This window comes from Microtus oregoni, unplaced genomic scaffold, assembly GCF_018167655.1.
Source record: "Microtus oregoni isolate MIOR12 unplaced genomic scaffold, Mior012 000003F_ref0000135, whole genome shotgun sequence".
Taxonomy (NCBI): Eukaryota; Metazoa; Chordata; class Mammalia; order Rodentia; family Cricetidae; genus Microtus; species Microtus oregoni.
In genome coordinates, this window is record NW_024543062.1 from 60764122 (window position 1) to 60907315 (window position 143194).

Here is a 143194-nt window from a genome sequence, read left to right on the forward strand (position 1 = left end):
TTTAGATCTTAGCCTGTTTTATCTTACTGTAGCAGTACTTTTGCTGACTATTACCTGGCACCAGCATTTTTAAAAATTTATCTTAATCTAAACTATCTTGGAGATTTGTTAGGCCCATTCCATGTGGTCACATTTAATCAAGATGGCGATAAAGTCACGTGGCATCTAATTTTTAACTCTAGTAAAATGACGATCCAAAATTCAAAATGGAATTATGATTATATTTTTTTAAATTACCCATGCATAGATTTTAAGTAAATAAAACATGGGTCTCAAAAAGGGAGATCTGTAATACAATTTTAGAGCCAGCTTTTTAATAAAAAAAGGCATATAGCAGTTTTAACATTATCTATACCAAAAAGTCATCTGAATTTATGTTAACCCAAATTTAACCAGAGCTTAAAAGTCTCAGCTCCATGCTAGCAAGAAAACTTATATAAACAAACTTTTTAACAAGCACATTTAGTATTTGTATGTATGAGAAACCATAGCAAACATAGTTTACATCTCTTCTTTCCTTGCTTTTTAGATGATATATCAAAATCTCTCTTGCTTATTAGACAATATAAAAACTTACCAAAAGTCTCTCTTGTGGTCTTTTTCACTGGTGTATAGTGTATGGCTACAGTATTTTAAACAAGAACAGAAACATGCATATCCTGTACCAGTATGAAACATTTGAGACCTACAGTAGTTTTTATACATACATTAACCAAATGAACTACCAACCCCCGAACAACACATGGGCTGGTGAACAGACAGCTGTCAAAAGAGGAAGCACAAATAACAGATGGAGAGATGAAAAGTTGCACACCGTCCTCAACCATTGGGGAAACGCAATTTCAAACTACACAAGGAGGCCATCTCTTCTTGATGGAAAGGCTATCATTAAGAAAACACATAGAGGACTGGGCAGTGGTGATGCATTCTTTTAATCCCAGAACTCTGGAGGCAGAGGCAGGCAGAGCTCTGTGAGTTCGAGGCCAGCCTGGTCTACAAAGTGAGTTCCAGGACAGGTTCCAAAGCTACATACAAACCCTGTCTTGAAAATAATAAATAAATAAAAATAAAAAAACAAATAAAAACCAAAACAAATAGCAGGACTGGAGAGATGGTGGAGCAGTAAAGAGCACGGGCTATTCTTCCAGGGGACCTGAGTTCAATTCCCAGTACCCACGTGCTGGCTCACAGCCACCTGTAAATCTGCAATGAGATTTGGTGCCCTCTTCTGGCATGCAGAATATGTACATACAAAGAAAACACAGTAACAGATGAAGACACTATGGGGGAAGTGTCGCCTTAGACACTGCTGGTGGTCATAAAAATCAGCTCAGCTGCTATGGACAAAAGTGTAGAAATCTCTAAAGAAAGCTAAAACTAGAGTTGCCATGTGCCCTGGCGGTGACGCTCCTGGGGAAATGCCTGAGAGAGTAGATGCTGGCACACCACAGACCTGTTCACACATGTTTGTGTGTCAGCACCCACAATGACTGAGTGCAGGGAGGATAAGACTGTATTGTATGTGTATAGTGGAGTCTTACTAAGCCCCAAAGAAGAATGGAATGATGTCCTTTCCAGGAAACGAACGGAACTGAAGATCATTATGTGAAGGCAAATACCATCCGTTTTCTCTCATCTGTACATCCTGACTTTATACACAGTTATAGAGATACCGTGAAAGCAAAAGGGAGAATGTTTGGGAAAGGGAGGGAGTAGTGTCAGGTCAGAGGAGAAAGCACGACAGACATAGGGGTTGAATGTGTCGAGGTCTATGATGCGCTTCAGTGAATGTCTTTTTGAAGTTCATCGTTGTGTACAACAAATAAACATTAGATCAGTGTCTCAGCCGGGCATCATTTCAGAAACTTCCTCTTGCTGTCTCTGAGAACGAACACAGAGACCCGCAGCTGGATGATTTGTCAAGTGAGAGACCTTGAAACCGTCCTAAATGAGATTCTTCATCAAACCCTCCCCTCAAGAAGTGACACAGAGGAGACAGATTGTAAGAGACAAGGGGGGTTGGAAGACACCATGAAAACTCTTCTAGACCCAGCAGGACGGAGGCACACATGAACTAACTCGCAGAGACCGTGGAAGCAGGCACAGAGCCTGCACGAGGTCAAGGTAGGCAGGGACTCGGAGCTGAGGGGGAAGTAGGCATCATCTTCTGTCTCTAAGCAGCAGCCACCTCCAATTGGCAATCACTTGCAAAGGAAAAGTTAGTTTGCTCCAATGACATCCCTGGGTATATAAGCCACACTTAAGGGAGGCTCCATGCCCGAGGGCCGATGACAACCAATGAACTCAGTGTTGTTTGTGGAGATTTATTTTTGTCGCGCACTGCTTTGTTTGGGCTTTAGTTTTTTCAGTCTTACTGGTCTTTGGCTTGTGTATCATGGTTTCTGATTTCGTGGTTTTGTTTTGGTGTGTGTGTGTGTGTGTGTGTGTGTGTGTGTGTACATGTGTGTTTCTTCTGCTTTTTATTTCTTTTTTAAATTATGATTTGTTTGTTTGTTTGCCTGTTTTTTTCCTAAAGAGAGAGTGAAAGAAAGCATGAAATTGGATGGGAGGAGAGGTAGGGATAATCTGGGAAGAGACAGAAGGGGAAATCGTGATCAAACTACATGAAAAAATTAGTTTTAATATAAAAAGCACAAGAGCTGGCAATATGCTTAGAAGGTAAAGGTGCTTGCTGCCAAACCGGATGACCTTGATTTGAGTCTCTGAACCATACAGTGGAATGAGAGAACTGACCTCCATATATGCGCACTGCACCCCATGCTCCCCCAATGGACACACAAAATCACTTACCAAATGTGTATTTAAAAAAAAAAAAAAACAACAGTCTTTCGTATTCTCACACTAGGGAAGCTAAAGTAGGAGAATCACAGTCTGAGACCGTCTGGTAACCGGCTGAGAGATTTGCCTGTTTTAAAGGTAGGCAGGCCTGGAAGAAACTGACTTCTATGAGGAGGCGTCGAAGAGGGTGGGAGAGCAGGGTGAAGATTGGTGCTCTCGACACCACTCCGCTCACAGGAGCTGACTTAAGTCCTACTGGCAGATAGCTGCCAGGCACATTTGCTTAGTGACAAAGAAACCGTTTCATGTCCTGCATTTGCCATGGCCTCACCCTGAGGTCACATTTCTAGTGCTGGGATCACAGAGCACGCTGTGCCCTCGGAGGCTTTTCTCCTTTTTATAAAATTAGAATGTTGGTTTTGTGTATGTCTGTTAGGACTGTTGAGCGAATTTAACACTGACAGCCTCTGGAAAGGAGTTGGTATAACGCTTGCAGCATGAAAATACGTTCTTCCGTTAGAAAGGACTTGGGAAGCTAGTCCCAGAATTGAGATTAGGACGTGACCTTGCCAAAACCAGAACTCTTAGAAATTAAAACATCACTATAGCGATTAAAATATAGTACGGGGTGATTGCATCACTGGGGCACTTTAACTATGTGTGCTCCAGTGCAAAGAAACACCCAATAGCATTGGTACCAGAGGCCCTTGGTCTGGTGTCCAGCGGCCTCTGTAAGAACCATTTTATGTGCAGAGCAGATAGGGCTGTCATGCAGTCCTCTCCCTCATCTTCCGCTGCCTCCTAGGAGAAATTCATGCAGTTCATAACCTTGTCTGTGTATATAAATCGCTCGAAGACCACGAGGTTCTGTTGGTAATGATCTTATTCGGTCATATCCCTCCCCGTGTGACTATCGAGGACAGCGTGTCCACTTAGGGCATACAGCTCTGTGAGGTTTCATATTTCACATATTTTATATTTCGGGGCATCTTTATCACTTCCTCCAAAGTCACACTGTCATTAGTAAGCATTTCCTTTCTCTCTTCCCCAAACTAAGCAGCCACCAGCTAAATTCTGTGTCCCCAGATATCCCTGCCCTAGATCGTGCTACGATGTGTGGCCCACTGCAATTGTTCAGCTTCAACCAATGGGCATGCGGGATGTTGATGTATTAAACTAAAGATGCTCCCTGGTGTCTCACTGTCCCACTGAAAACCGTTATCATAAACAAAAAGTGCATTTTTGGGGCTGGAGAGATGGCTCAGAGGTTAAGAGCATTGCCTGCTCTTCCAAAGGTCCTGAGTTCAATTCCCAGCAACCACATGGTGGCTCACAACCATCTGTAATGGGGTCTGGTGCCCTCTTCTGGCCTGCAGGCATACACGCAGACAGAATATTGTATACATAATAAATAAATAAATAAATAAATGTTTTTTTAAAATCCTTTTTAAAAAAAGTGCATTTTATCTCTCTGACATGCTGTGTCGGTTTCCTTTCCCTGCTGCTGTGATAATATGCCCTAACGGCAGCAATGTCAGTGAGAAAGGCTTCGTTTTCGCTACAATTTTAGAGAGCAGTCTGTCAGGTGGGAGGTGCTAGCCGCAAGAGTTTGGGGAGAGCAGCCAAGTTGTATCTGTGTTTAGGAAAGGGAGAGCAATGAATTCTTGTGCACTGCTAGCTCTCTCCTTTTCCTTTAGCACAGGACCTTAGCCCAACAAATGGTCTTCTCACTTGAATTAACCTATTCTGCACTGTCTTTCAGAGGCTACTCTAATCGAGGTGATCTTCACAGGCTTGGCCAGAGGCTAGTCTAATTTAGGTAACCCTCACAGGCATGGCCAGAGGCTAGTCTAATCTAAGTGACCCTCATTGGTGTGTCTAGAGGCTTTTATCCTAAGAGGTCCCAGATCCTGTCAAGTTGATACATCAGTGTTAATCCTCATACCCACCAAACAGCATGCCTTAACCTAATCTACATTAAACATACTCAGAACACTAAGACAAAGTCATCTAATACAAAGCCTACCTTGTAATAAAGTGCTGAAAATCTCATCTACACAAACAGGGGTCATTTTGTAGACATTACGGGATCAAAACCGTAAAACACAACAACCCAGAACCCCCCTGGTAGCACAGTCATTACAGACTATCAATCATCCGCCTCTCACTCCCATGTTTGACTGGAGCTGCAGGTTCTCATCGGTGCTCAACATGGCCAGAGCACACTGCACTGTGTTTATTGCCAGCCCAGGAAAACACCAGACTTCAAAACTCAAAGTATTGTTTCTGTGGCATGCATATCTGACAAAAATAAGTTCTGAAAATTATAGGAAAATGCTAGAGATCATTTATATTACAAACAATGCTGCAATGAACATTTGTGTACATTTTTTCTGTGTGAACATTTTCTTTTTCCATTTTTTTTCTAGGGCAACTATAGCTTGGCAAGAGACTCCTAGATCAGACAGTGACACTGCCAACATTCTTAGCAATAGTAAACTGGTTTCCAAAGTTACTCCATCATTTTACAGTCAAGAAGATTCTGATTTTTGACATTTTCCCTCAGAGCTTGTGTTTACTGTTTTTTGTTTTTGTTTTTGTTTGTTTGTTTGAGATATACTAGCCCTGTCTACTGTGAGCATGGTGTCTCACTGTGAGTTTGATTTAAATTCTTTTTATTCATCATCTAGTCATCAGTGGTCCTGATGATATATTCATACACTTTTATGCAGTTTGTGTAAGTCTGTTCTTTGGAGAAATGCGCATTCAAATAACTCTGCCTTTAATTTAATCCACCACCTTTTGTTGATAGCCTGTGAAGAAAAGCTGTCCCTTTGAAGTCCTAGTAGACCAAACTAGCCTTAAATTTCCTGTCTCCTAGCCTCTACTTCCCAGTGCTGGAATTACAAGTGTCAGCCAATAGGCCCAGTTTTCCATTCATTCTTGAGAGTATCTAAACACGGGGTTTATTATTATTATTATAATGTAGTCCAACTTTTCTCTTTTTGTTGTTGCTTGTGTTTTTAGTGTCGTATATAAGAAATTGCTGTCTAGCCAAAAAGTAAAGATTCACGCTGGTGTCTTCTGGTGAGAATTTCATGGTATGGCTTTTTTTGTTTGCTTTGTTTTTTGAGGCAGGGTTTCTCTGTGTAACATCCCTGGCTGTCCTGGAACTCACTCTGTAGACCAGGCTGGCCTCAAACTCACAGAGCTCTGCCTGCTTCTGTCTCCCGAATGCTGCAGTTAAAAGTCATGTGCTACCACGGCCCAAGTGGCCTGGCTTTTAAGTTTAGGTTTAAAGTCTTTCTTTTTTTTTATTTTGAAAAGCAGGGAACAATGCTAATTCTGGAAAAAAGAACAGGAGGAGACACAGGGAAGACTAAAGTCTTTCCTGAGAGATGGCATAGAGGGTGACCAGCTTCCTCTTAGCAGTGAGCTTATTCTCCCTCTCAAAGTTTTGTGGCCAGATGAAGAGAGAGACCTGGCAATGGTGCCAGCTCCCATCCCTCCTGTATGAGTGCAAGCTCTGTGTGTCCCTTTCCAGCCCTCTCACTTTGTAGAGGGTAGCCAATACCATTGCCATTCCTACTCCCATGTGCAGGGACTAGACAAACCAACCAACACATTTGTGTTTTATAACCAGAAAAATGGTGCTGTACATTTCTAAGCAACTATGCAACTTGTTTCCTTGTTGGGCATTACTATTTCCCCAGTTCTGTCCTCCTCGAGGTGATAAAACTCTAGCCTTTCCCCCCAGATACTCTGGGTGTTCAGTAAATGACTGACCTGAGGGTATCTGAGGAAGACCGAGGAAGACTCTAGCGTTGCCGTGCTTTTTCTCCCTCTCAGAATGAAGCATCTTTGGCCACTGGCATTCCTTGCCCCTCCCTGGAACAGAATCACCTTAACATTCTTTCCTTTCAGGCAAACATTCTGCTCAAAATCAGAAGTTCCAGTGATGTGGTTACTGGTCAGGTGGGGACATGCTCAAGAAGACACAGAGTTGGTCGTTATTCTTGGAGATGCTTAATTGCAGATTAAAACACTTCTTCCTCTAAGCTAATAATCAAATGTGATAAAGTATATTTGTGCTTGGTTTTGTCTTTCCTGCCCATGAGAGGCAACGGGGAGAATGGTTCTACAGAAGTGCCCACAAGACAGTCTGCCAACGGTAGATTGTGTAAGTAGGAACACGGTGGTTGGAGCTGACTGAGCATGTGCAAGCTTTAGTTGATTATTCTCTAAACAATACCATATAAAAAGAGTTTCCATAGCTCTTACATCCTGTACTGTTATAAGTAATATAGAAAAGATATAGAATGCACACAAGAGGATGTATGAGAGCCATCCATAAGACACTGCTGGATGAGGAAAACAAAACACCAGAAACTCAGCTCTCACCTCAAAGGCAGTAAGAGATCATTTATTCTGGAGCCAAATAACAGCAGCCATGGCCCAGGAGCATGGTTTCCCCAACTCCATGCTTCTGTGTGGCCATGCTTTCATGGAAGTTGTATAGTAATACAGCCAAGAAACTTGAAAATCAACACTTTCCAAATGTATTGGTAGAAACCGCAGTGAGTTACTGTAAAGTAGGGCACCTCTGTTCTCGGTCTTGGATGTTGTCTGTGGATATTCTCATCTCCTGGGCTGATGCAATCCAGTCACCTCTTAAGTTAATGTACCCCAAAAGGTTTCACACAATAATCGCAAGAACATTAAGTGAAAGACAAAAGTGGGCAAGGAATAGCTACTAAGGGGCTAAAATATACTCCCCCCAAATTGTAACCAGGCTCTGAACCTACAGTACCCCAAACTCTGCGCAATCACTGCACTTCTCACTGGCCTCCTTAGAATGTTTAATGTCTTTCAGGGGACGTTAGTCACATGATCCATTAGTAGCTAATGAATCCTAACCAAACCTCAATCTATTGTGACACAGAAGAAAAGCTTCCGATATTGGAGATTGCAGCCAGATTAACTGGGCATACTGGTTTCCTGTCCTGTGGTTGACACCTTTTAGTTGAAGAATGAGAACTGTATCTGCCAGCTCTAGCTCAGAACACACAAAACTGGTTAGTTCTTACAATCTGAAGATAGCAATTCCTACATTAAATCAGATCTCACAAGCAGTGATCTGGGCTGTGACTTCTAGTTCTGCAATATTGGAGAATAATAACAGTATTTTACCATGCCATTAGCATTCGTATATGCAGACCCATGGGTGCAGGCTTTGTCTGGCAATCCTCCAGATTTCAGAAATTGGATTGCAGTATACAGTCTCTTTTGTGAAACCTCTAACCACGCTAAAATTAATTTTGAGGGTCTGGAGTCTCTGCTCAACTGTTAAAACCATTGACTGCTTTTTCAGAAGACCTGGATGCAACTCCGGCACCTACGGTGGCTCACAACAGTCTGCAACTCCGGCACCTACGGTGGCTCACAACAGTCTGCAACTCCGGCACCCTACGGTGGCTCACAACAGTCTGCAACTCCCACACCCTATGGTGGCTCACAACAGTCTGCAACTCCGGCACCCTATGGTGGCTCACAACAGTCTGCAACTCCGGCACCCTATGGTGGCTCACAACAGTCTGCAACTCCGGTCCCAAGAGATCCAGAGCCTTTTCTGACCTCCCCAGACACCAGGCATGACCACCATGTCTATGTGGGTGCATAGACACACAGTGCACACAAAACATTCACATACATGAAATGAATAAATAAATCTAAAAAATAAGCATTACAAACACTAGTTTAATTAAAGCAAAAAATGTTTTGGGACAGTTTATGGAGAAATAGTAACCTTAGATACTGAGAACTGTTTCTAGGCATTCTTGCTCATAGTTTCGCTATTATGCCAGGCATGGCCTTATCTACATGTATTTGATGTGTTCAGGATTAGCTTGCTAGCTCTCCTAAAAGTTGTCCTAATTCTCACCATTTTCTCAGAAAGAAAATCAAGCAACGAAGAACTTTTTAAATATAGCTCTTACATAGCACAGTGAAGATGCAAATCTGGGCTTGAAAATGTATCTCTGAAAACAGTTTGCACATGTTACAGTCAGCAAGTCCACCATGCCATGGGGCAGTATCCATAGTTATATGATAACAGCTCTAAAACAAGTTCTAAATTCCTTCCCTAAAGAAAAAGATAAAGAAATCACAGTATGTCTATATGAGGAAATAATAGAATAAAACACAGCAAGATGAACGAAGCTGTGTGTGATGTGAATAAACTCACAACCTAAAGAAGTCTAATACAGTGCAGAATACGCAGTGTGACCCCATCATAAAAGCAACCTTCTTATCCTTACCTTCCGGGTCCTTTCTCTCTCACAAGTCTGACTCTGGCCAGTCTCCCAGGAGTAACTTCCACCTGCTGGTTTCCTATTTTTAATCACATCCTTGGGAGCACTAAACATTTCTGTAAAGAATCACATGGGTTTTGATTTTGTTTTTTTTAAGGTAATTTTCAGTATTACATCAAGGAAATAATTAAAGGAGAAGACAAGAGCTGGTAGAGATGGCTCAACTTGGAAAAGTGCTTTCTGCCAGGCCTGATGATCTCAGTTCAGTCCCTGGGTCCTCTGGCCTCCATACATGTGCTGTGACATGCATGTATCCTCAACGACACACACACATTAAAAAAAAAAAAACAATGTTGGCTGGATAGTGATGACACATGCCTTTAATCCCAGCCCTTGGAAAGCAGAGGCAGGTGGATCTCTGTGAGTTTGAGGCCAGCGTGGTCTACAGAATGATTCCAGGACAGCCAGGGCTACACAGAGAAACTCAATTTTAATTTCACTTACAAAATTATGGAATTAATTTTCAGGAGTGGAGAAAATACTATTTCCTATTTAATTTCACTTTTGGAACCACTTTATAGTTATTTTTTTAATATTTTTTTATTGAGAAAATGAGAAAAAAAAACAAGTTTCCACCTCCTCCCAGCCTCCCATTTCCCTCCCCCTCCTCCCACCCTTCTCCTCCTCCCCCCACTCCTTTCCCCCTCCCTCTCCAGTCCAAAGAGCAGTCAGGGTTCCCTGCCCTGTGGTAAGTCCTAGGTCCTCCCTCCTCCGACCATATCTAGGAAGGTGAATATCCAAACTGGCTAGGCTCCCGCAAAGCCAGCACATTACGTAGGATCAAAACCCCTTGCCATTGTGCTTGGCGTCTCATCAGCTCTCATTGTTCGCCATGTTCAGAGAGTCCAGTTTTATCCCATGCTTTTTCAGTCACAGTCCAGCTGGCCTTGGTGAGCTCCCAATAGATCAGCTCCACTGTCTCAGTGGGTGGGTGCTCCCCTCGTGGTCCCGACTTCTTTGTTCATGTTCTCCCTCCTTCTGCTCCTCATTAGGACCTTGGGAGCTCAGTCCAGTGCTCATGTGTGGATCTCTGTCTCTATCTCCATCTATCACCAGATGAAGGTTCTATGATGATATGCAAGATATTCGTCAGTATTGCTATAGGATAGGGTCATTTCAGGTTCCCTATCCCCAGCTGCCCAAGGAATTAACTGGGGACCTCGGCTTGGGCACCTGGGAGCCACTCTAGGTTCAAGTCTCTTGCCAACCCTAAGGTGGCTCCCTTAACTAAGAATTGTGCTTCCATGTTCCCCTATCCAGCCTTCCTTTATCCCAATCCTCCTTTTTCCCCAAGTTCCCCCCTTCCTCCCCTTCTCCCTTTTCTCTCCCCATCTCCCCTTACCCCCATCCCACCCCACCCCCAAGATCTCAATTTTCTCCCCGGCAACTTTGTCTACTTCCCATAGCCAAGAGGATAACTATATGTTTTTCCTTTGGTTCACCTTCTTACTTAGCTTCTTTAGGATCACCAATTGTAGGCTCCGTGTCCCTTATTTATGGTTAGAAACCAATTATGAGTGAGTACATCCCATATTCATCTTTTTGGGTCTGGTGGGAATGCAGTCTTGTGCAACCACTTTGGAAATCAGTGTTTCGGTTTCTCAGGAAATTCGGGATCAACCTACCCCTGGACCCAGCAATACCACTCCTGGGAATATACCCAAGAGATTCCCTATCATATGACAAGAGCATTTGTTCAACTATGTTCATAGCAGCATTATTTGTAATAACCAGAACCTGGAAACAACCTAGATGCCCTTCAATGGAAGAATGGATGAAGAAAGTGTGGAATATCTACACATTAGAGTACTATGCTGCGGTAAAAAACAATGACTTCTCGAATTTTGCATGCAAATGGATGGAAATAGAAAACACTATCCTGAGTGAGGTAACCCAGACCCACTTTATAGTTATTAAACTAAAAATAACCAGCAAGGATTTATGCATATTGTGCATTTAATATGTCATTAGCTTCCCAAAACTCTAGGAACTTATTAATAATTTAAATGTAATATGAAATGACACTGTATATTGCACAAACTAATTATAATCATAATATATTCTGGACTATTGGATAAATAATAAAATGTAGCACAAGTAATAACTGACATTAAAACTTTAAAATATTAGTATTCAACTAACACCTAACTAAAAAAACAAATCTCATGTTTTTAAAATAATTATTTAATGAATGAAGATATTCTGCATAGACATTTGGTGTGTAGAGGGGAGTGATGTAGTCTCAGATGTTGATGGCAAAATACTGAGGAAGAATTAGAAAAGCAGGTGTGTGAAAATAAAAAAAACCTGCCATATAATTATTAATATTTGACCCCAAAGTCCCAGCCAGTGTGGGTTCTTTTCCCCCTAGACACTCAAAATAGCAAAAGAGAAGAGCTGCTGGCGGGTGCAGAGAAAGTCTGTTCGGATTTCCTTTGTTTAAATCTGTCAGCCCTAACAGATATCTGTGATGTAACCATTTATAATGTGATATATATCTACAGACCACCAGATAAGTCAATAGTAATATTTTTCTAAATATTATTTAATATTTTGCTATCAATTACCACCCCCTGCCCCGCCTCCCTCTCTCATCAATGACGAGTGAGTGGATGGTTGAATGTGTCCTCCTTCTTTTTTTAGTTCTACTGGCAGAATTTTTTTTTTTTATTTCCAAGACAGGGTTTCTCTGTAGCTTTTTTTGGTTCCTGTCCTGGAACTAGCTCTTCTAGACCAGGCTGGCCTCGAACTCACAGAGATCCGCCTGACTCTGCCTCCCGAGTGCTAGCGGTGGTGGCGCACGCCTTTATTACCGGCAGGATTTTTAAAATCCCTTTCCCACTGCTCATTTGCATTCTCTGAATACTATCTATTGTGAGTCATGCAGACAAGTTGAGTGTTGTCCTACATAAGGCGCCTAAACGGTGAGATGAGGAAAGGGAACACTGTTCTGAGACTCCAGAGGCACCGACAGAGCTCATGAATAATACCCGCACCTGGAGCCAAGTGGCCATCAAAGGTGTCCGGTGCGTTGTTGAATTATTAATAGATAAAGTTGTTTTTCAAGTGGGTCCAGCAAACGTTTGATTTGTGAGAACAGGGGGCAGGCGGAATCAGCATATGCCAGTTTGTAAGGAGAGGGGACTCACTGGGAGGGAATTGTGTCAGCGGCAATAGGAGGGACAACCGGGGACCTGACAGGAACGACGACAGCTGTATAGAGAGTGGCGAGCTACGACATGTCAGCTGACAGGTGACTCTAGAAAAGGTCTTCTGCACTCTGCTCCTACATCCGTGGTCCACCCTGAAGTTCCCTGCCAACACCTCCATGAGAGTGGTCCCCTTCCCTGCAGTAAGCTTTGCTGCCTCTGGGAGTCAGTGCAGCTGGAGTGAGTAAGTGGATACATGTCCCAGGTTCTCACCAGGAGGAGGTTAGCTCAGAGTCATGGTCCACAGGTCCTCAGAGAGCTGTCGGCCAGACTGGGTCCCTGGGAGCCACAGCAACAGCACCCTTCACTAACGGTCCCTCTTTGGTTCTCTTTCTTTTCCTGTATAACCATCCCCTCCCAGCGCTGACCAGAACCACCTAAATAAATCAGCTGTCACATATGCTTGTATCTGAGGAAAACCAGAAACGGTCATCCAAGAAAGACATTCCAAGTCGCCTCTTAGCATCGGGCAGTGGCTTTTATGACGGCAGACAGGAGTTTTCCGAGCCACATGTGTCTCTCCAGCAGCTCAGGCACATCTGTCTCATCTAAGGCCCACTGGAAAGGTGCTGTGTATTATGGCCTCCTTGCAGGGTGTTTGGAGAAAGTCAACGAAAAGACTCATGCTCTCCACAGAGTTCCATTGGGAAGAGACAACAGGAGACGCTGGGACAAAAATGAGGAAGATTTAGGGGGAGCAGGCGCTGGTGCCTGGAAATCTATGATGCCCCCAGAGAGCTCCGATACAAACGATGGTGACACAGGGCTTCTCCTCCAGTGTTTGGGAAGTGGCTCCAGCCATGTTTGTTCTATATCAAGGAAAATGGTGATCAAAGCAGATGGAAGACCGGAGAAGATGAAGGTGGCTGATGTGGTCTTCATAGTCGTCAGTTCCTTGAACTTTCTTCTCTGGGGTGGAGCAAGGTGAGAGAGTCTAGGTGAGTCCCCTTCAGCGAGGTTAATTACTGACGTGAGGCCCGAATGAAAGAGGCACTCTTCTGGTTTGGTTCGGAGGAGGCCTTCAGTGGGTAGTCTGGACTGGGATGGTTGGGGGGGGGGGGATGGGGTGTGCTGACAGTTACCCTGAACTCCAAGGACCTGGATGATGTGCACCACGTGTGAGGCTGAGAGAGAGGCAGTCCGAGGACTCAACAGTGTGAGTGCACTGAAATGAAATTTGTAGCACATATTTTTTTGGGGGGTTTATTTTTTTTTATTGAGAAAAGAAGAAAAAAAAACATAAACAAAAAAACCTCCTCCCAGCCTCCCATTTCCCTCCCCCTCCCCCCACTCCTCTCCCCCTCCCTCTCCAGTTCACAGAGCAGTCTGGGTTCCCTGCCTGTGGTAAGTCCTAGGTCCTCCCCCCTCCGTCCATATCTAGGAAGGTGAACATCCAAACTGGCTAGGCTCCCGCAAAGCCAGCACATTAAGTAGGATCAAAACCCCATGCCATTGTCCTTGGTGTCTCATCAGCCCTCATTGTTCGCCATGTTCAGAGAGTCTGGTTTTATCCCATGCTTTTTCAGTCACAGTCCAGCTGGCCTTGGTGAGCTCCCAATAGATCAGCTCCACTGTCTCAGTGGGTGGATGCACGCCTCATGGTCCCGACTTCTTTGCTCATGTTCTCCCTCCTTCTGCTCCTCATCGGGACCTTGGGAGCTCAGTCCAGTGCTCCTGTGTGGGTCTCTGTCTCTATCTCTATCCATCACCAGATGAAGATTCTATGATGGTATGCAAGATATTCGTCAGTATTGCTCTAGGATAGGGTCATTTCAGGTTCCCAATCCTCAGCTGCCCAAGGAACTAACTGGGAACCTCATCTTGGGCACTTAGGAGCCCCTCTAGGGTCAAGCCACCCTAAAGTGGCTCCCTTAACTAAGAATTGTGGTTCCGTGCTCCCCTATCCACCTTTCCTTTATCCCAATTCTCCTGTTTCCCCAGGTCCCCCCTCCTTCCCTTCTACCTTTTCTCTCCCCATCTCCCCTTACCCCAATCCCAGCCCACCCCCAAGATCCCATTTTCTTCCCGGCAATTTGGTCTACTTCCCTTAGCCAAGAGGATAACTATATGTTTTTCCTTGGGTTCACCTTCTTACTTAGCTTCTTTAGGTTCACCTATTGTAGACTCCGTGGCCCTTATTTATGGCTAGAAACCAATTATGAGTGAGTACATCACATATTCATCTTTTTGGGTCTGGGACACCTCACTCAGGATAGTGTTTTCTATTTCCATCCATTTGCATGCAAAATTAGAGAAGTCATTGTTTTTTACCGCAGCGTAGTACTCTAGCGTGTATATATTCCATACTTTCTTCATCCATTCTTCCATTGAAGGGCATCTAGGTTGTTTCCAGGTTCTGGCTATTACAAATAATACTGCTATGAACATAGTTGAACAAATGCTTTTGTCATATGATAGAGCATCTCTTGGGTATATTCCCAAGAGTGGTATTGCTGGGTCCAGGGGTAAGATGATCCCGAATTTCCTGAGAAACCGAAACACTGACTTCCACAGTGGTTGCACAAGATTGCATTCCCACCAGCAATGGATGAGGGTACCCGTTCCTCCACAGCCTCTCCAGCAAAGGTTATCCTTGGTGTTTTTGACTTTAGCCATTCTGACAGGTGTAAGATGATATCTCAAAGTTGTTTTGATTTGCATTTCCATGATTGCTAAGGAAGTTGAGCACGACCTTAAGTGTCTTTTGGCCATTTGAACTTCTTCTGTTGAGAATTCTCTGTTCAGTTCAGTGCCCCATTTTTTAATTGGGTTAATTAGCATTTTAAAGTCTAGTTTCTTGAGTTCTCTATATATTTTGGAGATCAGACCTTTGTCTGTTGCGGGGTTGGTGAAGATCTTCTCCCAGTCAGTAGGTTGCCTTTGTGTCTTAGTGACAATGCCCTTTGCTTTACAGAAGCTTCTCAGTCTCAGGAAGTCCCATTTATTCAATGTTGCCCTTAATGTCTGTGCTTCTGGGGTTATACGTAGGAAGCGATCTCCTGTGCCCATCTGTTGTAGGGTATTTCCCACTTTCTCTTCTATCAGGTTCAGTGTGTTCAGACTGATATTGAGGTCTTTAATCCATTTGGACTTGAGTTTTGTGCACGGTGATAGATATGGATCTATTTTCATTCTTCTACAGGTTGACATCCAGTTGTGCCAGCACCATTTGTTGAAGATGCTTTCTTTCTTCCATTGTATACTTTTAGCTCCTTTATCGAAAATGAGGTGTTCATAGGTTTGTGGGATAAAATCCGGGTCTTCTATACGATTCCATTGGTCGACTTCTCTGTTTTTATGCCAGTACCACACTGTTTTCATTACTGTAGCTCTGCAATAGAGTATGAAGTCAGGGATGGTAATGCCTCCAGAAGATCCTTTATTGTATAGGATTGTTTTGGCTATCCTGGGTTTTTTGTTTTTCCATATAAAGTTGATTATTGTCCTCTCCAGATCTGTGAAGAATTTTGATGGGATCTTGATGGGGATTGCATTGAATCTATAAATAGCCTTTGGTAGAATTGCCATTTTTACTATGTTGATCCTCCCAATCCAAGAGCAAGGGAGGTCCATCCATTTTTTGGTATCCTCTTCAATTTCTTTCTTCAATGCCTTAAAGTTCTTGTCAAATAGATCTTTCACTTCCTTGGTTAGATTTACCCCAAGATATTTTATGCTGTTTGTGGCTATCGTGAATGGTGAAGCTTCTCTGATTTCCCTCTCTGCTTCCATATCCTTTGTGTATAAGAGGGCGACTGATTTTTTGAAGTTGATCTTGTATCCTGCCACATTACTAAAGCTGTTTATCAGCTGTATAAGTTCTTTGGTGGAGTTTTGGGGGTCGCTTATGTACACTATCATATCATCTGCAAATAACGAAAGTTTAACTTCTTCCTTTCCAATTCGAATCCCCTTGATCCCATTATGTTTTCTTATTGCTATTGCTAGAACTTCAAGCACTATATTGAAGAGGTATGGCGAGAGTGGACAGCCTTGTCGTGTTCCTGAGTTAAGTGGGATGGCTTTGAGTTTCTCTCCGTTTAATTTGATGTTAGCTGTCGGCTTGCTGTACATAGCTTTTATTATATTTAGGTATGACCCTTGTATCCCTAATCTCTCCAAGACTTTTAACATAAATGGATGTTGAATTTTGTCAAATGCTTTTTCAGCATCTAATGAAATGATCATACGGTTTTTTTCTTTCAGTTTATTTATATGCTGGATTACATTGATAGATTTTCGTATGTTGAACCAGCCCTGCATCTCAGGAATGAAGCCTACTTGATTATAATGGATAATTTTTCGGATGTGTTCTTGGATTCGATTTGCCAGTATTTTGTTGAGGATTTTTGCGTCGATATTCATGAGTGAGATTGGCCTGTAGTTCTCTTTCCTGGTTGAGTCTTTGAGTGGTTTTGGTATCAGAGTAATTGTGGCTTCATAAAAGGAATTTGGTAATGACCCTTCTGTTTCTATATTGTGGAATACATTAAGGAGTATAGGTATTAGCTCTTCTTGGAAGTTCTGGTAGAATTCTGCATTGAAACCATCTGGTCCTGGGCTTTTTTTGGTAGGGAGGTTTTTGATAACAGCTTCTAATTCTTCGCGACTGACAGGTCTGTTTAGATTGTTCACCTGGTCCTGGTTTAGTTTTGGTAAATGGTATTTATCTAAAAAGCGTCCATTTCTTTTACATTTTCCAGTTTTGCGGCATACAGGCTTTTGTAGTAAGATCTAATGACTCTCTGAATTTCCTCTGTGTCTGTGGTTATGTCCCCCTTTTCATTTCTGATCTTATTAATTTGTGTGTTCTCTCTCTGTCGTTTGATTAGTTTGGATAGGGGTTTATCAATCTTGTTGATTTTCTCCAGGAACGAGCTTTTTGTTTCATTGATTCTTTGGATTGTTTTCTGTGTTTCTATTTTGTTGATTTCAGCCCTCAGTTTGATTATTTCCAGTCTTCTACTCCTCCTAGGTGAGTCTGCTTCTTTTTTTTCTAGAGCATTCAAGTGGGCTGTTAAGTCTCCAATATGTGCTTTCTCTGTTTTCTTTAGGTGGGCACTTAGTGCTATGAACTTTCCTCTCAGGACTGCTTTCATAGTGTCCCATAAGTTCGAGTATGTTGTTTCTTTATTTTCATTGAATTCAAGGAAGACTTTAATTTCTTTCTTAATTTCTTCCTTAATCCAGGTATGGTTCAGTAGTTGACTGTTCAGTTTCCATGAGTTTGTAGGCTTTCTGAGGGTAGCATTGTTGTTGAATTCTAACTTTAATCCATGGTGATCTGATAAGACACAGGTGGTTACTAATATTTTTTTGTAACTGCGTAAGTTAGCTTTGTTACCGAGTATGTGGTCAATTTTCGAGAAGGTTCCATGAGCTGCAGAGAAGAAGGTATATTCTTTCCTCTTTGGGTGGAATAATCTATAGATGTCTGTTAAGTCCATTTGCTTCATTACCTCCATTAATTCTCTAATTTCTCTGTTAGGTTTCTGTCTGATTGACCTGTCCATTGGTGAGAGAGGAGTGTTGAAGTCTCCTACTATTAGTGTGTGTGGTTTGATGGCTGCCTTGAGTTTTAGTAATGTTTCTTTTACGTACGTGGGTGCTTTTATATTAGGGGCATAGATATTCAGGATTGAGACTTCTTCCTGATGAATTGTTCCTGTTATGAGTATAAAATGTCCCCTCCATCTCTTCTGATTGATTTAAGTTTGAAGTCAACTTTGTTAGAAATTAGTATGGCCACACCTGCTTGTTTCTTAGGTCCATTTGCTTGATAAGCCTTTTCCCAGCCCTTTACTCTGAGTAGGTGCCTGTCTTTGTGGTTGAGGTGTGTTTCTTGTAGACAGCAGAATGTTGGATCCTGTTTTCTTATCCAATCTCTTAGCCTGTGCCTTTTTATAGGTGAGTTGAGCCCATTGATATTAAGTGATATTAATGACCAGTGGTTGTTAACTCCGGTCACTTTTTTAGTAGTAGGGTTTGTGTGTTTTCCTTCTTTGATTTGCGCTGGTGAAGGGTCTCTAGATGTCTGATTTATTGTGGTCATTGTTGGACTCCTTGGTTAGTGATTTTCCTTCTATTATTTTCTGTAAGGCTGGATTTGTGGCTACTTATTGTTTAAATTTGTTTTTATCCTGGAAAATTTTGTTTTCTCCATTTATAGTGAACGAAAGTTTGGCTGGATATAGTAGTCTGGGCTTGCATCCGTGGTCTCTTAGTTTTTGGAGTACATCTATCCAGGACCTTCTGGCTTTCATGGTTTCCATAGAGAAGTCAGGTGTAAGTCTGATAGGTTTACCTTTATAAGTAACTTGGCCTTTTTCCTTTGCGGCTCTTAATATTCTTTATTTATTCTGTATATTTTGTGTTTTGATTATTATATGGCGAGGGGATGTTTTTCTTTTGATCCAGCCTATTTGGTGTTCTGTATGCTTCTTGAACTTTCATAGGTACATCTGTCTTCAGGTTGGGAAAGTTTTCTTCTATAATTTTATTAAGTATATTTTCTGTACCGTTGAGCTGCACTTCTTCTCCTTCTTCTACTCCAATTATTCTTAGGTTTGGTTTTTTTATTGTGTCCCATATTTCCTGAATGTTTTGTGATGAGAGTTTGTTGGACTTGCTGTTTTCTTTGATCAGAGCGTTTATTTTTTCTATGTTATCCTCAGAATCTGAGATTCTTTCTTCTATCTCTTGTATTCTGCTGGTTATGCTTGATTCTGTAGTCTCTATTCGTTTACCTAGATTTTCCATGTCCAGCCGGCCCTCTGTTTGTGTTTTCTTCTTTGCCTCCATTTCAGTTTTCAAGTCATGAACTGTTTCCATTATCTGCTTGATTGTTTTTCCTTGGTTTCCTAGGGTATCATTCACTGATTTACTCAATTCCTCGAACTTTCTGTTATACTTCTCATCCATTTCTATAAGGGCGTTTTTTATATGCTGTTTAAGGGTGTCAATCACTTTCATGAAGTCAGTTTTTTCTACTTCTTCTTGATTAAGGTGTTCATGTCCTCCTGTTGTGAAGTCACTGGCTTCTGGTGGTTTCGTGTTGTTTTTCAGATTGTTGGGAGAATTCCTGCATTGGCGTCTGCCCATCTCTTCCTCCCAATACTCCCCTTTGGATCTTCTTTTACAGGATCAGGTCTTCTTGCCCACTGATGTACCTTCCCAGTGATGTCACTCCCCAGAGATGTTTCTCCACAATGATGTTTCACTTGGGGCCCAGATCGAAACTCCGCGCTGCTTGGTTAGCTCGCGAACAAAGGGCCCACCCTGCTTGCTGCAGGCAGGCTATGGGAACAAAGGAGCTACTGGCCACCACTTTGTCCTCCCGGTTCGGGTTCGGTCCCAGCGCCCTAGCAGGCTGAGCAGGGAGGCGCTATGCCGCCCAAGAAGGGAAGGAGGGAGGGAGACAGGGGGTGGGGGGGGATCTGGATGTAAGCTGAATGGGATAGGAAGAGAGAGCAGGTATGGGCAGTATAGTCCCTGTAGGATGGCCCGGAAGTGTGGGCGGGCTGAGGTATGTTCCCAGCTGCCGCAGAACTCACTCACCACAATGATGTTTCACTCGGTCTGTAGCACATATTTTAAATAAATGTATTGATTTTATATAATAGCAAACGAATACAAGAGCAACATTGATTTTTTTTTTAATTACAAAAGAATGTGCCTGTTATATTTAGAATAGCAGATTTACGGGCCACAAGATCATTAATTATTTCATACACTTAAAACATCATGCTTGAATGAATTATTCTAACAGATATTTATTATCACGAGCATTGGTGCCAGAGTGACAAAAGGTGCCGCATGCAAGCGGTCTGTTGTGACAATAAAGTCAGAAAGACAGTGAGGTACTTCTTCCTCCATCCTGAGGAAGCCGTCGTCATCCCTCCAGGACGGTTTGTTTTGCCTTGGTTATCTGTAGCTCTAACAGTTCAATCTCCCGAGACAGCTTGTAAACCTCCAGGGCCATTTTCACATCGTTTGAATTTGACAGACATCGCATCAGCTTCTTGCCTGCGAACACATGCTCACAGTCTTTCTCCTGAAAGAGATGTGGGTTTGGGGTAGCAGTGAGTGGCTTCAGATGAGCATCAAGAAAGAGAGCAGCGTGACATTACATGGTCTAGAAAAAACAGGAAGCAGTACTCCTAGATCTATGGAACTTGACTTTTACGGGATTCGGTATCTCACATCCTCAAATGAAAGTAGGAAAAGGTGCTCTGCCAGCTTATCAAAAGTCTTCGAGGAAAAAACGGGTTCTCTGAATGACTTCGGAATGATTCACAACAGGTCAGAGGTCAGCATTGTTGGCTGGGAACACCGTTTTAGTGTTTGATGGCACAGGACTTCTTGATTTGTGTCACTTACCTGCTCACACTTGGGCATCTCTGGGTACCAGGTTCCATTCTCTAAACAGGTGATATTTTGGGACCCAAGCAAGGCAAAGCCAGGGTAACACTGGATGGTGGCATTTTCAGATTCAACATACTGGTCTTTATTGGCAGACAGCATTCCGTTTCTTATGTCTGGTTTCTGGCATAGAGCTACAAGGAAAACATGTTTTAGATAACTGTGATCTGAGAGGAAAGACATAATAGTCTGCAGGAAAGAGAATGAGCTGAACTTGCATGGAACTTACTCCACATTCCATTCATTTTGTTAGCAAAATATTGGTGAGCATTTTTGTTGTTGAGCATAACAGTCTATGTATACAGTATGTCTCATGATTCTCCTGCTACGTGAGTCTATTATTTTCCTGTTTTGTGAAAAAGAAAACTCAGAAACGGAGAAGGTAGGAAGTTTTTCCATGGCGATAATTGTTTAAATAACATGACAGGGTAGTTGTAAACGTGTCTATGATCCCAGATCCTCTCTTGACGCATTAACTCTTACTGTAAATAGTTCTGTAAGACTCTCATCATGAAGTTTTGGTATTCTTCTGGGAGCAGTGGAGACAGTTATGTCAAATAAATTATACACTACCGTGACTATAATTATACTAATATTACAGGAACTTAATAAGAAGACTTAATCCTGACTCCTCTTGCTCCCTAACTGGCACTGTGTTTTCTCAACACACCACATCTACATCATGGTGGGTGATACCTTGGTAGAAGTTCTGATGGCAAAACCTGTCACCCTAATGTTTGAAATTAGCCCAACAGAGACTGTACTCATGCTAGAACAAGTTTTGTTGAATGTTTTTTAAAGGCTCACAGGTGTAATTATAAAATGCTTTGCTTCTATAATATTTCTTAATATATATATATATAAGAAACTGAGAGTGTGAGCTGCCTCGAGAGGACTTATGGATGTGACTTGAGGAGGAAGTGGAAGGAAGTGTGTTTCTTTATGATTTGTGTGGAATAGCATCTGCTTACATTAGTTATTTAAAATAAAATCGGCTCTGCCAGAGACCACGCCCACTGCAAGAAGTCTGGGTAAGCTGCCCTCCTCCCAGCTCCCCACTATATCAGCATCCCTCACCCTATCCCCAGTCCAGCACCCTCCTAGCCTCCTTGCCACGGCCTCCAACTGGAGCAGAGGCTCCCTGCTCTACCAGAGACCACATTTGCTTCCCGAAGTCCAGACCCCAACTCCAGAGACCACAGACCACACCTACCAGAGAGGAAACAGACCTTAACATAAAACAAAATGCACTGAACCTGACAGAAGAGAAAATGGGGAATATCCTTGTACACACTGGCATAGGAGACAACCTCCAAGAACAACAATCTAGGAATGGAACCTCATTACGCTGAAAAGCTTCTGTAAGGCAAGGACACTGTAAACAGGACAAAACAGCAGACTACAGAATGGGGAAAGATTTTTACCAACCCCACACATGAAAGAGGACTATTATCTAAAAGGTATAAAGAACTCAAGAAACTACACATTGGCAAACCTAATAATCCAATTAAAAATGGGTTTCGGCACTAAACAGAGAATCATTTTATTTTTTAATACAACTTTGAGGAAGCCATCAGCCCTGCTGGCGGCTGGTCTTCCAGTGTGGCTTAAACAGACAATTCTTAACAGAAGAATCTCAAGTGACTGAGGAAACATTGAAAGCAATGTTCAACATCCTTAGCCATAAGATAAATGCAAATCAAAACTACTTTAAGATTCTATTTTATACCTGTCAGAGTAGTTGGGATCAACAATACAACTGACAGCTCATGCAGGTGAGGATGTGAAGCCAGAGGAACACTCCTCCAATGCTGGTGGGAGTGAAAATTTATACATTCACTATGGAAACCATTATGGTAGTTCTTCAGAAAACTGCTAATCAATCTACCCTCAAGACGCAGGTATATCACTCTTAGGCATATACCCAGAGGCTGCTCTATCCTACCACAAAGATACTTGCTCAGTTATGGTCATGGAAATGTTATTCATAATAGCCAGAAACTGGAAACAACCTATATGTCCCTCAACAGAAAAATGGATAAACAAAAGATGACACATTTACACAATGGGGAGCAGGTGATGTGGAAACCTAGTCCAGGAGAAACTCAGGATTCTTCGGGGGTAAACTTAATGAGGACTCCTCATAATGGAGGAGTCAGAGCCTGAAGCAGCCATCCTCTGTAACCAGGCAAGGCTTCCAGAGGTGGGATGGGGACATTAACCTGATGTGGGATGTCCTTCTATATATGTGTTGCTTTTATTGGTTGATGAATAAAGCTGTTTAGGCCAATGGCTTAGCAGAGTAAAAGCCAGGCAGGAAATCTGAACAGAGATATAGGGAGAGAGTAGGCAGAGTCATGCAGACATTAGCCAGCCGCCAAAAACTAAGACATGTAGAAAACTGAGGTAACGCCACAGTCACATGGCAATACATAGACTGATAGAAGTGGGTTGGTTTAAGACGTAAGAGCTAGCTAGAAATATGCCTGAGTCATCGGCCAAACAGAAAAATATAGTTTTGATATGATTATTCTGGTCTGGCAGCCAAGAAATGAAAGTATAGTCTTTGTTTACAAATGGTGCCTCTTTGAGACTGAACGTTTGAAGGACCAGGCAGGACAGAAACTTCCGTTTACCCAACCCATACTTCAACTTATACTCTATCCTGCTTGCAAGTTGTACCGGGACAATGTGGGCACAGAACTCGTGGTGATGGCCAACCAATGACTGGTCTAACTTGAGTTCCACACCACAAGAAGGAGCTTATGCCCAACACTGCCTGGATGACCAGGAAATGGAGACTAGCTTGTCCAGAGACATATGATAGGAAACAAATAATAAAATGATTCCTAAACTATCCTTATATGCTCATTGATTGGTGCCTGACCCAATAGTCATCAAAAAGGCTCTTGCTGGTAACTGGTAGGGGCAGATGCAGAGACCCACAGCCAAACATTAGGTGAAGAGAGAGCCCAAATTGAAAATCTTCATTGCGTTTGTCCCCTTGTAACTCCAGGAACCCTATGGAAGAGGGGGAGAAAGAAATGTAGGAGTCAGAGGGGTCAAGGGTACCAGAAGAACATGGCCCACAGAATCTACTAAGCAGGACTCGTAGGTGCTCACAAAGACTGAAGAACCAATCAGGGAGCCTGAATAGGTTTGCACTAGGTCCTCTGCACATATGTTATCGTTTTTAGCTTGATATTTTTGTGGGGCCACTAACAGTGGGAATGGAGGTATCTCTGTCTCTTGTCTGTTCTTGAGACCTTTTTCCTCTTAGTGAGTTGCCTCGCCCAATCTTGATATGAGAGTTTATGCCTACTCTTATCCAATCTTGTTATGCCAAGTTCGGTGGACATTCCTGGGAGGTCTGCTCTTTTCAGAAGGAAAAAAGAAGAAGAATGGATGGCAGAGAGGGGAGGTAGGATGGGGGCATAGGAAGGATGGGGAGGGGAAAACAGGTTGGTGTGTATTGAAACAAGAAAGAAAGAAAAAGAGAGAGAGAGAGAGAGAGAGAGAGAGAGAGAGAAAATCATATAGTTACAAAGAAAAATAATCAAATGTTTTATATTTCATCTGTCAGGGAATAATTTTGTTCTCATTCCTGACAATAATTCTACCCATGCGGTCGTGAGGTGGGAAGGAGGAGGAAGTTACCTTTACACTGTGGAGCTGCTGGTGTCCATTGTGAATCCTGACAGTAGATGTCTGCCTCTCCAACCAGTCTGTATCCATTATCACATTCATATGTAGCCTTAGGTTGGAATCCTCGCCAGTAGTCAGTAGATTTTGTATAACGTCCATGGGTGATGTTTGGAGGAACTTTGCAATCTTCATGATAAAACACAAGAGAAAAGATGAGCTTGCAAAATGTGTCAAATAGCACTTTCCAGGATTTGTGCGTCCTGGATACTCCATTCTATCCTCCCTTTCCCTTGCCCATAAGATCCCTGGCCCAAAGCCACACTCTTGAATGACCTTCCTGGAAGGCTCAGGTTCAGGAACCTGGAAGTCTCAGCTACCCGCTGATATAATTTGGATGATGAATTTCCTCGAGTGACCTATAAGTTAAATAAAGGCTTAGCTTCCAGACGGCACTATTGGAAGGTGTTGGGAACTTTACAAGGGCCCTGCCTCATGGGAGGATCTTAGGTCACTAGGAGCTTTCTCTTTATGGAGACTGTGTAACTCCAGTCCTCTCGTCTATTTCTTCCCTCTGCTTCATGATTGGGCAAATAGTTTTGTTCCAACTTACATTCCAGCCATGATCTATCACCTTTACACAAGTCCAAAGCAATGGACTAAGCCTCTAAGACTGTAAGCAAGCCCTCATTGACTGTTTTCTTTTATGGGAGTCGCCTTGGTCGTGTCGTGGTGTCTCTTCACAGCAATAGAAGAGTGACTAAGGCGACAGGCTTTCTCTGTGTAACCGTCCTCGTCCTGGCTCTCCTGGAACTCACTCTGTAGACCAGGCTGTTTTCAAACTCAACAGAGATCCGCCTGCCTCTGCCTCCCAAGTGCTGGGATTAAAAGGCGTGAGCCACCACCACCTGGTGCAACACTCTTAGGTAAATATGTTGAAATGGTCATTCTCCTCATATTTCTATTAAATTCTCCAGCTTCCTGAGTCTAAAGTTAGGATTTTGGAGACCTCAGTCTTCTCTGAAGAACGATAGCTGAGCCCTGTCACAGCCTCTTTACCACATGTGATATATTTACTATAAAAGATTAATTCAGCTTTGAGCACATAAAATCACTGATTTAGCAAAGTTCTGTTTTTCCCATCCTTATCAGAAAAGAGGTTATGAACAGCATTTGCGTACTTGGGAAAGCCAAGAGCACACATTTCCAGCTTGGGTCTCGGGCTATGATTATCCTCCTGTCTGTTCTAGTAGGGCAGCTGTTCTCTCCACAGAGATCACCTAAAATCACCTGCATAGCAGACATTTACATTATGACTCATAGCAGTAGAAAATTACAGCTAGGAAGCAGCAACAGAAATAGTTGTATGGTGGGGGTCACCGCAGAATGAGGAACTATATTAAGGGGTCACAGCATTAGGAAGGTTGAGAATCACTGCAGTGGAGCCAAAAGATATCTTGACATTCCATAGCACATTACACTGATCCAATATATTAATGACATCACGTCAGTTCTAGAGATGAGCATGAAGTTGTTACCATGATGATACTCAATGCACAGAATATGAATAGTCCAAGACTTGCCACACTTACAAGTTTTTTTACTTTCAAGGTTCAGTAGCTGTTAGGACATCCACTGAAGTCAAGGTCACATGATTGTCACTTACTCATCCTCCTATAAGAAAGAGTCTGAGCACCAAGAAGTTCTATTTTTTTTTTTTTGAGTTTTTCGGGACAGGATTTCTCTGCAGCTTAGGAGCATGTCCTGGAACTAGCTCTTGTAGACCAGGTTGGCCTCGAACTCACAGAGATCCGCCTGTCTCTGCCTCCCAAGTGCTGGGATTAAAGGCGTGAGCCACCACCACCAAACTCACCAAGTAGTTCTTTCCAGAATCTAGAGGCAGCATGTTCAACACTTGGGAATATTGCCCTACCCCCTAATCTAGGTGACAAAGGAGATTGCCAGGTTTGAGTGGTGCTCCTGTTTGGAGAGAAATGTTTAGAAGATCTGGATGAGCCTATAGTGAAGTCATGCTGATGCTAGTCTATAGGATTGGACTTCGTGTGTTGAAGCTGGCTATCATAGGGGAATCTTCAAATGGTGGGACTTTACATCACAGACTACTAAGATCCTAAAGGAAGGATGTGCACTGTAGATGACAATTCCATGCTGATTGAAACATAACCCCTGGCATTTTTCCATTTTACTTAGTCCTTAGACAAAGCTCCTGACCTTGGATCAGGTGACCAAATAGCCATTTGTCATGAGTGAGATCTGTCAAATGTACAAAGTTATAAAGCCAGACAAGTATAAGAATCCATTATAAAATAGAAATGAAACATCCGGGATCAAACACTTCTGAAAACGCACCCCAGAAAGTTCAGTCCCTGCTGCTATATGGACGCCTTAGCTCACACTTCTGGCTATAGGATCCTGCACTCTAACTCAGCATCGGGGCTAGAAAAGGTCCCAGCATCTCTCACAGACGGGCATTTTGTTATGTGTGTATAAGCTGAAATGAATGGGGGTTACATTAAACCCATTCAGGGTCATCTCAGAAGACAACAGTAAAGGGGAGCCTTCCTAATAAGACAAGCTATAGGTGGCACACCTGAAAAAGAAGAGGCCTGAGAGCAGACTAGATTGGGATTATTGAGATAGAATGAAGGGTTTCTCTGGCTAGATAACTATGAGGAGAAAGACTGGAACACTGGGCACAAGAGACCTAGCAATGAAGTAAACAAAGTAGGTAAGTAGAAACACAGAAGTGGGCAGGAAGGTTGAAGGTTTTGTGTGTGTTAATAGCAATACATCCCCTATAGAAGAGGCATTAAAGGACAGAGTAGATATCTGCCAGTTAAAGCTGGACATTCCTGTCATTGTCTTTTTATGCACTGGTGAACTCAAATGAGTAGAATCAGGGGGTGGGAAGAACAGTTTCCATGGTGGTTGAGTGGAACTCATGCAGGCACCAACAACGTGGACTCCCATTCACCAAATGCAGTCACCTGGTGTGGGAAGGCCTTCTGTCTATGTGTTGCTTTTATTGGTTAATGAATAAAGAAACTGCTTTGGCCTATTGATAGGGCAGAACTTAGGTAGGCAGGGAAAACTGAACTGAATGCTGGGAGAAGGAAGGTGGAGAGAGGGACGCCATGCAGCCGCTGCCAGAGTCACTGCCATGTGGCAATATACAGATTAATGGAGATGGGTTAAATTAAGATGTAAGAGTTAGCCGATAAGAAGCCAGAGCTAATGGGCCAAGCAGTGATTTAATTAATACAGTTTCTGTGTCATTATTTCCAGTCTAAGCTAGCGAGGTGGCCAGCAACCAACAGGCAGCCCTCCGTGCAACAGTCACCATTATTGGCTTTCCAACATTCCATCAATAATGTCCTCCATATGACACTAGAACCTAAGTAATCAAAAAGCCATAGTAGCAAGTTGTCTTTATCAGACCCTTTCTACCCTGGAAGGCAATGATTTATTTTGATAGACAAATATTGCAGGCATGAGTTTGCCTTCCTTCACTGCTCAGCCTCAAACTGTGCTTCCCTTAAGAACTGTAGTGTAGAATGGTTAAATGATTAGAAGATGAGAGGGTTAAGGACATGCAACCCATAAATATGATTGCTACATTGATCGTTTAGAGATGAAGGCAACTTGAGAAACTAGCTGCAGAAAGGACTATCTAAATTGCCATTTTCCCACCTCTGGCAAGTCATGAAACTTGCCTTAAGGAAGACACCTTCCTTGTGCCGGCACAGGAAGATGACAGCAGAGAGTGGAGACGGTTGTTGCTGCAGTGTCCCTTTACACTAAGTTCTCGAGAAGAACCCTCCTATTCCGTAACTCCAAAGCCCACGCAGACCTCCCAGATCCAGTGAACAGATGCTTCACTTGAGCCCAAAGATGCCTGCTAGATGCCTGTTCTCCTAAAGCAGAACAAAACCTGGCATCTCTGCTTTCCTTCTTAAAAGGCATCTCCTTCATTTGAACAGCTGAGGTCACGCTCTTGGTCGATTCTGCATGAGAGTCACATGCCGCCCTTTGAACACCAAGCATCTCCCTCACAAAGCACTGGATTTGAAGTTCTGGCTTCCAGTAAAACAGTGTTCAAATGCCGCTTTAAGGAAGCGACTGGATCATGAGGGTTCTGGCTCCTTCAAGAGGTTAACTCATTTATCTAGTCATAATTTGATGGCATTTGGGTGAATTAACAGAAAGGCTAGAAACTAGGGCCTAGCTGTCAGAGGTGGACACTGTGGGCAAGTCTTTGAAGTATGTGTCTTGTTCCCTTCCCCTTGCTTCTGCTTTCAGGTCACTATGAAGTAAGTGTTCAGTGCTGCCCCACCATGACAACTTCAGCATAGACGCAAAATAATCGAGACAGCGGTCTTAGTTGGGGCTTCTATTGCTGTGATGAAACGCCATGACCAAAAAGCAAGTTGGGGAGGAAAGGATTTATTTGGCATACACTTCCACATTGCTGTTCAACACTGAAGGAATTCAGGATAGGAACTCCAGCAGGGCAGGTACTGGAGGCAGGAGCTGGTGCAGAGGCCGTGGAGGGGAGCTGCTCATTGATTTGTTCCCCATGACTTGCTCAGCCTGCTTCCCTACAGAACTCAGGACCACCAGCCCAGGGGTGGCATCACTCACAATGCACTGGGTCCTCCTGCATCAATCACTAATTGAAAGAAAATGCCTTACAGCTGAGTCTCATGGAGGCGTTTCCTTAACTGGAGCTCCTTCCTCTCTGATGGCTTGTGTTAAGTCTGACAGCTATGTCAAACTGACACTCTAACCCAGCTACTGTACCACCCAAACTAAGCACAACTGTGGCCAAAATAAATATTCCCTTCTTTAAGCTGTTTCTCTCAGGTACTTGTCTAGCAATAGTTAAAATGCTAATCATTCAAGTGCTTGCCTAAGCCAGGCGGTAGTGGCACACGCCTTTGTTCCCAACACTCTGGGAGCAAAATAGAGGGGAAAATCAGCAAAATAAATAAGACAAACAGCAGTATAAAAAGTCAGCAACGTGGAAATAAATTCGGCAAATAAGCTGAGATTATGGTGAAAAATAGAAATATAAATGAAAAACTCCATGAATGAAAGAAAAAAAATATAGTGAAAGCATCACCAACTCCTGCTTGACAAGTAGAAGGGAATCAGGGAGAAAGGACGAGGTTGATGGGATATCACATACAAACATCAATGAGAAGAAAAGTAAATCACTGTGATAACAGCAACCAAGAACTCTGGGATGTGAGCAAGGGAACAAACCTAAGACTCCATGGGAGACAGACGGTAAAGGCATAGAGAATCTATTCAATGAAGTTAAAGAAAACAGTTCCCAGATGGTGGTGGCACACACCTTTAATCCCAGCACTCGGGAGGCAGAGGCAGGCAGATCTCTGTGAGTTCGAGGCCAGCCTGGTCTACAAGAGCTAGTTCCAGGATAGCTAGGGCTGTTATGTCGAGAAACCCTGACTTAAAATCAAACAAACAAGCAAAAAGTTCCCAGATCTAAAGAAAGAATAAACATTAGAACCCAAGAGGCATTTAGAAAGAAGTAGATATTCAAACATAAGATACAGCCCTTTTATTGCATGCTATACTCTTGATATAAAATATCAAGCAAAGAAATAATATTAGAAGCTGGAAGGGAGCAATGCCAATTTTTTTCACTCATTCAAATCTAAGTCAGGAAACCATGGAATGTCGTATTTCAAGCCCTGAAACCAGCACCAGTAAAGCCACTATTTTCGTTATGTCTCTTGCTGCTGCAATAAAACAAAACACCCTGACAAAAGCAACTCAGGAAAAAAAAAAAAAGCAACTCAGGGTGGGTGTTTTAGGGTTTCTATTGCTGTGAAGAGACATCATGACCACAGCAACTCTTACAAGAAAACATTTCATTGGGGCTGGCTTACAGTTTCGGAGGCTCAGTCCATCTATTGTCATGTCAGGGAGCATGGTATCATGCAGGCAGATGTACTGGAGGAGTAGCTGAGAACCAACAGGAAATGGACTAAAACGCTGGGCGGTGTCCTGAGCATAGGAAACTCGAAGCCCACCCCCACAGTGACACACCTCTTCCAATAAAACTATACTTCCTGATAGTGCCACTTCCTATGAGATTATGGGAGTCAATTAATTCAAACTACCAGACTGGGACTATTTTTGCTCTCCGTCATTGTTTAGATGTAAGCAGCAGGAACTTGAAGCTGCTAGCCACACGACGGCCATCATCAGGAAGGAGAGGGACATTAACACAAACACATGCACACTCAACTTATTCTTACCTTTCCATCAGTCCAGGGCCTCCCACCTCAATTTGTGTGTTTAAAATAGTTCCACCCCTACCTCCACCCCGACATGTACACCAACATGTTTACTTAGTCCGTGCTGAGATTCTCCTCGCAGGCGATTCTAGCTGACAATTAAAATGGACCATAACAGCTAGCTTTTGAAACTAGCAAAAAGCTAAGGCTATTTCAAGTTAAGCACAAACTAAGCAGTTAGTACCACCAAGCTACTACTGCAGACGACAGGCAAAGGAACACTATACAGAGGAGGAGGACATTTTCAATGACAAGAGCACAGAAAATAATAAACACCATGAGAGAATAGCTGAACACATGAGAGCTAGGAAGGAATTCATCATATCCAACAGAGTAAACAAACCCCTAAAACAAATCGAGGGGAAAATAAAGAGCAAACACTAACCCAACAATCCAGAAGAAACAACAATCATTGCAGGAAATGGTAACAGTCTCCCAATAACATTCCATGTAAATGTTCTCCAATCATCAACAAAAAGACGGACCCCGCTGATTTATTGCAAAAATGAGATGCAACTTTCTGTGGTGTCCAAGAAACATTCACTGGTTTTATCCCATGCTTTTTCAGTCCCAGTCCAGCTGGCCTTGGTGAGCTCCCAATAGATCAGCCCCACTGTCTCAGTGGGTGGGTGCACCCCTCACGGTCCTGACTTCCTTGCTCATGATCTCCCTCCTTCTGCTCTTCATTTGGACCTTGCGAGCTCAGTCCTAGACCTGGATGGAGGGGGGAGGACCTTGGACTTCCCACAGGGCAGGGAACCCTGACTGCTCTTTTGACTGGAGAGGGAAGGAGAAAGGAGTGGTGGGAGAGGGAAAGGAGTAGGGGGAGGGAAGAGGAGTGGGGGGAGAGAAAGGAGTGGGGGGAGGGGGAAGGAAATGGGAGGTGGGGAGGAGGAGGAAACTTTTTCAATTAAATAAATAAATAGAAAGAAAGAAAGAAAGAAAGAAAGAAAGAAAGAAAGAAACATTCACTGACTGAGAATCAAAGACTGTAAAAAGATCTATCAAGCAAATGGAAGCAAAAACTGAGGGAGAATGTCTATTCTTCTATCTGATAAAGTAGACTTCAAAGCAAAATTGTGTTAGAAATGAAGAAACTCACTACATTTTAGTTAAGGGGACAATGAAACAAAAAGATACAACAGTGTTTCCTATGTATCCCATTCTTGACACGATGTAGCCCACGTTAGCCTTGAACTTGTATTTTCTCTGCACTGATATCTTGATAAAACTTCTTTTTAGTAATCTCCACACTATTAATATAAATAAAATCTGGGGCTGAAGAGGTGGCTCAGTGGTTAAGATCACTAACTGCTCTTCCAAAGGACCCAGATTCAATTCCCAGCACCCACATGGCAGCTCACACTTGTCTGTAACTCCAGCTCCAGAGGATCTGACACCCTCACACAGGCATACATGTAGGCAACACACCAATGCATATAAAATAAAAATAAATAAAATTTACAAAATAAAGAAACTCTCCCCCACCAAATACAGTTCTCTAGGTTCTTACTCTGATCACATGATGGTGTTCGGGGATTCCACGTGCCATCTGGTTTGCAAGTAGCTGAAAAGATACTATCATCTTGGCATTTGTATGACACCTTGTCATTAAAGAAATAAGTACAGCCATTCTCAGGAAACAACTTCATATGCTGAATGATTTTAACATTCTTTGGGTCTGGTGCTGGACAACATACCTCTAGAAAACAAAAATGGAAAATAAGGGTCAATGAAATCATCATGAAGAAGTCCTTATAGTTAATGACTCTTCTGCTGTGCTTTTTACTTGATAACCTATGGTGCCTGAAAGAGGCGCTGTTGCCTGCACCCACACCTCCATTACAGGGTAATTCCATTTAAACTCTTTATAAGTGTGTGTATGTTTTTAGGAAGATTATAAAATAATGGATTTCAAGTTACTTTTTACAAAAGTCTTTAGTGTTATCTCTCCCCATATTTTCTCCTCTGTTCTGCCCTCCCACCTGCCATCCCATTTAACCTTTCCTATTTCACTATGCCCATTTCAACTGAATTTTTTTTTCTCCCTTCCACTGAAACACTGTGTCATGGACCCTTACTATTTTACTAACTTCTATGGGAACTATAGTACAATTTAAACACATGTCTAAAGATACAAAGCCAGCATCCACATATGAAAGAGAACATGCAGTGTTTGTCTTTCTAGGTCTAGGTTACCTCACTCAGAAGGATTTCAATGTCCATCAATTTACCTGAAAATTTCATTTTTCCTAACAGCTGAAAAACATTTCATTGTGTAAAGGTATCACATATACATTATCCATCCATCCATTGATGGACATTTAGGTTATTTCCATTTCCTGATGATTGTTAACAGAGCGGCAATGAGCAACAGATGAGCAAGTATCTCTATAGCAGGACTGGAGCCGGATGGACATTTAGGTTATTTCCATTTCCTGATGATTGTTAACAGAGCGGCAATGAGCAACAGATGAGCAAGTATCTCTATAGCAGTATTGGAGCCCACTGAGTATACACTCAAGAGCAGTATAGCTGGATCATATGGTAGAACGGTTTCTAGCATATTGAGTCATTTCCGCATGAGAATCAATGAGTAAGTATCTACTTTCCTCGTGTTCACAGTAGTGCTTGTTGTAAATCATTATTCCTAATCTTAACCACTCTGACCATGGTAAATGAAATCTCAAAGTAGTTTAATCTGGCTTAAGATTCCCTAAGGATTTGGAACATTCTAAAAAGTGTTCTTCAGACATTAGCATTTCCTCTTTTGAAACTCTGCTTAGTTCAATGCTGAAACTTTTAATTGTGTTGTTTGTTTTCTCTGGGTTCTGGTTTGTTTTTGTCAACTTGACACACACCTAGACATACCTGGAAAGAGGGAACCTGTTGTGGAATATATTTTTACTCTGTAAAGATGTACTGCATTTGCTTATGCTGCAGAATATGACCTTTAACTATGTAAAGGTGTGTTACATTTGTTTCTGCTGCCTTTGTTAATGATGTACAGATGTGTTACATTTGTTTATGCCACATCTGTTTAATTATGTAAAGATGTGTTGCATTTGTTTCATCTTGCCTGCCCAAGGCACCTGATTGGTTTAATAAAAAGCTGAACGGTCAATAGCTAGGTAGGAAGGGTAAGTGACCTGGCAAGCAGAGAGAATAAGTAGGAGAAAAGAGGAGAATGAGAGGAAAAGAAGGAGCAAATGAAGGAAAAAGAGAGGGGCATGCCTAGGGCCAGAAGCCAGGCAGCCACGGGACAAACAGACATTAGAAGCAGTGAAGGTAAGATATGCTGCTGTGGACCAATTCTTCTGTGCACCGTGAAGCTGCAGTGAAGGTAAGCTATGCTGTTGTGGACCAATCCTTCTGTGCACCGTGAAGCTGCAGTGAAGGTAAGCTATGCTGTTGTGGACCAATCCTTCTGTGCACCGTGAAGCTGCAGTGAAGGTAAGCTATGCTGTTGTGGATTCATCCTTCTGTGCACCGTGAAGCTGTATTGCTCTCACTGTTAATAAAAGCTGATTGGCCAATAGCTGGGCAGGACTTTCAGGGCAGAGAGAATGCTGGGAAGAAGGGCGGAATCTGAGGAGGTGCAGGCTAGAGGCAAAAAAAGCAACATGGGTAGTTCATAAATGAGGTAAATGAGCCTCAGGACAGCTCATAGATTAATAGAAATGGGTTGATTTAAGTTGTAAGAGCTGGCTGGAGCCAAGCTTAAGCAATCGGCCAAGTATTTATAATTAACATTAGTCCTCTTTGTGGTTATTGGGGACTAGGCTGATGGAAGAAAAAAGTCAGTTTATAATATACAGAAGAAAAGAATGGTTTAAAAAACCTGAGGCAAAACATAGATGAAAAGAAACAGGTTAAATTCTAAGAGCTAGCAAGAAAGGAGCCTAAGCTAAGGCCAAGCATTCATAACTAATAAGTCTCTGTGTCATGATTTGGAAGCTGACTGGTGGCCCAAAGAAAGCCTGGTACTTTTGGTGTTCCAACATGGGGCACAAATTTACATATAGGGAAATTCCCATGAACCCAAGTAGGGGACAGGACCAGCCACCAGAGCTGCTGGTGGAAGGCCTAGCCATCACTTAGCAGTTTAAAGTTTGGGTCACACATCAGAGAACACTGCAAGTACACCTTGGTTTCATAAGGTCTCATTTGTTATTTGTTGGTTTTGTTGCTTATACCATTAGAGTACTGTGCAGAAAGTCCTTTTATGTGCATGTAATTTGAAACATATTCACTATTATACCCTTTAACAGATTCAAGGTATCAGGTATTGTTGAGATCCTTGATCCATTTGGAAATAAGAAATAATGATCTAGTCTTATTCTTCTACATGTAGTTATCCAGTTTGTCCAACCCTGTTTGTTGAAGATGCTGTCTTTTTGCCAATGTGTACTTTTGGTCTCTTTGTTAAAAACCAGAAGGTGTTAGGAGAGCAATCTTATATTTGAGTTTCTAGTTCTACTCTGTTGGTCGATGTGTCTGTTCTAATGCCAGTAACACAACGTGTTTACTACTTACAGCTCTATGGTATAACTTGAAATCAGGAGTGGTGATACCTCCAGTGGTATTTTTATTGGTCCAGATTTTTCCAGGCTATGCTTGGGCTTCTGTATTTCAATGTGAGTTTTAAGATTATGTTTTTTATTTCTATGAAGAATTCCATTGGCATTTTGATAGGGATTATATTGAATCACAGGTTGGTTTTGATAAAATGTGAAATTTAATAATATTAATTATACTAATCTATGAACAAATTATGTATTTCCATTTTCGGGTGTCTTCTTGAACTTCTTTCCTGTTTTAAAGATTTTATTGTATTAGTCTTTCAATTCTTTCCTCAGATTTAGTCCAAGATAATTTTTGAGACTATCTTGAGTGGGATTGTTTTTCTGGATTCTTTCTCAGTGTTTATCACTGGGAGATAAGGCTACTGATTTTATGTGTTTTTTGTGTAGCCTACAACTTTTCTGAATACATTTATCAACTATAAGTATTTTCACTGGAATCCTTAGAGTCTTTTATGTATAGGAATCATATCACCTGTAAATAAAGACACTTCTTCCTTTCCTCTCTTTGCTTTTATGTTCATAATTAACCTATAATTTTACATTTAATTGGGTTTTATCTGATTCTGCTATCAGAATAACACAGAGTTAGTAAAAAAAATAAAAGAGTTACTTCATTTTCTATTTTACAGAGTAATTTGAAGACTGTTGTTACTATTTATTCTTTGAAGGTCTTATAGAAAGAATTCTGTGCTGAATATATCTGGCCTTCAGTTCTTTTTTGTTTGTTTGTTTGTTTGTTTAGTTGGAAGATTTTTAACTACTGATTCTATTTTCTTGGTTTTTATGGATCTTTTAAAACTATTTGCTTCATCTTGATTCAAGTCTGGTTGATGACATGCATCTAGAAATTTGCCCATTTCCTTTAGACTTTGCTATTGAGTGGAATATGGGTTTTTTAAATTTGCTTTTATGATCCTTTGAATTTCCTAAGTGTCTGTTACACTTCCCTTTTCACCTATGATGTTGTTAATTTGAGTCCTCTCTCTCTTTGTTGATTTGGATATGGTTGTGTCAATCTTGTCTCATCAAAGAACCAACTCCTAAGTTCATTGAGTCTTTGTATTGTTGTTTGTTTGTTTGCTGTATTTTATTAATTTTGACCATGATTTTATCCTTTCCATTCTACTATTTTGTGTTGGCGGGGGGGGGGCGTGCTGGAGAGGTGACTCAGCTGCTAAAAGCTAGACTCACAACCAAAAATATAAAGTGGCCGGCAGAAATATTTACAGTCTTAGCCTTTGAAACTTTATGATCACTTTTGATACTAACTAGCTTCTACTTTGGTTAAAACAGATCATTCAAGTTTTATTCTAAGTGACAAAACTACACTCACATATGGTATAAGACCCAATCACTTAGACATTTAATACGTACACATATCCGGAAAACCAGAACTCACCCTTGCATCCTTTGAATGGGCTCCAGGTGTGATCGTTCTGACAAACCAGAGTCGTCCTCTCTCTTGTAGCAGGTTCATAACCAGGATGACAGCGGTATTGTAACGTTGCCCCAACCGGATATACATCTTCCTTTTTGGATGGGAGATTTTGTAGCCAGCTAGCATGTGGAATGTCTGGTATATTAGTGCAACCATCTGCATGTAAAACAGGAACAAGAGAGAAGGCCATTGCTAATAAGGCTGCCATAGCCTCAGAGAGCATGTCTCATCAAAGGGTACCAAGAGGAACTAGTCTTCCACAGCTCACATTGGCCACACCAGAAAATGTGTAAGAACATTTGCCAAGCTTGGCCCAGCTCCTGGCAGGTTCTTACCAAAGGCACCACCAAATGCCCTCTGTGTGCTGTGCCAACTGCACTCAACAGTAATTCTTTCCATTGTACTGCAGCTGTTTTGCTTCTAAATTGAAGTGTTAGGCTTGTTAAAAGAACATGATGGGAAATTTTTCAGAGACAACCAAAATTATGTGTGTTTTCCTGACTAGTGAACATGAACAAATCATGTCCCTCATCTAGGAAAACTCAGAACAAGAACAAACAAAACACTAACATTTTTGAGCCTAGGCTTTGAGACCTTGCCTGGTACTGCTAGTTCAAACATAACACATGTATCTACAGAGCTAATGTTCATTACATTGTATCTCCAAACATTCACCATGAGACATAGGGTAAAACCCTTCAGAAAATACAGATGGACAGTTTTTAAATATTCTTAGAGTTGTGAGATTTCCACACTATCCAATTTCAGGATATCTTTGTCATCTTTTGAAGAAATCCCATATTTTTAACATTACTCCTACATTGAGCTTTTTAAATAAATAGAATCATACAATATGTTTTCTTTCCTTTTTGTAGCTGGCTTCCTTTACTAGACACCAGACTCTAAAATTAATTCATGTTCAGAATTTCGCAGTACTTCCTTTTTATTCTGAATGCTATTCCATTGTATAGCTATCCTAATTTATCACTATATGGATGGATATGTGGGTTATTGGTGGTTAAAAACAATGCTGTTTTGAACATTCATGCAAAATCTTCTGTCTGGATACCTGTTTTTATTTCTCTCTGAGAGATACCCAGGAAAGTGACTGTGAATCAAACAGTAACCGCATGTTCAACCTTCAGAGGAACTGTTGGAACCATTTTCTCAAGTGTCTGGAATAATTTAGATTCCTACCAGTAGGGTATAGAACTCTAATTGTTCCATAAATCTTGGTAAATATGTCAGGGCTTTTATAATAACCATTCTTATATTATTTATTCTTGCTAAAAGATCATCTTTACAAGAAATAAGAAAGGAACTTGTTCTGCCTGGAAGCATAGAGGAAAACATGAGCACATGAATTATCATTGTATAAATAACTAAGAAATAAGGAGATGATACAATCATCTATCCTTTTTTAGTAATGAGGATGGGTTTGCAAGACTTCCAAAAATCCCCAGTCCATAGAACCTCAAGTCTGTGGTATAAAATAAATGTTTCCACACAACCTACATATCTCCTCCTCCTACATACTTAAGTTACCTCTTTTTTTGCTTATGTGTCTAAGGTAAATACCTGCTTCACTAGAGTGTTGAGGAGCTATCAACAAGGAAAGATTCTGTACATGTTTAGTAAGATACATTTTTTTCAAGTATTTTAAATCCACATTTAATTGAATTCCCAGATGTGGAAACTGGATACAAAGAATCAATTGATGCCCATTTCTTCTCTACAACTGATTTTAAGGAGCATGCTATAAAAATGAAAATAATTGAATTATTAAGCATATCTAGAAGTGCATTGCATTTAATAATAATAACACAGGTTTTAGCTGCAGACAAGGATGTATTTGACAATAAAACCAGCAGATATTGGCTGGAATCTACAGGAAGAAATGAAGAATCTATGATAGAGTGTATAACCTAGCACTATAAGGGCTTGACTACCATGTGTAAAGACGTGGGTTTGGTCCCCAGCACAAGAACAATAAGGAGGAAGCTGGAGAGAAAAAGGACGCTATAATTATATAGTTATACTCTGTTTTTCTCTCCGCTGTCATAAGTACATGAAACATAATTTTTTTATAAAGTAGTAATTTTATTTGGGTGTGGATGTTTTGCTGGGTTGTTGGTTCATGTGTTTCTTCACTTTAACTATATCTTCTTACTCACTGCCATGCAGCTTCCATCATCTCTAGTGAAAACCCAGATGTTAATTTTCTCGATGTGCTGTTTTTCTCTTGCACCTTCCTCTTGAAAACCTTTTCATTTATTTTTACCTTTCAAATTTTTCACTATGTTATCTCCAGGTCTTGAACTTTTACAATGTAACCTTAACAAGTTACAAGTGAGCTTCTTGAATGTATAGATTAAATATTTATGTCAAATTTGGAAAATATTTGATCGCTTTTTCTCCGAATAATTTTCTCTTCCTTTAACTCTCTTCTCTTTTTCATACTCTTATTAAAATCCCTCTTGTAGTCTGCTCCTCTTTTCTCCCTTTTTCCTTCTATGCTACAAATCGCACAATCTCTGTTGCTTCTGTCTCTCAAGGCATTGATTCTCTCTTCATCTTCTTGTTTATTATTGCGCTCTTCTTGCAAATTCTCCAATTACTTACTATGTTTTTCAATTCTCAAACTTGCATTTCATTCTTAGAATAATTTATCTTTATTGGTGTTTCTGTATGGTGAGACATAATACTTTCCTTTAATTCTTTAAAGAATGTTTCCCTTAGATTTTAAACCTGTTTATTGATGTGGAATTCCCCTCTTTATACTGTGAACCATAGGTTAATGAATAAAGCTGCTTTGGCTGACCAGCAGGGCAGTACAGAGTAAGGCAGGAATTCCAAGCAGATAGAGGAAGAAAGAAGACAAGAGTCAGGAAGACACCATGTAGCCACCACAGGAGAACGATGCCTGAGGGAGCCTAGTGGAACCTTGCCAATAGGTCACAACCTCGTGGTGATGCACAGATTAATAGATATGGGTTAATTTAAAATATAAAAGCTAGATAGAAATACTTTTAAGCTATTGGCTAAACAGTACTGTTAATTAATACAGTTTCTGTGTGATTATTGAGGGTCTGGGTGGTCGGGAAATGAATGAGCGATCTCCGCCTACAATTAATTTATAACTATTTTGAAAATCTTTTCTGCTTAGTCTTATATTTTGGCCAATCCAAGGCAGTTTTCATTGCCACCTTTTGCCTTCCTTGTGAGTAACTCTTTGTGATTTCTTCATATCTGACCATTATTTTTTGAAAATTGTACATATAAAGTAATAGCGATTTGAATATTATTTTCCCTTTATCACTTTTGAGATTTGTTGTTATTTTTCTTGTTTCCTTATTTGATTGTGTCTTGATTGGAGTACTTTAGTTGAATCTATTGCACTCAAATATGTGACATATAATGACATACCTCAGAAAACACAGCCTTGTCTTCCTAACTACCTGGAACGACTAATTTTTCTCTTTGACTCTCTTGTTGCACTTTTGGCTGATATACCTCTGTAGAGGTATGCACAATGGCTAGCCTTCAATATTATCTGATTGCCCCAGTGTTGTTTTTTTAAAACAAAACCCTGGGAGCACATATTACTTTATAGTGAGGCCCAGTTAAAGTCAGGGGGTCTTGGGATGTAAGATGTTCAAAGTCTCTGAAGCTTGGTTCTAAATCTACTCTAGAATATTCTTTTCTATTTGATTGTCCTGTGTTTGTTAACCAGCCCTAGTTCTGTGCTACAGAAAGGAATTTTCACACAAGTGGACAGTATATACAGACTTGCCTTGTCTCATTCCTACTCCTTCTGCTAGTCCCCTTTGTCCCTGTTTCACTTCTCCCTTTACAGCACCTACTCATACAAGATTTTATGCAATGATCCATAATATAAAAACCAGAAAGGAAAGGAAACATATGATGTTTGTCTTTCTGAGACTGGCTTAATTCCTGTAATGTAGCCTTCTTGTGCTATAAACAAGAACTGGAAAGAATAAGTCAGTTCCATCAGCAGAACCCTTTTCGCATTATAGGGGCTGTGAGATAGAAAAAGGGGGGGGGGGTGTCAGTAAGGAGTCCTGCATCCAGCTGTACCCAGCACCATGAACACATAGTCTACAGCCCAGAGTCAAGAGCATGACATCCATCAATATTTGCTCATTTTCAAGTCTATAAAATGAGGAAACTGGACAGTTTGCTGGCCACTCTACTAGAACATTTCTCTTCCAAGACAGAGCTGTTCAGAAACAGGAGGATACAACTGAGCAGCTCCCTCCCCTGGCTTCTCCATCCTATGCCATGGGAGGCGGATGGAGGAACAGACCTGATGCCTGGTTGCTCACATCTGCATAATATAAGCTTTTCACAGCACGGAACTTTAGAAAATGCACACTATCCAATAGCAGAAAGCATATCTTTCACCCAACAGCAGATGGGAGCTTCCATTTATGACTTCACAGGGGCAGTTCTTAATGAGATGGTGTTACTGCTAGCTCAATACAGTGGCCTCTCGATATTTCTAGCCAGTATCCTTGGATTTGCTGGAAAGAAAATCTTGTTCATTTGTTGTAACTCCTTTGAGTACTCTCCAAGACACACTGAATGGCTTCTTTACTAATTTTGGTTACTTCAATAAATGCTTCTCTAGGATAGAGATATGCCCCACTACTTGTACCAATGTCACAGAACTCCCCAAGATAAAGACTCATAATGCCTCATGAGTGTGAAACCCAGAAGGTAAGATATCAGAGGCTTCCTCCCCTTGGCAGTTGTGTGACCTTGAGAAGTCACTCTCTGAAAATGTTTCCTCATCCGCCAAATTAAGGTAATGATACTGTTCACAATTGACTGATTGCTTTAACTCTCCTTTGGAACCAAGACTAGTTCCAAGTTAACATTAGAATTTTTATCACTATTAAAAAAGATCCACAAGTTAATTGTTTTAGAGTGTGTAGTCCATATATTACTTCTGTACAAATTAAAAGAGGACATTTTATTACCTGTCTTTCAAACACCATTTTGTTAGACAAGTAACTATTAACTACCAAAAATTAATGATATAAGTATACTAATCTTCTATGTCTACAACACCAGTGCTTCTCCTTAGGACTGGATTGTGAATAACCATGTATGACAGAAGATCTTGCAAGGAGTACTAAAGTCGTCCTTCTTTCCAACAAGAAAACAAGGTTAAAAATTATTAATCCAAATTTAAAATTTTGTGACTCAGAATCTAGACATGAAAGTCTGTCCACACAAATGTACCTGAATATCCTTATGTGCCAAACAATAAAATTCCTTCACGGTCCATACTTACTGGGCTCACAAATGGGGGGAGAAGGATGCCAGTTGCCATCAGCTTCACAAGAGATTGTATTTTTGCCTCTGAGGATGGCCCCTTTCAGACAGGCAAATCGAACAGAGTCTTTGTATTTATAGGTAGCTCTAAATCCAGAATCGATTACTCCATGTAAAACATATGGCTGAGGACAGTTGATCCCTGAAGTTGAGCAAAGACAAGTAGATTTTAAAAGTTAAAGGGTATAGGGACAACAGCTCAGTGAGTAGAGTGAACACAACAACCTAAATTCTAATCCGCAGAACCCACATACAAATTTAGCATGGTAGCATATATCTATAATTTCAGCAGTCCTATGATGAACATAGGACTTCCCTAATGTTGTAAGGGCAGTTATCTTGGTGCATGCAGCATAGATGCAAAGCCAGACAGGGTAGTTCACACCTTTAATCTCAGTCCTTGGGAGGCATACATAGAGTGACTCTATTTCAGGGTGGAAGAGGGGTACCTCCAGATCAAAGGTCAGTACCAATCTCCAAGTTTGTTCTCTGACCTCCACATACATACAGTGGCACTCCTGTACCTGCCTACGTGTGCGTGCATGAACATACACACACACACACACACACACACACACACGTCACAGATAATTTGAGATCTGGGGATACGGATTAGTGGAAAGATGCCTGCCGAGTATGCATGAGGCCCTGGGTACCACAAAAAATGTAACTTGGAGAATTAATATAAATAGTAATAGGAATTTTATTGAAGACAACTAGAGGATACCTCTGGAAAGGCCCGTGAAGAAGGCAGAATAAGAAAAAATAGACTTTATTTGGAAATAGAGAAAGAGCTTTAGAAATCCACAAAGTAATTGAAAAGGATGCCAGAAAAGAGGCAGGGGGAGACCCTTGACATAGAGAGGCCACCCTAACACAGCCTCAGCTACTCAGTTCTCTGTGGAGTAGGGGAGCAGAAGGCAGCCAAAAGTTAAGTCAGACAGAAAGTCAGGAAGTCTGACTCTCCAGACAAGCCTCAAGTCCAACTGTGGATTTTGATGAGACAGGAAGACGGGGCCAGCCATGAAGAAAAGTCCCTTTTGTCCCAGAATTTTCAAGGCAGCCCAGGACAGGCACCATCTTGAAAGGTACAACTGAGCTACTCTGTGGACGTGAAGGAAAACAAACCAGCCCCAGGCTAGGGAGTCTTCATGTAGCCTGCTCCAGTCCCAGGGAGGAAAGGCCCAGAGCAGCAGTTGTGGGTAAGAGGAAGATGGGTGAACAACTCTTTTACCCAAGTTAACACAATGAAGGTATCCCCTACATGCATGCCTGAGAGGCTATCTTCCAGGGACTCTCCACTCTGTCAAGTTGATGTGTAAGATTAATCATCACAGCCCAAGATGAAAAAAATCTAAGACTCCTTGGGACAGGAGAAACAAGTACAATAGTCCTAAAAGCATACAGAATCTACCAATTCAGTGAAAGTACAGCAGAAAATTTCCCAAACCTAAAGGAAAGATTTCAAATACAAGAGGCATTTAGAACCCAAAATAGACATGAGAAGGACTCTCTCCTGTACATGGCATAGTCAAGATGTTAAAAACAGCAAAGAGTAAAAGTCAATGTCTCAGGGGGTAAAGACACTTACTGGCCAGGCCTGACTACTTGAGTTCAATCCCAAAGACCCACATGATGACCAATTTCCCTGATCGAAACAGACTTAAAACCCCCTCAATAAAATTTTAAAAGCCAAATCCAAAAACATATTAAAGCATTCATATGCCGTAACCAAGCTGGCATCATTCTAAAGATCCAATGTTGTTTCAGTGTAAGTAAACCATAAGGCAATATATTCAGCATATTAAGTAGACTTAGTACAGAAATAACATGATCATCTCAACTGATACAGATAACACCTTCAACAAAGCTCATCATCTCTGCATGATAGAATTCCTGAAGAAATCAGGAATAGAAGGAGCACACCTCAACATTACAACGGCGATAAACAATAAATTATATGTGTGGGGAGGGGGGGTGTCTGCAAACACCACAGCCAGCAGAGTGTAAATCCACAGGAGGCAAGAAATTCGGTTCAACAGGAATCAGGGTGTTACAGCTCAATAGAAAGGCATCCTGGCAGTCGGGGGTCAAGGAACACCTACAGCTCAGAAGGAAAAGGTATTCTGGCAACCAAGAGCCAAGGAATACCACAAAGTCACACCACGCAACAATCTCACATGAGAGATATATTTGGGAGGGAAAGAATTAGGATGAAGGCTGCCTCTGCTTGGGTGAGAAATGAACAAGATTAGATAGGCTTAAATAGGGTTTCTTGGGAAGGGGGTGGAGCTTTACAAGGTGGAGCTTTCCGGAGTGGAGGTGGCGGGATCTCATGTCCAGACACTGGACTTTTTACTCTACAGACTGGGGGCAGGGTCCAACAGTTAGAGCAGTTATTTTGTGGGTAGAACCTGTCAGCTAGAGGTCCATTCTTGTGTCTTGAAGGACTTACACAAAGTAGCTGCTGTGTTGCAGGAGGTCCTCCCACTCCTCCAGCCTATCACCGCTGAGATACCAGCCCATTGGGGCGTGGTCTCTTTCCCTTTAAAAAAGCGGCCACTTCCCTCCCCTCTCTCTCTTCACTTCCTGCTCCTATGGCGACTAGACTCCTTTCCTGGTTGCGTAGAGGGCTGTTGCCTGGGACAGTGATCTGTAAGTTTTTTCCCCTTTAAATAAATACCACCCTAATAATCATAACCCCAAATTGGTGTGGCATTGTTTGTGACTTACGCCTTCATTTTGGCACCCAACGTTTGGTTTTAGAACCTCTCCTTTCCCCACTCGCAGCCGCGAGTTCGGCGTGGCAGCCGCAAGTTTGGCTTGGCAGCGGCGGGCTTGGCGGGCGCTAGTTTGGCTTGGCGGGAGCCCTCCCTTCCTCAGCAGCCAGCGGCCTTGGCCTCCCCACGTGGATTTAAACTCCACAGGCCTGCATAGTCTCTGCCGCATGGTTTGCTCTTTTCTGAGTCATTGTTAAATCTCCCTTGCAAGCACAGCTCTTAAGTGGCGCGAACCAGAGCACGCGGTTGCTGAAAGCTGCAACCCCTCAGGGTGACTCTGTCACGTGGAGGCATAAGCGGCTTCCAGATTGCTCTTCTCTACCCCTGGATTCTGGGTTTCTGGTTCCTTCTCTGGAATTGATTTAATTACATTTACTTTGTTGAGAAACTTGCATTTTCCAGTTTTTAACATCTACTAAGGCACTGAAACAGGACCATGTTTTCACCGCGACTCTGCAACAGCGCCACCTGCTGGAAAATAGGTAATATGGCAGTTTTCGTTTCTAACGCAAATTTTACTGCTTTGTTTTCACTAATACAATGGATTAGTAAATTTATATTTACTAATACAATGAATTACATCATACAAGGTTTATATGATTATGGGGATACCTTAATTTGCTTGTTACTATGTTTCAGTTTTCTTTTCCATATTCCTTTCCATATTCTTTTCCATATTAAGGAAGAATATGGCACTCCTAAGAACGATTGAATCTTTACGAACTAATAATGAACAACTAATGGACAGGATTAAAATTATTGAAAATCAGAGGTTGTCTGAACAAGTGGATACTATGACAGACAAAATTGACTTCATATCCAAGGGTATTAGAAAGTTACCTGAAAGGGTTCAGGCTGTTGAATTTGACCTTCAGACTTTATCACAAAGTTTTGATAAGGTAACAGACAGAATGTACCTCCAAGATGGGAATCTACGTGATATACAAGGAAAGTTTAAGGAGGACATGTTATCTTTGAAGGAAAAAATTAAAGCTTTGGAATCACAGGTGCAGAATGGGGACCAAAAAATTGATGCCTCGGTGAAATCACTGGAAATATATACAGGTCAGGAGATTCAGGATTTAAGAGAGACAATGATAAAAAGATTTGAAAAGATTGGAGAAATTATTGCAGCTGGTGAACAGAGTAAGGAGGCACAAGGACAGGATACAATGCCTCCACCAGCTATTAGAACTGGCTTACCCAGGGTTCTAGCGGCATACCCTATACTTAATTCTGAAAAAGCATCAACTTCTAAAGGCTCAAAGGGAGTCAGAGAAGCTAGATGGACGCCAATAGCAATGAATGATCTGAAAGAAATTAAGCAAGCTGTTGTTAATTTTGGCTTGCACAATGCATATGTAAAGGAAATGATAAGGACTTGGGCTTCTAATGCTAGAGCTACTCCCCATGATTTCCATCAGTTAGTGTCTGCAGTTTTAGATAATGGACCTTCCTTGATGTTTGGAATTTATTTCAGAGAAGAATCCAAACATATGGAACAGCAAGGAAGAGCAAAAGGTATTGAGGTTTCCCAAGATCAAATTCTTGGTGCAGGAGAATATGCTGATCCACAGGTCCAAGCTCTTTATGACGATGAAGTACTGTGTCTATGTCACCAAGCAGCTTTAAATGCTTGGAATAGGATACAAGATCCAGCAAAAAGGGTTGAATCATATACCAGAATTAGGCAGGGACAGAGAGAACCCTTTATTGACTTTTTTCAAAGATTAATTAAGGCTCTGGACATAGGGGTAACAGACCCAGAAGCTAGACGAATACTTCTTGAATCTCTAGCTTTTGAGAATGCAAACATAGAATGCAAAAAGGTAATTGGGCCTTTAAAGTCTAGATCAGCACCTATGGATGAATGGATTCAGCATATGATGAATGTTGAGATGTTTAGCTATAATGATGAATCTTGGGTAGGAGAAGCGATTTCCAAAGCAATGAGGAGACATCAAACTGCCAGGTGTTTTAATTGTGGTAAATTAGGACATTTGCAACGGGATTGCAGGCAAAGAATTTATAGGAATAATATCTCTTCTGGGAAGGACAAAAATAGGAGACCTCGGCCTTCAGGTATATGTAGGAGATGCGGTAAAGGCTGACATTGGTCCAACGAATGTAGGTCAACAATAGACAGACGGGGCAATCCAATATCATCGGGAAACTCCTTGGGGGGCCTCTCGCAGGCCCCCAACCCAACAGTGGCCCTGTCATTCCCAGTCACAGTGGAGAACGTGCCTCACCAAGAAAATTAAAAGCTCCAATTTCTGCTGTAAAAAGTAATACTGGTCTAAATGATGAATTACGTGTGAAGGATGAGTCAAAAAACCCAGTAGGACAGAGTAAACATATATTTTGGCAGACTTCTATTAATGATCAAAGACCAAAGTTAAGAGTCTGTATAAATGGCACTTTTATTGAAGGCTTATTAGACACAGGTGCGGATGTAAGTATCATTACCCCAGAATCTTGGCATCCGAATTGGCCTCTTCAAGAGGTAGATGTTCAGTTCCTAGGAATTGGAACCCTATCTCGTGTAAAACAAAGCACAAGATGGGTTGAATGCATAGGGACCGAAGGGCAAATAGGAAGACTAAGGACATATATAGCAAATATTGCCATAAATTTATGGGGCCGTGACCTGCTACCGCAATGGAATACCCAGATTAACATTCCTGTATTTCCAGGAACTCATAATTCTGGGAAGGATATGATGAGGTATTATGGGAAAAGGTCACCAGCCATTCAGGCTATACAAGAACATACAGCAAATACCAAACCTTTAGAGGTACCAACAGCCCTACCTTTAAAATGGCTAACTGAGAAGCCAATATGGATCAAACAGTGGCCTCTAGCTGAAGATAAACTACAGGCATTGGAACAGCTGGTGCAAGAGCAACTAGATGCTCACCATATTGAAGAATCAACCAGCCCTTGGAATTCTCCTGTATTTGTTGTAAAAAAGAAATCTGGTAAATGGAGAATGGTGACAGATCTAAGAGCTGTCAACAAAGTAATTCAACCTATGGGCCCACTACAATCTGGAATTCCTTTGCCTTCTCTGTTACCAAAAGGATGGCCTCTTATAGTTATTGATTTGAAAGATTGTTTTTTCACTATACCATTGCAAGAAAAGGATAGAGAAAAATTTGCCTTCACAGTGCCTACTTATAATAATTCTCAGCCTAATAGGAGATATCAATGGACTGTCCTCCCACAGGGTATGCTCAATAGTCCTACACTGTGCCAATATTTTGTAAGTAAGCCATTGGAAATAATTCGTAAACAATTCCCCAAGTCCATCATTTATCATTACATGGATGACATCTTGTTATCTGATTCAAATAAAGATACTTTAGAAAGGATGTTTGAAGAAGTAAAGAAAGTCTTGCCTAGGTTGGGATTACAAATTGCCCCTGAAAAGATTCAAAGAGAAAATTCTATTAATTACCTAGGTTACAGAATAGGGTTAGAGAAAATTAAAATGCAAAAGGCACAAATTAGGAGAGACCGCTTAAAGACTCTTAATGACTTCCAAAGATTGTTAGGAGACATTTCCAGTCTACGACCAGCTGTTGGGATAACACCTGATCTAATAGTTCATTTAAACAAAACCTTAGATGGTGATAAAGATTTGAATAGTACAAGAAAACTGACAGCTGAAGCAGAAAAGGAACTGACAATGATTGAGGAAAAATTACAGGAGGCACATGTGGATAGGGTGAACTCAAATCTTAGCTGCATCCTAGTCATATTGCCTTCCAGAATTTCTCCTACAGGGATTCTAATGCAGAGGGAAGATATTATTTTAGAGTGGATATTTATACCTAATAAACCAAGTAAAAAATTAAAAACTTATGTGGAAAAAGTCTCTGAATTAATTATAAAAGGTAAGCTGAGACTTCGTCAACTAGCAGGTATAGACCCAGCAGAAATTATAGTGCCTTTTACTACTGAAGAAATAAGAAAGTTATGGGAAGACAATGAACCGTGGCAAAGAGCTTGCGCTAATTTTTTGGGAGAAATTAATAGCAACTATCCCAAAAGTGGTAGACTTAACCTCATAAAAAGAACTTCTTGGATTCTTCCTAGAATTGTACGTGATGCTCCAATAACTGGAGCCCGTACGTTCTATACTGATGCAAATAAATCAGGGAAAGCAGGTTACAAGTCAGATGAATTGAGTAAGGTGGAACAAAGCCCTTATAATTCTGTCCAGAAGGCAGAATTATATGCCATTCTCATGGTGCTAAAGGATTTTAAAGAACCTCTTAATATAGTTACAGATTCACAATATGCAGAAAGAGTTATCTTGCATATTGAAACCGCTGAATTTATACCAGATGACACAGAGTTGACATCATTGTTTATCCAGGTACAAGACATAATCAGGAACAGGCTTTGTCCGATGTACATAACACACATCCGGTCCCATACAGGTCTGCCTGGTCCTCTAGCCCAAGGCAATGCTGAGATTGATCAATTATTGATTGGAAGTGTGTTGCAGGCCTCAGAATTTCATAAGAAGCATCATGTCAATAGTAAAGGCCTAAAGAAAGAATTTTCCATTACTTGGCAACAAGCTAAGGACATTATAAAGAGATGTCCTACTTGTTCTTCTATAATCAAACACCGTTGCCTGCAGGGAGTAACCCAAAGGGTACTAAGAGAAATGAAATCTGGCAGATGGATGTGTTCCACGTTATGGAATTTGGTAAATTAAAATATATACACCACACCATAGACACGTATTCAGGTTTTCAATGGGCTACTGCCCTGAGCTCAGAAAAGGCTGATTCAGTAATCACACATTTATTGGAAGTTATGGCCATCATGGGTATACCTGCGCAAATAAAGACAGATAATGGTCCAGCATATGTATCTAAGAAAATGAAACGCTTTTTGATTATTATAATATAAAACACATTACAGGTATTCCAAATAATCCTACAGGTCAGGCAGTTATAGAAAGATCAAATCGTACTATAAAGGACATGCTGAACAAACAGAAAGGGACTGAAAATACCCCCAGAAATAGATTACATAATGCTTTATTAACCTTGAATTTTCTTAACGCTAATGAGAAAGGAACGACAGCAGCAGAAAGACATTGGATAATGGAAAAGTCTGCTGAACTAAATCAACGATTTATTTCAAAGATGTGCTGACCTCTCAGTGGAAGCCAGGAGATGTGCTACATTGGGGAAGGGGTTTTGCTCTTGTTTCCACAGGAGAAGAAAAATTGTGGATACCATCAAAATTAATAAAGTTTCGATTTGAAGAGGAGAAACCTCTTGGAAAGGAGAAATGACAACTCATTCACAACGATGATATTCATACAGGTGGTAAGAAAAACATATAGAATGGGGGCAGGGTTCTGTTCTTATCTCCACAGGAAAACACTCATCTTTGAGAAATTCAAGGGACCCTGGATGTTTGGATACTGACAGATGGAAAAATACCTGCCCAATAGGAAATATCAAGACAACTGAATGGGTTGTGTAAGTAATATTAAACCATATTTCTAAATTTATAAAGCTGGTTTTGAAGTTGGACTTGGCTCAGTCCCTCTCCAATTCCAAGCCTGTTAGTAAGAGAAAAACCCAGAGTTTCTGGAGTTTCTGTCTCATGTCAAGAGCCATGATATGGGACAGAAAGAAATATGAGTTTAGAAAACATCTTTGCTTTTCTTCATATCTATCATACTTTTCATTGAATATATCTATCATGTCTTTCATTGAATATATATATATATATGTGTCTATATATGTCTATATGATTAATGTTTAAGTTTTTCATAATGAACAATGAGTTTTTCCTGAAGTGACATTTGAAGTTTCCAGGAAGAAGATGGGGCCCCATAACAACAACTCCACTTGGTTGATATGACGTCATGATACTGATAGTGCTACTACAAGACCTGCTTTGGGTACCAGCTGCACAAGACAGTTCCAACTTGGTTAGCTGAAATGGTGCACATCTTATACAACATTTTGGCCAGACCTGCACGAAAATACTCAGAGACTATTTGCAATTTTAAAAGACATTATCTTGAAATTTAACCATCATTTTACTTTCACAGGATCCCCCAGAAAGAACGTCGCCCCTATGACAGCTGGAAGTAATTCTAGAGAACGACGTCCCCTCTCCCAGTAAAGTTTGCCCTTGGGTTTAGGGACATCATTTAGGGGTTGATTATAATTAGTATATGATTGAGGGTTGGGGGAGGAATTTTATAAGCTCAGGGATCATTTTGAAAAGAAAAAAGAGGGATGATGGGATAATAGATTTGTAATTGTGAGTTACTGTCTTTAGACAAATATATTGGTATATATTCTTGTATATTGATACAAAGTTAAATTATATTGACTATTGTATGCATGCATGTTTCTACCTCTGTTTAAAACATTTTTTATGTATTGACATATATTGTATTGATATATATATTGTATATATTTACCATATTGCAGTGTACATTTCTACCTCTGATTAAGATACTTATATAATGATTGTGTATTGATATATATTTACCTACTGCAATGTATATTTGTACATGGTTTATATTTGGAGGTCATTGTCCTCATTTGTTTCACAGTCGTTTATTGTCTTAGTCTTTAAGTTAGATAGATATTGAGAATTATATAGACTAATAGTCATCTAAGTTTGTCATATATAATAGACTAATCAGGTTCTTTAGATATATAGAGATTATACTCAGTATAGATAGATAATCTTCAACTTCTTCAAAGAGCTGTAGAAAATGGCCTTTAATCTAACTCAGAGTTTTGTGGTAGTGAGACACAATTGCTCCTGGCAACACCACTCTATTCCCGAGAGAATGTTGAGCACCAAAGACACTCCACCTGGAGCCTTCTTTTTGGCAGAACTGGCCTTGGGGAAAAGAAATGCCCATACCTCAACAACTGACAAAGATACAGAGCGTGCATCAATGGATAAAACAGGGCTGTCATATCCTGCCAAGACAGGGTAAGATAGTTTTGAAAAGTTGCTTGCCTTTGAAAATGGTATGTCAGTTATGTTAGGCCTTAGCCAAAGTTGGTTGCTTCAACACTGCTAACGTGATTTTGGGTGATTGCCCAGGTAGCCAGTTGTCTCTGTGATTTGTTGCATGTTTTGGAAGTTGTTTTACTGAACTTCCTAATTACCCAGGTAACATTATTTCCCTTCTCAGATCTTTGATGGGCTTGAAGACTATATAAATGTAGTTACTTTCTCTCATGACTTGGCCAAGTTATTTATTATACAAGACCTAAGCTAGTTAGAATAGGATATTTGTACTTATTGTATATAATTTCATAGTAGGTTTAGAACTCTCTTATTTAAACAAAAGGGGGAGGTGTTGCAGGAGGTCCTCCCACTCCTCCAGCCTATCACCGCTGAGATACCAGCCCATTGGGGCGTGGTCTCTTTCCCTTTAAAAAAGCGGCCACTTCCCTCCCCTCTCTCTCTTCACTTCCTGCTCCTATGGCGACTAGACTCCTTTCCTGGTTGCGTAGAGGGCTGTTGCCTGGGACAGTGATCTGTAAGTTTTTTCCCCTTTAAATAAATACCACCCTAATAATCATAACCCCAAATTGGTGTGGCATTGTTTGTGACTTACGCCTTCATTGCTGTTGGCTCCAAACAGTTTATTTTAGGCGTATTTAAGCAAAGCACCATTTGGACAAAAGTTTTCTTGTGGTAAATAACTCAATCCCACATGCACAACAAAGCTTAAGACATGAATATATCGAAATTCTTGTAAAGAACAAGTGATATCTTCCATAAAGATGGATTCTATAGATTAACTGAGCCAGCCTGCTCAAAGTAAGCAATGCTCATGACAAGGATCTAGGTGGAGACAGTACTGGAGATTGACTGAGATAAACAAACTAAAAATAAGAGTCTGGGGAAATCCTGGCCACACAGAGAGTGCAGAGATCACCAGGCTATTAACACATCCATTCCCAGATTTCTGGGTGGAAAACAGGTTATACAAATGGTAATAGTAAAAGATGAAGTCAAAGCATTCCTGTTTGCAGATGGCATGTCCTATAATAATACAAAAACAAACTTTACAAACTTCCGCAGAAAACTTTTAGTTCTGATAAATACTTCCAGTTCGAGAACAGAATATAAGAACACATACATTTTTCTGGTTCTAAATAAAAGGCGGCAATAAAGTCACTCCCAGTCAAGGGATGAATTTATTTTCCTTTCTTCTACAAAGAGATCACAAAAACACATTTCCATGTGGAAATGCTGTGAGACCAAAGAACCTGGATTGCTGAGCTCTATTCTAAGTTGTTGGCATGTCCAGGATGCTCTCCAGGGAAGGTTGTCTACGTGTAGCCAACGTCTTAGAACAGACTATAGATGAATGAGAAATTCTTAATTTCCCAAACCAATGTGATTTGTTGGTATTTGCCACTCTAACGCCTTGAGTATCTCTTAGTCAACTTATTGATGCATATACGCACTCATTCATTTATCTTTAAATTGTTACTTCCCACAATGAATGTACCTTCTTTTTTTTTCTTTTAAGCAAAACATAAGTGAAGAGTGGGGAGCAGAATTCGCCCCTGGGACTTACTTTCACAGGTGGGAGGGCTTGGGCTCCAAACACCCACTGTTTTGTTCACCACCGAGCAGGTGATGGAGGCACTGCCAATGAGTGAGAAGTTGGGGTAACACCTGTAGGTGATGGAGGAGCCGTACGTGTAGAAGTCTTCATCTCCACCACTGTGCCTCCCATGGCTGATGTCTGGAGGGGGGCTACACTTGACACCTGAGAAATTAGTAGAAGAGAAAGAAAGGGGGGGGCATGTTAACCGTGATAAAATTCTTGCAAATGTATGTGGAGGGCACACGTGTCAGGCAGGACGCACAGAATCATTCCCTAGGAATGTGTATAACCAAGGCAAAAAGTGTCTTTACTTACTTACACAGTCTGGAAGAGGATCGCTCCAGGCAACTCCTTTACTTTGGATCTCACAATAACTAGTGGATGAGCCAATTAAGATATACCTAGATAAAAGAAGGTCAACGATTTTAATGGAATCCCCACTTTAAATAAAGGAGTATAAAGTTGATTGAACAGATATTAAAATGAAGAAATGATGTTTTCTCAGTTAAGGAGTCATAGCAGAGGGTTTGGGGGAGAGAGGGACGAAGTGGAACAACGTATAATACAAACTTGAAGATGCCATAATGTGCCCACCTCCTTGTATGTTACAGATTAGTGTAAAAGCCAAAAAGTATGGTGACACATAGGAACAAAAATGTCATGATGGAACCCATTGCTCGGTATGCTAACTTTAAAAATTAATTCAATTTTTTAAAAAAATCATCTTACATTGTAGCAGAAGACAGTATTTCAAAATACATTTCAAGTGAAAGTTACAAATGATCTACATAGTTAAATTAATGTACACATTAAAATTGTGCATTACTCAGCAGTGAAAACTGGACCAGCTGCTCCTATACAAAACAAGGAAGCGATGGCTCAGGGATTTAGAGCCCTTTCACACGCCCACCTAAGTTCACAGAAATCCACCTGTCTCTGCCTCTTACGTGTCAGGGTTAAAGATCTGCACCGTTAAATCCAGCAGGATTCAGAGATTTTTTACATTCATTATTCTTGAGAATTTCACATGTATACAATGAAATATGATCATAACATCGCTATTCACCCTTCCAACTTCCCTATATAGAAAGCTTAAACATGAACTAAACTGTTATCAGGAAGGGACATTTATGAGCATGTGCTAATTTCTTGACTTGAATTAGAATGCGGGGACACTGCAAACATACAAAAGAAACCGTCAAACGTAAATTCTTAACACCGGAAGGAATAAGGTACATGGAGTGGAAGTGATAACACTTTAAAATTTGAAAGTAGTTATTTTCTAAAGTTAACTTGGAATTCTTTATAAATTACCTCACACTCACCCTTCTAAGCAGCTGAATTCTATCCGTGATCCAAGAGAGAAATCTGACTTAATTTCCACTTGTCCATTTGGTAAGTCTCCTGGATTCCTGCATGATTTTTCTAGAGAAAAGTTAACATGATGGTAAATGATCCCACCATTCACCGGTACTACCATTAGAAGCTAACAGACTCGTGTCGACCCTACATTCAGGAAGGCCTGCATGTTTAGAGTTGCATTTATCTCTAAATCAGACTCCTGAATTTTTGTTCTGGAGGGAAAATTCACACAAAGTTTGATCTCTTTTTATCACCGTGGTATATTTTAGCAGGAGTCATTTTCTTGAGTATAAAAAGAAACAAAATAGAGAAGGCAGACATAGTGTGTCATTGCTGTTGGGGACAGTACAGACTGCATTCCCTGCTCTCAGTGAATTAGCTGCTCTTCCAAATCCAAGAAATGTTTTCTTTTCTGCATTATTTTACTTCATTTTTAAATTAGTATAAAAATAGTGGGTTTCATTATGACACTTTCATATAGGTATAGCGTCGTATTTTAAGCATATTCACCGCCACTTTGGTCACCTTTCTTTCCCATATACATACATACATACACACACACACACACACACACACACGCACACGCACACACACACACACACACATATATATATATACATATTAAAAAAAACTTCCAGATTCTACATATAAAAGCAAATGTTCCCCATGTGTTTGAGGTAAGATTGCTACTTTCTGGCCACTTAAACCCCGGATATCTTATCATTATTATTATCATTACTATTTTTATTATTGTTGCTGTTATTGCTGCTTGGGAGTTGGTTACAGCATGCTTGTGGAGCTCAGAGGACAATTCTAAAGAATCTGGTCTCTCCTTCTACCTTTCCAAAAGTTACAGGGATCACCTCAGGTCACTGTTACCGGATAAACCATCCTACTAGGCCCAATTTTTCCTTTCCTTTCCTTTCCTTTCCTTTTCTTTTCTTCTCTTTGTTTCGTTCCATATTTCATCTTTGAGATATGATCTGTCACTCTGTAGCCCTGGTGGCCTAGAAATTGCTATGCAGACCAGACTGCCTAACTCACAGAGTTCCTTGCTTGCCTCTGCTTCCCAAGTGCTGGGATCAAAGGTTTTCACTATCTTACACCAGACCTTAGTCCCAATATTTATTTAAAGAAGTGTCTAGTGCATTACTGATAATTAGTTAGGGTTACTGTTGCTGTAGTGAAACACCATGACCAAAGCGACGTGGGAGGAAAGGTTTTGTTCAGCTTATGCTTCCACATCACAGTTCGCCATCAAAGGATGTCAGGGCAGGGACTCAAACAGGGCAGGAACATGGAGGCAGGAACTGATACAGAGGCCATGGAGGAGTGTGCTGCTTACTGTCTTGCTCCTCATGGCTTAGTCAGTCTGTTTTCTTACAGAACCCAGGATAAGCAGCCCAGGCATGGCACCACCCACAAGGGACTGGGTCCTCCCTCATCAATCACTAATTAATGAGTTGCCCTACAGACTTGTCTACAGCCTGATCTTACGGAGACATGTTCTCAGCTGAGGCTCCCTCCTCTTTGATGATTCTGGCTTGTGTCGAGTTGACATAAATCTACCCAGCATAGTAAAGCGTTCTTCGTTTCTCCAGCTTATTTCTTGTCGTCTACTCGGTTTTCTTCTGGTTTTCAGAAGATTCATACTTGTGTACATTCGAAATACTAGTTGATGAATTTGCTAGTTCCTTAGTGACTTAAGATTCAGTAATTATAACCCGAGCCAATGTTCCAAAACTGGTAAGCGCATAGATGAGAAAAATAAATGCCGGTACTTACTGACACAGGAGATAGTAACGGTCCATGTCCCCTTAGCTTCACAGTAAATAGCCTGGCCTGAAGTTGCTCTAATGTAGCCAGGGCGGCAACTGTATTTCAGGAATTCATAGCTTTCGAACTCTGTTTTGTTTGTCTCACTTACTAGCAAGGCACCGGGTATATCGGGTGGTGGACCACATTTACCTAGACGCCAAGAGGACAGCAACAGCAAACGTTACACCCTGAGACGGAGCATCTTAGTGCTCTAGTTGTAGAGGGAGAACAGTTCTCTTCTCCTCTAAACAACAACAACAAAATCGTAAATGTACTATCCCCCTGTATCACAAACCCATGAGCGATGTGCAGATATGCCTGTTGACAAGTGATAATAACGATGATGACAGAGGACATACATTTGTTCTCTTCTCTACTATATAAAATAACTTTTCTAAAAAGGAGACAGTCACAAATTTCATCATCATATATTACCCATCTCTGCTCAGAGAGCATCAATAAAAAACCAAATTTCCTGTAGATTTGCCTTAACAGAACCTTACTGTTTCATTTGAACTGATATGATAAGCCAGGCATGGTGATCTGTAAGAAAGGTTATGAATTTAAGTCCAGCCTTGGCTACCTAGGAGAGAAAGCATAGAAGTCTTCAGATATAAAAGTCTTAATCTTACTTTCCCTATTGAAAATGAACAGTGATAGAGAACTAAGCTGTCCCCTGAGAGCCCCAGGAAAAGTATGCTCCTCCCTTCTCCATTCCAGACCAATCTCCAGGTCATGGAATGTGTTTAGTCGCTGCTAGACAATATAGGTTGATGTCAAATTCCATCTGGGAAACAGGTTGCTTTGGAAACTTAGGCAAGAAATTCTAGGTGAAATACCTAGAAACCGCCCCGACCCCAGCTGACCAAATAAATCCTTTGTTGTTGAAATTGGATCTCCACTAGCTAAACCATCTCATTTTTAAAGTCTTGTGAGTAACTCTTGGTTGCCCATCTGGAATTTTGTCTACTACTCACCAAAAACAGTCACCCAGAGAGCAGCAATGACGGTCATTTGGAACAGAGTCGGGTCAGAGGCTCTCCAGAGCCTAGAGAAGAGCCAAGCCACAGCATCTCTGTTTCTCTGAAGCCTCTTCTGTGGAGCTCTTGTGGGGCACGTAGCCTGCGGCTGCTTTGCCTTCATTTGTTCTGTCAAAAAAAAAAACTAAATTTAATAAGCAGCCATTTAATCTACATGGCACAGAGCATTGGAATGAATGCTGTGATATCCACCTCGTCATGGAAGAAACAGTCTGGATGTGAAGAGGAGACATGAGCACAGATGTGACAAGGAGAAAGAACGAGGACTCACCTCTACAAAGGCCACTCGTGGGAAGAGAAATTCATTCCAAGTGAAATAGGAAGTCAGTTTGTAGAGGAGGGGGATACCTGAGCCCAGGTCAGCTGGGAGCAGGAAAGGGTTTCAATTTGGCAAATTAGGAGACCCCCTCCTCTCTCCTGGTCCCTTACTAGATACCTAACCCTGTGGTTCAGATTGAAGACACACACTGAAGACTGAAGAGCTAGCATGTTCTTCAGAGGATATACACAATTTTGTCTTTTGGGGTCTAGCTCACCTAGCTCAGGATCATTCATTTTTCTAGCTTCATTTGTTTACCTCTGAGTTTCATGATATTATCTTCCTTAAGAGCTGAATAATATTCCGTTGTGTAAACAGATCAGAATTTTATTACCCATCCATCAGTTGATAGACATCTAGGCTATTTGTAATTTCTGGTTATTGTGAATAGAGCAGCAGCGATGAACATGAATGAATAAGTATCTCTGCATATAGAGTCCACTGGGTGTGTGCCCAAAAGTGATATAGCTGGATCTTGGGGTGGATTGATTTTCAGTGTTTTGAGGGCCCTCCACACTGACTTTCCATAATGGTTGTATCAGTTTGCATGACCACCAACACCGAGTAACTTTTCCCCTTTCCTGGAAACCTCACTAGCAGGTGGTATTATCTGCTTTATTGTTCTTGGCCATTCTGACCGGAGTAAGACGAAATCTCAAAGTTGTTTTAATTTTTATTTCCTGGTGACTAAAAATGTTGACTGTTTCCTAAGTGTTTGACTATTTGTGTGCAATCTTTTCAGAACTTTCTACCTTGTTTTCCGCTTAGTTAAGTACCCCGTTTTTAACTGAATTGTTTTCTTGATGTTCAGGGCCTTTTAAAATTCTTTATATAGTCTAGCTACTAGCCCTCCACCAGATGTGTAGCTGGTAAAGAGTCCTGAAAGAGGGTGTTTTCTTCTTCATTCTGTAGCAGTTGCTTTGCCCAAATAGTGTCCTCTGGTGTGTAGAAGCATTCTAGATTCATGAGGCCCCATTTATTAATTGTTGGTCTAAGTGCCTGTGCAATCAGCATCCTGTTCAGAATGTCCTTTCCTATGCCAATAAGTCCAAACCTATACAACATGGTCTTATGGATAGACAAAAGAAAAACTAGAAAAGGAGGATTAAATGGGGAGGGAATGAGAGAGCGGGGTAAAGGAGAGAATATAGGGAGGGACAACTAATGTTAAAGGCCATTTGGAAACATGCTACTGTAAAAGCATCCTAAGAGAACACAGATATATAATATATATTACATATATCGTATATTGTAATAACATATATAATATATATCAGCATATTTCCATATATTTATATACATATACATATATATATGAAAGGAATTTAAATAGAGTCACCATATAATAGGGGAGACAATATCCCAAGTAGACATCTAATGCCTCCAAATATCACGGGTTATTTCTAAGGCTACTGATTGCTTTCCACCTGATGATAAGGTCCCATTTCTGAAGACAGCAATACTTATGTCATCAAACATAGAAAAACAGAGCTGATGTCTAACTAGAGGCTCCACTCTTACTAACTAGCATTCATGGTACTAGAAGGTACCCTGAACACTATAAGAGAAGAAAAGTGATCGCCAATATCACCCAGATACAAACTCTGAGACCCACAACCGAGATCTGCCTGCAAGATACACTGGTGCAATAGTGCCACAAAGGTTATGGGAGTAAACAACCGCTCTTTTTGAAATTAGATTTCAGGCTCACTCCATGAGATGGAACCCAAACATGACACTGCTAAAGTGGCCAAGAACCTGAGATTAGATCGATCATGAACCTAAAAAAAAAAAAAGGCTTATTACCAGTATTCTGCTAAATGAACATAACAATAAAATTCCTAATGATATTGCAATACTCATAGATTAATACCTCACTCAATCCTCATCAGAGAAGTGTTTTCTTGCAGTAGACTGGAATTAACACAGACACCCAAAACTGGACAATGTGTAGAGAGTGAGATACTTCAGAGCACTCATTTCTAAATGAGTTTTCTTCATCAAACCCCTCCCCTCAAGACTCAGGAATCTATGAGGAAGAGGAGGTAGAAAGATTGTAAGAGACAGAGGTGGTGGATGACTCTAAGGCAATAGTGTCTTCTATACACAACTCTAAACTTTCCACCTTAAAAAACCCATAATACACGTAATTCCATGTATAAATACACAAACATAGTTTGATTTTTTTGGTTTAGTTTGGTTTGGTCTGTTTTTGGTTTGTTAGATTTTTTTTTTTGAGACAGAGTTTCTCTGTGTAGTTCTGGCTGTCCTGGACTCACTCTGTAGACTGGGCTAACATCAAACTCAGAGATCTACCTGCCTCTGCCTCCTGAGTGCTAGGATTAAAGGCATACACCATCACCACCTAACAAAGGGTTAAGATTTTTTAGTGTTTTTTTGTTTTTGTTTATTTGCTTTTCTGTTTGCTTGGGTTTTTTTTTGTGTGTGTGTGTGATATTGAGGATTGAAACCAAGGCCTTCTGCTTTCTAGACAAGCACTTTACCACTATGCCATAACTTAACTTATACAAATATAGTTTTAAAGACTTTTTCTTATTTGAGCTAGCTGGTGGTGCTTACTCAAAGACCCAAAGAGCACCTAACAAAAACCAACAGACATGAGAAGCCCTCTTTTGATTTTTTGGCCAGGGCTTTCCAAGAGACTCCCAAACCATAAAACCTATTGCTGTTGCTCTTGGTTACCCCTAGAGGTGTTAGGTAAGCCCCTATTGCTGAAAACACCATGAGCTTCAGAAAAAAACTCTAGAGATCCCTGAACTAGAACTGATTTGAATTCCCCTTCCCTGTGGAATAGCTTTCGTAGTACTAGAAGGGACCATGCATGCTTTCAAAAGAAGGAAGCAAACCAACAGTCCTACTTAGCTATGATGCCTATTATGAACCACATCCATGACCAACATGGCACACCAACCCTAACGATGTAGAAGTAGCACACATACCGTGGCAGTAAACAAAAGCTCTCTAATTGGACTTAAGACCCATTCAACAAGAGAAAAACCCTGTCTGGTACTGTAAACCCAGCTAACTAATTTCTCAGTGCTAGTGAAGTCACAGTTATTAACAGGAATCTATCACCACTAATTTACCAAATTAGCATAACCTCTAACAATGATCTATAAACATTTGTCATTATACCCACAGATAAGTATAGTCTTCACCCCTCATCAAGAAAACTTAACTTTGCAACAGATGGAGACCACCACAGAAAACCATGACCAATCAAAATGTAGAGTTATGGAGTCCAGTTCCAATGCATACATCTAAAAAACACTCCTGTCCCTGAGGGGAACATGGCAGAAGAGGGAACAGAAAGACTGTAAGAGCCAAGGGATCAAGAAGTTTACTGTAAGATTGTAATTAGTAATATCAGCTCACCAACAAGATCTCCCGATCATGAGCTGAACAAGGAGGATCCCAATGAATATACAAAACTAGGTGGGGGAAAGCTCATGGCGCCTTAATTCTACACAAAGAGCTATAGGTGATTTAGGAAAGCTGAGAGCAAGAGGGGTGGTCTTCTCCAGGGAAGAACCACAGTTAGTCGTCCATTACCAAATGTTCCACCCTGAAAACAGACATACAAGTAACAATATATGGACTGAACAGGTTATATTTAGGAATATATGCATCAATCAGAATTAATGAAGAAGGAGGACATGAATTTGAAAGAGAACAAGAGAGGATGTATGGGAGGATTTGTGGGGAGGAAATGGAATAGGAAAATGTAACTAAATTATAAATAAATAAAGAATAGAACACAGAGGGCCCAATGACCAGCTTTACCCCCAACCCCCCAAGCCCCCACCCAAGTGATCATCAGTAGTTCACTGACCTGCAGTAGCAGCGGAAACGACTCTGGGAGGTTGCCTCAATCCTTACCGTACTAGTTTCTTCCAAGATGCCAGTAGATCATAATATCCTAAAGCTGGCCAGTAATTACTCCACCTAAAAGTGCCTGGATTCTCCCCACGCAGGTGGTCCTTGGATTCCACCCACACAGCTGGCCCATCAGAGGCAGTTAAATAAAGATGGACAGGGAGAAACTCTCCTCTGGCCCGGTGAATGATTAACAAACTGGAGCAGTGGTATTTGCCTAATCTCCTTCCTCACCAGCCCTCATTTCTTGATCATGTGTTGCAATTATTTATTTTCTTCTCTGCCAACCATTTCCCCTAAGTTAGAAGGGTGACTGGAATTTGATGCCAGAGGTTTCCTTTTCTTTTCCTAAGCATAAGAGTGATGCAACTCAAAATCCAGCCAGTCTAGAAACCCTGAGGAGTTCAGACCCACTCTCAGAAGGACTCCTTCCCAGAACAGCAGGCCAGAGCCATTCAGGGACCCTGGGTCTGGGAGCATTGCTCTTCCCTCGTCCCTAGGAATCACAGGAGGTACAACAAATACAGAATATACTTTTGTTGGATTCCTGTTGTATGAGAACATACCTGGAACATACTCGGAGCTCAACAACTGTTAGCAGCCCACCAGCAGGCATCTAGTGGCCTCCAGAAGCTGGTCTGACACCGATTACCACTCAGAAGGATGCAGTGGAGGGGCTAGTAGTGTTAGATACCGCGTAAATCTACAAATAAAGTCGAGCCCTGACATGGCCCGTTTAATCTGCTAATCCCAAAGTTTCAGATTCGGGTGTCCAAAGGACTGCTATTGAAAAGCAGTTCCGGAGCGGTGAGAAGGCTCCGTGGGTACATGGGCACGTTGCCAAGTCTAATAATGATCTGAGCGTCATCGCAGGATGAGTCAAACTTTACAAATAGTCCTCTGACTACCACACGTATGCCATGAATGCTCCCCATATAAGTAAATAAATGTAAAAAAAAATAGTTCTTACCAGATGTAGTAAGCTTGTAATTGTAGCATTTAGGAGGCTGAGACAGTAGGATTATAAACTCAAGATCAATTAGGGCTACACAGAAGATCCCATCTAGGAAATCAAGGGCTGAGGATGTTGTTCAGTGATGGAGCTTTTGTCTAACATGTACAAGGCCCTTGGGTTTGATCAGCATAGCAAAAACAAAACAAAACAAAATCTCTTTGCAGCATCGTAATTTACTTCCTGTAATAAACACTATAAATACTAATGGTGCCACAAACTGAGCTCATCGGGGAAGTTTGATAGGGATGTGAGATTTAGGGTGGACCTTGAATGGTAAGCAGAAAGGATATTAGAAGTAAAGAAAGCACCCCACTTCATAAAGGTAAGAGACTGATTTAGTTTGATAAGAATCTGAATAAAGGACAATTCTACAAAGTTAAGTTGAATTGGAGGAAATGACATCTTTAAAATTCAGTCTTCAAAGTATCATTTTCCAATGTATTCAAGTTCTTTGCTCTGCTCTCTCTGTGCCATGATGGGCACAGAGTTTTCTCTTCAAGGGGTCTGTCGTGTCTCACTTTCCACGTCGTTTAGCCTTCTCTTTTACTAAAACTCATTCTTGAGTAGTTTTATCCACGTCATTTCTTTTCTCTCCTATCAATCTTGATTTAAAAGGCTTTTCTTATCTTCATGTTCAAGGTATCTTACTCTGAAGGAACTACAATCTCGCCAAAACTTCAAATCCCTTTCCATTCTTGAATATGATGCTGCACTTCTAAAGAATGCAGCCTTTACCTGCAAGTTCAAACGCCTTCAACTGATTTCCTAGCATTTCTCTGAAGTCTTTAGAATTGCCAAACATTCCTTTCTGAACCATCCTTCCCCTTTGACTCCTGTGATCGAGCTGTCCACTTGGCAAAATTTAGAGACAACTCGAGATGGGCTTTTGGGCATGTCTCGGGGGTGATCATCTTGATTATGCTGATCAAGGAAAGCTGTGGGCACCGCAGGTGACACCATTCCCTAGTCAGGGGGTCCTGGGTGGAATAAGATGTGCACAGAGCAATGACAGCACCCACATGCATTGTCCTCTTCTGGCTGAGAACATGATCCGATCAGCTCCTTCAAACTCTGGATGCCTTTAGTTCCCTGCCATGGTGGACTGCAACTGTGAGCTCAAAAATAAAAAACAAAAACCAAAAAGTTGGCTTGTGTAAGGGTATTGCATCACTGCAGCAGAGGAAACTAAGGCAGCTCCCACAACCAACCCTAACCTTTCCTGATGCGTCTAATTTCCCTTAATTTTTGACAACTCCTTTTCCTTCCTCTCATCTCATAGATACATTTCATTCCCTTCTTTTTTATTATTTTATTGTTTAGAAAGAGTTTGCGTGGCTCTGGCTGGTCTGGAACTCACTACATAGACCAGGCTGGCCTCTGCCATGCCTACCTATTTTTTTTTTTTATTAAAGAAACAAAACTCTCTTCACTTTAATGAACTTCTCATCCTTTAAATATTCCCAGTAGGAGGCCCACTCCGTAGTAGATCATTGTCTTTGATAACTGCCATAAGTTCTGTTCACATTACTGTTGTCTGGGAGATATACTCAGTACCTCACACACAGCATTCAGGGCTGGTTTTTTACTTCATCCCTAACAAAACCAGGTCACGAACTGTTTTGATATAAGTTTCACAATACCCTCATTGCCTCTGTTCCATTTTAATTTCTGCTGCCATGGAAATAGTTCACACCATCAGCATCTTCTGTGTGGATGTCTCGGTCTGTTTTGTGTTCCTATCACGGAATGTCCCAGACTGGGTACCGTATAAAGAACAAAGATTTACTTCTTACATCTGTGGAGTCTGTAAGTCAAGAACTGAAGGGCCTGCACTTGTCTCATGGTAGGAGGCAAAGAACAAAAGGACAGGCACGGGGCAAAAAAGGAATGGAACTGAACTCAATTCTTTTATAGGCTCTCCCATGATAACTCACATATTCGGTACCAATCCATTCTGAGGACACTAATCCATAACCCCTAATCACCTCCTGTGCTGGATAGTTTCATGTCAGATACAAGCCAAAGCAGTATTTTCAATTTTCCTAAAGCTGGGGCCCTTGAATACAATTCTCATATTGTGGTGACCCTTGACCTTAAAATTATTTTTGTTGCTACTTCATAACTGTTCTCTTGCTACTGGTTATTAGTATCCAGGCACACCTTGGCCTGGCACAGTCATCTCATGGCTTATGGCAAGCAGTTCCACTGTACATAGTGCAAAGGCCCCTTTAAGAGACAAGCTCTGGTCTGGCATTGGTGGTGCACACCTTTATAATCCCAGCACTAGGGAGACAGAGGCAGGCAGTGTGAGTTCGAGGCCAGCCTGGTCTTGGACAGACTCCAAGCTCTGCCCATGCCCGATCTCCCTCTTTTTGCCCAAGCAAGCAGTGCTCAGGTCTCTCTTCCTCTTCTTTTCTCTCTCTCTCTCTCTCTCTCTCTCTCTCTCTCTCTCTCTCTGTGTGTGTGTGTGTGTGTGTGTGTCTCTCTCTGTGTCTCTCTGTCTGTCTGTCTGTCTCTCTGTGTGTCTCTCTCTGTGTGTGTCTCTCTCTCTGTCTCTCTCTCTGTCTCTCTCTGCCTCTCTCTCTCTCTCTCTCTCTCTCTCTCTGTGTGTGTGTGTCTGTGTGTCTCTCTGTCTGTCTCTCTGTCTCTCTGTCTGTCTCTCTGTGTGTCTCTCTCTCTCTGTCTGTCTCTCTCTCTGTCTCTCTCTCTGTCTCTCTCTGCCTCTCTCTTTCTCTCTCTCTCTCTCTCTCTCTCTCTCTCTCTCTCTCTCTCTCTCCTCTCCCTTCTCTTCTCCCTACCCTCCCAAACCCTCTTCTTAAACACAGTCAAGGTCTCTCCGCATGGATTCATCTCAGCTGTGGTTTGCTTAAAAAGCAAACTGTACTGGGCAACCACACATCTCTTGGGCTTAAAACCCTTTGGGCCCTGACCCTATGTGACCATGTAGGGGTACGGCTTGTGCCCACCTTTTCCCACAGCCCCTGAACCTTGTAGGTGACGACCCAAGGCCAGCTTGACCTCTGGGAAGATGGAGTTCATTCTTTTGAACTTTTCTTTCCTATCTCACTCATGGAAACTGCACCTCCTTCCCTTAGACATTCCTCCCACCGTGTCTAAGTCTGTCTGGGGCAGGATCCTCCCTTTGCCTGGAAACATTCTTTTTCACTCTTCTGTTCAAAATCTCTCTCTCTCTCTCTCTCTCTCTCTCTCTCTCTCTCTCTCCATCCCCCATCCTGTCTCTGTCACTGCTGCACCATCCAGGCTGGAGGGTGGGTCCCTCTTCTTGTCCGACTGTGGACTGGCAGTTTATGCTGGGAAATTTTCCTGTCTACTTCATGTATGAAAGAATGTGTGTGACCACGCAGATGTGATTCTGTTTTAAATGTATGTTTCATGCATCCTGTGCGTCTGTTGCTCAACTGCTCTAAGAGACACATAGATTCTAAGTGCCTTGCAACACATGGGCAGGCACAGGGCAGGGTAGATGGGCTCACCACCATCTTTGCTATGGGTGACCAGTGACTGTGCCATCTTGACTAAGGGCAAAGAAGGCAGGTCAGAGGACCTAACCTTCATCTTCACTATGGGCGACTATGTGACCACTGCCATCTTAACTAAGGGCAAAGAGGGAAGGTCAGAAGACCTATCTGCCATCTTTACTATGAGTGACCATGTGCCCAGTCACCACTTCACCAGGTTGAGACTGGGAGGAGCCACAGACTCATGTGGTTTCTCCCCAATCCAGGAAGCACCACAGTCTACCCCTACACAGGGATTCTATCTGCCTGTAACAGCTCTCTCTCCCCTTAACAGATCTGCTTTTCACGGGTAGCTTTGATTCTCCACTTTTTTCTTTACTCAAAGACCTGCACATGTCTGTCTACTTGTCACACAGTGTGAGTCAGAGATGGTAAAGCCAGCTTCCTCTTGCTCACTTTTCGTTTTTAATGTGTGAATGTGAACTAGCTTTAACTCTGTATGTGTACCTATGTGTATCCGCATATGCAACTTAAATCTAACTGTGCATCTATAAAACTCTGTGTTATTGTTTATAAACGCATGGGAGGAGGAAGACCCTTCCACGAGGGGCAGCAGTGGGCCCCCCAAGGCGTCGGTGGGGCAGCAGAGGGCCCCCCAAGGCGTCAGTGGGGCAGCAGTGGGCCCCCCAAGGCGTCGGTGGGGCAGCAGTGGGCCCCCCAAGGCGTCGGTGGGGCAGCAGAGGGTCCCCCAGGCAGGTGGGAGACCCTGGCAGGTGAGAGACAGATAAATCATGCAAAGAGAGAGTTTGGTTATAGAGTTTATTTAGTGGGTAATGGAGGGGAAAGAGAAACGGGGAAAGTGGGGGATCTGCTTGCCCCAGCTGGAAGTGGGAGGGAGGTTGGGAGTGGGCAGAACTTGTCTCTTAAAGGGACAGGGTACACAGGTGACAGGGAAAGTCAGCAAAATAATAACATTTCCATCTTTTTCCTATGATAAAAATGCAGGGGTTAGGCATGGCAGGTTGAGGGAATTGGGATGGCAGATTCTCAAGACTGTTTCCTGCTTATTTGTGGGCTTCAACTTGGAGGGGAGAGGTCTGAGAAAGCTGGGTCCTGGTTGCATCCTGGGGTAGCTGGTAGCTTTACTCCTGTCCAGAGTTTGTGGTGTGGAACTGTCCAGTGTCTCTTGAACCTGCAAGGATCTAAGAATGTCTTAGGGTCCAAGAAAGTGACTTAAGGTGTGCAAACGCAGGTTACTAAGGTGTGTACATGCAAGATATAAAGGTCTGAGGATAAAAACTTTAAGTAATGACAAAGGCAAGTGATTTGAGACATTTACAAAAATAAAACCTGTTTCAGATCTCCTTTTCATTATACTACTGCTATATTAGGGCCCACAGGCTTAGCATTAACCAATAGAATTCTGGTAAGCCACTAATCTAGCTCCGACGGAATACTGCTACTACTATACTGCAATATCAAGATTTTAAATTCTCTTTGGGTTGTTTTCTAACTATAGACCTAAAAGATACTTTTCACTGTGCAAAAGACATTTGTCACCATCATTTCCGACATGAGTACGCCGCCGTTTCTACAAAACAAATTTCAGTACAGATTAGAAATGGTAAAAATGCTAAAGGGTCTAAAACTTAGGTTTCCACAAGCTCAAAGAATCCAGGGAGCCAACTTGGAGGATTCACCTGAAACAGGTCAGATGTACCCCTCCCTCAATTACCAGGCCCAAAGAGCCTAAGCCTCCAACCTCTCCCTAGTTCTGACACCCTTTCCTCAATCACCAGGACCTAAAGAATTTTTTCCCCTAAACTTAACCTTGTCCTCTCCTCTGCCAGTACCCCGTCAGGTCCAAGAGACACCAGACAGTTCCACAGAGCCTGGACAGCCGTGAAAGCAACCAGCTACCCCATGACATGGCAGCACCCCAGCTGTCTCAGGTCCCCCCATGCCCCAAATCAGCAGGAAGCAGTTGTGAGAACTCCACACCCTCATTCCCATAATCTGCCATGCCTAACTCCTCACCTTTTTAATAAAAGAAGGAGGAGGAGGAGGAGGAGGAGGAGGAGGAGGAGGAGGAGGAGGAGGAAGAAGAAGAAGAAGAAGAAGAAGAAGAAGAAGAAGAAGAAGAAGAAAAGAAGAAGAAGAAGGAGAAGAAGAAGAGTATTAGTATCCAACACTTTGGCCCTGCTCTCCTTGGGCACAGTCACCCATGGGCTTACAGCAAGCAGTTCAACTGTATATAGTGCAAAGGTCCCTTTAAGAGACAAGCTCCGCCTACTCCTTATCTCTCTTTTGCCCAAGCAAGCAGCTCCTGGTGTCCCCCCCTTTCTGTATCTCTCCCTTCCCTCTCTCCACCCCCTACCCTCCCAACACCCTCTTCTTATATAAACTCCACACTCAAGCTCTCTCTGCATGGTGTATTTTGTCATGCACACACACACACACACACACACACACACACACACACCTCCTCCCTCATTCAGTTTTACAACACTGGTATCCATCATAATGTAAATATCTGATATGCAGAGCATCTGAAATGCAAGCTCTGTGAGAGGCTGTTGGACTCCCAAAGGGGCTGAGACTCACAGGTGGAGAACTGCTAAGCTAAAATCACTTGAGAGGAAGGAACCTCAATTAAGAAAATGCTTCCCTATGAAGGGGCTCTAGGCAAACCTGTAGGGCATTTCCTAATTAGTGATCAGTGGAGGTCCATTGTGGGGAGCTCCATCCTGGGCTGGTGGTCCTGGGTTCTGCAAGCCATGAGAAGCAAGCCAGTAAGTGTAAGCGGAGGCCACTTGTTCGTTCCTGGCCACCCAGACCCAAAGTAATCACACAGAAACTATATTATCTAAAACACTGCTTGGCCTATTAGCTCGAGGTTCTTATTAACTAAATCTAACATCTTGAATTAACCCATTTCTGTTATCTTGTATTTTACCACAAGGTTTGTGGTTTACCAGTAAAGTTCCATCTGGCATCTGTATGCTTTGGCAGCTACATGGTGTCTCTCTGACTCTGTTTTCTTTTCTCCTCTATCTGCTTGGAATTCCCACCTTGCTCTATTCTGTGCTGCCATAGGCCCAAACAGATTCTTTATTCACCAATGGTAATAAAACATATTCACAGCATACAGAAGGGAACCCACATCAAGTAAGCAGTACCCCTCCACAGCCTCTGCATCAGCTCCTCCCTCCAGGTTCTAGACCTGCTTGAGTTCCTGCCCTGACTTCCTTCAGTGATACACTGAATGGAAGTGTAAACCAAACTAACCCTTTCCTTCCCAATTTGCTTTTGGTCATGGCTTTTCATCACAGCAGTAGAAGCCCCATTGGAGTCGTCTTGAACACGAGCTTTGGGGCACATACTTGAACCACTGCAGTAATCCTTTATTGTTTCTCCTTCCCAATTATTTTCCACCTGCACCCACGCTATGGAGGGTTTTCCTTGCCACTGTCAGAAATCATCCTCTGTGTTGTTCTCATCTCACTGCTTGGAAACCATGTGTATTCTGCCTAAAAAGGAAGAGCAAATTCTCTAATATACATTCTAAAACTCGCTGTTAACTGGATTTAACTAACCTCCCTATCCTTCACCATTGCTCATGTTTAAGCCAACCCAAATCACATATTGTTGCCTGAACACAGTCCATCTTTCCTGCATCTCAGCAACCCTTTCTGGAAAAAAAAAAGTGAATCAAAATTCATTTTAAAACATTAAAGCGCCTTAGGGAAGCCTTAGGGCTCCTGTATCTCCTACTCTTTAAATAAGGAGAAGAAAATACACTCATGGTACAAGACCATCTCAGACCCATGGTAATGTGGGGCTGGGAGTTATCCAAAAGGCAGTAACAGTGTTGCCACATAAGGCTTAGAAACCTGGCTTCATAAACCAGGTGTAGGAAGAGTTTGGGGCCTAATTCTATTTCTGTCTCAACGGGTCGTTTTATTTATTTTGTTGGAAACATTTTAATGTTAATTACTCCTTGAGAATTTCACACAGTATATTTTTATAATGTTTTTCTATCCTCCACTCCTCCTAACTCCCCCCACTCACAAGACTTCATGTTCTTTCTTTCTCTTAAAAAAATAAAAGGTACCTGACAATAGTGGCTCACGCTTTTAATCTTAGCATTCATGAGGCAGAAGCAGGTGGATCTGTGAATTCAGGTCAGCCTGATCTATAGAGTTCCAGGACAGTGAGCACAACATCAGAGAAATTCTGTCTTTAAAAACCAAAAAGAAAAGAAATTACTAAAACCATGGATTCTGATTTGTGCTAACTATTCCTGAACACAGGGCCTGCCCTGGAATGTGGTTGCTATACAATGTGACTCCATTGAAAACAAGTGATTTCCCCTCTCCCAGCTGCTATTAACTGAGATCAGCTTATTAGCTGAGGGTGGGACTTGTGCCTACTTCCTTTCCTCCATGCTGGATTTTGTCCTGCTTGTGTTTGTGTAGGTCTCGGCATTCTGTCACAGCCTCTCTGAGTTCATAGGTGCATCTTTCCCATTGTGTCTGAAAAGGCTGTATCCTTAAAGTCATCTACTACCCCTGGTTTTTAAAGCTTTCAACTCTCTTCTGCATAACGCTTAAGTTTTAAGGGTAGTGGTGTGATAAAGATACCCGATTCAGAGCCAAATATGTCCCTACTCTGCATATTGTCCGGTTGTCTGTGCAAATTATCACCTCCTTTAAGAAGCTTCTCTGCTGAGGACTGAGTGACGCCCTGATGATCTACAGGTACAGCAGTGTGACATTAGGAGTCATTTCCTTGCTATGGTCCTTTTGCAGAATATTTGTTGTACATTTTCCCATTGGACCTATGACCTATCTAGTCTCAGGGTCTTGGCCACTTACACGGTGTCAGGGATAGATTACGTCTCATGAAATAGGTCTTAAAGTCAATCAAAAAGTGGTTGGTTATTCCCATAACATTTGTGCCACTATTATACCAAGGGATATATCTTGTATGTAGATGGTTGTTATAGCTTGCAGGTTCATAGCTGAAGGATATATTAATGACTACTTGTCTCCTCTGGGAGCATGTATAGCACCTCTTCCAGCACTGTGAATACTACCCAAAAGGGATGAAGCTTGCAGTTAAATACCAGATATTTTTCTCCATGTGGTATGTCATAAGTATGTGGTGTCTTCAGCAATAGGGACTTACTATCAAGTTGTCTGAACAATCAATAGCACTGGCAATCATCTCTAGTGAGGGGGCTGTATGGGACTCAATAGGTGAATTTAAAGATGTAATTGTTGTAAGTATATTTTTCCAGAATGAAAGGTTAGTTCTTGTCTCAGAATTTTTTGACTTATAATTCATGTCTTATGTGAGGTACACTCAGATCAGGTACATGATTTCTTATTCTCCACACAGCCAAAGAATTACGCTCTGCATTCTGCACTAGCAAGCTGCCAACTCTGGTCTGGAGCAGATAACCCCCGTGCTGGCCCTTCTACATTCTTAGTCAAATTCCCATGCATGCCCCCAGAGTACACACACTACATCAACTGTACAGTCACATGACCTTGCCATTTCAGCTCAGTAAGGAACAACCTGCAAGCACCTTCAGAAGTAGTTTATTCACAGGTGCATTTCGGTTACCATTTTGCTTAGCTATGATATTTCAGCAAAAAATCTTCCTTCAACTTAATTTTCTTCATCTCCAGGAAATACTTCAGTTCCTCCATCGTTAGTCCGCTTTCCTTTAGTCTTCTCACAAAGTTCTCTGTGGCACTGCAAAGGTCCTCGCTCTCCTGAAAGGCAAGCTAGGGAAAGGAAAACTTTTAAAGTTACAAATGGGGACCTGAGATTCAGCTCTCTACTCTGAAACCAAGAAGCTGCAAACCCAGGGAACTTCACGAGGGTCTGAGTCCTCAACATGATCAGTCCTTTACATTTTCTGGTTTAAATACAGTCATTAATATTTCTCCAAGAATAAATACAGGCCAAAGTTAGTCCAAAGGAAAATAAATGTGTTCAGAATGTATTCGAATCTAGACTTGGAGCAGCTTCTCACAGCGGCCAGCACTTACAGATCTCAGGCACTGAGTACAATTCTATACCTTCTTTGCAATAAACCGCATAGGAAGGATTTGTGAGATGCTTTGATAATGGCGATGAACAGGAATGTTATCTAGAAACATGAGTTGGTATTCCATGAGGCCCCTTCCACAATCAGGCCAAGGTTAAGCCATTCGAAAGCATTACCCAGCATTGAACAGATATTCACTAAGCATATGCTAAGAGCAATGCCAGGCCCGAGACCGCAGCTAAGAACAAAATGGAAAACAGCCCCTACTTACAATTGCTTTCTCGAGTGCAATCTGCTCAGCCGGTCTGGGGGCTTCCTGAATGGGCTCACAGGTAGGATACGAACTGTTCCACTCCCCATCAATGCATTGCAGCTTCTGTGCGCCCACTAAGTGGTACCTGGAGATGCCAGAACAACACTTAGCCTCTGCAGCTTCTGAGGTGAGTGATGGAGACAGGATTTGTGTCACTGTTTTCAGTGTTTCAAACTGTGATTAAATCCACTTTCCTGCCCCTGAGCCTTAGCGTATGCTTAAGTTATCTCCATCCTAACAAAACAGCCAGGAAATAAAACAGTTCTCCTGAAATGATGGGCAAACCCAAGGGAGGAGTCAACCCAGAATAACACGGAGGAAAGTGTGAATTTCAGGGCCCATGGGTTTTTTTTGGGGGGGGTGGGGCAGACGAGGGAAGAAGTGGTCGATCGATCATAACCTAAACAGGCATCTGTATTAAGGTCTAAAATGCAAGCACAGATGAATGGATAAATGAGAACGGTGGTGTGTGATCAGGAAACAGAAGGGAATCCCAAACTAAAAGTGGGATTCAAAGGCTGATGAAGTTACATGACCTGGATTAAGTCAAGAGAAAGAAAGGGCAGGAAACCCATCAAGGAGGGAGTCCAGACCACCTGAAGGAGGGCCAGTCCTTGTTACAATGCTTTAAGAGTCCAAAATCTAAATCATTACATTTCTGGTTTCTTTATGGTTTCTGCTCTTGGACTCTGTGGGAAATAGTCCATTATCTGTATCTGAAACAGTCAGCAACTCCATTCCTACAGGCGTTCTCAGACTGTAGGCGTACCTGTTGATGTGGGGGAGGTGGATACTGGCCATTTCTCTCCTTTGGAGACAGGAGACAGAGCAGGAAGGCAAGGCCTGCTAGACAAGCGGATCACACCCATGAGAAGTTCGTCACTGCAGTGTTGAGTACCGGAATCCAACTTCCCTCTCTTCCCTCTGGATACAGGTGCTGCTATGCTTGTTAGCTTGGTGTGGATCCTTGCTTTCTGGCCCAATGCTATCAAGGATTGCTTGATAATCAAAGATGTCCAAACTCCCATTGAGTCCTCTGATTTCTTTCTTTGGTATCTTGAAATAGTTGTCACCCCTAAAGTCTCTGAGGCCCTCTGTAGGAGGGTTTTCATAAAATCGGTTTTGTCAGCAAAATTCCAAGAGGGAACAGAGTCGGGAAATTCTGGATGCAGACATGGGTTCTACCAGAGAAATCCTAGGCTGTCCTGCACCACCTATGTGATTTAGTGTGTCCCCATTATGTGATTTATGGGAAACACCCTGTGAGTACATGGAGACCTCAAAAGTCCAAGAAAGATTGCTAGCCAAGTTGAAGGCAACAGACAAATTAGTTGTGGGAAAGCAAAAGGAAACCTGAGTGCCCACAGCAGCCAATGTGTAACAATCATGCTGGCTCAAAGAAGCCATCGACAAAGAAATAACACGGCTGATGAGTGGAAAGATTACAGGAAGAACCAAAGTTAGGAAGAGATGCCAGATCGGCACAAGTCAACAGCAAAGAAGCTGGAGCTGGCAGACGCAAGTTCACAGTGTGATTCTGCAGCAGACTACCGGGACTCAGAAGACCGACTGCGGAGATGCCCTGAAGATAAGGATTCAATCCGCCTGCCTCAGCTGCCCGCATCCTCCTAAAACACCCTCCACTCCTCTAGTGGAACTGAGAGCCAAGCTCAAGCACAAACAGAGTGTGGGCCTCCTGCTGAGACTGTGGGACTGAGCAACAGCAACCGTCAGCCATGCAGTGTAACTGCGGGGCTCCCGACAGTGTGGTTAACAACGGCCATTAGACACACTTGGTCCAAGTCCAAAGACATTCCCACGCCAAAGGAAATAGAGACATCTCAGAGGAACTGCAGTCATGTGTGAAGAGACTTGGTATGAAACATGCAATGCGTGTTCTGACTCTATCTGGTGCTTAGAATGACTTGGAAAGCAGAGATGAGAAATGGCGTCTTGCACTGGGTACCTCCAGTCAGGTATGGGCTCCGATATCCACGCAGTTGCTGTGCTATGCTAACAATACCAAAGGGAGCTCAGACAGATTCGGTGGAGACAGAGACAAAGGGGTAAGCTGTACTCCGAATAAGTAAATGTGAAAGTGGCGAGAGACTAGAGGGCCACCAGGTAAAAGAGGGTGGCCCGGGAAGTCTCCCAGATGCAAACAGCCCTAATTAAACTCAGAGGGAGTCCCCCAGCACAACACAGGAGTGTGAGGGAAACTTGCTGGAAAGAAGGAATTTGGTGGGAGTGAGAGACAGATGAGTGAGAGGAGGTGAAGGGGGCAAGAAAATGATGAAAATTCGTGATTTACATGTATGAAATCATCAAACCATAATGCAATTTTAAAAAAACAGACAAGTGGCCAAATTTGGACGATAAAACTTTGGAAATGAACTCCCTCAAGAAAAGACTCCAAACTCCTAAGACAGCGTGTACCTTCAGAACTCCAGAACAGGCACCCATGTGTGTTCGAGGAAATAAAAGGGAAATCTGGGCCCATCCTCCAGTTGGAAATGCCATGAGAGACAGGGTTTCCCCTGAGCCAGACAGTATAGTGAGCCTCTGGTTCTGGAGAAAAGAGAGAATAGAGACTTCTTCCAAGGTTCCGCATCCCTGAAACAGAATCCTCATATAGAGTTGCCTCTATACTAGTTCCCTGTAGCACAGATAGCTACTGGTGTCATAAATGCACATTTCTAGAAACCCAGATATTTAAGAACTATTTAACATGAACTAAGAGCTCCAGTGGACAAATAGCACCAGCACTCACTTTGAGACTGGGTCATATCCCCCAGGTCTATACCATAATCCCTGAATATATTGTGGGAGTGGACATATTATGGGGAAAGTGTTTGCAAACTACTATGGGAAAAGGTGCAAGGCAAACAAACATGTCTTGGCCATAAAGCCAATCTCAAGAAACCATACCAGTGACCTCGCTGAGTCCAAAACCATATACCAATATTTTCTAAAGGTATGGGGGAGCACCAAGAGATAGTAGAAACAATCCATGAATTGGGGAGAGTCAACATCACTCTCCTTGTATGTAACCCCTTTAATTTGTTGCCGTGCCCTATCCAAAAGCCTGATGGGACATAGTTTAAGACAACTGGTTACTGGGAATATTAAGATGTATTTGGCCATATTTAACACCACTCTACTGTTTAAGTCTTAGAAACACAACTGGGCCATCACCATTGTGTTCTATGTACTGTATTTGTCCAGTGATTTCTTCAGCTCTCATGTAGTAGTGAAAGGCAAGAATATTTTGTCTTCATCTAGGAAAGCCATCCGTGGACTTTCACCACGTTTCTCCAGGGTTATTTACACAGTTTCACAATACGACATGGGATAGCAATATCTGACCTAGCGGAATGGACCAAACCATCAACTGTTCAAATATTGCATTACGCTGAGGAGACATTAATCCAAACAGGGTCCAAGGACCTGGATTGTTTATGAAATATTTGAGTGTCGTCTATTACGATAAAAAGAAAGTATTGCCACAGATATAACAGACAAGGCACAGAGGCACAAGCTTTCCTCCTTCTCATCTGGGTTAAGCAAATAAGAAATTTGTAGGGCTACTTGACGACTGGAGGGCTTCCCTCCCATAGCTGATCCCTCCCACCTAAGGACACACTACAGTTCAAATGCCAAGCAAGAGGTATGAGGCTGTACAGAAGCTTATTCCACGGCATTTCAGGAAGCAAAAAAAGATGGAGCAAGTACAGGGTGTGAAGATAGTTCACACCCAATAATGTCCTGACCATGCATGTGTCTGTTGGGAAAAGAAGGGTGTACTACTTATAAAGTCTTAATAGCCACAAAACCCATTGGCCCAGAAGCTGTTGTCAAGACACTGGAGGCTAGATACATTAGTGGTGCACCCAGCCACAGTCGGGCACAGCGCTGATAACTACTTGGGTTAAGTGAGACTATCTTAGATATGTAGATAGCACATTGTCCCTCAGTAGAGAACTCCAACAGTGTAGGTACCCCCATTGATTACCAACAGAAAAAGTGTAGGTGGAGTTTATCTCTGGGACCCTGATCAGCTCTGTACCACCAGCTGCTCCCAAATAACCACACAGAGACTTAATATTAATTATAAATATTCAGTCAATAGTTTAAGCTTGTCTCCAGCCAGCTCTTTTAAAAAAAAATGTTTTTACATTTATTTTACATACTGACCACAGTTTCCCCTCCCTCCTCTCCTCCAAGACCCTCCACTTTCCATCTACGCCCCTTCCCTTCTATTCCTCCTCCACCTCCATTCAGAAAGGGGCAGGCCTCCCACAGGCTTGAGCAAAGCTTGGCACAGCAAGTTGAAGCAGGACTTAGCTCCTCCCTTCGCGTCAAGCCTGGGTAAGGTAATCCAGCATAGGGAACAGGTTCCCAAAAGCCTGATCTTATTGTTAGGAGCCTTACAAAGAGACCAAGCTACATAACTGTCATAGATGTGCAGAGGGCCTAGGTCGGTCCCATGCAGGCTCTCTAACTGTTGGTCCAGAGTCCATGAGCTCCCACAAGCTCAGGTCAGCTGTCTCTGTGGGTTCCCCCATCATGACCCCCTGGCTCATATATCCAATTAATCTATTTCTTAATAGAAATTAATTTCTTAGCAGAAATTAACCTATGTGCTGCCCCAAGGCACATTTACCTCATCTACAAACTTCCCATGTTGCTTCTTCTGGTCTGCTCAAGACCCTCAGACCCTGCCCTTCTTCTTCCCAGCATTCTCTCTGCACTGAAAATCCTGACTAGTTACGGCCAAACAGCTTTTTATTAACAATGACAGCAATGCATTTTTACAATGTACAAAAGGATTCTTCCACAGCAAAGAAGGCGTGACTATGCCCAGTGAAATGCTGGACCACACTCATCAGTGAAGGAAAGAGAAGCAATGATAAATTGGTGGATCGGCAAAGTGAAATCACCTTAACAGAGGGCAGCAACCTACTACTGAAAGACAGAAAGCTTCTCTGCTGATGAAGGTCAAGTTTATAGCACTTTGGAGGCCAAATTCCGCCACACAGCATGGATCCTAGCAATGTGAGGTCCAAGGAGTCCTAGTCATAGCACAGGGAGTTGGGCCATGTTCAGAGCCTTCCATTTTGGCTCCCTCACTGGCAGGGTCAGCAGCGCTCCATTAACAGACACCCACTATGGGGACAAGAGCCACGGAGAGATATGAGGGGCAACAAAAAACGCAAACCAAAAATGTGATAGCAAGTTGCTGCTCAGCTATCCTTACAATGACCTGGAAATGGTGAGGCCGGTCACACTGAAAAAGTCCCCACCAGGTTACATGGCTGAATGGGGCATGCAGGCCAGTCATGCAGGCCGTCACAACACAATGGAGACCCTCAGGACAGACGTTGTACCTACTTACAAAAAATACGTGGGATGTTCTCAGTGATATCCACAGCACAAGCTCAGACGGAAAATACACTACATCGGCCCTCTACCCGACTCAGGGGAATCCCAGTTTAAGTTGACATTGCTAACACTGTTTCTAGACTTTTGCAAGCTTGTCAGGAAAAGAGTCAACCAAAAGACCACGAGGTAGTAACCACTGGACTGAACTCTCCATATGGGACCCACTAGGTAATTAAAATTGCCAAGACCATTTTATAGGTCATGAAGTGAAACAGTAGGCGAGGAGCCAAGGCCCAGTGTGGGTCTTCCATCTACCCTTCAACCCAATAGGATCAGGACTCATCAGGAGCAAGACCCATCAAACACTAAGTAACTGAATCAGCCATTCAAGGTAGACTCCCACTTATCTCCCTAAAGTACTGAGAATGCTCAACCAAAGGCCAAAACAAAGATGAAAATTCAGCAGCAATAGAGCAATAGTCTCAATCACCCAACACAAGCTCCTAGCAATGAGACTACAAATTAAAGGGGCAGATTTATTTGGCCAGCACGGACACCTGAGAGAAGTTCGCTCTTCTCAAACCAAACTGAAGTAACGCCATGCACAGATTACCTTATGTAGCCCTAGAAGGCCCCAACCATGGCTATGTCTGTCATGCTAGGAAGATGGTCTAGCGAGTATGGGCCGTAGTAGGAATTACTCACAAAGGGACATGCCATATAAACAAATGGTAACTCTATCTCCCTGCAGGACCCTTTTCCTTTCTCTCCCGAGTCCCAGCCTGACCACTGGTTGAATAACCGGGAAAAATGAACACTTTTCCTCATGTGGTGGTTTGGATCAGATGTCCCCCATAGTCTCCTGCACTTGAATACTCCATCCTCACTTGGTAGCGCTGTTTGGGAAGGCTTAGGAGGTGTGCCCTTGTCGGAGGAATTATGTCACTAGAGGGGTGGTTTGAGGGTTTAAAGACTCATGACATTTTAAGTTCACGCTCTCTGCTAAGTGCCTGCAGTTGAAGACGTGAGCTGTCTGCTTGCTGCTCCAGCCACCATGCACCTGCTGTCACGCTCCCTGTGGTGACAGCAATGGACTCTTACCCCCAGGAACCACAGACCCAAACCAACCCTTCTGTCTACATGTGGCCTTGGCCATGGTGCTTTGTCCCAGCAATAGGAAGGGAAGTGCTCGCACAAGGACATGAAAGTGCTCTGTGTTTACCTGTCTCGACAGTGATAGGTAACAACAGATCCCGAAGAAAAAGAGCCTCCTTCAAAATAGCCATGGCTCGGAATCCCAGGAGGGTCACAGTCTCCTAAGGGGAAGACAGCCTGGAGTGAGATTTGTGAGAGCTGGGTGCAATTCACAGAGCAGTGCTTCCTACACTGTGTGGGCTCTAGAGTCCACCATCTTCATGCTGGTACAAGTGGGACCCAGGAGCATGTCCTCCATTCATTCTGTTCCCATGAAATCATAAACATCTGTGGAAAAGCCTCTTTCCCTAGCTTACCCCCTCAGCTACAGGGGACCGGGAGTGGGGTGCAAGAGACAGCAAATTAGGGCAGAAGGCGTGGCTGAGCTGGCAGAGTGCCTGCCTAGCATGCATGAAGCCTGGGTTCAGGCACCAGCAACAGATAACAAGAATGGTGGCACACCTACCATGCCAGCCCTCCTGAAGTGAAAGCAGGAGGATCAGAAGTTGGGAGAGGAGGGGAAGGAAGAGGAAGAAAGGAAAGAGGAAAATTTGGGTCACAGTGGAAGGAGAAGTAATTCACATGGCAGGTGAAGTTTTTACTCGATGTATATACTAACATGGCAGCACGAGGCAATAGTCACCCAGAGTGACAATACTAATCAGTACTTACTACTTCGGCATATGGGTAGGGAAGGTGCCCAGGTGTGGTCCTCTTGGCACTGGCTCCAGTTGCTTCCCTTGAGGATGTAACCATCAATGCACTTAAACGTGATTTTGTCTCTCGCACTCACAGGCCCAGAATAATTGGCCGTGCCATTTCCCAGTACAGGCTCGGGACAGTGGCCCACTGAAGAAGAGAACAGTCAGTGCTCTGAGAGGCTAGGAGGAGGTAAAAGTCACATGTCCCCAAGCTTCAGAAAGATAACAATAACTCAGAACAGAATGGTGCTCGTGTATCTAAAAGGATAGGTATTGTCAAACCATAAAGGCCAAGGTACCAGAACTGTGGAAAAGGAGTGGACTACTGTGCAGAAATTTCCTCCAAAGCTCCTTAAGACCTACAGCCTTCAAAAGAAGGCTCATCAAGACTCTGGAACTTATCAAGGGAAAGAACTCAGCAAGAAAACAGCTAAGAAGCCTCTGGAAGATCCTGAACCTGACCAAATTCACAAGGTTCTTCCCTCCCTACGGTTATATCAGCAATAAGGACTGCTGGGAGCTGCTCACGCCAGTTGAGTGGCCTGAGAGAGATTTTTCAACCTGTTCAGCTGCAAGCTGTAGAGAGAGCCGCAGGTTCCCAGCTTTTGTGAGCCGTCATAGCAGCTGGTGGGCTTTCGGCGATGCAGCTGTCTTGGAGTCATCTCTGCTCCTGTAAGAAAGCCCTCACCATCCTTCTGGAAATAACCTCAGTAAACTCACTGATTCACCAAGCTGGACTTTGGTAGTAGGCTTAACTTCAGTCTGTCATTAGTTCCGTATCTGGGATGGGCAGGCATTTTTCAATGTCACGCAGAATGAGTGACACCTGAACTGCACATAGTGAAACATATGACAGGCATGCCCAGTAACATGTTCATTGTCCTGCTGTTATTGAACACTGTTCAAACATCTTAAGTCCATGTCTCAAGTAAATCTTTCCTTTTCTTTCATCTAGCCAAATATATATACTTATTCATATCTTACTTTCTCTTTTCTTACTGTTTTAATTGTTTCTTTCTTGTTGAAAATAAGGAGTCAATGGAGAGGGATGCAAATTTTTCCATATGAAAGAGAGTTTAAAATGTTAGGTTTACATAAAATTAACACAGCTTATTAGAAAATAGCTACAACAGGAGCAATCTGGAAAAATTGTGCTCTGTCATTGCGGAAGACCACACAATGAGTTTTGTCACCTGGAGAAAGCCACCTGACTCTCACTTATCAAATACATAAACTAAGGATATAGTTTTCTTTAGTTTAAAAGTAAGATGATGGACAGGCATTGGAGATGTGCCTGAAATCCCAGCACTGGCTGGGGTTGGAAGGTCCAGGTCCCTGGGGGCTACAAATCAAATTCCAGGCCAACGTGATGGTCTACCGTAACGAGATCCTGTCTCAGAATTACCTGGGAGAAATGCACAGTAGCATCTTAGAAATTGAGGGGTTTTTTGTTTGTTTGATTGATTGATTGATTGATTGACTGATTTTTTTTGTACAATTTTAGCATGGCCTACAGGAAGCAGGATATAACAGGATAAGGAGATGGTGATATGAACAGAAAAACCAAACTCACAGCGGCACTCAGGGGGGGAGACATCCAATTCCTCTGAGATATTGAGGACCAAAGACTGCTTTCCCACCAAGTGGTAGCCTTTGATACATAGGAAATCCCCCAGAATCTGTCCTTCTACTTCCTTTCCAACAAATACACTATTATCCACTGGAGGAAGTTCGGAACAGCTCTCTGTGGAAAGGAACAAAGGAATGGAATCATTTGGCATATCACTGGCTGCAAGGACATCTCACTGTATTCCTCCCTCCAAGTCTGTACTAGACAAATCCCCTCTCTTCCATGGAATGTGTATCCCCATCCCCCATTCTCCAAGAATTTCTAAAGTTATGTTTCCAAACAGATCATCGGCACTGTAGTCAAATCCAGCCACAATATATCCAATCCTGAATAAGCAATCCCTTCCCAAGTTCAGTCCTAGGGTTTTTAATAGTTGACATCTCAAGATATTGAAATTGTTACTTTTGGGGGTTCCAGAATAAAGAGAGCAAGTCACCAATGACCACCCATCCCAGGGTGCAAGATCACCATTAATATAAACTAGGTCCCCGATGAGTATAGAGCATATACCTTAATTGAGAATTTTTAATAAATACTATAAATGTAAATTTCATTAAAACCCTACACAGAATGCCTCTTAAACCTCATGTTGACATGAAATATCTTGTAAGAAAATCACACTTACCATCTAAGGCAGAAATCAGCCACATGAGACAGCATACAACCCAACAAATCATTTGGTGAGCAGTTACTTGACCTAGGGTAAAATTAAATCGTAATTTCGATCCAAAGCATCCTTCTGACCACTTAACGATCAGAACAGCTTCCTTCTAGAGAAGGAGTTACAGCTTCCTCCTGGAACAAACGTGAAATAAAAAAGATTTTCCTGTAACAGGGAAGAGCAGCAGAGAGAAGACGGTGTGTCCGGTGGCTTTGAAACCACGAAAGAAGATTACAGAGCGGCCAAATTCAAACTTTGAAGAAATGTCCCAGTTTCTAGAAACGCAAACCCGTTGAGCAGTTCCTTTGAACTGCAGGTTTAGCCTTCCCCAGCAGGCATGGGCTGAATGGTCCTGGACAACCTTGACTTCTGTCAATATTTGTCAGCGTTTAGTCCACTGCCTACAGCTCTCTCGAGCTTTGGGGACAGAAGACAGGGCAAGGATCAGTGGCACTTTCCCATTGAAGACCAAGCTGAGTGTCGCCTCCTCCCCGCTTTTCTACATTCTCTTCCGTGCCAGGGATAGTGCTGACGGGCAGGTGAGATAACGCAAGCTGTGAATGAGTGCACCAAAGACACAAGACGGGGAAGCTGAGTTTGTCGGACACCGCAGCACAGTCACAGTGGAAAGGCCTAGAGAGACAAAGTCTACCCAGAGGCAACTGAAGGAGTGACTTTTCTCAGGTGGTAGGCGTTTCTCCATGGGCCATTGTTTCAATGCTACAGTGTTCTGGAACAAGTGAAGTGTTGTTAGAAGCAATGATAGTCTTCTGCTTGAATCAGAAATGGCTCCGCACAACCACCTATCCTGGGCTAGCATCCACGTTCTAGCTAGAGCTCGTTCTGAACAGCTCTGGTAGCGGTCTTCCTTGGAGGCAGCAGTGTGGCCCTGCTCTGAGTCAAGCCTTCACTGAGCCAAGGCAGCCTTGTTTTGAATGCCTCAGTCCATCCATCCATACCAGATCAGCTTCCACGTTCCAGCTACCTCAGGCCTGTCTCAGTATTGAAGACTGGAAGTTTAAGTGCTTTTGGGAAACAGAATTCCTTTTTGACTTCTTAGTCTGACTGATAAAAAAAATTTAAAAACAGAGTCAGAAGGAAACTTGCTAACAGTTTTAAGTGTGAAGGAAAGAGCAGTAGAACAAGTAACTGCAGAGAGGCAGGAGGCGGTTGAGAGGAAGAAGTAAAGCTGTTCTGTGCTAAGGAGGTTGGGGAGGTTGGCGAGCAGCTGCTGGGGGCTGGGGGCGGGGCACTTTCAGAGGAAGAATGAGGAATCCCGCGCCTGGGAAAACATGCTTCACTCTGGGCAGGTTGGAAAAGAGGAAGGGAAAGGTGTCTGTTTCTGAAAGCAGAGGGCCTCTGCAGTGTTTTAAGGGAAGCAGACTGCCTGAAGGAGGGGCTTCTACAAGGGTTTTACCTTATTCCCTGTCTACACCCGCCTCTTCCTGGGTGCTGCCTGGTTCCATTAACTATTCTTCCCTCTCCTTCACAGGGCATCAAGCAAATCAGATTCCCTAATGCGGCAGTGGGGTGGACTCCTGGCCCGGTGACTGACAGGTTCAGCTGGCTAACTCTTAAAAGAAGACTATTGTATATAATGTTTGGAGAGCCTTAGAATGCAAGCGCTCCACCAGGGACAAAGGTAAAACCTAGACCCTGTTACTTTGGTCAGGAAGAAGTAGCTTTACCTTAATAGACCTCAAGAATGACTTTTCATACAGTGACTTAAATCTTGTGGTGCTTGCCTTTCTATTGTTACCAAGGAAACAAGAGATGGGCTCAAAAGTCAACTAGGAGGGAAGAGCCCATCCTCAAAGGCCTCCAAGGCTACTAATACCAGCCCCAACTTAAAGAGGTACATTTAACCTGCTTGTCTGTGGCTTCCCAAAAATGGATTGAGTCATCAGCTGGCAATCAATAGGCAGTCATTAAATATTTGTAAATCAGTGAATAAATGTCTAGCCATGGCTCTCACAGCCTGCTGACTTTGAACTGCTAGAGGATCCTGACAGTCACCAACTGCAGATACTGTAATAGCTGGAGATATAGACACCATTTAATAACTTCAGAACCATTTCTCTAGAAACTTTCGAGTACACTTTGGAAAATACTAACATTTGTCTATCTGTAATGTACCAAATGATGCCTTTTTGTACGTGAATTGAACATTTCATGGCACCTTTTAATTAAAAATAACTTTATTTTATTACAAAAGCAGTTTACGTAACTCGGACATTTCAGCATGGTTTTACTATCCAAGAGAGAATTTTTCTCCAGAGAAATACATCTCTTGGTTTGTAATAAAACCAATGAAAACATTTCAAAATGCACTGCCATAACATCATTGTCATCTTTTACACACATCGGCACTTATGCTCTACAAATTTAACTTAGGGTGATACTACTACGGATATTAGGCTTAGGATTCAAGTCACCTACACGGCTAGCAGCACACAGAACATACATGACATTCTGATTAAATACATGCAAAATCCTCACACACAATAAATAGCTTCATAAAAATACCATCTGATCATCAGAAAGGAGTGTACTTCAATGCAGAAGGCAGCCCTGTCCTACAATGTGCTGCAAGCAGCCGAGGGAAAACTGCCTACACCAAGCAGGGCATGGGGCCTCCCTGCAGGTGATGCGCATATAAAGCAAGCTGCAAGTTGGGAGACACTGAACTGCCTGCAGTTCCCATCCCACTTGGGTAACCGTCTCCAGTATTGTCCACAGTATAAAAAAAAAAATGTAGAAAAAGCTGCGTTTCGGGACTTTTCTTGCTATACTATTTCTCTGCCCAACAAGTGAGCATTTCAAGTGAAAAGGAAACAAATAAAAATAAAATGACAATACACTAGATTCTATTTGTAAGGTACCATACACGGTGGCTTCTGCATTGTTCCTCAGGGATAAGTAACAGAGGTGCATCAGGAGTGACAGCGTGTCTACGTTTGACAGTGATCTAGTTACAGCAACTGGATTCGTCTGGAAGGGGCAGCCACTCACTGACAAACAGAGACCACGCTGCATTTGTCAAGTATCGTGGGGGAGACCAGCTGGCCACAGTAGCGACAGCCAGACAGAGGCACCCATCGCAGGACCACTGCTCCTGCAGTCATGGCCACGGCTTTCCCAGAGACCACAAGGGCCATGTCTGCCTCTGCTCATTTTGAAATTTAAAAAGAAAAAAATCCCCAGTGTAACTTATTATCAAGAAGGCATCTTTATTTCCCGGTGGGATAGAGGTGGTCCCATCTAGCCTTCGTTCCCGACCCCTCAGGAGGTACGGAATCAGTCCTCTCTGGCCATGTGAGGCACAAGCCTCAGAGAGAAAACAGTAGCTACAAGAGAATGTAAAGGCTGGTCCCCTTTGGGGAAGCCTGGCAGCCAGACCCTGCCAAGAATATGGAGCAGGAAAAACTTCTCTACATAAAAACGGAGCCATGGATACTACTCTCCTGTCACCAGAGAAGAGGCACTTGAGAGCCGAGTTCCTGACAGCCTCTATCTACCTGGTCACCTGTCTCTTCTCTCATGGCAAGAGGTAACCACTGACACTCTTATTGCACTTTAGCCTGCTCGCCTCCAACGCATGCGCTCACTGAGCAAAAGGGCCTTCCTGAAGTTCATCCTCACCCAGAAACCAGTCCTAAAGCAGTGCATTCGCAGGTCGGGCAAATCTCCAGCTAAGGATGCAGGCGGTCCTAGGTAGAATATTGAATGCCTAAGTAAAATGGCATTTGCAAACTTGGGTCAACTGAGGTTAAGAGTTAACCGTTTCGGCTGCTGAAGAGTTCTGAGGCACCATGCAGTGATGAGCCTGTGATGCAGGAGGGAAAGAAACATAGTGAAGGTTTTCCAGGCCTCATTTCCAGAAGCCTCAAAGGAGAAGCTCCCGCTTAATTTCCTGTTCTAGCCTCAGTGATGCTGGCATCCCAGGCTTTTTAGCAGATCCAGTTCCTCGGAGAGGTCTGGCCTCAGCTCACACAATCAGGAGAGCAGTGTGAGGGACGCCACTGAGGGGCGTCTAGGCTCAGTCAGCACATTCTGTACTTCCTAGGAATCAGAAAGAGAAGCAGAGCCATTACACCACAGCCAAGAGATGAACAAAGAAAAGCCAGAAGAATCCATCCCCAACCCTCGTGCCCACATCCAAACGCATGTGAGGACACACTGGTGTGCCCGCACACACCTTGACTCTGGGGACTCAGGTAAACTTGAATGGCCTAGCCATGTAATAGCTTCTTTCACAGAGAAGCTGACCTTATGACAACAGTAGGGCACACGTCTGTGTCAGAACTGGACTCTAAGTTACATATCTGAGATATAAAGCAGAGGTGGGTTGGATCTCTGCGGTGATGAATGCTGTATCAGCCAAGAGACCACACATACACACACACACACACACACACACACACACACACACACAGTAGCAATGTAGCCACAGGCTATATGGCTTCTGAGGAGGGTCACAACTGTTATGGTTACCCCAGTCCACCCTGAAATCAGCAGCCAGAGTAGATCAACTTCTTCCCATGAACTGGTATTTAATGTTTACCTTGTAAGAAATTCTTTCCCTTAGAAAGCTTGTTTCTGAAATATTAAACGTGCCTATGAATTCAGTCACCCAGGGATCTTGTTAAAATCCTGGCTTAGTAAGTTTGGAAGGAAGCCTCTGATTCTGAATTACTAGTGAGCTCTGGGTCCTTGCTAGTGCCCTGTGGGGTAAGGCAAGAGAACAGTGGACACCCATTGGTCTTCTGCTCCAGGAATTAGGTACCATCTCATACCATTGGCTGAAGTCTGCTTAGAAACAGGCAGGACATATTTTAGAAACAACTGCTTGGCAAATTCTTAAAAAACTCCCAAAATTTTCTTTACAACATATAACAAAAGTTACATGTAGTGTGTTCTATTGTGGTTCTTAATTCTTGCACAAGTACAGAAGGCGCAAGGGACTTGACAACTAAAGTTGATGCACTGCCAATAATGTCCTTCCCACTTTCGCCCAGAAGGTGGTGGTAAAGAGCCATGCTTATGACCCTGGACTCCAGGCATTCTGAGAACTTAAACTGGTTTGCTAAGTCTCAGTTTGTCCAGTATGAGACAGTTTTGGAAGACAGTAGATGAGAAGAACTCAAATACAAACATCATCATCATCATCATCATTATCATAATAATAATAAAAATAATACCAGAAGCCTTCAGATAAGGTCAAGTTATTCAACAACTTTATTAACCCATTCTATACAGGCATGCACATAAAACACATTTTAAATACAACTATATACACATTAAATGGACCCAATGCAATATTTCATTATCAATATCACAAGAATAAATCAGAATGTTACTAAGGATTAATATCCTCACTTTTAGCAGAGCTGTGCCTAAGAAATCTGCAATAAATTCTGTTACTGGGCTTCCCAAGTTCAGCCCATTTCCATCCAAACCAGCAGTGCTCAGTCCCTCTCTGTATCACATGCCCCACTGTGATTGGTCCTTTGCTTTTGCCACAGGGAAATCACCACATCTGATGCCTCTTTAAAAACCGAGTCACCTGACTGTTAGTCACCCGGTGAGAGGCTTAAGGGAAGAACTACTCTGGCCCACTCTCGGGACCACTCTGTGAATGCACACTTCCCTCTGTAGAAGATTAAGGACAAGCACAGCAGACTAAAACCAGCAGCACTCTCAGTGAGGACACAGTGGCCCGTGACAGGGTCATCTGAGGACACATTAGGTTCAGGAACGGTGAGAAAAGGGAAGTCCTGCCTTGTAAGCAGCAGACCGGATGAAGCAACTTCAAGCAGAGTCAAAACTTAACTGCTACTGTGACTTCCATAAGTCACAGCTCTTACATTACCTTAGCTAGACTCACAAAATCACACGCAATCTACAAAATCATCTTTTAAAAAATAATGAGAAGTTGGTCACTATTATATAATAATTATCTATAAAAAGTCCAGTGTATAGAACTTCTTCATAAAGGAAACATGCAAAATACTCAGTTCCTTGGTTGAAGGAATTACAGTAATGTAAATAGACTACCAGTCAGGACAGAGACATGAGAGACAGGAGGCAAACAGACCTCTCGTCTTCTCAACACTACAAAATGAAATTCTTAGCCACACTTCCAATGAGTGTCCATCACTTCTAGGGAAAAGCCAAGATCAAGGCCTGCTACCTGGCTCAACTGTTACATAATTTTAAAATAAAAAAGCTTTAAAACACAAACAAAACGAATACAAGGAAAACTGGGTGACTGAGACTTCAACAAGTACAATGTTCTTCTGAGACTGGAAGGGTGGGGGGATGCACATGAAACCCATCACTGGAGCTACCTCAATTGCCCATGGGACTCCCTGTTCACCGGTCACTCCAGGCTAAAGAGCTGCTCTGGAACTCAGAGAACTCACATGTGTCCCAGAAGAATCATCAGGCAGACTTATTCCTTAACAATTACTGTTTTCTCAAATGAGGTGCCTGAGGATTAACTGTGGCTTTCAAAGAGGACTATTCAGATTCTTGCCTGAAGTTCCACCATTAGGTCTAGGAACACAAACATGCTCTTAGGAGCCAGCGGGAGTGGCGAGCACACACATAGCGTGTCTAGAGATGATGCAGTGACTCGTTTACCAAGGGAAGAGGCCCTACATCGATGGTCAGTAGAAACAAGATAGGACAGAAACAGTTCTCTAAATTTAGATTCTTTGGGGTTTCATTCAGCTTTGAGTTTAAAAATAAATAAATGAACAAATAAATACAAAATATTCCTTTCTCTTCCATTGTACACAGGTAGAAGTTACATAGGTAGATTCAAGTCTTCACCTATTCCCTCGAGAACAAAACTGAAAGCCTCAACACAGGGTACCCACAAGTCAACTCTTCTCCGTAGGGCTTGTGACACAGACACAAGCATAGCAGGGTAATCTCCTACCTGCAAGTAACAAGGGGAACGGGAAAGATGAGACGTGGGACTTCCCTCAACTCTGGAAAAAGAGTCCTTTCCAATGTTTTCCTGCTTCTCTGCTCTGCTCCTCTGAAGGATCTGGCTCTAAAAGCTCAAGGATGTTGAAACCCCTGCTGCTTCTCAGCTGCAACTTCTACTCCCTGTTATCCAGGGATAACAAAAGACTACCCCAGCTCTTCTTGTACCAGAAGCGAACTAACACAGGGGAAACCGAAAGAGCGAGGAGTAGACAGAGTCAGAATGATCATCCAGTGAACCACCCCTATAAACGGTTCTTACAACAGGGGAACCTAGCTCCAGGTGGTCAGCAAGTCTCCCCTTGCAACTAGATCCTTAATTCTTGGGTCAGGGTTCTTCCTCTCCCCACTCAATAGCTCTGAATTACTCTTACCTGGCAACAGAAGAAAGGACTGGACGCCAATTTAGACCAGAGCTGCTACTGACTAAGCAGTAGACAAGGGAACCATGTAAAAGTGCCAGCCCACATCTCATCCTCACACTGTGAGAAGACATCCCAAACCTTGGGGTTTCACATCCATAGAACAAGAAAACAGCCAGAAGGCAGGCTATCCTCTACCCCAAATCAGCTCTTCTAGCCTGTTTGCTTCTTTTACAAATATTAATTTATCAATTACATCTCCTGTCTTTTTTATTTTTACTTTTAGTATTTCATACATGAGTACTGTATTCTAGCCCTCCTACTCCCTGTCCAACTCCAAAATTTCCCCTACTCTCTTTCAAGTTCTTAATCCCTTCTAGTTGTTATTGTATTCATATGCATACATACACATACACACACGTGTGTATGAATGAAAACCCTCTAGATGAAGAGCCACAGGCAATCAACAGTTACTGAGAGAGGGAGACTCAGTCTTCTCCAGAACAAGCCCCCATAGGTTATCCAATCCCTATTGATCGGCCCTAAACACACACACACACACACACACACACACACACACACACACACCCATGCCTGGCTCTTAAGGGTTGGCTTGTTGTTATTGCTGTTTTGTTTGTAATCTCCAGGGCAAGGAAATTGAAAATGTTTGTTTTGTTTTATCTTTTTGCATGTGTTTTCCTAAGGCCAGTGCCCACAAACAGAGGTCAAAAGGGGACAATGAACACTACCTAACAGGAATTGCCAGTTTCTTAGTCTTGGCCAAGGTTCAGGAATCTAGGCAGTCTGAAACAGAATGAAGCAGCTATGTGGGATGGAAGGGTGGAGGGCTCAAGGCCAGAAGTCAGTAGCCTGTGATGATGACCTCCATCAGCTCATGGCTCTATCTCCGTGTACCTTCAGCTTGCATGAATTCTCAGTGTGGGCCCAAGGATACATGTTTAAGTCAGTAATGTGTTGCACATCGCCTGGAATGCCAAGGGAAAAGATGGGGCTAGAACCTAAAATACCTTTCTAACAAAGCAGCCTGCCTTTGAGGGGGTAACTCATTCAAAACTGTGCTCTGCTCCAGCGTCAGAACCAAGAATTCAGAATTTCCAGTCTGATACATACTTATCTAAGATAACAATATGCTGGTATTTTCTATCCAGCTTCATAAAGTGAGATTTAAAAAATATTTTGTTTAGTTTTATTTATGTCTATGTGTGTATGAGCTGCACATATGAAAGCACCTGGGGAGCCCCGAAGGGAGCATCCGATCCCCTGGACCTGGAGTTACAGGCTGCTGTGAGCACCTGACAGGAGCGCTAGAGAGGCAGAGCAGCACGGCTCCTAACATCTGGGCCATCGCCCCAACCCCTCAAGGGCCTTCTGACCCACAGTGCGCTGACCACTAAGGAAGTAATTTAAACACCCACATATCTAGGCTCCAATACAGAGATCTGACACAGTGCTCAGCCTGACCAAGGGAACCCAGGCAAGTATGTCTTTCAAACATTCTCCAGAACACTCTGAAGTCTGTCTCTGGATAAGAACCATGCAAAAAGCTTTTATCCCCAGACAAAATCTCATAGAAAACTGCTACCCTACTCTCACCAGTTGGCCCCACATGACAAACTGAGAGGTAGGGAGTCACCTGTCTCTTCTGAAGAGTCTCCTGAGACCCTTAGATCTGTCCCTTAGAAAAGTGAACTCAGTGGACTGGTACTGAGCTCAACAGACAGGGCCCTGGGCCACTGTAGAGAAAATCCCCCCTAAGCAATAGACACATATAAACTTCCGAGAGCCAAGCCTCAGGAGACAACTTGGACTACTGAGATAGTTTCTCAATATAAGCAAAATGCCCCAATAAGAGAGGTTAAATTCAAAACTTTTTTTATGCTCAAAAACTAATTTTTCATGTAAAAATTTAGCTTAAGGGAATTACTCTTAAAAGTATCGGTAAATGGTAAGCAGCTTTACTGAACTTATTGACCACCCTGCCTTCTGCCTGGAGACATTCAGGGCTCAATGTTGGATCCTGGTCCTTTACACAGTCCCAAAGGTCATGGGCTGCATGAAAGCTACTGGAATTGTGAAGAAACTGAGAGCCACAGGACAAAAAGTCTGAACCGTGAATTTGTAAGAACTAGACTTCATCCTACCCAGCCCCACTCCACAGCCAACAAAGGACTTTCTGGCTCCTCGAGTTAGTAACACAAACCAAAACATGCCCACATCCTTAGAGCCAGCTCCCCAGGACAGCAAGAACTCAGGGCTGTTTCTCATGGAAAGAGGCAAGAGCTCTCACCCTGTCCACTTGCAAACTCCAGGGCTTTCTGTGGATGTTCTGCAGCCTGGGCTGACCCTTGCAGGACCTGGCTGGAGAGGAAGGCAGAAGGGAAAGGAAAAAGACTCTCCCAGTGCAGATCCAGACCCACTTGCAGACAGCAACAATGGGGCTCAGACTCCTATCAGCCATCCCTTACTTTAAGACACCACAATGCCATGCATCACCCCAGACAACCCAAAGCGAAGCTGTAAGACACGGAAGTCAAATGGGGTATAGGGACAGATTAAAAGGACGCAGGTGAAGGACACATGGGTTTTCTATCTCCCTCTATTCAGCACTCCCTCCCATCCCACCCTCTCCCCCCCACCACACACACACACTTCACAGAGACATTAGTGGGTCAGACATGAGGAAACAGAAGAACCAAGTCCATGACTCATGCTTGGCTCCTCGTCCTTCAGACCATCCCATCTGGGAACCTGTCCTAAAAAGACCCAACTTGCCATCTTGCCCCCGGCTGAGGTGTTTACACTAGAGAATGTCTAAGGCTGCTCTGCACACGCATGAGCTCATATTCCACGTTCAGATTAATGCTGGGACTGGAGTGGGTATAAGTTAAATGACTTCTTGGCTGATTAGTGGCAAGGGCAAGAGGCCAAAGCTGGAGGGAAACACACAATTACACCACCGGAATGCTGACTTGGGTCTTCGGCTGGTCCGCCCCTTCTTGCATGTCCAGAGCTCGGAGAGGGCTGAGGGGCTTGAGGGGCCGGCTCCCAACACTGTAATTTCTTGGACGCCTTATTGTGTTCGAACTGGACAGAGGCGTAAAGCTGTTCCTTCTCATCCTTACAGGGGTTTGGCTCTTGGGGAAGTTGTGCTGATTGGAAATGGAGGGACACCACACACGTGAAAGCCACACCAAAACCTTACCCACGCTCCTGAGCCTAACCGTCTTCCTCCTGCTTCTCCACACACGGGGCCAAGCAGGGCAGAGTCTGGGCCCATGGCCCCAGAGGAATAAAAGGGTCATCACAGAAGACCTCTGGGGACCACGTTGAAGAGCAGTAAGGGAGTCAACAAAGGCGTTTGCTTAAGACCATACAAGTTACCAAGACCAAACCAAGGAGCTGACCTGCATCTGCTGACTATACTGGCAGTGACTCCCTGGACCCTGCTTTATAAAGGGAGACATCCCTGGGACTGCAGCAAGGGAGTTGATACATTTCACTTCAGCCAAACGCTTTCTATATTGAACTCAATTCCCAGGAGCTAACTCTCAGGGCTAAGATTCATCAACGAGACACTCATTTAGAAGAACTAAAAATCCCTTCATCTTTCCCTCTCAGAAGTAAGGAGACCTTTACAGGCCACGAATTCTGGATTTGTTTTCTTTGTACATAAAAGAAACCCAAGTCTCTGGATACAAAGATTCAAAGACTCAAGGCAACCAGGAAATACTTACAGTTGGCTTGTCACGATGTGTGTCCACAGCCTCCACATTGAGTTTAATTGTTTCCACTTTGCAACCTGAAAAAAGCAGGAAAGAAAAGCTGTCAGAGCTAGGCAAGGTGGTTGACTCCTGAAATTCTAGCACTTGGAGGCTGAGGCAGGTGGATTGTCATGAGTTCCACACTACCTGGAGTGCCAGGCTAGACTCAACTAGTCCCAAAAAACAAAACAAAATAAAACCAAGAAATAAACAACCAACTAAAAGAGGGTAGGGGTAGAGAGGACAAGGAAGAGAGAAAGCCACCAAGAAACAGCTCAAAGAAAACTTCAGTCCCAGCATGGTCGAGTACATGCTGGAGGCATACGTGTACTCCCAGAGAATTGCATATTCATATGCTCTTTTCAAGTGCAAGCTACTAATAGAGCATTCCTACTCTACAAAGAGCTGTCTATCCTAACATTCCTCAGTCCCCACCTCTCACCAGCTCAAGCTCATAGTTACCATAGGCCACAGGAGTAAGTTTGAAGATGGTGTGGAGAGGACACCTCAAGTACGGTAATTCATCTGAAAGAAGAAAGACCCGGTGAGCAAAGTCTTAGTATACAGAATAAGGTCATCTGAGGAAAGGAGGATCTAAGGGGCTCATGAGAATTCTTTTCCCTGACCATCCCCTGGAGCAGCACAGCCCCTCCCCTAAACTCGGCAAACTGCTGAGTGATAAGGAAGGAAATAAGGCCAATGTAGATCTGAAATGCAAGTTAGAAGGAAGGGGCTCTGCAGCCAAGGCCTCCTGGAAAGGACGACTATGGCCTACCCGAGCACTCAAAAGCAGTCAAAGGCTTCAAGCGGCCAGGCCACAGCAGTGCTTCCTGCTGCTGTTCTAAAACAAGTGCTCTACCCTAACCCGAAGGCTCAAGACAGTTCTAGTAACCAACCCGCAAGAGCTAGACAGACAAACTGCACTATTCAGCCACCCGCCTTGATGCTGCCAGCAATGCCAGCTGGAGCTGGCCCTTAGGCACATCAGGAAGCATCAGATCAGACATCCTCACTGCTGGCTTTGGTGGCAGCAGACTGGAGTGGCTGACCAATGGCTGCTGGGAGCTCCACACTGCAGCCTCAAGAATGCACTTTAATATGAGTGGAAGAAAAAAAGAGCCAGTGGTCAAGAATCCTGGTACCACCAAGTCCAGCCTTGTCCCTCTGTGTGTGCTTATCCCCTCCCCCATCCCTTCCCTCAGACAGCACCTGCTCCTTTATCCAAGAAGTAGGCCAGGAGGCAGCGCATGACAGCCTGGTGGGAGATGACGAGGATGTTGCCCTGACGCTCCAGCTCCATGATGACAGGCTCGAGTCGCTGCACCAAGTCCTGGTATGACTTCGGAACAAGAAAGGAGAGCTGGTGAGAGGCCAGGTGCATGCTGGCAGCCAAGTAGTTGGCTATGCTCCAGAATCGAGAGACTACTCTGGGAGGCATGGTGCCTCTGTGTTGCCTAATGGCTCCAGCCCTGGTTCCCTCAGACTATCCAGAGCTTTCAAGAGCAATATTTAGACTCAAAACCACAGTTCAAGAAATGCAAGTGTGAATTCAATGTACTTCTCTTTTACTCACAGACACTAATAGGCTTCCTGAACCTCTGCCATCACATGTCATTTACCTTCGGCACATGTACCCTAGGTTAGGAAGCCATTTCAGTAAGGACAGCAGCTAAAACATGGTAAGGAAGAAACCCATGCCCCACACTTACTTGGTCACTCTATCTGCTGTAGGAGTGGAGTAGAGGGAAGAGAACAAAAAAGGCAACATGATCACGCTCACTCTTAACATTCTCTGTCACCCTGTCCCCTAGAGAGCTTCAAAAGCTAACGAAATGTAAAGCACTAACTGTCTAGGCTGAATTAAGGTGTGGCTGGCCAAAGGCAGGAGAACAAAGGACTGTCAAGTCACCCCTTCTCCTCCCCTTTAGAAAAGTGCCCAGCCAAGCAGCAGGCAGCTGCTCCAAGTGAACAAAGCCTCACCTCCCCACCAGGGTATCGATATAGGTACTTCTCTTGATCTCGAAGGGCAAACTCCTCTGGGTACCGTTTCTCAATCTCTGCATATGTCATCTCCTCACACACGCCCTGCAAGAGCAATACCGACTCATCAGGACATGGGCGGGCCGACATCAACACATCCCAGATGAGGACCACGACTCTGAAGAACAGCAGTGCCTCACTATGTGTGGACACCATGTGCTGCACCTGCCTGTGGCCATAAGTCAGGGGTCACTAGGTGCCGTGGAAACGAGGCACTTCAGAGAGAGGTGGTTTCTCTAGCTTGAGCGGCCACTCTGTCCTACTATTGCAAGGAAAGCCACAGGTCAGCAAGAGTCTGCAGGACAAGAGGAGCAGGAACCAGAGGAGAGAAACTGAGGGGAAGAGAACCCTTGTGGAATGAATAAAAGAGAAGGAGGGAAGGAGAAGCAGCTAAGCTGAGCATGGTGGTCCATGTCTGTCAGCACAATATTTCGGATGCTGAGGCAGGAAGATCATTAGCTCTAACACAGGACAACCTGGATTAGAGTGAGTCCTGGTACCAATAAAACAGAAAGCAATATATATTTGAGCTAAGCAATAAAGAATGCCAAGAAAAATCTGGCTAAGTATTTTCTCAGAACTGCTGGCTGGATGATTAAAGCCAGAACTGGGTAATTAGGAATTACAAAATAAGTCCTTGTTAGCTCCAGTCTCTGCAAGCACCAGCGGTTCAGTTAAAGACTGGAGTGAACCTCACCTTGGGTTCAGGTACGAGAGCAGTCAGGAAGCCCTGATGAGGAGTAGTTAACCCCTTCCTCGTCTAACCTCTGAAATGACTGGATTCAGGTTCCTCAGTTTCTAGTTGATGATTCTAGTTCTCTAAGCTCCTCAAACTGTAACTTCTGGAAGTGTCGATGAGAAACCCCCACTCACAGCATCAATCTCATTCAGGATCTTCCACTGCTCGTAGGTCACCCCGAGGGACTCAGCGGTCTGAATGGTCCTCTTCAACTGGCTCGTCCACACCTTGAGATCCTGGATCTCCTGCTCCTCCAGAAACTTCTTCAGAGCCTGAGCAAACTAGGGTTCAGAAATAAAAGCTAAACAAAGAAAACCCACCACACCACACACACAGTACACACAGAGACTACTAGTCATGGTCAAACTATAAACCCAAGAGGAAATGAAATTCAGCTGGAGGACTCTGTGTCACGTCACACATAGTGCCCAGTAATCTCTGATGGCTGAATGATCACAGCAGAAAGGGTCTCAAGTGACCCGCACTTCAATCCAGAGTTAGGTACAGTAAGCAGAGAACATCCTCAGCACTGTCAGTGAAACCACAGCCTAAGCCCAAATGGGATTTAAGCAGGAGGGGATAAAACAGATGACCTCCACCACGCCCTTCTAACTCTAAGCTCAGGAAATCCAGCCTGCTGGCTAACTGCTCACCTGCTTGCCTCGAAGTGAAAGGCCAGAGTCACCCCCAATCTTTCCCAAGAGATTGAAATCACTCTCTCCATGCCGGCAAAGGTAGATGGTGCGAGGCTGGACGTGGATATTCATAAGGTAGTAGACAATTTTACTCTGGATGTAGTCCTGGACTCTGTTGACCAGGAATCTCTGGCCTACGTTTATCACCTTGATGAAAGACAGATCCCTGGGATAGGGTACGAAGAAGAAATTCACAGTAAGAACATCTGAAGCCAGGAGTGAGGCGGTCAGGGGAGCAAGGCTATCGGCACCTGTTGAAACACAGTGCTTTGGAGGCTAAGGGAATAGGGCTTGAGTCTGACCCTGACTCCAAACAAATGAACAAAGTGTATGGGGAGAATGAGTTGTATACTGACTGGTAGACCCCTATCAGCCCTTCCTTCTCTCCCAATCACTGCCATATTTATAGAACAACCAAATGTTAAGAGATAGATTACATCTTTAAATTAAGACAGCATACAATTTATTGAACATCCAACAAGCATATACTCTCTCCTTGGTGTTTATCCTGTACCATGAAATATGTGTAAGTATGGAAAACAGAATCCAGGCTTCCCAGACCTAGACTAAGTGACTTGAAGATTTTGCTAACTTCAAATTTTGGTGAGACAGACACATGGACCCCCACATGACGTAGTCAATATCTAGACAGAGCAACAACTGGAAAGGGGGGCGAGTTAGCCAGGGTACCTATTGCACCCTGAGCCGCCTAATCAACCTCTCTCAAAGACACTGCTGCTATTTGCTTTGTGGCCAGAGGATTTTTCTTAAAATTAAAGTAATGAGCGCTTATTCAAAATAATGATCAGGAGAAAAAGATACAATACAGTAAATCACCCACTGACCTACCACCAGAGATAAAATCTATAATCACATATACTTATAAACATAAATATCCTTCTGGAATATCTCCTGATGCCACATCTAGGGCAGTGCCGTTCAGTCACTTATTATAGAAATGCTCCTCAATATTTGTATTCTGGGAACTCCATGTGAAGAAAATGAAAAGCTCAAAAATCTAATGAGCTTGTTGCAGTGATCTAACACTGTGCTATGCACACTTGTGCTGGCTGGTTTTCATAATCAACTTGACTGGGCACAAGAGACACACCCCTGGGTATGTGTGTGAGAATGTTTCCACAGAGACTAAATAGGGGAGGAACCCTCGTCCTGACTGGACAGGTCTCGAGGGTCCTGGACTCAATCAGGAGAGAAAATGGAGCGAGGCATGGGGCCTCACACCTGTGACCCCAGCACTAGCACTGCCCTGTGCTCAAGGATACACATACACAGTGATATCTTGACTCAAAAAATGGGGTAAGAGGGGAGACAAAGTCAGGTGAGCGCTACTTCTCTGCTTCCTGAGCCTCTGAGGTAAGCAAGCAGCACCCTTCCACTAGCACGAGTGGGAGCCAGTCCTGCTCCCATGTTTTCCCTATCATGGGGGCTGTTACATGCTGACGAGCAATCCAAAACAAACTCCTCCCAGAGTTTCTATGCCAAGTGTTCTGCCACCGTGAAGAGAAAAGTAGTGGGTATAATATTATTTCATTGAAATATAATCCCAGCACTATGGAGGTGGGAGAAGAAGGGTTAGGGATTCGAGGTTATACTATATAATATATAGCAAGTTAAAGGCAGCATGGACTGTGTCTCAAAAACCCAAACACACGATCTCGTAAGCCAGTGTTCTCACAGGTTTCCATATATACACTGCTTTTCTGCAAGATTGGCTTAACATTTCACTATACCCCACACCAGGCAAATCAATCTATATTACATGCCTCGCTGCCATGAGACATTACCACAGTCATGATGGCTAGCACTGATCAGACATTTCTCCTTCATCTAGGCAGTGTCCCTGAATTTATGTAATATATATGTAATAAGCATATATATTAAAATACAAATTATGTATGATAAACTTTAAAATGATGATGCATCTCTAAGAGATATCCTATAGCATTCTAGTTCAGACTTGCTAAATCTGGAGCAGCACTTATTAACTTAAGATGATTTGGGTCCCTAGGAGACATCTACCAATATCTGAAAACATTTTAGTTGTCACAGTTTGGAGGTGTTCCCCTATAACAAAGAATTCCATAGTTCAAAATGTCACTAACACTTAGATGGAAACCCTTGCTCTTGAGCAGTGGTTCTCAACTTTCCTAATGCTGAGACCCTTTAATACAGTTCTTTATGTTGTGACCCCCAAACATAAAATTTTCATTGCTACTTCATAATTGTAATTTTTCTAGTTATGAATCATAATATAAAATGTTAACATGCAGGATATCTGATATGTAACCCCTGTAAAAGGGTTGTTCTACCCACAAAGAGGTCCCAACCCACAGGTTAAGTATGGATATGTAAAATATACAACACACATAAATATCTGTGCTGGATAGTTTTATGTCACCTTAATATAAGCTAAAGTCACCCGAAAGGGAAGAACCTCAATTAAGAAAATCCCTCGGTAAGATCAGGCTGTAGGGCATTTTCTTAATTAGTGATTGACGGGAAAGGGTCCAGCATATCGTAGTTGGTACCATCCCTGGGGTGGTGATACTGGGTCCTATAAGAAAGCAGGCTGAGCAGGCCATGAGGAGCACCCCTCCATGTCCTCTGCATCAGTTAGCTTCTGCATCCAGGTTCCTGCCCTGCTTGAGTTCCTGTTCTGACTTCCTTCAGCGACAGACTACAATATGGAAGTGTAAGACTAATAAACCCTTTCCTCCCTAGCTTGTTTTTGGTCATGGTGTTTTATCACAGCAATGGTAACCTAACTAAGAAAGTATCCCAATAAAAACCTTGTTCGGTGAAATGACATAAATATCATAGGTTTAGATTACCAGAAACAATTAGAGACCAGCAGGGAGAATGACACTTTTCCTCCTGCCTCAACCCTCAGATCATGGTGTTGAACCTTACTTATCATAGTTGTCTGGGTCAAGGGGCTGGTAAGTGACTTTGTAGCACTCGATTCTCTTCAGAAAGTCCTCCATCACATTCTCCCTGTTCCTTTCAGGGTAGTCAGGGCTTGACACCTTTACCTCCTGAAAGCACAGGAACATAAGGGCCTGGTCAGAATTCTGTTCTTAACAGCCTCCGACAAACAGCCGCTGCTAAAAACAGAAGAAGTCCATACACAGCTTTTCACTAGAGCACTGGCATTCCCCACTCACTGGACTCCCTCATCCTGTCCTGTGACCCTGGCAACCAAGAAAGAGAAGACAACTGGGGAGTCATGTGCCTGCCTTTGGCCAAAGGACAGAGGGAGTCACGCTGCTAATACTACTTCTGAGCCCTGGCCCCTTTATGTATTTGCCCGCAAACACAGAATGGGCTCCAATTTCCCCCTTCTGCTTCGCAGAATAGGGTATATGACCCGGTATTTGACTTAGGAATTACTGCCTCTTCCTCAAATAAAGTAACTCCAGTTCCTATGATGGGAAGACACCTCTAGAAAAGCATACAAAGATGCCTACTTGGCACAGAACAGAAAAGCCTATCCAGTGAGTACTGTCTGGTGCTGTGGCCCACAGGGCATAAGAGTGCAATAGTCAATGCTGATCAGAACATTAGACTACTACTGAATAAATAACCTTCCTATCAGGGTGACTGAACAGGAAAAAAGTCTAATCTGGCACAATATCTAGGTCTTACCAGCAGGAAAGATCAAAACACAAAGCCAGAACACCCACAGTCTAAGGTGTTCCCCATTCAGCAACTCATTTTTAGTGTATTCCCCGCAGGCCCAGGTTCTTTTCCCAAAAGAAGAGTATAAAGGTATAAAATATTCTCAGATAAAGAAGATCTGTTTGCTTCCTTCTTTCACTACCCAGAATCCACACACACACACCACACATATACACACATACCACATATACCACACACATAAACCACACACACACCACACACCACACACACCACACACATAAACCACACACACACCACACACACACATAAACTACATACACACCACACACACACCACACATACCACACACACACCACACACACACACATATCACACACACACCACACACATAAACCACACACACACCACACACACACACCACACACACCACACATACCACACACACACCACACACACCACACATATCACACACACACCACACACACACCACACACATAAACTACACACACACCACACACACACCACACATATCACACACACACCACACACACCACACATACCACACACACACACACAGACTGAGTGACTACAGGTGACAGGGATAACACTCACCAGAATATTGGCAGCAATGACATCAGGGTCATCACAGACAGATTCCACAAAGAATACCTGGCCATGGAGCAAAGGCATGATAAACACGTCAAAATGTCAGGTTGTTAACTGAAAGCACATACTCACCTACTCCACCCAGCTACCACACCTTCAAGATTCATAAAGTGGCCTTCAAGGCCTCTTCCTTTAAAAACAGATCTTACCACATACCCTGGACCTTACAGGCCAAATAAAGGTCAGAGAAAGGATCTAAACAAAAACACTTGAGGCCTCGGCATATGCCCCAAGTGGACAACCAGACAGCTATCCTAATCCTGTGCTCATCAGAGTCAAAGGGATCGACAGTCCCACCTCTCCATCCTAGCTCCCACCCCGCTCCTGCCTTTTCTTAAAGCATAGTCAGCCCACCTTGAAGGCATTCTGCTCAGCAAAATTCAAAATCATGTCCCTCCTCTCCCGAGTGGTATTGGTAGCATCAAACACCTAGGCAGAAAGCATACAAAGTAAATGAACAGGAGGAGAAAAATGAAACGGTGCCCAAGGCGGACTCCAGGTGGAGATAAATAGCCAGGATGCTGGGAGAGTGGCAATGAAGGGGAAGCAGACGAGGCTTACCGCAATCTGCCCACTCTCTTCAGTAAAATAGGCCTTAACATCTTCCAGTGCTACCAGAGCACACTGTCTGCCATGAGAACAAAGGAAATCAGCAAAAAGAGCTAAGATCAAACGAGGCTGGAGACAACACACACAGTGTGGGAGTCACTTCCCACTCGATTTCTTTACGGATATGTTTCCCCTAACTAAATCTTTCAGCTTTCCCATGGAAGTTTACACACCGTCCTACAACTTCCTCCCTGTCCAATTTATAGGCCTTATACCTCTTTAGGCATCACACAAAAGCATCTTCTAGAGCCCTGTCTGCTACCCACCTAACCCAAGCTGATCTTATAAACGAATCACATCCATTAAAATGCTCCTAAGACATTTCAGGAGGAAAAATGGGGGCCCTCACACATTCAGTCTCACACCATTAAAACAAAAAGAAAAGACTCACTTGCGGATCTTCATAGCCTCTTCATTGTCATGACGAAAGAAGTCATAAGACTTATAGGACTTGACTGCTTCACGCCGATAGACCCCAAGATTAAACACTGCAGGAAAAACAGTACAATGGCCCCACTAAAGGAGACGTCTTGGCCTAACAGAGTGGCCCATGGGATGGAAAAAGCACCATTGTATGTCAAACAATACCAAACTAAGACAAGTTGGGTTAAAGCCCTGATTTATAAGAAGAATGTGGGCAAGTCTAAAGCTGAGCTTCTCTCTCCTCAGCTACTCTCTAAGCAGGGTACCACTAAGGTTCAAAGACAGGGCACATATGCTAAGGGTTCTGAAATATCATATTCTCATTAATTCTGAAAACTTCTATCAAAATTAGGATGATCTGTCTAGGCCTGGAGGAGACATGTCTGAGGACAGGAAACAAATCCAGTAAATGAGGAAGCAATCTTGACTTTCATCAGAAGCATTATAGGACCTCGCTGTTAGAAAGACTAAGTCTCCCAGAGGCCTGTGGGGCTCCAGAACTAATCAACCCCCTTCCCAAGGGATGAATGGCCTGCACCTACCTTTGGTGGGTACCCCAATCCAGTTGAGGTAGCGTGTTAGTTTCTTGGACACGTAAGTTTTACCCCGGGCTGGCAAACCAATCATAACAATGAGGGTTGGGGAGTTGGTCATGTAGGAAGCCCATGCTAAAAGAAAATGAAACAGGCAGAGCTAAATGACTACATGTCTCCTGAGCTTTATGTCTACATGAGGAACTTCATAGTCATCATCACAGAAATCTACAGGGCGAAGGTTCAGGAAGAATGAGATGGCAAACTGTGGCTAAATTTGGCATATCCTCTTGAAACAGAGTTAAAGTCATGCAGACTTCCATAAAGTACCCACACCCAGGCATTTTTTTCCCAAGTCTTCAGAGAGTTCCCAAGATGGGAAAAAAAAATAGTAAAGATTAGGAAGAGAGAGAATGCTAATAACATTGCAGCTACGATTCTATCACCCCAAACCAGACTGACTTTAAGAGAGTCCCAGATCCTCCCTGGAGGATCCCACAAATCCCTCCAGAGCCAAGGCAAACCTTTGATGCAAAACGAACCCTGCCTCGAGCTGTTTTGGCCACAACACTCAGGTCATGAACTCCTCCTCCACTTTAATCTCTAAACCACAGTGATATTCGGTAGCCAAAGCCTGCAGGATAAAGGTCTGAAGAGACTCCATAAAGGTTCGGATCCAGCACAAGACCTGGAGGCCTGCCTGCCTCGACAGCTCACACGACGGCAGATGACTGGTGGTGCCCTTTCCGTAGGGATAACCTCTCTCCTTTACAGTACAGGCTCCTTTACAAATACCAGGGCCTAGACAGTTAGTGACTTGTACAGCACAAACACTGGAATCCAGACCTGTGCTTCCCAGACAGTTTGTCTCCCTAGCAAGAGGCCGTTTTCAGTTTGCTCACGGGACTGTCTCCTCCCTGCACATGCTGCCCCAGAGCGGAGGTGGAGAAAAGACCTGCACCTCATCAGCTCCTTTCTTGAAGCCAAGCCCCAGCTGATGTTACCAGGGAAAGCTCAGACTGTAGGCTTTCTCCATTGAGAAAGACAAGAAAAGGGGGGAAAAACTACCTTAACCTTCTGCTTCCAGCTCCTTTTCCAAAGGGATCCTGCAACATGTGTCACCTAATGGTGACAACGCCACTCTGAGGCCAGGCATCTTCAATGCTTCAGTGAGACTGGTCTCACTGTGCCAGAAACTAAGACCGAGGGGCATTTTCCCACACATGTGTACTAAGGGTCTGCATCCTCGTTACAATATATGTGCATTGCTGCTGGGACACCTCCCCGTTTCCAGGGATCACGGGAAGAAACATCCTAAAAGGGAGATATGGCCCACCATGATGTGGGAGGAGAAAGGCACCCACCTAATTGATCCACAGTTCAGAACCCACTGGGCTGCTCCCCGCCTTGAAGACGGCCACTTCAGTCTCCTTAGAGTCTTTACTTTGTTTAGCTTTTTTTTTTTAAGCATTCTATTAAATGTCTCTATGAATTCTTTCCTTCAACAAGAACTAGGAGACCACTGACCAAGAGTCCAACCCCTGTAGCACAGGGGAAATTGCTGACTCTGGACAGGAGCTCCAGCAACATAGGTCACGGAGCAGTCTAAGCAGCCTTCATCTCTATCTACACAAGGAGCTAAGAGGTGAGTAAACAGCACCTTGTAGGTCTGTGGGCATTAGTCCCTGAGCATGGACCCCAGCAGGCAAGAGCCTGCCTGGCATTAGGTCCGAGCAGTCTTCATGCTCTTCAGCTTCAATGCATTCTCCTCTGAGCATGGCTGACTCGGCTCATTAGCCGCACTTGTGGGCCTCTCTGTCCACATCTTCTAGCCCATTAGGCACGTCCCCCAGAGGAGCTGCTTCCCTCCCTGAAGATCAGAGAGAAAGCACGCTTAGGAGCTGCTCAGAGAGAAACCAGAGAGGAGCTGCTCTGTGTTCCCCATGCTGGGCAGAGAAAGCTAACAACAGAAGGAAACAGGGTTGGACACAGGCACTCCATATCCCAACTGTTCAGCACGGCGCCTCCTGCCTCAGCCTAGAGCAGCTACGTGTGCGCAAGCACATACACACACACACACACACACACACACACACACACACACAAGCATGAATGTGCATGCGCGCACACCCACATTCCTGCTAAAACCAGGGCTTCTCATTTTCTATGGGGAAAAAAAACAAAAAACAAAGACAAAAACCCAAAGACTATTCCCACCTCACACTGCCAGCTGGTAACCCTGGGAGCTTGCCCTGTTAAGTAGAAGCACCCCTGAGCGTGAATGCAGGGACTTCACACACTGACTGACCTAGAGATACACAGCATCTCTTGACGTAGAGTGGAAAACTGTTCCAACCCTGAAATTCTTCTATCATTTTTATACTGAGTTAAACTTTCTTTACCTAGTTTACCAGGCTTCAACTCATTTTCTCTTTATAAACATGCCTAGTCAAAATGAGAGCCTTACAGTTTCTTTCACATAAATGGAAAAACTAAACCCCAGAGAACTTAACAGTTTGGCCCATAGGACCACAGAAGAAAGTCAAGGTCAGGCTTCTTGACCACATTACTGATCTCATGACTGCCTATTCAGCCTTATCTGCTAGTTCTTGGCCATCACTTTAGCACCTAACAAAAGGTCCCGTGGAAAACATGACTATGTTCTCCAGCTTATCTGGGAAGATGTCTGGGAGGGGCCAGCAATTAGGACGGTTCCTGGTCCCCTCATCATCAAGGACATTTTCCATTATCCACATTAAACAGGCCCAGTATTTTGAACGTGCAACCCATAAAACATTATCATTACTGCTATCTTAATTTTATTCATTAAAAGTTATAAAACCTGATTATCTACTGCTGTTTTAACTGATAAGTATAAAAGAATCAAGTTCAAAGAACTGTACCCAAATACTAAGAAAAAGAAAACTGAGGTTTCTGTCAGGCAATGCAGCCTTAGTTAGGAATAGCCAACCTCCAGCAAAAGCATCTCTTGAGGCCCGAAAGCTTCAAGGAACACATACAACACGGCCGAGGAACACCACTGGGTCTATAATGCTCCTTTTACTTCTGTGAGAGCACTGCTGATATGAGCATGCAGAAGTATGAAGGTGTCCACTGAAGCATTCTTTGGGACAGTTAATTGGTTGAGATTCACTCAATGTAGAAGGAGGTCAATCTGGATTCGCCAACATGAGAAAACTAAAAAAGAGCAAAATGCGTCCTAACTACTTACAAAGGAAATGGCATCAGAACAGAGTAAGTATATCATAAGTCTACCTATGTTTGGTAATGGGATACACCAGAACTAAACACCTAAGAGAAGTGAATTTAACAGAGATAAGAGAAATTGGAAGAGATTTTACTTTCCATGTTTCCTTTTGGAATTAGGTGAGTTTTCCTCAACATGTACTACTTTTGTAAGTAGGGTTTACATACTTGTCTTCTCCAGATCTATTATTCAAAATATTTTAAAAATAAAAGGAAACCAAAAGATGAGAAAGAGAAAAAAGGCTTAATAAGGAATGCACACAAAACCCTCACTTCCTGCTCTCAGAGACTCCTGAGACCACTCACCTAGGTACCTTAAAAGGACCCCAGCCAGCACACCTACAACCCCATCCCAGGAACAACTCAAGTCCCAGTAAGGCTCCTTGGAGATCTTGGCTCCTTATAGTCATTCTCTGGCCTTGAAGCAAAGTCCAGTCACTCCCCAGACTCAAAATTAGCAAGCAGGTGTAACAAGCAGCAAAGAGACAGCAGCTGAGCTATAAATAAAGCAGCACAAGGCAGCCAGGGAGTCTATAACAACCTACCTTCTCCACATCATGCGGAATGGTGAGTCCAGGTCTGTCAACTCAGGAATGATGCCTACTGCTCAGTGAAGTTTAGAAAAAGAACACAGTAACAGAACAGAACAGGAGCCTATGTATCTACTCTCGTTAGGAGGATGGACCAGAACAAGACGTTCAAACTGCTGAGTCTTTGCAGGGCAGAGAAAATAAACTAATATTCTCCCAAGGATCTCGCAATCTCAGTCCAACCATGAGATAAGAAAGGCAGGGTACTAAATGACAACTCAGAGTCCTTGAGCTGGGGAGAAAGAGCAGTTTTAAAAGAGCAGAGATTAGAAAAGAACAGCTAGGGCCAGGAGCAGGGAGGAATCTAGAGAAGATAAAGGAGACCTAGAATTGGCTTCATAATCAGAAGCACCAGGTAGAAGAGTGATGGAGGGGTTAGGGACGCAGGAGCAGCTACTGGACAGTGAGGCAGAAATGTGAGCCAGCTGGCTCTGATGGCACCCCCATCCCTCTCCACTGTCTTTGGGATTACATACTCTAGTAACAGGGGTACATTCCCTTTAAGAGAGCCACACTGGGTCAGAACATGTGAGTAAAAATACTGCCAAACAATAGGAAACATTCTTCACTGAAAAACACTTCTTTACCAGGCTCTTAAATGATGAGTATAATGAGTCTAATTCTACTTATGTTTCAAGAGTAAACAGAAAAGGTAGAGTCACTTGTGAAAAATGACACGCAGCAGCTACTTCCGTCGCTCATCTGAGTGCTGGTCTGTATGGACTTATCTAATTCTCACCTCACTCCCAGGAGAACCGTTTGAGTATTTCCACTTTATAACAGAGTAAACTAGGTTGAGTGGCGGTGGACACCTATAACCCTAGCACTCTGGAACTAAGGGAAGCAAATCACATGTTTAACGCTGATCTGGACTACATAGTGGGACCTGTTGAAGGAAGAAAAGAGGAAAGGATAGAAGGGGGCCACAGGGGATAGAAGGCCAAAGGGGGGGGGGAGTAAACTGAGGGAGAGGAACGTTAAACAAATTGCTCACGGGAGCACAGCTAGGAAACAGTAAAACCACTATTCAAACCCAAGCAGTGTGACTGAAGGGGCTACAAGTAAGCACCTTGCTGCCTAGTTTACTCACAGTTTGCCCTCGGGACTGGCTTCCTGCCCTGGCAAAGAAGGGAGACCCTATCCACAGAGGTATGCCAAATTCAGTACTATGACTGCATCTATCCAGGACACATCTCATGGATGGCAGAGAAAAGAGCACAGAACAAACAAGAGCATGACACCATGACGGAGCCTCTGGGGTAGAGTGCCTGGTCTCATGCTGACCTGGTCTCATGCTGACCCCACCCCCTTCCACCCGCCACAGACATACGCACTTCTTCCTAAAACGAGAACTGACCAGAAGGGTTCCAAAAGAAGGTGTATTCCATAACGAAGACCAAGAGTGCTAAAACGCTTCTGAGGGTTCCAGAACTATCTGAGGACCAATGCCCTAGTCTTTTAGGGAACTCTAGAACCTTGCTTAGGAATGTAAAGTCAGGGGAAGGAGAAAAGATTCTTCATTCCCCTGCCACCATTTCCGCCATCTCTGCACTTAGGTGAAAGAATCTGCAAAATGCAAGGCTAACCCTGTAAGAATGTAAGGCACCCAAGACACTGATAGTGTCAGGGCTCATTCCCCTCAGGCCCTAAGTAACAGGACCTCTAAGAGTTTATACCTGCTTGTTTTCTGAGACAAGGTCTCAAGTAGCCCAGGCTTACTCTGAGCTAAGTACCTAGCTGAGTACAACCTTGAACTTCTGACCCAGCCTTTATCTCACCAGGGCTTGGACTAGGGGTGTGTACCACCCTGCCTGGCTTCTGCCCGCAACAGAGTATCGCGGATCTAGAACACAGTCCAGGAGATAAAGGGAAACTGAGAGACTGACAGCCCCATGTTAGTCCTGTACCTTGACACTCGGCCATCCTACGTGTATAACAACTTGTTCTAAGCTTCCAACATCAGGCAGGTGCTCCCATATCTAATGAAAGCAGTAAGAAACTCTGGACCACACAGCAGTCAAGCTCCAAAGACACAACTCACTAAGCCTACTTGTTTGGGGCAGGAAATGGCCCACTGTAGACTTTGTTTTAAATCCTCTGTCTGATGTGGGATTCTTCTCTGTATGCTGTGAATACCATCGGTGAATAAAGAATCTGTCTTGGCCTGTTGGGGGAGGGGGGAACTAAACTGAATATTGGGAGAACAGAGGCAGAGTGAGAGAGAAGCCATGTAGACCTGCTGGAGATAGACGCCGGAACTTTTCCCCGTAAGCCACAGCCTCATGGCAATACACAGATTACTAGAAATGGGTTAAATTAAGATGTAAGGGTTAGCCAATAAGAAGCTAAAGCAATGGGCCAAGCAGCCAAGAACCAATGAGCGGCCCCCTCCAACAAACATCAGACACAGTGGCACACATCCATACTCAAGAAGTTAAAAAAGGAGACTTTCATGAGTCACCGGGCAACCTGAGTTACACAGTGAGTACCCAGCAAGCCAGGGCTCTGTAGTAAGACCCTGTCACAAAATAAACAAATGTAAGTTGTCATGCCAAAGAATTACTATTTGCTCCCACAGTGTGAGAGCGTCTAGAATACAAATACAATTCCAGGACAAAAAGAAAAAAAAAAATCCTACGAGGGGGCTGTCTTCCAGAACTCACAGCATTTCTTCCCGGCCTTCCGAAGGTTTGAGGTGTGAGATTTACAGCTGCTGCTGCTACTGCTGCTGCTCCTGTGTTCTGCGGAAGATGAACTATTCCCAGACATGGTAGTTCTTCAGGAGGCACCTGGGGAAAGAGAGAGAAGAAAATACAAGGAAAGCGTCCCTAAAAATAATACAGAGATTAGTGTGATACAAGCAAGGAGCCCTTATGGAGATTCAGGTCCAGCCTCTTCCTCCCAACTCAGACACTTGTTCTTGGACAAGTCACACACCCGACTGCTCGCCTATAGAGCCACACTCCAACTTTGCATTTGCTTGCTGACCTGTTCACACTTATATCTCAGATCCTGCAAGTCTTCCAACAATCTTTTAAACAGAAGATTTTCCTATCATGATTACTCCATTTTGTTTTATAAACAAATCAAAGATAACCAACTAAAGTTCTCCAATTTTCTTGACCTCACATTCTAGTTTTAAGGCTATGAAGAGAACAGAGGAGGGAACCAGAAGTGATGTGGAGGTGGGAATAAGGGCATTGTCAGGAAAGCAATCTCGAGCCAAAGGTAAAATTCAATCTTGCAGAGAGAAAAAAAATGAGAATGGGAACAGTGGTGAGAATAGAAGGGCAGGGGCAGAAACGTGTTCCCTGAAGGATGAACTGTAACCGGACTGGGATATCCCTAGCAGGTTCAGTTCTCCTCCGGTGTTCTCCGTTCTCAAGTCCTCCTCCCTACCCTCTCCTATTCACCCCTTGGGATCAGCGGAAGAAAATGACTTACCTGCACAATAAGTCTTGGGTCCTAATATCAACTAAGGAGGGAAGGACCGGGGCTCAGGTATCAAACCCAGATAGATACCGAGGAGCTCGCTCACTCAAGACAAAAGGTACTATTAAAAAACAAAACAAAGCCAAAAAATAAATAAAATAAAACCCTTGCACTGTTCCTCGCCTGACAGTACAGATTCTTCAGTGCTCGCACCAGCTGGGGCTCAGCGTCCCTGAAGGTCTGCACGCCCAGGAGTGCCGGGAGAGCTACACTTCCCGAATGGGCTGAGCACCACCGCTCTGCAGCTTAACCGCGCCCGCGCAGCACCCCATCCTCAAGTCCAGACTGCTCAACTATCGCTCACCCTATTCGACCTGCCCTATTCGCCCTCCTGGCTGTGGACCTGGTGTCGCCACCGGAGCGCCGCGAACCAACCTGGCAGACTGACTCAAGTCCCGGCTCCCGGGGTGGGGGCAAATCACGTGCTCCGTTTGATTCCGCCCACCCGCGCGTCAGCCCTCACCTGGAGGCAGGCTGGACCAATGAAGCATCTGCAGGGCAGGAGGCGGGCTGCCGGAGAAGCCGACTTAGCTTCGGGAGGACCTGTGATCGCCTAAGGCTGCCAGTTCCCAGACCAGCCGACTCAGTGGAGCTTGGTGGCATCGTTGCTTGGGAACAGATTGAGCAGGAGGCGGGGTTTACAAAAAGCCTTACCTTTTTTTCTTATTCTCGCGAGACCTATTTGACTGACATCTTGAGTGGGGGTAACTGGTGAAAACGAAGATTAACGCCTTCACTCCTGAATCCCAGCTAGACTTGATGGTTCCCAAGACCGGGGAGGTAGACATTTGCTTTTAAATATGCCTTGCTGGCTACTAGGGTGCAAGAGCTAACTACAACTTATGATCAGATCCTAGAACCTAAGCCACGCATGCTTGGAACCAGGAGCGTTCCTGGACCCAGGTGACTCCAAATCACGTTCCTTATTTCCTCCCACTACCCTGACCCAGACTATATTATCTATGGTCGTATTGAAGAACCAAGGAGGAAAAGTACACCTGATTCTGGTGTCGGGGTGGGGAGGAAAAGATTGGCTGTAATTGAGTCATGGGGGGGGGGCTGTTTCAGTGGGTTTTCCACGTTCCAGAACTACTTTTCAAAGTTACCCCCAGCACACCGTTGGTGCTTGATTCCGTGACAGTCCCGTGTGGGAGCGGGGCGGGGTGGTTACTGCTTTAGCTAAAGGCTGAAAACTGAACGAACGAAGGTGCTTCTACTCGTTTCTTCTTTACCTGGATATCAGGTCATCTTCCAGACGGCCCGAGTATGCGTTTTTACAACCCCAGCGTGTTAGAGCATGCTATAAACCCCGTCATTATTTGGCGTTTACTGTACACTTTTTTTTTTGAAGTGTTAAGTCTCCGCCTCTCAGCATACAAAGCTGGACAATGGCTAGTGTGCCTGGAGTGTCTAGTGTGTCTTCTTCCCCGCCTTCTGCCTCTCAGCCACAATGAGGACTTCCTGTCGGGATCCCAGGAATCGGACTGGAATCGGGGTGACGGCAGTTCGTCCTCTTTGACACTGCCACCACCTGTGTGAGGCAATCGCCTTAGGCACAGCTGCTGACCTCAGACAGTCTTTCTGAGGTGGCAGAGGGACGCTTTCAAGTTCGTCTCACTGAGGAAGTCCGGTCGTCCGGTCCTCTTAGCCTCGATGAATCAGTTCGGTGCGGCCACGAGGCTCGTGAGCAGTCCCTGACTGCTTGGCAGGTCCTGTGACCTTCCTTGGCATGTGTTTACCTTCTCAACCGTGAGTCGGCTTTTCCTGGTGTTTGAAGGGCTGCTTTCATCATTTCCGACCTCCCTGCAAGGTGACTCTTGCTCGGCTAGACTCGGGAACTCCTTCCCCGCCCTCCTCCCCGGAGCATAAAGGCTGGCGGACGCCAAGGGCACCACACCGCAGCGCCCGGGAAAGTTGGCCGACCTCCAGCTCCAGCCGCCCTTGCCACTTTAAGAGCCCGAACTCCGGGAAGAGCCGAAGCCAGTCCCTTACCGAGGTGTCGCGAGAAGCGCCACCGCGGCTACTTCTCGCGATGTTTGGCGGCGCGAAAGGCGGCCATTTTGGGGTCCCCCCCGCTGGTTGCTCCAGCGGCTTCTCCCAGGCTGCGGCTGGGACCAAAGCCGGCCCCGCTGGTGGCCGGCCGGCCGACACGATGTGGCGGCTCCGCTGTAAGGCCAAGGGTGGCACCCACGTTTTGCAGGGGCTGTCCAGCCGGACCCGCTTACGGGAACTTCAGAGCCAAATCGCCGCTATCACCGGCATCGCTCCGGGTAGTCAGCGAATCCTCGTCGGCTACCCGCCCGAGTGCCTGGATCTCAGCGACCGGGACATCACTCTTGGGGACCTGCCCATCCAGTCAGGTACGGGCACCGGCTGGGGCGGGGAAGTCCTGGAGGATGTTTAGGGAAGTGAAGCCAGTAAGGCAAGGTGCCGGTGGGCCAGCTAGGGGCTTCGAGGACCGGAGCTCCGGCAAGGCAGGGACAAGTGTCAAGTCCTTTCCGAGTGGTTGGGAGAAAAGCCCAGAGCCTTGAAGTTCCTGGTTCCCCAAGCCTGCTTCCAGGTCAGCCTCGGGACCGTCTCATTCATTTTGTTTCCTCTGTTTTTCCAAAGGACAGCAGGACCCTTTTCCGGTGGTACGATGTTTTTGTTTTTTGTTTTGTTTTGAATTTTTACCTTCTGGTCCTGATCAGCAGGCCAGCAGTTGAGATACCGATTTTGTCTTATTGTTTTTCCGTTTTGTTAATTTGTTTTTATAGTTTGTTTCGTGTACAACTTTTCTTGAACTTTTTTAGCTGTAGAGTTTCGTTCCCAGAATTAAAACTTGAACATCAGTGTTGATCAAGAGCTTTTCCAGTCTGTGTCAAGGACCCTCTAAACATCAGTTGGTGTAGTCATGCCAAATGCCAGGAGAACACCCTAGTCACCTATCGAGTCTGTGGTGAACATCTGAAAAATGCGTGGTTTTTAAATGCAGAATACAGGAGATTTTGTTTTTCAGCGTATCTTTATACATAAGAGTTTTTTTCACTAAGTTGAGATGCAGCTTGAAGCATTTTGCTCCGTTTTCCTTTCCAAAGACACGGTGGACTAAACAACAAACAGAACTTAAGTGTTACTGGTCTCTTGTTTACAGAGTTGGGTTCTCCTTGGTAACCCACTTTATGCTTTAACTCACTTGGCTCATAATTTACCAGGTTGGCTAATAAACACCCCATCTGTAATTCCTCTGCACTTCTGGGTCTGCTTTATTTTTCACAGGTGACATGCTGATTGTTGAAGAAGACCAAACCAGACCAAAAGCTTCACCTACATTGTCAAAACGTGGTGCTCCTAGCTATAGCAGGGAAGCTTTGCCTGTACTTACCAGAACCGCAGTCCCGGCAGACAACTCTTGCCTCTTTACCAGTGTGTACTATGTCGTTGAAGGAGGAGTCTTGAATCCAGGTTGTGCCCCTGACATGAGACGCCTCATAGCACAAATTGTAGCCAGTAATCCAGACTTGTATAGCGAGGCGATCCTGGGAAAGACAAACGAAGAGTATTGTGAATGGATCAAAAGGGATGACACTTGGGGGGGCGCGATTGAGATATCCATTCTGTCTAAGTTCTACCAATGTGAAATATGTGTAGTAGATACACAGACAGTCAGAATTGATCGTTTTGGGGAAGATGCGGGCTATACCAAAAGGGTTCTGCTCATCTACGATGGCATCCACTATGATCCACTTCAGCGTAACTTCCCTGATCCAGACACTCCTCCTCTAACCATTTTCTCCTCAAATGATGATATTGTTCTTGTCCAAGCACTGGAATTAGCTGATGAAGCTAGAAGAAAGAGACAGTTTACTGATGTAAACCGCTTCACCCTGAGATGCATGGTATGTCAGAAGGGGTTGACTGGACAAGCGGAAGCAAGGGACCATGCCAGGGAGACAGGCCACACCAACTTTGGAGAGGTGTGATCTGTTCATGGTAAGAGTTGGAGCCTACTACCTCACAGATCCAGAAGGCTCTGGGTTCTCCAATAAGCTATTCATAACCCTACAGAATAGAAGAACACATGCTTGGACCATCCTTTTGACTTAAACCAGTAAGGCTGACGCTGAAATTCCTTGTTAAGATTAAAATTAGTGTGCAAGTTTACAGATGTGTGGCTACGCTAGTGGCATGCCCTCTTTCTACTAGGGTGATGGAATAGGTGGCTTGGGCCACCTGAAGACTGGAGTCTACTATAAACCAGCACCCAGCGGCTTTAACTTACAGAAGAAAACATCTTATTGTAGGTAATGTGAAAGCCTTGCCGAGGGTCACTGGACATGCACCACAGTGTCTCCAGTAATTGGTTCCTTTTAATAACTTGGAATGAGTTGATAGTTTCTAAATTCTGAATTGATTCATCAAATGAAGATGCTCAGAATTGTCAAAACTTTTTATATTGCTATTTGGTAGACTTTATAAGTGTATCTAACAACTTCTGAGTGCATAAAAAGCAATTTTACAGGGATGCGTGTGTTTCTTGAGAATGTTGTCTAAAACAGGAATGGGGTCCTGTTTGAGATTTCTGGCATATTAAAGTAGAATGTATAAGAGGGAAAGGTGCCTGAAGCAGCTTACTGAAGCTTTAAAAGACTGTTGGCCTCTTGTTTTAATGCAATTCATGTGTTGCTGTTTGTCACATTAGATAATTTTTTCTTTTAAATGAGCAGGGTATGCCTTTTTAATTGCTAATTTAGTTTAAAATTCAAGAAGTATCTTGAAATTTGAGTGATGGCTTTTTTGTTTTTGTTTTCTTTTTCTGTGTTACATATCAGTTTGTCTGGAGGGATTTCATTTCCTCAGCCTTTCTGCTCAAAGCCCTTCCTCCAAACAGGTCTTCCTCTAAAGTATTAATGCTGTGCAGGCTTTGATAACTTCGTAACAATCTTTTTCATAGATAGCAGTGTTCCTAGCTCCACTTTGTTCTTTTCGACATTCCACATTTCTGCAAGTTAGTACTTTACCTGTGATCTTTGACTTTCAGTTTTTAAATAACTGATTGGGTTTGTTTCGCTTTCAAAATATGAAAAGTTTTTAAATCCTTGCCTTATACAGCTCTCTGAGAATCCTGCTACCTAGATCCGATATGTAGCCATTTGCTTGATGGATCGATCCTCAAGGCACACCCACTCAAAACTTAGCTTCTCTATAGAATCTTCCAGGTAAAATCTTCTACCTCTTAATTCTTGTGAAGATCAGGGATCTTTAAGTTACAGTGTGTTGTGCATTCTGTCATACAGTGTAAAGAGGCATACTGTTGTGAAGTTTTCTTATTTCCATCCCATATTTATTAAGTAGCTCAGACAAACATTGCGTACTTCAGACACATCTTTTCCCTTGTATCTTAGCAAATGTTTTTAAATTAAGGTCAACCCTTAGCCATTTACTTGGTAATGGTAACTTAATGTAAAATTAAGGAATGTTAAAGTCAACACTTTAGAGCAAGTTCCTTTAAGGAACAGTTGAACAAGTCACAAAGTACGCTTCAGTCATCAGGTGACAGTCAGTCCTTCTTGATTTGAGACAGCGTCTCCCCATGTGTTTCTAGCTGGCCTGGAATTTGCTATATAGTCCAGGCTCCTCAAACTTGAAGTAATCCTTCTGCCTCAGCCTCCTGAGATTACAAGCAGGGACCACCACACCTGGCCAGATGACTTTTCTTGAATATGTGCCTTTGTGCACATAGCCAGTCAGGCAATGACAGTTACTACATAAATTGAAAATATTTAATTTTGTTTTTTTTTTTCACTGAGCCTTAAAGATAGCACCAATGAGCTTAGAACACTGAACATTTGGCATTCGTGATATTTAATTTAATTTAATAAGATATTTAATTTAAAACTGTACATTAAAAATACAGCACTGGGTAACATCCATCAAATCGAGTTTTTTGTTTCATATTTAAAAAGTTTGCCTTCCTGTACCACTTGAGCATCCAAATTTAATGTTTCTAAAATTTTGGATCCAGACCTTTGTTCATGCAACAAGTATTTATTGAATAACTTATAATGTGTTAGGCATGTTCTATTTTTTGAAAATAAATTCCTGTCACTTTAAATTTGAGTCTATGTCATCTACAGAGGATTAGTTTAGTAAATGTAAAGAAATAGAATGAGCACTGGTGTCTTAAAAATCAAACCCTTCATTCTAAGTGTTTTTTATACATCTTATTTAGTATTTAGTATTTATTTAGGGACAATTCCTTATCCTATTTAATCTTTTTCCTGGTTTGTCCAGTTGCCAGATAGGCACTGATAGTCAAATGGCTTTCAAAAAGGTGTTTTAATTATTTGACATGAGAACTGGCGTTAGAGTAGTGTTCTGATTGTAGAACATTCAAAGTGAAGCATTATATGCAAATTATTTAATTATTTATGTTCATTCTAAATACAAGCTAGTAAGTCTCAATATAAAGGGTTTGTTGTTGTTTTGTATTTTTTCTTGTGCTTATTAAGCTCTTGAAATATTTATTAATGTGAGTAAACTCATTTTGAGGATTTTGAAGAATCTGTGAATTTAGTTGCACCATAACTAAAAGAAACTTTGTCCTACTGAAAACCTTCTTGTTGTTAGGTTGTTGTCTGTCCTGCAAGAATTTCTTTTTTTAATTAAAATGACACAACTTATATTAATGTGGTAGAATACTACTGCTAGAATAAAAATTATACTCTTGCCCCTACTACCCCATCCTTCCCACACTCTTCTTTGGATTAAAGATTCAGTGTGTTTTTATGAAGATACTCTCCCTAATCATAGTATTGGCCCGAATTAATATCCCTGGAAATTTTGTGATATGGCAGCCATATGAAGACATCGGGTGTTACCACATCTTTTGCTAGTTATTCATGGCTGATTCCTTAATTGTTCTCCATGAATGAGAAGTGGGCATAATGAAATGGCTACTGGCCAACCTAACCCTGTTTTTAGAAACTAATACCATTATGCCATTTGAATATTTTGTCGAGTTCCAGTCCCAGAAAACAAGAATCCAAAAGTTGCATTACTTACTACCTATATATTCCCCTCACTGCTCATGCCCAACTTGCTTGTCTGTCTAGCTTCCTCCCTTCAAGCTGCCCTAGCTGAATTTTCTGTCCTTTTGGAAAATATACAGTAGGATATATGTGAAATTAAGTAACAGTGATCCATAGACCAAATTATATAACATGTTATATATTAAAAATCAGGTGGCCTTCTTAAATTTACATATACTAAGAATTACATTTTTTTCATGTGTTGAAATTTTTTTTGCAGCACTTTAAATTAGAGAATAGAAGTTTACGTAGCCTTCTAGAGATCCCAAGGACAGGAAAGATCAACCTTGAGCTGCCAGCCATCAGCTCTTCATCAGTTATTACCATCAGTATTTGCTGTATCTTATGAGAAAGTATAATTTCAGTCACTGTTAGGAGCATGGTCTGTGCCCTCACATAAGAAATGCTACTTCTCTAATGAGATTGCTATCACTTGTTTAACACTATTCAAAATTTGTTTACAGCACAGAGTTTTAAAATTCATCAAACCTTTTTTAGATTCGTCAAATAGCTCATTTTAAAGTAAGCATATTTTAGGGAGATTGTTTTTTGAGTAGGATATGCAAGCAGTATTTTTAAGGAACACTTGATTTGAATAAGCTAGTTTGTTTCTCCTACAGATAGGCATCAAACCAGGGCTTTGTGCTTGCTAGGGTAAGTAAATGCTCGCTGATCAGCATCCTTAGCCCCAGGATGTATTCTTAATAACCACTGTAATACGTCAGCACAAACAACTCAATGAATGGAAGATGTCCTCGATTGTAATAAAGGATTTTTTGTCAAAAATTAGCATTTTGTTTATAGTGCTTTGAATATTTCATTAGGAAAACAAAGTATTATGTTGATACTGAATTATGGATATATGTCTCTAATTTAATAGAAAAAAGTACTACTAAAAAGGAAATGTATGAGGTAATGAATGTAAGTAAGCATTTTGCATGGCACTCTTTTTACTTTTGTTTTTAAACACATTAGCCTGTATGTAGGAATTTAAGTATAGTGAAGGTATTATTTGGTTAAGTTATAGGTCAAGAGGTTGAGAATTTCTACTGAGATGATGTGGTTTGCCACCAGAACTGGTATAGAATGTTTAGTTGAATGTAATCCCAAGTTATTTAAAGGACAAGAGTTTCCATTTCACATTTTGTGCCATTCAGGACTCAAGGTGTCACAAGAAATATATTTATACCAAATTCATTTTTCCTTAAAGAATGCCTAAAAGTACATATAGCATGTTAAAATGATAAGGAATGAAAAATAGTCTGTCTGTAGTGCCTGTATTAACACAGAAGAGGCAGAGCTCCTTAAATAATAAAATAATTTTAAAGCCTGAAATACAGAGCTCTATCTAGAACATAATTGCAAAGGAGCCAAACAACCAGGAGTTGTTTTCTTGGCATAAGAAAATGTGTTCTTAGTGAAGATGGACAGTATTGCTTTCAAAATGTTCCCTTGTCTGTTTGCCAGCAAGTTTTCAAAGTTCATGCATTGCCGCTGCCTGGAAGATGTCTAACTTCATTTTATACAACTCATGATTTTGCCTTTGTTATTAAGATGCATTCATTTTATTTATGACATGTGATTTTTCAATATCTAAATGTCTGAAGTGACTTGTTTTAAAGGAATAAATTAAGTAAAAACATTGTTGTGTGAGCATGTTTTGGGGTTGGGGCAAAGGGCCAGCAAAGAATACTACACTCAAGTTACATATTACCAACCCAGACCACAGCTTGGATTTGTGTACCTAATTCCCACGCCCTTTGAGTAGTTAAGTGTTTCTCTTTCTCATGCCGGAAAGTCGCTCAAAATTTCTCTTCGCTGACTGTATTTATATAGTTTAAACCCTTTGCTGATGGGTTGTTTAAATGGAAAGGTTGAGCGTGCCTGTTTTATGCTGGAATAGGATCTGGATAGGCTTCCACCTATTTGAAAATGATGACGTCTCTATAATTTTTAAGTGTCAGCAATTAAATACTAGAAACCCTGGAGTCGTTAGGGTTGGCCAGAGCTTAGGTTTTCTAACTTGATCTGAGTCCACAAATACACACAGCACACAAACCAACAATAGAAAGAAATGGATGCCTTAATATTTTTTAAAGACTCAAATACTGTGAAGATTTGTGCATTATGGGAATGATACTAGAAGTCAGTCGGTCTGTACCATCTTGAAAAAAATTTTAATATTCGCTATAAAATAGTTACAAAAGAACCTCTTCCTCATTTCAAATGGTATTACAATATTATACACACGCAAATCAGGGTTTTTCTTTCCCTTATCCCGATGAAGCTGGGGAAAGAGTGTCTTGGCTGTGGTAGAGGTGCATACTTTCCGAAGAGATACAGCTCTTACCTCTCCAAACCTGAAATGAGGCAATCAAGAACAGAAGGTTCACAAAATACTTTGTTTTGAAATTTTGTTCTGATCTGGATGTCTTTGTCTTTCTTGCAATGGCACCAAGTGCCAGGTTACAGAATAACTAAATGTGACAATAACCCTATAGGTCAAACAAGTTCCTGGTCAGTTCAGGGTGTAGCACGCGGGAGTTTAACCTACACTGGGTATTTAGTCCTTGTTCCCCTTGTTCTGTTCAGCTGCCACAAGTACCACTCAACCTTTCAGCGTGGCAGCTACCCAGTCTGGAATAGACATATCTCCAAAAGAAACCTGGCCCCAAGTATTAGGCATATCACACCATACCTACCTTTTCCCTGTCCCAGGCCTAGTACTCTACCAAATTCTTTATTGCCTTTTTGGTTCTTCATTGCTGAATGTAGCAGAAGGCTCATCTGGATTACTTGGTTCAACATTTCTAGAAATGGATGCCTGTAACATTACCTTATGGTTATCAACAGACCATCATCATGAAACTTAAGCTGGGGGTGGGTTATAACTTGGAAATGGCAGATAGAGGAGGAGAAGGGGAAAAGTACAATTTGTTAATTTGGGATGTAGAGTTGTCCAGAAGGAAAAGTGCTTAGCAAGTAACATGAACATACCTATCACAGTGCACATTCATCCTTGTGGCTATTGTATTGAAATAGTCATCCAAATTGTAGACAAATTCGGATACTAGAATTCCACAGTCCTTTTATGAGTGAAACTGCTTCCTCTTGGGGCTAGGAAATCAGTGTTCGCTATGGTCTTCATGAATTCCTTCTCCCACAGCATGACCACTACAGGAGACACTAGTCAGGTTCTTAAACCTCCAGAGTGTGAGACAGACTGATTAGGACCTTTTGCATAAGTGCCCTCCCTCTAGGTTCATTTAATAGCAAAACATCCCATTTGTGGTTTTGTTTGTGTGTTTGCGGGCTCACACTTGAGAACCTCATTGAGTTTGTCCTTGTATTTCCTAAAGGAGTGCCAAGGATAGGCATGCACTATCGTGCCTATCTCCAGTTTTGTCTTTCTTACTATAAAGATGAAAACTGAGAAGATGATTTTTGTCTAAGAGAAGCTAAGTTATTTCAGGTAATTCTACTTGTGGGGCACAATGTCACATTTCTCAGGATTACCAAAAATAAGCAAAAATGCAGATTCATTCAGTGTGCACTCTTGAATGGCACTATTGTGTCAGAAACTTCCCTGGATGCTAAATGCACTGAAAGGAAAAATAAATACAATGCTGTTAGGAAATTAGAATGTGGGTTCCGTGAAGAAAATAATGGGATGGGAAGAGCAAATTAAAATCGGTGAGTCTGGGAGAGCCTTTTAGAAAACGTAGTATTAGGGATGAAAGCTAAACTCTGTGTCGTAATTTAGTCCTTTAAAGAGTAGGAGGAGCATCGAACTGGGAAGTGGCAGCATCTGTAAACTCAGTACTGTGAGAGGGACCCAAGTATTTCCCTAATTTCTGCTCATAGTACAGAGGAAAATAGGTGCTTTTAGACGTGGGCAAGGACCCAGATTTGTGCTGTCTTTCACTGTCTTAAACCCTTATTCCAGGCACTTGTGGCTATATATATATATATATATATATATATGTATGTATATATGTGTATATATGTATATATATATATAATGCTTATATAATGTTTGAATGAATATGAATAAATGAAATCAGGGTCTAAGGAAAGAGACACTGGCCCTGATGTTTGTTGTAGAGTGACTAAAAGGGCATGAAGGCGTTCCAGTGAATCATCAGAACTTTGTCTCAAAGGAATTTTATTAGTTCTTACTGGAAAGTCCAAGAGCTTTTGATATGGCTAGAACTAGAGCTTCAAATAAAGTCTTTGACTCTTAAAAACATCTCATCATCATTTCTAAGTACTAGAAATGGAGAAGGGCCTAAAATTTAGAGTCAAATACTTTGGGGGCTTTTCAAAAAACAATGCTGGAAGCTAGCAGACAACACTGTGTAAGCAGCCACCCAATCAAGTAGAGATAAAGTTATTTCAGACATACAGGATTTTAAGCATTTGTCCTTAAGTAACTAATAGAAACTGCTGTGCCAAAGGGAGGGCTAAGAAGGAAGAAAGTCTGCATTCCAGATAACTCAGTGGAAAGGGGCTTTCTTCCAGTTATTGATGAAGATAACAAAATGACAGCCACTGACCAGCTTACACAACAGTCTTTCCCAAACTGATACAGATGTGAAGCCTGAAGGAGATTTCTCTTCAGGATGAGATTGATAGAAAGCAATGTATGTGTGAGTATACTAAGAGGGAATTTACATAACGGGTGGGGTGAAGGGTGTAGAGACAGGTACATAGGAAAGGTGAGTGACCATATATCTCATAGCTCAGCTGTCAATGTGTGTGCAATAATAGGAAACTGTGTGTGCGTGTGTGTGTGTGTGTGTGTGCGTTTGTGCAAGAGAGAAAGGAAAGAGAGAATATGGGGTGAGAATGCGGGCATAGATGTGATAGGAACAAAGAGTACTGTGTAAAAAAATACGAAGCCATCTTCTTGCTCAGTAGGAAGAAGATATCCTTATACAATCGGTAAATATTAACTCCAGACTTCCATAGTAGGTGGGCTAGTGGAACTTCCAAAAACAGAAAAGAACTAACTCCTGGAATCTACTTAGAAATTAAGTAGTGTCAGGAACTAAAGTCTACTTTGTATATGACTTAGTTTCCTTTTATATTAGGTTTAATAAGACTCATGCTTTGATGAAAGCTTGGTGGTTTATTAGCTATGGCCTATTCTAGAATTTATAGCCAAATTATACTCTCTTTTGAACTCATTCCTAGTTATTCCTTATTTAAAATCGGCTGTTCATTCCCCAGCCTCTACTTGAACTGATATTTTCCTTCCTGCCAGTATGTTAGAGGGCACACTTAGAGCCCCAACACATAGCACCATGAGGAGACAGGACACCAAGTGTGTCCTGAGAGTGAAGAAAACAGCTTTTCTTTAAGACAAAAGGAAGAAGGACACTGACCAGGGCGATGTGCATCGAGTATGAGGAGTTTGGATGGAGGCCACAGCTGCTTTGCAATCTGACTCCCAAGGAGCCAGCGTTACTGATTTTGATTTAAAGTGAGTGCGTGTGCACACACCTGCCCATACTTGGGTCACTTAAGTGACTGCCTCACCCACAGAGACAGGGTGACTGAGGAAGGAAACGTAAAGCAGTCTTAAAGGAGGTCATTATGCCACACTACAACTCTGTACCCGCAAGGACAAGGACCACGGACGTAGAGTCCCGGAAGCTGATCTGTAATTGGATGTCAGATTCAGAGCATCAAACAAGAATTCATTACACTCTCATCAGCATCTCTCCACAAATGACCTACAGCAACCATTGAGCTTCATTTCACGTAGTGTTGACTTGGGAGTCTTCCCTTGTCTGTCGTCCAAGCCACCTTCTTAATTCACTCTGAACCTTCAAGGTTCATATTTTTCCAAACAGAGTAAACCAAAGCAAAACCATGCTCAATTCCAGGGAAAACAAGTAAGGAAATGGAGAGCAAGAAACAACAGAGTTAGGATAGCAGTTTATTTCAACCAGGACATGTGTGTACTTTGAGGACTGGGGAGATGAGCCAAGCCTTAGACATAACTGCACCTACAATGTGGTATACAGCAGGGTGCTGTGCCCAGGTGCCTGAAACATTTATTTCCCAAGACAAATGTCTAGGATGAAAGAGGAAATAAAAGTATTATTTTATTTTATTTTATTTAAAAGTCACCTGGGAAAAGGTAGGGGACCCTCTGATCATTCTAAGTTTATTGTAAGTTGAATAATTGCCTGTTTGTGGTCTTTTGGGAGATTCATTGAATTTTTGCTTATATTTTAAGCAAATGTATAAATCATTCACCTATATAAATCTGGATCAAATCCGGCAACCCCAGCCATGGATGGAGCTCCAGTTGCAGTGAATGGATGTGGAGATCCCTTCCTGTTTTCTCAGTATTACGACATCACATATGTTTGATGATGAATTAGAAACAGAAGTCACAGCCCTGAAGACCTCAGTCATCTCTGATCCATACGATGCCAACAGGGTCCTGGGTTGTCCCAAGTGTTCTCAGATTTCCTTCACATTATTTCTCTTCATGGCTCTGGGATACTTCCCTCCCACCTATGATCACAGAGAAAAGAGAAACCATGTGTCATCCTAGAAAACAGAAACATCTGCAAGCCAGAAATGAAATAGAAAATGAAGCAAATTGTTAGAATTGAGTATGCAAATTATCTTTGCACCTAATGCTTGCCACTGGGGAATCTTTTCCCAAAGTGTAGGCAGACTGGAATCATACTGGTGTCTGGCAACTGTGATGTTGATTGGTTGTCAGTTTAACTGTATAGGAAATGAATGGTTAGGCCCCTCTTCAATACCAGATGAATTCAGAGCAATTCAGTCACAAATGAGCACAAAGCACTAGGCCCTCTCTCCCCTAGCTGCCAGCTGGTGCCTTCTTGTCTCAAAACTCTGAGAGCTCTGTCTGGAAAGTGGCAGACAGCTATGTGACCATGACTGAGCCCACCAAAAGAAAATGAAACATTCTCAAGCCCCGGAATAGTCATTTGAAAAGGTTTTGCCTTGCAAACCAATAGATCTGGGGGTTTGGGAGGAGTCGCTGCTGGAAGAAAGCAAAGATAATAATTCTCTGGGTACCAGCATATAGGAAAAAGAATTTCTCAAAATCAGGGACTTTTAAAAACCACTGTTTTCTACCAAAATGCCACGCCAGCTCTTCTTGCTGTCTGTTCATTAGTGTTTCACTGGTCTCTTCAAATTGTTACTGCAGAGTGAGGGTCTTGCTTTTTGAATCAGGTTCTAAGTTTTCTTTCCGCCCTATTACTGCCAGCAAGTGAAATACTTTAAAGTTGGCCATTCCTAGGGATAAGCTACATTCAGGGGAATAAGGCAGCTGCAGAGCGGAAGTCAGTCCCCTCTGGCCTAAGTGGCCTCTGCACCTGGAGGGAGATTTCTCACTCACTCTACTCTCCCATGCACACCAAACATTTTTCCACCAAAGAAGTGCTTGCTAGACTGGCGGGGAGCTGACTTTACTTGTTTTTATTGTCCATTGCCACCTTCTCTAAGCAGCCGAAGGGACCAGAGACGCAAATGACAGAGGTCAAGTTCTCTACTTTCTGGCTGTGTGCTCTAGCATTATTTTTTTTTTATCTGGAAAGGGACTACCTAGAGGGAGAGAAGTTGGTTTTATTTCCCCAGAAAGAAACCGACCAGGCCGACAAATCTGCAAGCAGGTGACTCGGCTACATCTCTCACCTTGATATCCCTGAACCTTCTTTGAATATGAAACTGGCTGTGACCGAGAGTTAGAAAAGCTGATTCCAAGACTAACCATCAGAATATTAGCCTGGAGAATACTTTGAGCTTCAGGTGGAGGAAGGAGGGTCTAAACAGGAAAGCCGGATCTCTGCAGGCCCATAGAAATACATGGTGCCTGTTTGGGCGGATGCTTCACCCCAGTCCCTGTCATCCATATACACAAAAAGTCTGGAATGTTCAGGTAGAAGTTCCACCCCAAGCCCCTTCCTCTGAGAGTTGCCTCAGTCCAGACTCGGCCCCCGAGGAAGCCCGCCAACCGATGACCCCTCCCCAGAGATGCTCAAGACCATTCTCACAGGGTATTTAAACTATCCCCGAGAGAACAGAGGTCTACCTTTACCATCTCCTGGATGTGTGTGGGGGGGGGGGCGGGGGGAGGGCTGGAAAGCCATCAGGGAGCATTTGTAACCATTAAACCTGGGCTTTTTCTAATTCGGTTTGATTTGGTCTGATTTGGATTATTGCGTCTGGTGGAGAGGTTTATGGGGTGTAGAAACTTCTCTGTGCCCAGCCAGAGTGTTGTGTTCCTTTCAAGAAGGAAAATCAAGTACCATTGGCCTACTTCCACCCTTCCAAACTCTCCTTTTTCTCTCTTCACTCTCGGCTCAAACCAGCTCCAGCCTTTTCCTACCTCTCTGTTTTAGCTCTCTATTGGCTTTAAGCCCAAAAGGGGGCGGGGCGAGGGCAGGAGGTGATTGGCTAAGGCAGAAAAGCACCACCCTACTCTTTTCCCTCCCGAGCCCTCCCTGATTTAACAGCTGGAATGAGGAGTAGGGAGGGAAACTAGGATTGGCTGAGAGTCAGCAGCAGGGTGTGTCCAGGCTGCACAGATGAAGCATTTACCTGTCTAGGTAAGTCAGGAGGAGGTCAAAAACAGTAGGAGCGGCGGCAGAGAGGCAAGCCGTCTCCATCTCTGCCCTTTGGAATAGAAGAGAATTCCTTTCTTCTCTTCAGACCCCAACCTAGAGAAGGTGAGTCAATCACTAACCAGTTCTTGCTTATTCTGAAGCAAGGGAAGGGATCTTAAGGGAAGGCTACAGAGCTGTACTGGGGTGCTGCAAAAGTGGCCCTTCACATCCAGTCTGGGGTTCCCATCTCTGTTGCTCAAGTCTCTCAGTCAGCCTAAGATTAAGCCAGATGAACTTATTCCCCCCAGAGTTGAAGAATTTTATGAAGAACTGGGGAATATCTCTTCCATTTACTTATTTAAGTTACATAAGTGTATTGTACAAACAGAAACCAGAGGCAGGCATGCTGGTATGCGCCTGTAATCACAGCTCTCAGAAGGCAGAGGCTGGAGGATGGAAAGTATGAAGCCAGGCTGCTGGGCTATACAGCAAGTTCCAGGCCAGCTTATCGTATCTGGCAAAAACCTGTCTCAAGGGGGGAGAGGGGCAACTTTGTTTAGATTTTGGAAATTTCCATCTCTGAGCAGCTAAGATCAAGCAGTGATTTTAAAAGAGACTAAGTGGATAATTGAAGCAGAGAGAGTCAAAATGGCGGGGAGGGTCATGCAGGTGAGCCAGGCACCTTAGTTTTCCATTACATTTGTGAAAGGAAACTCTCCTGCGGCTCAGAGTCTATCTTTATTTAAATAAAGGGCGCAGTGTGTGTGTTCGTAGATAATGGCGCGCTCTGTGCGGATATGTAAAGTTTGAACTGAGCTTGACTGTTCGCAATGGGAATTGAGGTTGGGAAATAAATGTTGAGAAAACTCCAACTTGGGCTAGCATTTCATCCTTGGGAACCCCACAGATAGCCTAACTCAGCTCAAGTTCACCAGTCTAGTCAAATCTCCGGCTCTACCTGGTCATAGACGTAGACCCCAGAAAACAGAAAGTTCTTTGGCCATGCTGGGCCTCACCCACATTTTATTTCATCTCAGCATACCAAGCCTAACCAGACTGCCAAGTGGAGCTTAGGCCAAGGTGATGCGGCAAAGTCCTTAGAGAGGAGAACTAGGCTCCGACAGAGGTCTTGCTTCGTGCTTCTTCAAGCGTCCCAGCTGACAAAATAGTGTGGCAGGTGCACCTGCCTGAGGAGGCAGCATATAGATTCCAGTCAGAAGAGCACATAAGCTCTCCACCATCATGGCGGGAGCGGGAGCAACATGCAGCTGCTAACTTGACCTCTGGCCTTGTGCAGAGCAGAGGGGATTGAGAAGACATCAGCTCATAGCCCCAGAGCAGAGGGTCTCAGCCTCCCTAACACTGCAGCCCTTCAGTACAGTTCCTCTGTGATCCCCCAGCCATAGAGCTATTTTCATTGCTATGTCATAACCGTGCTTTTGCTGCCGTTATGAGTCGTAATGTAAATATATTTTGGAGACAGAGGTTTGCCAAAGGGGTCGCGACTCATAGGTTAAGAACCATTGCCCTGGTCCTGAATGCTGGAGCTTTAAATGTTATTTTCCCCTACCCCATAGAAGCAGCCGACTTCACTCACTGACTGAAGACTAGGTGGCAAATGTCAGCAGTAAGGGCCACCAGGTCACCTGCAATGTCTAAGAGGGCTCTTCTGCGCAGACAGTATTTCTGTCAAGCCCCTCCCACAAAGCAATGATAAAAGAGAGAGGAACATTGTAGGGATGATACAAATTTCAGTCTCCCTGGCACTCTTGTCCCATCTTCCCGGTTTTCTCCAGCCAAGGCTCATGCTGAGTCCAGGAAAGCAGAGCCTTGCTGAAGAGCAGCATTCCTCTGTGACTCTGGGCTAGGTTCCTAGGAGACAGGAGGGTGCGCTCACGGGAGAGGGTGCTGAGGAGACCTGATTCTGTTCAGGAGGTCTGATTTAGATAGCCCAGAATGGCGCTCAGGCCCTCTCCACACCCACTGCTTCGGATGCCAGGGCTCTGTGGGCCCCATTTATTTACACTCTTGCAAGGCTTGGCTAGTTTCAAAGAAGAAGTTAATATTTAATGTGTCTTTGGATAGGTGGCCCTGACTATAGGCTGTGCACATTTCTTAGCTTGTTTCCTTTACCCTTAAGTCTCCAAAAAAAAAAAAAAAAAAAAAAAAAAAAAAAAAAAAAGGTCAAGGGTGAAAAGATACCAAACTCTCACCTTGACTGCTTTGCTTGTTTCTCGGGTTTCTTATCGGGCTTAGAAATGCTTAGAGTTTCGATTGCTGCCCTGATACAGCCCACAAGTTTCAAGGTTATAAATTTGGTAGGCAGAAACAGAACATCGAGGTGAGGCCAGGCCGGGGATGGAGAGTGGTGGAGAAGAACAGACGGTTTCTGCTTACACGGTCTGAGTCAGAACCCTGGGTGTGGAGACAAGGCTGAGTGTTCGCTCGTCCTGAGATTATGTGGCATCCACGGCATCACCTGCAACTGCACTCAGGGCTGTTTCTTTACTTGGGTTCGTTGTCAGGATAAACAAGTGACCTAGAACTACAAAGCTGAACCAGACAAGGCACAGGGTTTAAGGGATGACACGGTGGACTTCGGGTAGCAGAGTAGCCGCTGATGACCCTTACCTGAGTATGCTGACATCTAGTCAGTCTTGAGATGTCAGATGTAAGTGTGAGTCATTCCTACTTGATGTAGGAATCTGGGGAGACCCCCAGTTTTCTCGGCTGTGAAAGGAGGGAAATGCCCCCACATTCTCTTGGAGATCCTATTAGCATATCGGAGGTCCTATTAGCATATCGGAGGTCCTATTACCATATCTGAGAGCACTTTGTAGGGATAGTGTGCAGCCGGTGTGAAGCAGAGTTGTGCCCATGGCACCTCTTCAGTTGCTTCTGGTGTAGAAGTAAGAGTACAGTGGACTTCCCTGGGAGGAACCAGAGGCCAGCAACCCACAGTGCAGCCTGAAGCATGCCCGAGGGACCAGAGGTAGCAATTGTCTCTGAAAGTAAGAGGCCCCACCTCACCCGTTTGGAGAAAATACCACACTAATCATAGAGAACCACCTTAAAGACTTATTACTCATTAAACGTGGGAAACTGTAGGCAAAAATAGCCCCTAGAATCCACACCGACTCCTTGAAAATAATGGGTTTTTTTTTGTCTTATAGAGTGCCTATTAGGTGCTCACAAATGCTAATCTAAACAAACATTCTCGAAATTCTTCTGAGTCACTTACTCTATGGGAAATAAAATACTATGAAGAGCTTCCAGTTGTGAACGGAAGCCAAAAAGAAGCCTCCATCCAAACAACTCACCCTATAGGCTATTCAGACAGCATTGTTTTTTAATTACGTTAGCTCTTTGACAGTTTCATGCATGTTTATAATCTATTCTGGTTGCTCTCTCCCACACCCTTTCCTCCTACCCCGTTGACCCTTTCCTCTTCTCGAGCCGCGCCATTCCCACATTCAGGACTTGGGACTTTGTCGTGCAGCCCATTTAGTTTACCCAGGGTCATTCTTGTGACCAATGGTGGGATCACCAGGGAAAACACGGAATTCACACTCCCCCTTTCAGCAGTGAGGGGTAGGGCACCCTGAATGCCTCCTCCGTCCTTGCTTGGCTGTTGGTGGCCCATTCTCGTGCAGACCCAGTGCAGTCTTCAGAAGTTGTGGAGAGGACATGAGTACATGGAAATGCCATGCCTAACACACACACACATACGCACACTGCATTCTGCATTTCTGGCTTTCGGCCTTTCTACCCACGCTTCCACAGTATTCCCTGAGCCTTGGTGGGGACAGTATAAATGTCTTATTTAGGACTGAGAACTCAGCTGCTGCCTCCCCTAAGTACTCTGTGCAGACGTGTCTCTGGTGTCTCTGCAGACGCCAGCTTTGAGTGGCCTTGCAGAAGGCTGGGAATAGCTTAGTGCATTCTCAGCCCCAACAATCACTAACACTAAATGTATGGCTGAGGTGACTAGACTTAGTCAAAAGTGCCCTTGAGTTTCTGTTTCTTTGGGTTTGGGATGTCAAGGAGCTAACCTGACCTCAAGGAGCTGACCTCAGGGAGAAAACCCCACCCAGTGTTGATTAGCATGGGGGGGGGGCTTCTTTGTTGTTCCTTCCCTTCTGCGCCCCTCCTCACCTCCTGAGAGGCTCTGAACCTACGTGTCGGGCTCAGGACCCTACCTTTTCTCTCCCCAGCCTCCTCCTCACCCTTCCATACCCCATTTATGGGTCTCTCCTAAGCAGGGGAGGAGCCTTGTGAGGCCTCGCCTTATCTTTGCCAGAATGACCAGGTTGGAGGACTGATTTACCTAACCGAGCCCAAAGTTGACATTGGCACTGGAACAAATATCAGCAGAGGAATATGTACCCTGGCATCTAAGCCCCAAGTCTCCAGATCTCAAATAAGACATACTGTCCCGGGGCAATTTACCTTCTATTAGAAGACTAGCAGAAATGATTAAAATATGCCTTAGTGTTACAGGCAAAATATGAATTTGAATCATATAAAACTTATTGTCATTCTAGCTCTCCCCTAACTGTATATTTTGCCCTTACAACTGAATTTTGTTCGTAATTCTTTTAAATTTTCATTTTCTATAAAAAGACTTAGTCTTAACCTGCCCTGCTGTGGTGGACTATTTCCCACAGGCAGAAGTGAAAAATCCTTGGGTATTTCAGTAGCAGCAATTCAGATGGTTTTCTGTTTTGTTTTGGTTTTTGCTATTGCTGTTGCCACAATGAACTTGAACTATTTCTCCCCATTGAAGCTGGGATTGAGCGGAGCTACACTGGACATTTTTCCCGTCATTTGATATAGTCTAGGGAACTTCGCTGCAAACGCATAAATGGCAGAACACAAGTGTCACATGGGGGAAATGGGCCTGCCCCCCACCGCTGCAGGTGCCATGGTCATGTGGCCCAGGGCAGAAAGATGATTTTAGCCTTCTTGACAGAAGTGTCATGTTTATGATATTATTAACAACAGTTGCAGCTGGCATTATTGGGCATACACTGTTCTATATACATTTTCCCTATTCTCATAATAACTCTAAGAAGTACATTATTAAGGGCCCTGTTCCTGCTCTCAAGCCTATAACCCTCTGTTTAGACAGAAACATTCTTTCCAAAACTCTTGGTCCCTGTGCTTGGGTTTAATATGGTCTGAGATGGATTCTGTCCAATTTTTATAACAACAATAATAGTTATCCTTTTAATTCACTTGCTGATTATCCGCTACCAACAGAGCTGTGTGTGCTAACTGGCCTCCCATTTAATCCTTAAATTAATTATATTTAACAAGTAATTTGCCTAAAATCACGTAACCAATTTTGACTCAACTGGGATTCAAACTCAGAACCTTATAATGTATGTTGGGTTGCATAGTGAAATTACACATTGGGTCCCTTGCTTCATAGAAGAAGAAAAAAAGGCAGCTAAGAGGAACCACCAGAACCTCTTTTCTGACTAGCCTGCATCTCTGCTCCCTGAATCCATCCTTCTGCATGCATTTGAACCGTCTTACGTGTCCCTCCACGTAGACTGGGGGTGGAGTTCCGACGTGACTGCTCCATGGCCCCCTTCCAACTCTGTGCTTGCTTGGTATCTTGCTGCCATAAAACCCCGGGGCCTGAGCAGTGCTTTGCAGAAGCCTCTGCTCACACGTGGCTTTGATTGTTCTCTTTTCAGGCCCGGCTTGGGACATAATCTTCACTTCCATTCACTTCCCCTCTGGGGGCCCCTCTCACCACCCCTGCCTGCGCCTTGCTCCAGGCGATGCCCAAGAAGGAGCTTTGGCCAGCAGGGCCTTGCTCAGAACCTGTGACCCACATCGGCAGCTGTGACCACATGATGAGCACCACCTCCACCCACTCTGGATCTGTACGTACTCTCTCCCTCTTGCAACCTGGCCCGCTCTGCATACCTGTCCCACCCCGCCCTGCCCTGCCCTGCCGCGCCACCCACCATTTCTCCCTGCACCTTCTCCTTCATCTTCTTCCCCAGTGAGTGAATCATTAGATTCTTGCTGCTTCTGAGTCACCTCTGGGTCTAGAGAGAACTGGGTGGGAGAGGAAAAGTATCACTACCCAGCCACGCCCATTTTCATTGGCTTAGAGGGATGAGGTGGAGAGGAGGAACAGGCACTTAGGTCACGGTGGACACTGGGTGGCAGATTCCTGTGGCACCTGGACTCTTAAATTTTTCTGCAATAAATAACATGGCTTCGGTTTCTCACAAATATCAATGAGAACAATTGGGAGCCTTTATTAAGCTAAATATATCCAGATTCCTTCCTCAGAAGCCATACGACCTTGGGCATCTCACCACTTTCCCTCCGCTTCAGTCTCCTCGGTTTGGCGTAGTTTGTTTGTGGTCCCCCCTGTGTGGCCCTGGCTAGCCTGACATTCACTATTTCAGCCAGGCTGGCCTTGAACTCACAGAGAACCACCTGCCTCTGACTCCCCAAGTACCGGGATTAAAGGTGTGCACTACCACACCGAGTTAGTCTCCTCAGTTTTAAAATAGGGAAAGTATCAACACCTAGTCATAATGGTTCTTGGAGGGTGTAATAAGATGTCCTCAATCAGTAATGTGTTTGCTGTATGGCTCTTCCTGGGGAGGCTTGACAGAGCACAGGCAGACCAAAGAGATGGCTCCTAATATGGAGAGTTCCTTACAGGAGCATAGGTGACTCTCAGCATGAGTGGCGGCTTAAAACCTACATCCCTGTAGCTTCCTGACCAGGTTGCAGATAGTCTCAGAAAGAAAGAAACTCTGCCTCTCTCTCTCTCTCTCTCTCTCTCTCTCTCTCTCTCCCTCCCTCCCTCCTTCCCTCTCTCTCTTTCTCCCTCTCCCTCTTCCTCCCCCTCTCTGCATCTATCTATTGCCTACATAACCTTGGGGCGAGGCCATGTGAATCTTGAAGCTTTCTGAGCTCCTGTGCAATCTGAATTATGTGAACTGTCTGAGTCTCTTAAGCTTTCCCCAAAAGGAGTGTCTGGAGTTAGAGAACAGCTAAGCAACATTAAATAGCATTTCGAAAGCTAGGGCTAGGGTGCTGCCAAACAGTAGACTGATTACCTTGTGTGTGCAAGCCCCGATTCCATCTCTAGTGCCTCATACAATAAGAGAAGAAGAAAAGCTATTCTTGCAGAGTGTATTGGCACATGTCCAGTCTCAACACATGGGAAGCTAAGGTAGGGAGACCATATTCTCCAGCAGCCGGTGTATATGGTAAAACTCTGTCTAAATGAAAAGGGTTCATGAAATGTCTCAGGAGATAAAGGCAGAGTTCTATCCTCAGAATCCACATGGCACAAAGAAGAAACTGACTCCTGCGTGTTTCCTTCTGACCGCTATACACTCAGTAGCACACACATGCCCGTAAACACACACAGTCAAAACAAATGATAAAACTTCTTCAATAATAAAATAAATAAAGCACTTAATGTTTACATCTATGTAGAAAATACATGGCCCTCTATGAATAGAGATAGAACCATCCAAAATCACAATGCTTAACTGTCTGCGAAGGCATGTAATAAGCTGTTTTTTTCTGGACATGATTTTAAATTCTGGATGTTATAGGGTGTGGACGAAGGAGTAAATATGCTTACGTCCCAATGTAAGCATTCCTTTGCTGTCTATCATTGTAGTGAAGCGTCTGAGCTTTATTGTCTTGTGTCCTAAAAAGTAGATGAGAATTTAGACTGTAGCTGGAGATGCAGCTCAGGGGAAGGTTTTACCCTACAAGCACAAAGTCCTAGGTTGGATCTCCTGCACCACAGAAAACCAACTGAATACCAGGTGGAGAGGGGTGAATCAAGAGTTCAAGGCCGTCCTCAGCAAGTGCAGGGCCAGCCCAGGCTACACGAGACCTGTCAAAAGGAAAAAAGAGGAGGGAAGGAGGGAGGAGGAGAGGGCAGGAGGGAGAGAGAGAGAGAGAGAGAGAGAGAGAGAGAGAGAGAGAGAAACTGGGGTGATGGCAGTGCACACCTTTAATCCCAGCACTTCTGAGGCAGAGATAGGTGGGTCTCTGAGTTTAAGGCCAGCCTGGTATAAAGAGCAATTTCCAGGATAACCAGGGTTATATGGAAAGCCCCTGTCATGAAAAAGGAAAACAGGCTTATAAAAGGTTTCTAGCAAATGTTAGCGTTACAATAGTTGTTGGTTGGTCTGGAGACAGTCGTCCTGGAACTCAGTAGTGTGCCCAGCACACCTGGTTGGCTAGTTAATAAGTTTTGATATATGAAAATGGGGCAGAGGTAGCAAAGTACTGGCAGTACATGCAAATTTTCCTTGTGACTTGAGAGGTCGGGGACACAAAGACAGCATCCTGTTTGTGACTGGTGGACACTAGTATAACTAGTCCTATCCATTGGATCTATAAAGGAGAAATCCAGAGGGCAGATCGTTAGTCCAGTAAAGAGCTGTTAGGGGGAGTCTCCCTTGTTACGCAGGCGCAGTCATCAGATAGTTGACTTAAGGGGCAGGCAAGACTGGGAGGGGAGGTGTTTAACAGCCTCTTCCCCACTCCCCAGGGGATTTCTGGGACTCTCTGGCAACCTTGCCCGGCAACCTTGGTGAGTCTGGACAGTAACAGTGCTGAAGTGTCACAGACATTAGGAAGAGGTGTGGAAATGCCAAGAGCAAGCTCAGCCCAAGTGTCATATGTCCCCATAGCTCCTTTGAATTTTTACCCCCCAGGTAGCAGCCGAGAGGAGGCAAAATGCTCTGTGAGGTTAAAGGAGTGACAGTGGGTGTTAGCCATATCATTGCCCATACAAATCAGAATTCGATGGGAGACATGCTTGTTGAAATATTAAGATCATGTGGAACTAGAATGAAAACTTGGGGCTACTTCTGAGCTGGGCCACTAAGCACTCTACCTACTCAGGACTAAGTAATAGAAAGCGCCCTTGCCATCTGCCTACCCAGTCTTCAGAACTGAGTCCCAGTGAGCTTTTTCCTGCCAACCCTCCTCGGTACCTACTGTGGCAGGAGGCAACTTTACTGGAACCAACTGGGGCAAGGTGGCCAGCTTTACAGCCTTCTCCCTCTGCGGCAGGGGGAGTCTCGGGACCCCCACCTCACAGTTCCTTCTCCCAGCAGGGTGACAACAGCTACGACTTCCTGTCTGCTGAAGAGAAGGAGTGTCTGCTCTTCCTGGAGAAGACCATTGGCTCCCTGGAGGCCGAGGCTGACAGTGGATTGTCCACAGACGAGTCAGAGCCAGCCACCAGCCCTCAGAGCGTCAGAATACCACCCCTCACCCAGCAGACTCCCCAGGGTAAGAGACCGTCTACGGAGGCAGCGCTCAGACCAGTGTCTCCTTCTGAACGGTTGACATCTTGTTTGCCCTCTGTTGCTAGCTTCTAGGCAGAAGGAGCCCTGCAGTCTCCCAGCCAGACTAAATTCTTGTCTCCAGATGGGAGGGGGGACTCCTGAGAAGCCAGCTTCTGGTGACTTTCTATGAAGTATCAGAGGCCTGGGAGGGGAAGGGGTTTGGCTAGCTCCCTTTCTGTCAGGGAAGAATTCAAAAAGAGATATGATACCACACAGAGGGAGGAGTCAGGGCGGCCTAAGCAGCTGGCCCTGGAGAGGATGATTTGGCACAGGGAGCTAATCTAGGTGACCCAAAGAACAAGACCGGGAGATAAGAGAGGAGTGCCCCAGCAGCATGCGGTACCCAGAGGCCCCTGTGAGGAGACAGCAGAAAGACAGCGCCATTCCACTTCAGTAGAGGAGGATGGCGCACAAGTGTTGGGAATGTGTCCCAAGGTAAACAGAAAACACTGCTACTATGGACAATCCCAACTGTATCATTATCCATTCACTAAATATTTATAACTACTTAACACAGCCTTGGGCCCTCCATTTAGACAGAGTAGAAATGGAAACTTCACGTACCCCGAGGCTAATCCACAGAGCCCGGTGGACCTCAAGCGCCTGCCAAGAGTGCTAGGCAAGATAGCACGTCACTCAAGGGTGCCAGGCATGATGCTGTCACAGAACCATCCAGGATCTCACAGAAAGTGAAAGCAGAAGGCCAAAGCCAGTCAAGTTGGCAGCAAGAGCTTCCACTGGGCTCAGTTAACCTGGGCTCCATGAGATAGTGTGAAGACCATGTCCAAATCTCCCCCTGACTTTGGTACCTGCATAGAAGGTGGGGAGAGCCTGAGGTAAGGCTTTGAAGGCTTTGAAGCAACTAAGAAGCGATATCTTTCAATCCCTATAAAACAATCAATTCCCAGCCAAAAAGAACCTGTTTTCTTTTGATCTATTAGTCTACACGACCTCCAGAAAACAGTACTGCCCTGTTAAAAGTCAAACAAAGTCAGACAAACCCTGTTCATTGGGGAAGTGTGTGCTTTCCGCTCTGCCCTGCTCTGCTCTGTAACGGCATTCTGGCTCTGTTGACACTTCTGTTCTTCCCACTCCCCACAGGAAACTCAGAGGAGATAGACTCCCAGCACGTGCCTGCACCAGCGAGAGTATCCCAGTTCTCTGGTCCTCCTGAGTCTCCTAGTCTGGGCCTCAGGTCTGGTTCCTACAGCCTTCCCAGAAACCTCCACCTTGGCAGAAGCCAGAACCTCAGGGAAAGCACCACCCAGACTAATAGCCACGTATCTGAAACATCTGAGGTGTTCTTAGAGCCTGAGAAAGGGCAGACCAGCCAGGACGCTAAGCCCATCCAGCCAAGGGCCCCATCCCAGGACACTGCCCTTGACCTGAACACAGTTCTCATCCCGCCACCGGAGGCTTTTCAAGACAGTAGGCCAAAGCAAAGTGGGGAAGAGAGCCCACCTCAAGAGCCAGGAGAGAAGAGACACACACCACAGGCCCATACTGTGGTCAGCTCCCAGAAGAAAGAGGAAACATCTTCAGAAACTATGTCCCATAAAGCCACTGAGCAAGGTTGGACAGAAGGTTCACAACAACCACAGCAGCCCCCTGACAAGTCATCTCAGAACACAAGAGCTGAAGAGGCTCCCCTACCATCGGGGGTCAAACCAAGTCTCCAACAGGCTCCCCCCACAACCTCAAAGCCCCGTAGGCTGCCTCCTAATATCGTATTGAAGAGCAGTCGAAGCAGCTTCCACAGCCATCCCCAGAACTGGCTGTCAAATCACAGCGAGGCTACAGACTCTGGGCCTGACCCTTCTTCCCTGCAGGAACAAAAGAAAGCCCGCAGAGAAGCTCTGGAAAAGCTAGGGTTGCCCCAGGACCAAGATGATCCCAGCCTACTTATAAATAAGCGTACCACTTCCCTTAAAGTCAAGGCGGCTCGGGCTCAGAGCCCTGCCCAGGCCCAGGCCATGGTTCAGCAAGCATCTCCAGCTCTGGTTCCAGGGGCTGCTTCTGCTGCAAGGAAAGCTTCCCCAGTGAAGGCTGTCACTCCTGTGGCCTCTTCAGGCAAGAGCTGGATTCCTGCCCAGGAAACCCCTCCAGGGAAGGTGGCAGCTGCCAAGTCTATGCCCATTCCTATCCCTAAAGCCTCAAAGGGAAGCAATTCCCTGACACAGCCCAAGCCTGATCCACGACTGACCCTCCAGGAGAGTAGCATCCCTGGCCTGAGACAGATAAACTTCAAGTCCAATACCCTGGAGCGCTCAGGTGTGGGGCTGAGCAGCTATCTCTTGGCAGCTGAGAAAGACTCCAAATGCCGAACCAGTACATCTCTGGGAAAGAGCCCCGTCTTGGACAAGGTTTCACCTAGTGTCTTGCGTAATTCCCGGCCCCGGCCCGCCTCGTTGGGCATGGGAAAGGACTTTGCAGAAATCAAGGGGGCCAAGTTGGTCGGCCTGGACCAGAGCCAGCATTCCGAGCAGCTGGCCTTCCAAGGACAGAGCCGTGACAAGCTTCCTCGACCCCCCTGTGTCAGTGTCAAGATATCCCCAAAGGACATTCCTGATGGACACAGGAGGGAGGCCCTAAAGAAGCTGGGACTGCTGAAGGAGTAGCTAGGCCACCTGCCTAGCCAGCACCAAGCCACCAGAAGAGACTGGCTCTACCTAGAGCCTTTGCAGCCTCACAGCTCAGGGCTGCCATCTTCCCTGTCTGAGGTGAAGAAGGAAGAGGCTTGAGTTCAAGAATGTGTTTGTACTCAAAGCAGTTGCGCTATTGAGTACTTGCATAGATCATTCTAAAGATGTGTCTCTCGGGGAGAGGGAGGGAGGAGGAGAGAGAGAGAAGCCTTACATATCACTGATACTATGTAACACAAGGAATCACTGTTCAGAGCTCTGTTCCTGGTTGAGATTTCACAGGCGTAAAGTTCAGCCTGTCCAGAACTGAGCGGAGCAGAGTGGTCAAACAGGAGAAGAGAAGTCCAATGAGACAAAGGAGGTAGAAAACTTAGAAAGATGGACCGCATCGCACACATGACTACCGTCACATCAGCTGTGGGATGAGTTTCTACAGTAATAGAGACTCGCTCATGTTTGCCGTGCCTCTCTCTCAGGGCCCTCTGGAAATGGCCCGAGGCCAAGGGGAGCTGCTCGGGTATCTCTTTCCCCACTGCCTTTCCCTGTCGTTTCTTGCAGTGTGGGCTACATCCCTGTCTCTAGATCTCATTGTTCACTGTTAGCAGGGGCACTCCCTGGTCTGAGAAAGCCGAGTAATGCCACACCACACACACGTCCATTTCTACCTGGAAGAAACCATGTCATAGGCTTGAAGCATATCATAATAAACTGTGCCGTGGCCTGTGTTCTTCCTGCTTTCTGTCTCCCTGGCTGGTTTCAGGGCAGGTCATCACTGAGCTGGAAGCCCAGCCCAGCGGCTTTATAAATACAAAGTGGTTCCTGAATTTCTCCCTGCTCTTCAAAAGCCTGCAGGTTTCCTGGGGGCTGGAGAGGTGGACCAAAGTTCAGTTCCCAGCACACATTCACAACTGCCTATAACTCCAGTTTCAGCTCCAAAGGACCCAGCACCCTCTTCTGGCCTCCAGGGACCCCCGCACTCACACGCACTCACACACAGACACTCATGTGACTAAAAAAATGTATGCGGGTTTTTTTTTGTTTTGTTTTGTTTTGTTTTTAGGAAAGTTTTCAGGTTTCCTCAGTCCCAATGATGGAAACCCAGACACAGAGAGACTGTTAGAATGGAGGGAAATCTCAGGAAAGCTCCCTCCAGCCTCCCGAGAAAGGAGATTCATTCTGTCATTTAGTAACATGGTTGAAGCTGGACCCCGGACTTGAAAGTCACACATGAACAGCTCACCTGCTGCCGTGCCCTGTCGGTCATGCTGCTCCGTTCTGCCTCGCTGCCTCCTCAGCCAGGGTTCTTACACCTTGTCTCTCTCAGAGGCTCAGCCTTAGGCCCCTCGGAATTCTAAAGCACCTTCCAAAACACCAGGATGCTGTTTTTTTTTTTTTTTCTTTAACATGGGGATATATTGTAGCTTTGTTTGTTTGTTAGTTTTTGTTTTTTCTCAAGACAGGGTTTCTCTCTGTAGCTTTGAAGCCTGTCCTGGAATTCGCTCTGAAGACCAAGCTAGCCCCAAACTCACAGAGATCCTCCTGCCTCTGCCTCCCACTGCCCAGCTTTGTAGCTCATTCTTAATAATTCGGAACAATTCTTTCTCCAAGTTTCCCAACACACTGTATATGTCTTAAGTGAAATGTGTAGTCTTGTGACCTAAATGAGCAGGCATGGCCAGACATGACCCCCCTGCCTTCCTCTCGGTAGTTTATCCTGTGATGACGATGAGCCCGTGGAGATGCCCACAAGGGGGGAGCAGGTAAGTGGCTGTAGCTGGAAGGTGCCCTTTAGTCCAGTCATCTCTTGTCTGTGTCCTTAGGGACCCTTTGCCATCACTGATCAAAACTTCTGAGAGCGATGAGACGGTTAGAATTAAGGGTGACAAATGACCCCACCCTATCATGGTATGTGGGGTGTGGGTGTGGCAGTTTCTGTGTGCGCTCCCTACACACCCCCACATACTCACACACCCAAACGTCTGCTCCCTGGTTCCTAGCTCCAGGTGAAGACCTGATCTCTCAGAACTGGTGAGGGCTCCAACATTGAGCAAGCTCTACCATTAGAAGCTCTCAAAAGGCAGAAGGTCAGTTCTAGGGGAGTGGCTTGACAAGCTCTCTCATCCAGAGACACAAGTTGGTTCCCTGTTCACTCACTGAATGATTAAGAGAGAGCCATGAGTTATACCTCAGTTGAGACTGAGGTTTAATGGGAGTCTAGGAACAACACGAGACTAACCGTGAGCTGGTCAGAAGGCCACCTGTTCCATCTCCATCCGGGAGACAGGGAAGCTGGCCTCATACCAACCAGAGCCACATACAGCCTGCTCCTGCCCCTCTGCATCTTCACCACAGTGTCAGGCCCATTTCCCCCATCCTCTTAGTGTCAACAGCACCTTCCTGTTTTATCTGAAGATCCATGCTTCCCCATATGCCTGTCCTTCTAAGGATATAGTCTGCCTTAAAGAGCTGAGGAGAGCCCGAAGGAAATGTTTGCTATGCCAGCATGAGGATCTTAGTTCTTTCTCCTTCTCTCTTTCTCTCTCTCTCTCTCTCTCTCTCTCTCTCTCTCTATTACACACACACACACACACACACACACGAGAGAGAGAGAGAGAGAGAGAGAGAGAGAGAGAGAGAGAAGGAGAATGTTTTTCAAGATGCAAGAATATCAATTCAAACTTGGCCATCATCATTTTGAAAAGGGCAGAAAGGTCCAGTGAAAACATCCATTTTGCCCCCACCCAGAAGGTGAGGCTCCACCTGATCCAACTGGTCTATCCTCTTGTACCCAGACAGGAAGAACTTCCCGTCATTGTCTTGCACTGGTGGGGTGGATTAAGAGCTGCTCCTCTCTCTCTTTTCAAGAGATTTTGTGTAAGAGATTGGAAAACCTTATGTATAATTTTAAAAGCCAAACCGACTGTTCTATTTTCACTTGGATCTTAGATGTCTGCCATATCCCACCAGAGTCTTGCTGATGCTGGGTGCAAGCCATCTTCCGAATATAGAAGTAAGCCTCCTCTAAGCCTGGCACAGTGGGCTCAGTGCCCCCCAGATGTTTGGATAGCTGCCTCCCTGAGTCACCATTCACGTGTTACCCTGGGAGCACTACGCTGTGATTCCAGAGAGGCGCAGCAGGCCTACGGTGGAAGTGGAGTTTGGCAGAAATCATCCTATGACCTGTGGGTGGGTAGTTGTGCAAACACCAGTGTGTGTTTTATGGGAGGAAGGGCAGATTAAAGAGGGGGAGTGCGGGCTCTCACTGGTTTGATGAGTCTGACCTGGAAGTGAAAGGTGAAGATACGTGGGTGCAAGAAGGCGTCCCTCTCCATGATGGTTGTCTGTGTGGGCAGGGGAAGAGCATACAATCAGAATGTGCAGGCTGGGTCTCATAGATCCAGGATGGGCAGGTGAAATCATGTCCATCTTCATCATTCTAGGCAGGATTACAGATGTAATGCTTCTCTGAAGATTCTGCCTTTGAGTAACTATGGGGCACATAAACACATGTTCAAATTTAATATTCATCTTAGAACAATCGAGCAATCTAAGGGTGTCACTTCTGAACCTTATCGTTTTCATAAGTGAAATGGGAGTAGTACTACCAGCTGTTTAAGACTGTCCGGATAAACAGAGCACAGTCCTGAACACACTGTAGCAACTCAAAAAATCAGTGTTGTCTTTTAGATAAAAATTCCTCTTCCTCAGGAGAGAATACAAGGCTGGAAGCCAAGTGCTCTGGAAACTAAATTCTGCAAGTGACTTGCAACATATGAAGTCCAAAGTAGTCCAGTCTTCTTCGGCTCACCCTCTGGGTGACACAACTGGGCCCACATTTTGTTTCCTGAAGTTGCAAAAGGAAAAGATCCGCATGAATCTGATGTTCATGTCTTGTCGAGACTGAGCCTGATGCTTCCTGCTTCTGAACCCTCGAAAAGCTTCCTGGCTTGCCAATCTTAGACTGTCTGTGACCAGACTGTCAGCTTCTTCATGTTCCTGCTAACTTAAGCACCAGTAAGGAAGTGTGCCCAAATCAAGAGATGGAAGCTAAAAATGTTTCCAGATTCCTGGAACACTTCCTAAAACTAAGATTAGCATCTCTCTGGCACGAATCAACTGTTCGTTTGGAAGAGAGAAGGGGTGCAATTGATGAGCTCTCTCGCCCTTTCTGCTGTCGGGATCCTGTGGATGACAGGAGCCGCCGTCGCCATGACAGTCGTCACCGGCACTGAGCACACGCAGGAGTTAAAGACAGCGTTCTAGACTGTCATCCTCTTGCCTGTTGCCGAGCGGGATCTTCATCCATGTTGACCTCATCTGCAAAGGATACAGAGCTCAAAACAATGTGAAATGTGATGGTATCCCCGGAAAGTCCTGGAGCAGGGAATTTCTGTCTTCCTCATACATGGGCCAGGAGAAGCAGACTAGGTCCATTACAGCACTGAAATATGTCTGCTTCTTTGCATCAGCCATGGGCTTCCGGTCCCGGGCTGCCCAGGAGCCAGGAGGATATTTGTCCCGCTGCTCTAGTTTTCACTGTGAGAGAGGGACGCCTGAGAAAACACACAGAGATTTGTACATAGGTACAAGAGCAAACTAAAAACGGATATGATTGATTGCCTACAGAGATCATGCAGAGAAATCATGGAAATAAGGCAGAGTGGGCACGGAGAGAAGGGAATTCACTGGCCTGCCTTTTTACATAGTTCAAACTTGAAAGCCTTGGTATATTTCACACGGCCATCAGATAACAAACAAGCAAGCATATCAATACTCTTAGTGTGGGCAGAGGAGAAGTGGAATCCAAAATGGACAACCAATAGAAGACATTGATGTTACTCTGCTAGGAACTGTATCAAGTGGCAGGGACAAGAACGGAAACTAAAGTTGGAAGCTGACCTGGGGAGATGGCTCAGTGGGTAAGAGCACTCGCTCTGCAAGCACAAGGACCTGAGTTCAAATCCCCAGCGCCTGAATTAAAAAGCCAGTGTCTATAACCCATAGCACTGGGGGTTGCAGAAACAGGTGCATCCTGAGAGCCTGCTGGCCAGCCAGCCAGCTTCCAATTCAGGAAGAGACCCTGACTCAAGGCAATAAGGTGGAAAGCACCACTTTATTGTACCCCATACATGAGCACACACAAGCTTGAGCATGCATACAGGCGTGCACACGCACACATGAGTATACACACACGAGCATAAACAC

General features: G+C 43.6%; 5 protein-coding genes across 15 annotated transcripts; 2 read left to right on the top strand and 3 right to left on the bottom strand.

Moving 5' to 3' along the window:
- Nucleotides 1-19958: 19958 nt before the first annotated feature.
- On the bottom strand, nucleotides 19959-62155 carry LOC121446273 (C4b-binding protein alpha chain-like). Of its 2 annotated transcripts, none has more exons than XM_041648777.1 (12): nucleotides 62029-62155; nucleotides 57747-57917; nucleotides 56737-56919; nucleotides 54915-55014; nucleotides 53905-53990; nucleotides 53557-53751; nucleotides 42134-42316; nucleotides 36775-36969; nucleotides 32303-32491; nucleotides 24458-24631; nucleotides 20759-20934; nucleotides 19959-20432 (listed from the first exon to the last, which is right to left on the bottom strand). In XM_041648777.1, exons 2-12 carry the CDS (start codon nucleotides 57910-57912, stop codon nucleotides 20271-20273), a joined length of 1809 nt encoding a protein of 602 aa, XP_041504711.1. In that variant the 5' UTR covers nucleotides 57913-57917; nucleotides 62029-62155; the 3' UTR covers nucleotides 19959-20270. The 2 variants fall into 2 exon arrangements, with proteins under 2 accessions (XP_041504711.1, XP_041504710.1); XM_041648776.1 differs by having other exon boundaries at nucleotides 61982-62153.
- A 9954-nt stretch (nucleotides 62156-72109) lies between these two features.
- On the bottom strand, nucleotides 72110-82889 carry C4bpb (complement component 4 binding protein beta). Its single transcript, XM_041649024.1, has 6 exons — nucleotides 82426-82889; nucleotides 81744-81914; nucleotides 80142-80318; nucleotides 79498-79591; nucleotides 72852-72978; nucleotides 72110-72314 (listed from the first exon to the last, which is right to left on the bottom strand). The coding sequence occupies exons 1-6, from the start codon at nucleotides 82475-82477 to the stop codon at nucleotides 72159-72161; spliced, it is 777 nt and encodes a 258-aa protein (XP_041504958.1). The 5' UTR covers nucleotides 82478-82889; the 3' UTR covers nucleotides 72110-72158.
- A 1612-nt stretch (nucleotides 82890-84501) lies between these two features.
- Nucleotides 84502-112166, bottom strand: Pfkfb2 (6-phosphofructo-2-kinase/fructose-2,6-biphosphatase 2). Of its 9 annotated transcripts, none has more exons than XM_041648384.1 (18): nucleotides 111548-112107; nucleotides 110779-110923; nucleotides 109487-109612; nucleotides 102976-103101; nucleotides 102402-102498; nucleotides 101963-102029; nucleotides 101756-101830; nucleotides 101348-101404; nucleotides 100007-100131; nucleotides 97034-97241; nucleotides 96515-96661; nucleotides 95582-95686; nucleotides 94811-94940; nucleotides 94064-94126; nucleotides 93575-93639; nucleotides 92810-92989; nucleotides 92128-92194; nucleotides 84502-86523 (listed from the first exon to the last, which is right to left on the bottom strand). In XM_041648384.1, the coding sequence occupies exons 3-18, from the start codon at nucleotides 109590-109592 to the stop codon at nucleotides 86501-86503; spliced, it is 1641 nt and encodes a 546-aa protein (XP_041504318.1). In that variant the 5' UTR covers nucleotides 109593-109612; nucleotides 110779-110923; nucleotides 111548-112107; the 3' UTR covers nucleotides 84502-86500. The 9 variants fall into 9 exon arrangements, with proteins under 9 accessions (XP_041504318.1, XP_041504317.1, XP_041504319.1 ...); XM_041648383.1 differs by having other exon boundaries at nucleotides 92128-92198; XM_041648385.1 differs by lacking the exon at nucleotides 92128-92194.
- Nucleotides 112167-112335: 169 nt separating this feature from the next.
- Nucleotides 112336-119020, top strand: Yod1 (YOD1 deubiquitinase). The gene is made up of 2 exons (XM_041648388.1): nucleotides 112336-112675; nucleotides 113574-119020. Exons 1-2 carry the CDS (start codon nucleotides 112348-112350, stop codon nucleotides 114275-114277), a joined length of 1032 nt encoding a protein of 343 aa, XP_041504322.1. The 5' UTR covers nucleotides 112336-112347; the 3' UTR covers nucleotides 114278-119020.
- Nucleotides 119021-125928: 6908 nt separating this feature from the next.
- Nucleotides 125929-138724, top strand: CUNH1orf116 (chromosome unknown C1orf116 homolog). 2 transcript variants are annotated; one of them, XM_041649197.1, is made up of 4 exons: nucleotides 125929-126108; nucleotides 131691-131882; nucleotides 135111-135291; nucleotides 136449-138724. In XM_041649197.1, the coding sequence occupies exons 2-4, from the start codon at nucleotides 131778-131780 to the stop codon at nucleotides 137963-137965; spliced, it is 1803 nt and encodes a 600-aa protein (XP_041505131.1). In that variant the 5' UTR covers nucleotides 125929-126108; nucleotides 131691-131777; the 3' UTR covers nucleotides 137966-138724. The 2 variants fall into 2 exon arrangements, with proteins under 2 accessions (XP_041505131.1, XP_041505133.1); XM_041649199.1 differs by having other exon boundaries at nucleotides 125930-126108; nucleotides 135114-135291.
- The last annotated feature ends 4470 nt before the right edge of the window (nucleotides 138725-143194 follow it).

What these genes read in the sequence shown, in the direction of transcription:
- LOC121446273 (XM_041648777.1), bottom strand. Translation starts at nt 57,912, where the DNA reads ATGAAGGCAAAGCAGCCGCAGGCTACGTGCCCCACAAGAGCTCCACAG. An exon ending in CGTTACTATCTCCTGTGTCA is followed by an intron (nt 55,015 to 56,736) that starts GTAAGTACCGGC and finishes ACTTTTCTCTAG; the next exon opens with AAAAATCATGCAGGAATCCA. An exon ending in CCCATTCAAAGGATGCAAGG is followed by an intron (nt 32,492 to 36,774) that starts GTGAGTTCTGGT and finishes TTTGTTTTCTAG; the next exon opens with AGGTATGTTGTCCAGCACCA.
- Pfkfb2 (XM_041648381.1), bottom strand. Translation starts at nt 109,592, where the DNA reads ATGTCTGGGAATAGTTCATCTTCCGCAGAACACAGGAGCAGCAGCAGT. An exon ending in GAAGGCCGGGAAGAAATGCT is followed by an intron (nt 103,102 to 109,486) that starts GTGAGTTCTGGA and finishes ATTTTCTTTTAG; the next exon opens with CATGGGCTTCCTACATGACC. An exon ending in CTGAGCAGAATGCCTTCAAG is followed by an intron (nt 101,405 to 101,755) that starts GTGGGCTGACTA and finishes CTCCATGGCCAG; the next exon opens with GTATTCTTTGTGGAATCTGT.
- Yod1 (XM_041648388.1), top strand. Translation starts at nt 112,348, where the DNA reads ATGTTTGGCGGCGCGAAAGGCGGCCATTTTGGGGTCCCCCCCGCTGGT. An exon ending in GGACCTGCCCATCCAGTCAG is followed by an intron (nt 112,676 to 113,573) that starts GTACGGGCACCG and finishes TATTTTTCACAG; the next exon opens with GTGACATGCTGATTGTTGAA.
- CUNH1orf116 (XM_041649197.1), top strand. Translation starts at nt 131,778, where the DNA reads ATGCCCAAGAAGGAGCTTTGGCCAGCAGGGCCTTGCTCAGAACCTGTG. An exon ending in CCTCCACCCACTCTGGATCT is followed by an intron (nt 131,883 to 135,110) that starts GTACGTACTCTC and finishes TCCTTCTCCCAG; the next exon opens with CAGGGTGACAACAGCTACGA. An exon ending in CACCCAGCAGACTCCCCAGG is followed by an intron (nt 135,292 to 136,448) that starts GTAAGAGACCGT and finishes CACTCCCCACAG; the next exon opens with GAAACTCAGAGGAGATAGAC.
- C4bpb (XM_041649024.1), bottom strand. Translation starts at nt 82,477, where the DNA reads ATGATTTGTTGGGTTGTATGCTGTCTCATGTGGCTGATTTCTGCCTTA. An exon ending in CTCCCCCCCTGAGTGCCGCT is followed by an intron (nt 80,319 to 81,743) that starts GTGAGTTTGGTT and finishes TCTCTTCTTCAG; the next exon opens with TGGGCCACTGTCCCGAGCCT. An exon ending in TTGCACTCGAGAAAGCAATT is followed by an intron (nt 72,315 to 72,851) that starts GTAAGTAGGGGC and finishes TCCTTTCCCTAG; the next exon opens with CTTGCCTTTCAGGAGAGCGA.